Raw genomic sequence first — 129,398 nt, 5'->3', positions numbered from 1 at the left:
CTGCTGGAACCTTTCCCAGGGCTGTATAGGTCCTTCCTGGCTGCGTGCTTGGACCTCTCCTCCATGCTGAGAGCACCCCAAGGGCTGTTTCTTCCTCAGCCTTACCCCTCCCTGTTGTACCTACATTTTGCAGAGCCCAAGACTTTTGCTGAAAGCTGGATGGAGTTGGTGATATTTCAAGATGTTGACCTTAAGAAAGGCTATCCTGTTTGCTGTAGACCGAATGTGTGTGATTTGTGCCCTCTCGGAATTCGTATGTTGAAATCCTTACCCCCAGTGCAATGGTATTTGGAGGTGGGGCCTTTGGGAGGTGATTAAACCTTTGGGATGGGATTCGTGCCCCTATCAGGCACCCCAGACAGCCCCTCCGCCCCTTCTGCCATGTAAGGATGCTGTGAAAGAGAGCTGTCTATGAATCAGGACACAGGCTCTCACCAGAACCTAGCCAGGCTGGTGTCCTGACCTTGGACTTCCCAGCCTCCGGGACTGTGAGAAGTATTTTTGTTTAAGCAGCCTGAAGGGACTAAGACCCTGTTAGAGGAAACAGAGGGGATAGAGAAACAAGTCACATGACACCGGCAGGAAACAGTCAGGTACGTCCAGAATGTGGGGCATTCTGTAACACAACTGGCCTGGCCTCTTAAAGAAAACAACCACACTGTAATAAAAAATAAAAGGATGGGAGGACTGGTCTAGATTAAAAGGAACATATAGTCAAATGGGATGCATACTCCTTGAGCAGACCTTGGTTTGAGCAGCCAAGCTATAAAAGACATTTTAGGGACACTCTGGGGAATTCAAATGGACTGGTTTTCAAATGGTATTTGTATATTATTGTTCGTTTTCTTAAGTGTGATAATAGTATTAAGGTCAGATGAGAATATCTCTGTATTTTGATATGATGTTGATGTGTGTGGCAGGGACATGTGATGATATCCATAATTTATTCTGAAATTATTCACCCAAGTAAATAAGTAAATAAAATCTAAGCTACCTAAGGTCTAGAATGGCTCAAGGGAAGGGAATGAGATGCCCCAAGGGACATGGTCCACCTTCCTGGAGTTGGCTGGGCCCTAAATACTTGACAGACCCCAATGGGTGCACTTTCTGTGTCCCGGAAGGGAATGTGCACAGCACCTGGCGTTCAGTTGCTTAATCGGAGGTGAATGAGTGGATGGTCTCTGTGGGACTGAGTACTCGCCCCTTAACACCGACACCCCACCTACCCTTGACGCTCACCACGAGACAATTAACAACATGAGCAGACTGTCAAGGGTCACGTTTTATGGAAATGCCCTGTGAGGTCTCTCTGGATGATTGCAGACGTCACTGCCATCTGCCTGCCCCCCTCCCCGCTCCCGGAGCCCCTCCAGCATCTCCTGGCGGCCCGGGCGGGGCGCTCAGTTATTTCTGGAGCCTCACCCTTCAGGTGGAGAGTACGCTGCTCATAATCACCAGGTCATGAACAGCTGGCCTGCCGGGCCCTAATTATTTCATCGAATCAGGGGCTGCGTCCTAACAGCCTGTGTCTCAAAAGACTCCCAAGTCAGGCAAGGCACACTGTGGGCACCCAGTAGAACTTGATGCTGTTATCCTAAATAACAACAACAACAATAATCATAGTACCGAACATTTATCGAGCACTTATTATTTCCGAGTGTCACGCTAAGTGTCTAACATGAGTTATGTCTTTAATTCTACTCAGAAGCCTGTTTGGGTCTTTTTCACGCTAATTCCTATCCCCATTTTGCAGACTGGTTCATGGTCTCACAGTTAGGCAGTTCCAGGATTCAAACTCTGGTTGCCTCGTTCCTGCTTCTCTCCCAGGAGGGCCATGGAAGACGTGGCCCTGGAAGACTGACTCAGGATTCCTTTGTCGTGGGGCTGCTGAATGCCTGAAGAAGCTTCCTAGGAAAACCGTGAGCCACCAGGGCCCCAGGGACTCTAGTTACATTCTTCGTCCCCTACTGAGCTCCGTATTGAAGCAATTAGCTAAAACAATAGCTTGTGCCCCTTCTTTCACAGCCCTGCAGTAAGTAGCACACCACAGGGCAATGAAAAGTCAAAAAGTCAGGCAGACCGACAAGTGTCACCTTTTACGGAAGTGCCAGGGAGGACCCTCTCCCCAGAAGTCTGCCCGTGAAGATTTGTGCCACCAGACGCTGCCGCTCCCCTTCAGCTGGGAAAACAACCCTGTTTACAAGCGCCTTGGGCTTTCTTGTCAGTCATTAGGGAAAGGCATTCCTGGCGGGTCCCCACTAGCATCTGAGCTGGGACCGACCACCGGTTTTCACCTTTGCTCCTCTCCCGGGACCCATGGCCCATCCATCTCCTGGTTGGCTGCAGCTGATATTAGATAAATACCGGTTGTCACCAGTGGGCTCTGCCCAGATTTTCCACCCCTGAATGCATCCTTTCAATAGGTGTTCGGTGACACAGGGCCCATGAGGTCCTGCCTGCCTCACAGATGTTAGGTTCCAGCCACAAAACCAAAAAAAATCTGGGGTGGGAAAGAAGAGTCCAGATTTCACTGAACATGAAGCTTTCCAGAGCTGCTGACTAAGGACTTCTCTTTCCAAACATCTGAAACAGCAAACAGATTGTAAATTAAGAGGGAGTTACAAGATAGTAGCTGCAGGGAAGCTCGTCCCTGTTTTCTGGGTTGTAGCTGCTGCTACAGAGCCGAGTCTGGACCCGGGCAGCAGAGAAAGGTGATTACACAGGGCAGGGGGTCTGAGCGCTGGAGGGCCCGCCACAAGTAAGAGGTGGCTGCCCAAAGAGTTCTGGCCTCTTCTCTGAGCCAAGGGAGAGCAGTTTATTCTGACGAGAGGTGGAACACTGGTCTGGGTCGTTCTCTGGAGCCAATGAATTAGTGACTCCCACCCAGATCAGAGTTCAGACTCCCGAGGCAACTCAGCAAAAATAAAGTGAAACAAATGGTAACCCCATCAAGATGATGCTTCCCTGGACCAGAGCATGAAGGGAGGAGTTACACAGTCTTTGGGCCACACTTCTCTCCTCCCACAGAGTAAAAATACTGATTTTGGGAAAATGTCTGCATTCAGTGGAGGCTTGAATCTATAATGACGGGAGAGCCCCTGGGATAGCTTGATCTGGCAGCGGTCTTGCTGGATGTGGGGTCCTGGGGCCAGATGGGAGCCTGGGCCCAGAACCACAGAGTCAGGAGCCAGTCTCCCCACCATGCCCGAACGGCCGCCAGCTCTGGCACGGAAGTCCTGCCTCGGATAACTGGAAAGAAGAAAAGGGGTGGGGTAAAGGGGGTGTGGAAAGCTGATGGAGGCTGGGCAGGTTTCAACCTGGAGCATGCCTTCAGGCATCCTCGCCTTGTCACTGGAGTGTAATGACTGTCAGGGTGACACCCCCTTTCCGGATATCCAGCTTTATCTGAGGATCCAACAGTCTGGTCATCTGAGTGCCTCTGAGCCACGTCGAGCCTTGCTCAGGGACCGAGAGGCATTTTACTGATTCCCCATAACCATCTGCACAGGGCACCCTCTGGGAAACGGTCAGGGTGATTCTAGGCTTGCGAGTCTCCTATAGAGCCATGTACTTTTCAGCCAGGAGCTGCTGGTGGTGTAGGCTACAGAGTTGTGCCCCAGGAGTGGCCGAGTTCCCCGTATGTCCAGCCCCTACTTGCTGCTTGCCCAAGGCAGGGAGTGAGGCAAAAACAAACCAAAACAAATAGCTTTTGGCAAAATGGAAGCCCTGTGGGGTTGGTGTTGATGTTTGGGGGTTGTTTCAGAGCCTGGAGGATTGAGTCAGTGATCAATAGAATAGGGTTTGTTTTGGAAAAAGTCAGATGGGGCTAGAGGTGGGGTTCACAGTATTTGCAGGCAAAGGCAAAACACAGATTCTGGAAGGATCCCTATCCATTTCACTGGGAGGCTTATGCATAAACTGGTTTAGGAAGCAAACAAGGTGACAGTTTGCCTATGTGTCAGGCGCTGTGACAGGGAACAGGGGGACAAATCTGGGCCAGACCCTGTCCCTGCCCTCAAGATGCTTGCAGCCTGAGGGAGAAAGAGGAGCAAATCTGTCGTCATAAAGCAAGGCGACAGGTGCTGTAACAACCCTCATCGTGCCAAGAGGCTGATACTCTTCGGGTGAGCATTCAGACTCGGGGATCAGATAGACTTGGGTTCTAGACTCTTCTGCTTCCTGGCTGAGTGACCTTGGGGAAGCCACATCATGTTCCAAGTCTTGGTTTCCTCACCAGTAAATTGGAGCAGACTATAGTTCAGGTACTTCTCAGGGTTACCGGGAGGATTCAGGGAGGGAATGTGTGCGAAGCCCCATGTCTGGCATTCAGGAATGCTCTTAATCAATGTAAACTAGCTTTATTACGAGTGTGGTAGTATTATCAGAGAGGCTTGCCAAACACTCTGCAAGGCTGGAGAGCGGCAGTGTCTGGGGAGGCGGGGCCTGGGGGCATCCAGAAGAGCTCCCGGAGGAAGGGGTGCTGGCCGGCTAGTGAGAAAGAAGAGCATTCCTGGGATCCAGGTGCTGTGCCACATTCACACATATTATGTGAAGATTTGCAATACTCTCCTCAGCGGTGGCCCAGGCCAAAAGGTTAGACTGAAACAGTGGATACTGAAACATAACGCCCTGGAGGTCAGGCTGACTCTGACTTACAGTCAGGAGCACAACCAGGGGAGGCTATGGGGACTTAGGTTTTCGCTCAGTAGAAGTCTTAACAGTCAGTGCTGGCCGTCAAAGCAAGCGTGTTCGAGGGCTGTCTTGTGAGACTGAGCTCACTTGAGGTCCTTGCACATCTTCCGGCAAAGGCCGGACTGGCCACCCCTTCAGAGGGGAGCTGCAGGAGGGTATAATGAAAAGGCCCAGAGTTAGGAAAACTGGCTTCATTCCGGTCCTGCCTCTAGTTATAGATGGATAATGTTGTGCAAGTCAGTTTCCTTGTGTGGACTTAGCACTTCCTCAGCTCAGAGAATTGAATCATCCTTGGCTTTTTCAACTTGTGAAATCTTCTGCAACACCTCCCCCCTGCCCTCAGTACATAGGTTCGATGAGCTACTAATGGACATCCCTGTCACCACAGAGGCTAGCCCTCCTGGGGCGCTGCGGGGCTCCTGGGAGTGGTTTACAGGGGCTGGACTGGCTGATCTTCCAGCCCTAAAATTCTATCATTCTCTACGGTTTCTTCCTACCTTACTTTTCAAGTCTGTAGACTCCAATCCCTCATTTTATGCAAGAAGTACCTGAGTCTTAGAAAAGGGATTTATCCAAGATCCTACAGCTGATTAGTGGAGAACTGTATTTAGAACACACAACTCCTGGCCTAATCCCTTCTACCTCTGCAGGCGGCTCCCTACTGCCATCCATGATTTGTCTTAGCATTTGTTCCTCCCAAGGTCCCAGTACACCTGTGCTGCCCTCTGTAGATTTCTTTGCCTCTTAGAAAAACAGATCCAGTCCGACACATTGCTGCAGCCCGAGACAATACCCTAGGATTCGTTTCTCTAGGTAGTACTTTAGCTCAATGAAATGGGAAGTGAAAAATAAGGCCCAGACTTCCAGTTGTCCCACAGTATCTGTTCTCTCCTTCTTACTTCCAGAACCCCATTTAGATGGCTGCCCAAAATAAAGGTATTTCCCACTCTCTTTTGTAGCTCGATATGGCGCAACTAGGTTCTGCCCTAAAGATAGTACTGTAATTAGAACTATCTTGTGTACATCATGGAAAGGGTTCTTAACGAGAGGGAGGATGCCCTTCTTCACTCTTCCTTTATCGATGGCTGGAACGTAGGCATAGTGCCCGTACCATCAATAGTCACCTTGGACCATAAGGTAGACACCATTGGAATGGTGTCGGAAATGGTGAAACAACAACACAGTTGAGAGCTTAAGTCTCTGATGATCTCATGAAGTCTCTTCACCAGCCCCCGACAGCTTTCCTTGTGTTTTACAGGCAAGAGAAAGAAACTTCTATTGTTTAAGCCACCATTACCATTTTTCATCAACTCTTGTCATTGATTTTAAGACGGCATTATTTTGTAGATCATGAAAAGAAACCACTGCCAATGAAATGGACACCCCTTCCAACGGTAGGACACATTCCAATTTCAGATAAGTTCAGATGTGACAGAAGTATGAATCTTATTACATGAAATGCAGTATTTTGGGTTTTTGCTACTCACAGCCAAGCCTAATCCTGATTCAAGAAACATGAGGGAAGGAAAAGATGACAAGATCTAAATAAAGAACACGATAATCATGTGGAGGGAAGAACAAGTTTCTATATAAAAGAATGACTCACAAAAATAGTAGTGACATGACTCAGTTTAGGGACATTCCTCCTATACTTCCCACTCTGGCTCGGATTAAATGGGAGCTTATGTATGGCTACTTGCATTTGGCCATCAAGTGAAACGAGATGCTAGGGGAGGAGTTGAGCTGGCTTTAAGGTGTTGAGAATGCAAAGCTGATGGTTAAATCAGTCTCCACTCTGTGTGATTTGGCTTTTAGGGGGTCTGCCTCCTTGGTTTCTTCTCCTCAACTCTGCAGGGTTCTCCTGCTTAACTTTGAGAAAGACCGATGGTCAGCTGCCGTTTGCAGCCAACGAGCCCTCCCTTAGCTGAGACCCGTAGAGACACTTTGGGCTCTTTCCACACCGGCCACCGCTACTGCCTTCTGGCACAACTTAAGTCCTGGTTTGGTGCAAGTACTTCTGGTCAAGGCGAGACTTTAACCTATGATAATCCAGTACGGATGTGCCTGTTGTGATTAAAGCATCGAAGGCCAATGGGACAAACAAAAGGGAAAACTGGTTTACCAACAAGTGGTTCTAAGATGAAATATCCATTCTGTGTGTCATTAAAGCAGAGTCACTTTCAGTTTTCCCAACAAGTGGTTCTAAGATGAAATATCCATTCTGTGTGTCATTAAAGCAAAGTCACTTTCATGAGGAAGGTTCACTTGACCGTTTCTATTTCTGTTTTATTTTAAATGTTTATTTTTGAGAGAGAGAAAGAGCGTGCTGTGCACAAGCAGGGGAGGGACAGAGACGGGCGGGGGGGGGGGGGGGATAGAAGATCCAAAGCGGGCTTCACGCTGACAGCAGACAGCCCGAAACAGGGCTTGAACTCACAAACTGAGATCATGACCTGAGCTGAGAAAGGATGCCTAACTGACTGAGCCACCCAGGCAACCCTTGACTCTTTTTTTTTTTTAATATTTATTTTTGGGAGAGACAGACGATGAGCCGAGGAGGGGCAGAGAGAGAAGACACAGAATCCGAAGCAAGCTCCAGGCTCTGAGCTGTCAGCACAGAGCCCAATGCAGGGCTCGAACTCACGAACCTAACTGCGAGATCATGACCTGAGCTGAAGTCAGATGCCCAACTGACTGAGCCACCCAGGGGCCCCTGCCCCTTGACTTTTTCTAAATTATGCAATAACTTGTTATTTTCCATGATCCTTTCTCCTTTGATTGCTTCTTGAATCTATGGGGACTCCAGCCATCACAGGTTTTGCTAACTCTACATTCACTTACTGATTCTATCCTCATGTGACACATTTTGCTTACTATTTAATACAACAACCCCACAGGAAGGTAGTATAATTCCTATTAAAAAAATACATTTTTAAAAAATTTTTTTCATTTTTGAGAGAGAGCATGAGGAGAAGGGCAGAAAGAGAGGGAGACAGAGAATCCCAAGCAGGCTCTAGGCTGTCAGCCAAAGCCCGACACAGGGCTCGAACCCACAAACCGTGAGATCATGACCTGAGCTGAACTTGAACACTGGACCGACTGAGGCACCCAGGCGCCCCTATCATTCCCATTTTTAAATGAAGGCTAAGACAAGTCAATTGACTCTCACAGTAGCGCAGCTAATAAATGGGCCGTGAACTTAACGTTGGTGAAGGTTGCCAGTACAGGGTAGTTGCAATGTGCTGTAGAAGCGGCCCTTTAGGGCTTTTAGGCTTCAATCACTGACACATACGAAGTTCTGCTGAGGAATACTGTTACCCTTCCATTCAGAAGGGCCACCGGGCAAAAGACTTGTGCCTATTCTGAAACAAAGGCTTCTTCGAAAAGACAGACAAAACAAAAACAAAACACAAAGAAACCCCAAGGTTGGATGCATGGTGGGAGATGGACTGGATAGGCACGGCTACCTCAGGCCACACTTCCGTCATACTCACCGACGGTTCCGACGGCCTTTGTGATAAACTGGCAGCACCCGAGTCTGTCATCGAGGGAGGGGCACAGGGTCCCACAGAACATTCCCACAGCACACGAGGTACAATTGGGGTCGGGCTGCCTGCCTGTTTCTAATGAAATAGGTCATGTGACTCTGTGGGAGCAATATCTAATAACAGTATTTAAAAATAACGTTTTAGGAATTTTCTGCTCACATCATCATCAAGCATGTATTTCCTAGAAAAGAAAAAAATTCCCTATAAATCCTTATTTAACCTTGCCAATTCTGTTGAAGATATATTATAGTGAATCATGGGAATTTCTTTTATGATCTCATGTTCTACATAAAAACAGCTCAGCTTAGTACTGACCCAGTTCCTGTGGGCCAGATTCTAATTCCTTCTGGTTTCAAAAAGCGGAAGCCCTACCAAATGATTTCCTCTGGATTGAAATACATTAACATGGAATAAAATTTCATATCCAAACTCATTACATTTTCCCTCAGATACCAAAGTACAAAAACACAATGCTAAATTTCTTTTAAATTATTTTATTTTTGTGTAAGCTAAAAGGAAATTTACACACTGAAATCTCAAAAGACCTGGGCATGCACATTCACCTTGTTAGAGGTTCCTCTACATGTCTTTCTTTTTTCCATAGGAATTTCCCCAAACATTTAAAACCCATAGTTTTTACTGTATATACAGCCTAAACCATAGCAATCTATGATTATGTCATTTTACACTGTGCAAAATCCTCAAAAAATAGTGGTACGATAAAACAAAATCATTAAAACAAGTAAATTTCATTGTAAGACATTCATATAATTTGGTCCTTCTCCAACCAAACTGATTTAAAACAGACACAATCTCTTTAAACCCCTCCAATCAAGTTCTGACAATGATCCATACCCTACAACAAAACAGCAGTCAATTAAGTACCTCGCAAAAGGTCAAATAGCAATATGCCAGATTGAAAAGATTAAAAAAAAAAAAAAAAAAGGCGCAAAAATGTTAACAAAAGCCAGATCTGAAACAAACCCACCACACGTAAAATTGGAAAGAAAAAAAAAAATTAAATGGACACTTTGGAGCTTATTTATGATAGCAAAAGTAATTCAACATATGATATGAAAAATTAATAGAACATTCAATGCAATCTGAAAAGACTGAAGGGGATTTCACAGACAGTGGAGATTTGAGTTTTTAATTTTTTTTTATTTCAAAAGTTTTGTAAGAAGGACACCACCAGTGTATTTCACAAAGACATAAATGTATACACCCCAGCAACACAAAAAGAATAAATCTTCAAAAATGTTCACCCCCGATTATTTACATTTTTTCTAATATAAATTTAGGACTTCAGTATGTAAATAAATATACATTACTATGTATACCTTTCTAGTGCGGCTTACCAACAAATCAGCTGAATTTTTTTTTTTTTTTTTTTTAATTAGAGCAGGTATGCTTTTGATAGTAGGGAAGGGCTGGAGGAAAGGAAAAGCAATTGAAAGTGTCCAATTCACATCGGTTATCAGTCTGCTTTCTCTTGGGACCTTGTGGAAGGTGTTAACGTGGCTGGGAACATCAACACCTTGGCATGCATGAACGTTAAGTCAGGAAGGCTAGCGATCACCTTGATGGCTTCTTCACTTAGGTGCTCTTCTCTTTTCGGTTTCCTATTGACAAATGAAAACAGAGAAGTGTGTTGATGCGACTTTGCTGTAGGTCAAATGGGAGAAAATCCACTCCCAAGGCAGACAGCGATCTGTGGGGACTTCCTCTATCAGGTCCCGAACTTCCTAACAGCTTTGTGCTGTGTGCTTCCTCCGCCAGCTGCCGAGTTGCTCACAAAGACGGACGCCCTTCTTATGTATGCCCATTGCAGCCAGGCACGTCCCTGTAGATATTCACACGGACCTATGCACGGCCCACAGATTTGCTTAAGGCTGGAAGCATCTACTGCCCAGGCACCCTTTTAAGATGTTACTAAGCTGAAATATAATGCCAGAGCCCTAATAAAACTTCACCCAACTGGATTTCCCCCTGACCCCCTGCGAAACTACCAAAATTACTTCAACATAAAACAAAGTATGTCTGGCACAAGACCTTGTAAGTCATTTTAACCTCAGGCTTTCTTAATCCCCCATGGGGAATTCCAGGAGAGAAAGCCTTCACCTCAAAAACACCCAGTTTCAGCCCCACCGGGACAGACAGAGCAGGTCCCAAAGCAGCACGGGAGCCAGTTGTGGACATGGACAATGGACATACTCCACAGACGCGGAGAATGGCAGGACATACTTGGGGAGAGGGGGAATCTCCAAATCCTATGGGTACTGTAGATGGAGGACATTTTATTACACTGACCCCTGCTACTAGAGGTGAGAGGGTTAGTGCCTAACACAGGAAGAACTCTTTTTGACTCGGGGCCTCCCAGCTGGTGAGGTGCAGAAATGCAAGTGAGCCTCAAACGTGGCTCAAATTGAGCACGTGATTCTAAGCCAACCTTTATTTTTTCCAGGACATTAAATACATTGAAAGAATAGTTGCAGTCATAGAGATATTAATTTTAGGCCAAAGTTCATTTTTAAATTGTTGACTCTAAAAAGCCCAATTTTCTTTTATGGTAAAGGATAGTTGGTACTATATTAGGTGTGACAAGTTATTTCTTCCACCTAAATATGTTCTTTGGGACGGGGAACAGAAGTCAGGAGATGAAGCAAGACAAGAAAGATACAGGCCTTTATTTCATACCTAGACTTTTCTGTTAATCACTTTTGAAATCAGGCTGAAATTAAAAGACTTAATAGAATGACTGAAAAATCAAACATCAGAATTTTAGGACCAAAGTTCTTCAATAGGGGGTCGAGCTTCAAGCACACTGAAACCATCAGATCAACCAATAGTCAGTTCTAGGGTTTCTCAGAAGAATGGAATAGCAATCTAGTATTTTCTGATTAAAATCTACACTTTTAAAAAATGTCTATTTTTGAAGGAGAGAAAGAGTATGAGCGGGAGAGGTGCTGAGAGGGAGGGAGACACAGCACAAACTGGGTTCCAGGCTCTGAGCTGTCAGCAGAGAGCCCAATGTGGGGCTTGAACTCACCGATGGTGAGATCATGACATGAGCCAAAATCTGATGCTTAACTGACTGAACCACCCAGGTGCCCCAAAATCTACATTTTTAATTGCATTTAAACGACAGCAAAATTCTTAGGTGGATATCTGGTGAAGAAAAACCAGATAGTTCATCTTTTTTAAATGTTAATTTATTTTGAGTGTGTGTGTATGAGTGGGAGTGGCAGAGAGAGGGAGAGAGAGAATCCCAAACAGGCTCTACACCCAGTGCAGAGCCTGACATGGGGCTCGATCCCACAACTGCGAGATCATGATCTGAACTGAAATCAAGAGTTGGATGCTCAACTGAGCACCCAGGTGCACCCCACCCCCCGGATAGTTCATTTTTAGTCTCAAAGTGAAAGACTGGAAGTGCATAATGGAAAAGGCCAGCCTCTCACCAACACTCAATCTTAGCATCACTAATGATGGAGTCAACTAGATATTACGCATCTTCTGATGTGGTTCAACACCTGTGCCGTTTACCAGTCAAAACGCTTTACCTGAGTTCATATAGTATAATACAGTAATTTGTGGATATCATTTCTAAAGCTTACAGGAAATAAGGGGAATAGAGAAAAATATTAAATACTACTTGAAGGAAGCCAACAGATAAAATGCAGAAGTTGAGACATTCTACAGGACACCTAGACTGATCTTTTTAATAAGCTAGTGTTAAAACTGAAAACAAACAAAAGGGATGGTGGTAGATAAACCATATTAAAGGAGATTTGGGAGCCATAATGGCCAGGTATAATCATTCTCTGCTTTGTTAAAACCAATATTCAATTGAGGGGATATCTGAATATAGCCATGGTATCATATGGAATAAAAATATGAAGTGGACAGATGGAGATCAGAGACTGCAAGGGTAGGTTCAATTCAGTATGGACTAGAAAACCTCACTTTTGGTTAAAACACCACACATACGTATATGTTTCCATAGAAAATTATCTGAAAGAATACACTAGCTGAAAGAAGGAGTTATACCGACGACCTGAGTGGTAAGAACGTGAAACTAAGTTTTAACTTTTTGTATGCATTTTCTAACTTTCTATATAATCTACCTTACCTTACTGCTTCTGTAACGATAAATGGTTGTCAAAAACAGGAACAGACAAAATTATACCTAAATGGACTTTCTCCTTCGTGGAGTGCAGTTGGGGAGTGGGAAAGGAAAGCAAAGTAGAAGCTTCCACCCAAGAAATGGTTGGTAAAGATGACTCCAGGCTTTTTACCAATAGCCTTACTTCAGAGGCACTCCTCGGAGGCAACAGGAAATTGAACAAAGTTTACAGAGTTCATAGTCTGTGTATTCATCTGTACTCAATGTGCACTGATGGGATCTAGTTTTATTTTTTAGCATATAGGAAGAAAATGCTTGAGAATTTGAAAATAAAAGTTGTATCACGAACTTTTTTCAAGTCCAAAAGCAGTGACCTAATTTTGATTTATATTCTTTAGCTAAGATTTACCCTTTTGTCAGTGGAATGCAACTGAGAGTCTAGAAACAAACTCAACAAGGGTGCCAAGACCATCAATAGGGTGAAAAACAGTCTTCTCATCAGTATGGGCTATCCACATGTAAAAGAATGAAGCTGGACTCCTATCTCACACCACATTCAAATATTAAATCAAAATGAATCAAAGGCCCAAATGTTAAGAGTTGAAGGTACGAAACTCAGAAAAAACCCTAGGTATAAATCTTTCTGACCTTGAAGTAGGCAATGGTTTCTGGGATGGCTATCATCACAAAGTCAGTGAGAATGCAGCGAAACTAGAATTCTTATATATTACCGGAAGGAATGTAAGATGGTGCCACTACTACGGAAAATAGTTAGGCAGTTCCTCAAAAAGTTAAACATATGACTCGGCAGTTCCACTCCCAAGAAAATTGAAAACATCTGTCCACACTAGAACTTGGACACGAATGCTCACAGCAGCATTACTCAGAATAGTTGAAAAGTGAAACAGCCCAAGTATCTATCAATTGATTAATGGATAAAGAAAATGTGGTGTAATCACACAAAGGAATATTATGCAGCTATAAAAAGGAATGAAAAGTACTGATACACACAACAGCATGGCTAAACTTGAAAACATGTTCAATGAAAGCAACCAGATACAAAATGTCACATACTCTAGGAGTCCATTTATACGAAAGAATCAGAATAGGCAAATTCCTGGAGACAGAAGGCAGATTAGTGGATGTCAGGGGCTGGGAAAAGTGGCAGATAGGGAGTAACTGCTAATGAGTATGGAGTTTCTCTCTGGGGTGAAAAATATGTTCTGGAATTAGACAGTGGCAACGGTTGTGCCATGCTGTGAACACACTAAAAACCAATGGATTTTATGGTATGTGGCTATCTCAATTAAAAGATTAAAAAGAAAAAAGATGTATGTACCCCTTTTGGCAACTAGTTTGGCTTCTATAAACCTGAGTTAGAGGTCTGTGGCTACTAGCTAGGTGGCCACCCACTGATTCAGATAAGGGAGAAATTTTTCTCTATATTAGAAAAGGTGAGCAAGAAGATGGAACTGTTTTAAAACTAAGAACTCGTATTTCTTTAAAAAGTGAAAAGTCACTTTTTTCTTACATATGCAAAACCACTTAAAAAAGAGAATGCTGTTTGTTACACATCAAATTCCTCTACATGTACCACAGTTTCTTAACCCTCTCGTGCCTTATAGTCACTCTATCTTCTGTGTACTGTCAATAGCCAAGAAGGTTTTGCTGAGCTTTACTTCCTGTAGTTTATTTTATTCAAAAACAAAAAGAAAAAATGTAAAACAACAAAGACTCCGAAATTTTCTGAAATGATACCTGCCATCCCCTTTTCTTTTCCCTGTACGAATGGGAATCATTCATGAGGACATCTTACAGGATTACCTTCTAATTGTAAGACTCGTCAATATTTGCATTTCTTACCATTTTCAAATAACTAAATCCTCAAAGTTGAGGAATACAAAGCTGGCAACTCCTTTTCTTCTCAATTTGCTGAATTTTTTTTTTTAATGTTTATTTATTTTTGAGAGACGGACAGCAAGCGGGGAAGGGGCAGAGAGAGAGGGAGACATAGAATCTGAAGCAGGCTCCAGGCTCTGAGCTGTCAGTACAGACGGGGTGGAGGGGGGACGGGACTCGAACCTATGAACCACAAAATCATGACCTAAGCCAAAATTGGATGCTTAACTGACTGAGCCACCCAGGCACCCCTCAATTTGTCGTGTATTAAACATGAAGCTGGATAGATACTAGAGAGCAATTCAATGCTCTCAATGTTACAACACTAACCTTAGGATACACATGATAGTTTTAGTTCATTCCATAATGGTACAGAATAAGGGAAATAATGAAAATAACTTCTTAAAAGTAATAAGAGTTAAAAAAGTTCCCTGGTGTACAAGGGATGTTTCAAGGATGAGTTAAAAAGAAGAGCAAGCAAATTAAAAATGTGGTTTAGAGCTCCTCCTAATGGCACAAAGACAGAATTCTGATCACTGGGACTCTACTATAGTTCATTGAGATTGCAGAGACAAAAGGTAAGGAAACAGTAGGACTGTCCTTAGAAAAGACTGTCCTAAAAATAAGCAGGGGAAAGCCCAAACAATAAAAGCATCAGTATTTTTTTTTTTTTTTTAAGTCAAAGGTAGCATTTGGCTAACATATATAGAAGAAATAATGGACGAGATTTGTATGAGAAGAATTTTGACTTGTAAATATGCTTTGAGAAAAGAAAAAATTAGAAAACAAGCAAAAAGAATCCAGAGAGGCTTCATTTACAAGTAGGTTCACTTAACAGGAGGCTTTAACAGTGTCAGGAGGCATTACTACAAAGAAATAGGAACAATGACAATAGAGAAAATCTGTGGATGAAAGGAAACGTGCGTGCATGCTGTAAGTTTATTTTAGGGAAAAGCTAAGGGTATCCACAATTACAATAATGCTCTTATATAATTATAAATATCAGTAATAAAAAATATCTATTTGAATGAATGGATATTTAAGCACAAAATACAGTTTGAAAGGCAATGTGATAAACTCAAGCCAAAGTTTTAAGACAGGTAAGCATTTATTATTCACAAGAAAAAAAGGAGATATATATATACACACGCACCCATATGTGTATATATATATATACCTATATATAGGTGTGTGTGTGTGTGTGTATATATATATATATATATATATATATATATTTTTTTTTTTTTTTTTTTTAGAGTAAGCAGTAGAGAGAAGGAGACAGACAGAGAGAATCTCCATGCTGGGTGGGGAGCCTGATGCAAGGCTGAATCTCATGACCTTGAGATCATGACCTGAGCTGAAATCAAGAGTCAGATGCTTAACAGACTGAGCCACCCAAGAACCCCCCAAAAAGGCTTTTTAAATGGATGCTTTTCTATAGAAGAACTGATTCAAAAGATAAATCTGAACCTGACAAGAGGAACGTTTTTATTTAGGACTAAGGGTTATAATACTTCTGCCAAAGTGGGCAGCTAACAGAAGATTTCCACTTGAAGATGCTGATGAAGAATGGATTTGGGACAGCAGAGTCAGTATGCCTATCAACCAGAATTTGCTCTTGCAGTAGTGATTTCCTGGTTCGCAATGACTACTTCTTATTAGGAACTGGCCTATTCTTACGGCTCACATGTCGAAGCAATGGCTTATTATTCCAGCGCTAAATTGTGTAAACCTAAAGGTTTCCTGAATCCTAAACACAAGGCCCAAGCGACAATCCTTCTATCTGGTTCCGACACTGAGAGAGAACTGCTTTTCTAAAGGCCATGCCCCTGGCCTCCCAGAAAGCCTGGCAAAGCAAGCCTTCACATCCCAAATCAGAGGTGCTGCATATCAGGAAAAATGAAGAAAATAAAATAGTAGCATCCCCTACTCCATCTTAAGCCAGGACTCAAAAGATGAACCTAAATGACTCTGGGAGTGTGAAAGTGGGTTCCCACAGACGATCATCTCAATGGTTATGAAGAGAAAGAGGGACTATTTCTACAATGGCTTATGGTCTCAATACTTAATTAGAATTCTCCTCTCTGAAGTTTGGAGGGTGGAATAAAAAAGAGAAAAACATATCTGTCAGCCCTTTCCAGGCTCTTATGAAATAGCTCTGCTCTAATAAAGTTCATATTAAACATAGCTTGATAACTGTTTTCTGGAATTAGGCATCTATTGATTTTTATAAATACAACACGAATTTTAATACACATTTAATATTGAAATACTGTCAACTTATTCGCTTTCCCATTTTAGGCAGTTTTGTTAAACACAGAATTCAAAATAGGGTGTAATGAACCCTAGCTGTTTACCTGGTAGATGTGCTTGTCTTCTCTACTGTGGACATGAGTCTTGCAAATGCATCAGTCACTTTGAGGCTTGAGGTGGAGATTTCCAGCTTAGAAGTTGTTAACTCATACAACTCTGGATCCACACCTTATAGTATAAAATGATAGTCAGTGATGGCAAGCTGCAATAGGTTACTCAATTAGCTACAGTCCAAGATGCAAAAGGCAATTATTCTGTAAACATCTGAGTCTTTTCCAAGCATAGCACATCTTTAGACTACTGTAGTATTGAATTTATTTTTTACATTAGAGATTCCATGTTTCAGAGTTTTTATGAAGTAGGAAAGTACTTTAGCCTTAATCTAACATTTAGGTAGTGGCTATCACGCAATTATTTCTAAAATTTCTATCTGCTATGGAAAACTCCCTCAATTTTAGATTAGTTAGCGATAAAAGTTATCCATGTTTCATAGAGTTCACGTTTGTTACATGACATTTCAATGTTCAAATGTACTGATTAACCTCATTTTGGAACTTCCCTCTCCCTCTCCAACCATCTTTTCTCCATTACTTTACTCCTCACCAAAAGATTTGGAAGCTAACAGGAAGTCTCAAACATGGTAAATGACTCAGTTAAATATATTCTGACCATGAGGACATGAAGCATTACTCAAAGCATCAAATTATTACTAATGATAAATTATATACCACATTGTTTTTTCTTCAGGTAAGAAGGAGGGTTAATATTCCCAGAAAAATATAATAAAAGCACAACTTTTAGACAAAATGAAAACTGTCTCAAGGGTTAATTATATTTCTATGGTCTCATATCTGATCTTGTTTAAATAATTTAAAATAAAGATGAGGTCAGAGAGATTATAAAAGTCTATAAAAATTCTCCATCTGACTTCACTAAAATATGCACATATATTTTTATATTTCCCTTGAATATAGATTTATATTAAATAACAATGACTATAAAAACACTGAAAAGAACAATTAGATATTTTTGATTCAGGCTAAATGTTGGATAATAAAGACTCAAATAAAAAACCTATTAATCCTATACTCTCTTTGGTACCAGCAAGTTACTGGAGATAAAAAGTTTAGTAGTTTCAGAATAAGAGAAAAGCAGATTGTAAGGAAGAATATCTTACAGTTTCATCAATTTTTACTTATTATTCCTAAAAAGTTCTGAAGATCAGCAGATAAAGTTACATAAATACTGATGTTATAAGTTTCCTCCTTTTAAGATATTTTAAGGGTAAGAAAAAAAAATCAGGAACTGCCTTCTATTAACCACCTTTGCAGATGACTAGCAGATGTAAAAACAGATCTCAGATGTTTACAGAAATCAAACAAGCAAAAGCAGCTTCCACAGTTATGTCCAACAAGGGAGGAAGGCTATAGAAAATGTTTGTTGACTCTCCCAAGTTCTTAATATTTCATTAAGGTACAGTTTCAAAATATACTTAACAAGGCCTTTTATTAGTATTTCTAGAAGTATGTAGGTTTCAATTAAAATCTAAATAATTGTAGATGCCTGTAAGGGACCAAATGAACCCAAAGTACCTCCTTCCTCCACTGTGAAAGGTTGGATTCCAAGTAACCACAAAATTTAAGCTGATGTCTAATATATAATGCAGAGTAAACAACTGCATTTCGACTGGCAACAGGAAAGTGGTAGTAAAAATTTGGTTGGGTTTATAAAATACTGGCCATTTGGCTGTCAAAGAATAAAGTGGGAAATAAAAGAGAGAGAGAGAGAGAGACAGACAGACAGACAACACCCACCGCCCCAGCCCAAAACAATGACCATCACAAAAAAAAAAAGGAAAAGTACCAGGACTATGTATTTTTCAAAAACAAGATAACTATTCTACACTAAAAATTGGAGTAATTTTTTTAATGGAAGAGTTTGCTTGTTTTTTCTTTTTGTTTTCTTCTTTTTTTACTTTACAGAACCTTAATGAGGCATAGTATAAATAACTATAAAGCTAGCCAACCAAGTTCTATGCCAACCTCCTAATTCTCACACACAAAATAATTAAATAATCGCAAGCTAAGTAAGACAAAATGACTTTCCCAGAAACAAGTCAGAAAAAGTGCAAGCAAGTGGTGAAATGGAATACTGAGAAAGGTGCTGATACCTGTAGCTTGATGGTAAGTTTTAACAAAACCCAATAGCAATAAAAAGAAGCCAAAGCAAATTTATAGTAATCAAGTTTACACAGCAGCTAGAGCATACTAATGAAAATATGGAACAAAATTATTTAAAAGGTTCCAAAGTAATGAGGACTGCATTTGAGCATGCTAATTTCACTTCTATTACAGCTCTAAGCTTCTGAAACCACTTGCTCTTCTCAAAGTTGTGTATACTGAGCCTGGTTATCAGGTGATTTCTGTACTTCTTTATATGGTGAGATTATTTGTGTTATGAATGGTTTTCAACTGAGTTTGAAATGTAACGAAGAATTAAGTTTAAACCAGGTTTTAGGTGTCCAAAAATAGCGACCTCATGTAAATTACAGTATGGTTCATGACAAAACAAATCTGAGAGCAAATTAAAAATGGGAGCTTGGTATTTCATTCTTAGGAACACAGTAATGAGGAAACTGATACACAAGTTTTTGGTTGTCCTTTCTTCCCCCAATTAAGTATTAAAAACAGCTAATTAGGCTCACCCAGGTCATTTGATAGCTCAAATGTATTTAGAAGTAACTTGAGTAAACAGTAAAATATCATTTGGAAGTCAAAACCAGACACAGATTGGTTTTTCATATGCTTACAAAATCTCAGAAATAACGAAAATGATAACCAGGGGCTTAGGTTTGAGAAATCCAGTCATTCTACCAAATGGCCTTAGAACTTCCTTACAGTAGGATCAGTTTTCCATAACCAGATTATGGAGAAGGATGTTCTGGCTTCCAGGCTCACCCTTATCTGACTTGTATGGTCTCCCCCATTTCCCACCATGGTTCCTAAACTGCTGGAAGAGGGTGGTATATTCAAGTGGAATAGAACAAAACCAGCAAATTCTCAGGACACAGGCTGGCTGTGTAACTGACTGCTAGTGGGGATGGAGAGGGATCCTCGCTATGCATTCTGGGCATCAGCATCTATATAGCACCCCAACAGCTGTCTGGTGATCAATGGGCATGATTACCAGATCACAAGGTGGGATGACAGGGACTCATTAAAATTATATTGAATAAAATGTAAACATAAAAATGCCATTATATTTTAATCTTTTATTCAGTTAAAAAATGACAAAGTACATTAGTCCTTTGGTCAATAAACTGAACTTCGCAGGGCTGAACATTAATTTAACAGGCACTCCAGTAAGTTTTAATTTCTAGCTTTTAATATCTCATAGCAGTTATTTTCTACTATTAGCTTCTGTAACATTTTTTTCTTCATGGAAAACTAACAGAATACTTTCTATGTAAGAGCTACATGAAAACTACAGAATAGTTCTATGTGGGACCTATATATAACTAAGTGCTAGACTAACATTTTGGAATCTAATTATACACTTAGCAGTAATAAACAACTAACTGAATGCTAGAACTTGTAAAGGTTCTATTATCACAGGCACTACAACGTAAAGTCATCTTTGTATACTAAAATATTCTTATATCTCTAAACCTGTATTTTCTCAAATGGCTTTATAGAATATGCTTGTAAAAATAAGCATATAAAATATCACATTTTCCATTTACAGGAAAAAAAAACCCCACAAACCCCGCTTTTAACTAAGGACATTAGGGCCATTTTACTCCTAGAAATTACTTTCAGCTCTGAATATTACACTTAGAAAGCTTTCTTTAAGACACATTTCACAGAAGTCAGTTGTTATAATCAGATACTAGGAAATAACAATAGACAGATAAAAGAAAAGTATCAGAAAGATATTAGAGAGAATACAATCTACTCGTTTCCTTGTTTATAGGAAAGTCACGTGGTGTGGTCATGCTTTTTAGTAATTAAACTAGAATTGTGGTTTGAACACTCTGCTGACCTGGGATTGTGGTGCTGCTGCTAGAGCTACTGTCATCCACGGGCCCAAAGAAATCAAGGTTCAGAAGAGTGGAACCTCCACTAGCTTGAAATTCAGTGACCGTGTTGGTGGGCAGCCACACAGAAGGTAAGCCAAGGGAGGAGGGGTTATGTGTAAAAAGGGGTAAGACACACACTTGAACATGCAGGTTATAATTAGTAGTCATTACACATTTTAAAATCAACATTAAAACAATGTGTACAGTATTAGTTTTTCATTACTAAGGACATTTCTAAAGTAACAGTTTAATCCAATGTACATTTTCTCATGTACAAAGTAAATAATTTAACACTTAGTAAGGTTTTAGTTAGGAGTTCAGTTCTTTCAATCAAAACTCGAAGCCATACCAGAAAGACCAAGGGGAAAGTGTACCCGTTAAAGGGAAACAATACTTTAATCTCAACCCAACATTAAGTCACTGTACATGCCCAAATCAATCTTCCATGTTAGTAATGTTGGTTTCTAATTAATGATTTTTAAAAAGTGACAAAGTTGTCAGTTTCAGGACACACACCAATACATTAACTTGGTCTAAATTAAAATTAAGAAGGAATGTCATAACTGCCCTACCCTGATGTGCAACCTCAAGCTGTACTGTTCCCCTTTAACTCTGAAACAGTAATCAGAAATAGTATACATTTTTAAAGAAGTTGTTTGTTAATAAAAAGCATGATGATTTGACTGAATAAGACACCAGACAACAGCAAAAGGTGCATCCAGGCTTTCCTTCAGCACTGTATTCAATTGGATGCTTTCCATGTCCTAGGACCCCCAGTCTAAGGTAAAGCTGATAGAGTGACAGGTGTATTAGACAATGGCTCAAATAACTTATGAAGTATAAGGAATAAGGGTAATTGTATCTTAAGATCCAATTAAAATTTGTGGTGTCAACACACTGGAAAAGTAGCATTTGAAAGACCCACATTACTAGAATAAGTTATTCCTTTTTTAGGATTTTCTCTTAAAGCCATGAGAGAAACCAATTATTTCTACAACTACCTACTAGTACGTTGAGATAAATTTTAGAAAAAGATCATGAAAATCATTCATTTTCCATTTGCATAATAAGTGCTCTATAAAATATTATTAAATCTGAAAACTACTTTGAGTCAATAAATATGGATCTATTTGCACATTGTTTTTGGTTATGTAATTGTGCTTTGTGCTTTTTTTAAGCAGCCTCTAGCCACAAGACTTTGCATCCAAGAAAATTCCACAAATTAAAACTACAGAAACAGATTTCAAGTGAACTGGTCCTACCTAAAATATCATTTAAACTACTTAGATATTGTAAAAAATAAAGAAGGTTTTTACGTAAGATAAAGAAATCAAAATTTTACCTAGCTACTGCTACCTGAATTTGGACATTAATACTGTTAATAACAGTAACAGCTGTTTTTTTGTTTTTTTGTTTTTTGAGCAATTACTATTCAGAAAGAAAGCCTGAATTTCCAAAGATAAGAATAAGAAGTTATGTTCAAACAAAAAAGGAAATCAGCAGAGAGAAGTTTGTCTGAACTTTGTAGCTTTCTTAACTCTAGCTCTGGTGCTAGAGGCTCTACGGAGAGACGTACCATCTAAAGGGTTAGTAAGGCCACTGCTACTCCAGTCAAACTGGACGGGTGGTAGAGACTCCTAGAGTTGAAAACCAAAAAATCAAAATTAATCAGTACAGGCTGTAGCAACGTAAAGAATCCTTAAAACAAAACAAAAAACTATTATAGCAAGATCATTAGGCAATGAAGAACCTAAAGACAAAACTGGGATAATTTACAGTTTCGGAAGATTATCTAAAAATATGAACACAAATTGAAAAACTGACAAACAGTAGAGCTTATTGATATTAAGAAAAACTGAGAAATGGAATTACTTTTATATTTTCAAACATACTTATGGACTGATTCTATGTCAAGATTTCAATCTATTCTCAAGTTACAGTTGAAAACTACTGGCTAGATTATAATACAAATATTAAAAAAAATCACTGACTTTTTTCACTGGAGTGATCTACTTAATATTAAATGACTGGCCACTTAAAATTTCTCAGTAGATGGTCTAATGCAATAGAGAAGGTACCATACTGAAAAGGAGGAGATTTGCATTATCCAAGACCGAGTAACTGCTAATTAACTAGTTGTATGATCACGTGTGGTTTAATTTAACTGGTCTCTTTATATATAAAATGAGAAAGTTTAGAGTCCAAGAGCTCTGGTTCTTTACAATTGCCCAAACTACAAAGAAAATTATGGGCCAGTAAATAGGAACTACGTTTAAAATAAAAAAAATTAAATCAACTTCTCAAACTTAGAAATCACTTATAATCAGTATCAGAATTTAATTTTAAAAATAATGTACTTAAAAGTATACTCAGAGCTCGTTTGCATATTCTAGGTTTTAAGATTTTGTTAATTGTCAAACACATAAATTGAGCAAATAGTACATGTGAGATGGAAGGTGGTACAAAATATTTTAAAAATGATCATTGCTTTAAGAATGGTCTTAACAAGAAAAAATTGGGATTCTTAGTTTTCTTTCTTCTTTTATTTTTGGGGTGGTATTGACAACAGTTACTGAAATAACCTGTGTTCTAGAAGACTCTTGATACCAACATGTTGCTGTCTCTTTTTTTGGTAGTGCTTACCACTATGCTTTATTGTAAGGTAGATATTATTACAACTTTATACTCATTTTTTTTTTTTTTTTCTGTGTAAAGACTTGTTCCCTGTAGGAAAGGAGCATGAATTGGTTATTTTTGAAAGTCTAATTCCATGATATTATAATACAATTGTCTTGATAATTGGGATACCAATGATAAGCATGTTACTATAAGCATTTAGTCTTCCCTAAAGCAGGTCTGGAGATTTAGGAGGGAGGTATAAACAAAGCAAAATGCTAATATTAGTAGTTGCCAGGGGTTAGGGATAGTTGGGGGTGGGGAGGGCTATTAAAGAATTCTTTATGGTGACAGAAGAGTTCTGTATCTTGATTGCAGTGGTGGTTACACGTATCTATCCATGTGATAAAATGGCATAGAACTATACACACACATTGAAATCAAGTCATTCCTGGTTTTGATATTATACTATAATTAGTAAGATGTAATTAGGGGGAGAAACTGGTGAAGGGTACAAAGCATCTCCTCTATACTATCTTTGCAACTTCTTGTGAATCTTTAATTCTTTCAAATAAAATTAATAATGCTGGTGAAAATCTAGTTTATAACCTACCCCCAAGAGTGAAACATTTAGAAAAGATCTTTAGCTGATCTCAGAAACCATCAAAAAGCTGTAAGTATTCCAACAGATTCAACTATTATTTTACTTAGAGATCATTGAAACCTTTAGTCCTATTGAATAGTGACTGGATGGACAATACTCAAGTTTATGCAATAACAAAATTTCTGGTTAAATGGAGCAAAGCTCTTTCATCAACATGTTTTATCTAAATGATGTCAAGTAACCGGTTGCTTAGAAATAGTTCAATGATTTGCTAGGCATTTTAGATTCTCATCCAGATATAGGTCATTTTGAAGACACAGCCAATATTATAACAATGAGGTGCTAAAACATGGCTCAACATTTAGTGGAAATAAGACAGAAGTAAAACAGGACACGTTGGCAATTATAAGCTAACTAATGGCATTGCCAAGGAAGACTTCTTAAAGAGAAAGCATTGAATGAAGCATTTTAAAACAAACTTAAGCAATGAGGTATGATTACTGTAGACACTAAACACTAAGAAAGGTAATAATAAAAAGAGCAAAAACATTATATGTTAACTAAATGGAACTTAAGTAAAAACTTCAAATTAAACAAAAAAAATTAAGTACCTTTAGATTTATCCTTATTTCATGGTTTTGTTGCTTTGGTAATAGCATGTTTTTTTTATTTCTGTTCCTAATCACTTGTTTTTAGTATATATAGAAATATAGTTCATTTCTATATATTGATCTTACAGCCTGAAATTTTGCTAAATTCACTTATTGGTATTACTAGGTTTTTATAAATTCATTGGGATTTTCTATGTAGATGGATGTCATTTGTTAATAAAGACAAAGAATACTGATTAAGAAAAAAAGAGCAACCCCCCCGCCACCCCCCCCCCCCAAAAAAAAACCAATGGGAACTAGAAACCAGAGACTTGGGTTCTAGTCCCAGCTGTACCACTGATGTATGATTTTGGGTACATCATTTAGCCTTTCCAAATATATTCTCTTAATGTAAAAAGAGCACAGTGCTACACAATTTTTTTTTTCTTTCTTCTAACTTTAAAATTCTGATTCACAGTGCACCTGGATGGCTCAGTCGGTTAAGCGTCTGACTCTTGATCTCGCAGTTCATGAGTTCAAGCCCCATATTGGGCTCTGTGCTGACAGTGCACAGCCTGCTTGGGATTCTCTTTCCTTCTCTCTCGCCCCTCCCCTGTTTGTACTCTCTCTTAAAAAATAAACTTAAAAAAAATTAAAAAAATAAAATTCTAATTCATAAATGAAATAGCCACATCCAGAAGCCTAAGAGGAAATTTTCTAGTAGTGACTAGCTAGATAACTGCTAGCCAGAGAGCTGACTCGAATTAGCAGTGGATAAAGTGTGGTTAATGTACTGATCTTGCTAAGTAATAGGGGAATTAGTAATGGCACCATGAATGATGTGACCTTGACATTCACTGAATAAAGATTTAAAAAAAAACCAAAACAACAAAAGTATCATTATTGCCTTTTGCCCACAAGCTGTTTTTTTCAGGTAAAAGTATCCTAGAAAAAAACACCAGGAACAGTTGTTAAATAAGTCATTAACCTCCTAAACAAGAGATACAATGGTATAAACTAATTTGGAAGAAACAATAAAAATCCAATGGGTACCCAGATTGAGCCAGATCAGAAAGCAGGCAGTTGTAATGAGAATTATACAATGTTGGTAAGTTTGGAAGTCACTGTTAGTGATGCCAATAAAAAAACATAAAAGGAAGGTATGGTGTATAGTTGACCAAAAAAAAAAAAAAAAAAAAAAAAAAAAGGTATTAAACAGATCTTTCCTGACACATTTTGTTGAACTTCTAGTACTAAAGGCTATGGCTGTTTCCTCCGGATATCATGACTAGTGGAAAGATGTAACAGTATTACAGCATGGCCAAAATGTAAAGTAAAAATAATACACACACTGCCTGCCAGAGAATATTGGTAAGAAATATTGTTTTATATAAAGAGAATCTTACAATGTACTTTAGATGTTTCTAAAATATTTAAAATATTCAGGAGTATGGAGCCAAGCAAAGATCATATAATTTAGTGCAGAAGGTGTGCTGAGGTGCCTTCTGATACGTGTATGAAGTCTTCAGTTTGAGTGTCTGTATGCTGACATGCTTCATGTAGAATGAAGGCCTACAGAGGCTTAATTCAGGCTTGATTCAGAAACAAATTTGAGGGGCAACTGGATGGCTCAGTCGGTTAAGCATCTGACTTCAGCTCAGGTCATGATCTCGTGGTTCGTGGGTTTGAGCCCCACACTGGGCTCTGTGCTGACAGCTCAGAGCCTTACAGCCTGCTTCAGATTGTGTCTCCATCTCTCTCAAAAATAAGCATTAAAAAAAAAAAAAAAAAGAAATTTGAACAACTTCGATTGGGAGATGATATTTTCATTGGCTCCCAAAAAGCCTAAAAACTTAAGCTAATGAGGATCACAAACCCCAAAAAAGGTACTTAATATTTATGTGTATTTTTTAAATAAAGAGATGTATGCACTAAACAGAGTAAAAGCATGTGATTAAAAAGAGTTTTTTTTTTTTTTTTTTTTTTTTTTACATAATTAGCAAGAGACCAAGTTCCATCTTCTAGCAAAGAAGTTAGATGTGCTTAAATGCTGCTGAGAACTTCTATACTTGACTAGAAAGGGGGACAGCAGTCCTTGGATTATAAATATATATATGGGTGTATGCATATGTATAGACACAGCAGCAGCTAAACACCTATCATGGAGCCCTAATTAACCTCCATTAAATTAATACACTTTAGTTTCCATTAAAAGTTCCATTAAATTAACATACATGTTTTTTATTAAGTCATCTAAGACTTATAGTCATTTATAATTGAATTCTACAAGAAAGATGGTAAGTATGAGGGGTGACTAGAATATAATATGTAAGATCAACTAAACCAACTAGGCGCAAAAATGACAAGTGACAGCTAACTCTGATAAAATAAGCAATAGTTTATGGGGTGCAACACAGAGAAGTGGCTGGATGGAGAAGAGGAGGAGGAGGAAGAGGCAGCAGGCAAAACGAGCAACAAGTGGCCTCAAGTAAGAATGGCTTCATTTTCAGTAAATGTGCCACGTAGTCTGAACCAGGTAGTTCAAGTTAGTTTCCTAATACCTCACACTGTAGGAATAAAAATGTTGCCTTAAGGCAGAAGTGGGAATGTGCTATGGGAGAAGTAATTTTGGGATCTGCTTATGTAGGGCAGGCCTGAGAAGGAAGCTAAGAGCCAGAGAACAACGTAAGGACAATTAAAGGAAGAGAACTAAGGACAGATTCTACCTACGGAGACAAATTTGCCCAAACCACTTTGCCTGTTGCCAACCATCAATAAGGCCAGGCATTTTATGTTTCAGGCCTCCTTGCCCACTATTTCAGTGCTAGTAATGAAGTGGCTTCAAAGGGATGTTTAAGCTATGCTAAGTATAAACCACAGTGGTACACAGCCATAATATCAGATGTTCCTTGAAACACAGCTGAAAGGGTAGGACTTTGCTTTATGTTACTGTTTTCTACAGTATATTCTTCAAAATTCTAGTTCAATGGGTGTTATGACTCCTTTTCCCTTGGTCCCTGTGGCCAAGTAAATTTAAGAAATAATTAAAATTAAATAGGGTTATTTACTGCAGGATACTCCAGAGACCTTAATATGTGTGTTGAGAATCTTCAAGGGTGGTTATTGGGTATGTATGAAAAATTTTCCAAACTTACTTCCCCCTGGAACCCTTCTTTAGTAGAGCCTCTCTGGGGGTTAGTGTTCAACGAAACACACACTTTGGGAAAAGCTGTCCAAATACACTTTTGTGTTAGATATAACACAAAGATGTTATTTAAGGTAAAAGATGATATTTAAGGTAAAAAAAACAAAACAAAACAAAAAAAAACATGGCAAGAATGTTTTAGAAATGGTAATGTTCACTTAAAAATATTAATCTTCTAAAAAAAAAAAAAAATGTTTAACCAGCACTCAGTTTCTAACGATGTGGGAGGAGTAAGCAAATTTTTCCACAGATAAAAAAGTGAGGGGGAAGGCTCTGATATTAACTATATTAGACTGAAAAAAATTTGTGCTTAATGATGCCAAGGAGGTAAAGGATAAGAAAGACTGCTTTCTTTTCTTCTGAATCTGGAATGTTTTGTAAAAGGCCACATTATTTTCAACTTAAATAACTTTTATTCAAACTCTCAAAACAACAGTTTTTGATGCAATAAACACTTAATTTTATTACTTAATAAAATTTGCAGGTTTCAGGAAAAACACACAATAGCAGATTTGAAGAGTCGGTGTCAATATAGCATTTCCCAATTTTTTTGAAAATCAGCACTTACCAGATTGGTATGTCAGTAATTATGATCATACAATGTTCAAGCTGTAAGGGGTTTTTAGAGATGCCTGCTTCACAAAGTCTTCATTTTATAGGTAAAGAAACTAGGGCCTAGATAGGTTTAAAGGACTTACACATAACCAGCTAGTGCTCAAGTGTGCCTTTTTTAAAAATTAAAGATAGTTTGTTAATTGTATTCCAAGGGATGTTAATAAGTACTCAAAATCATGTCCATCATGAAGTAAAAATTTTTACATATTTTAAACTAAAATTTATACTTAAGGGAAACACTCTGGACGTATGTGTGTATACATGCATAAATGTATCAATACACAGATATTTTTACCTGAAATTGGTCAGATGTACATGTGTTCATTTCTGGTGACATGGTGTTTGTCTGACCAATGGAAGCGATTTTTTCTGCAGCAGATAGTGGTTTCAATGGTTCCTTGGTGGGTTCTAACATACCCTGAAAAAGGCATATTAGCCATTAATGGGGAGGGGGAGGAATCAACTCAAACTTCATGAGAAAAATCAATGTAGCACAAAGTAAAAACCCAAGTCATTTGGAAAGTGCTAAAGACAAAAAGGAACTACTGTTAAATTTTGTTTAGAGAAAATTTTATAGCACTGTAGTGGAAAATGTTTTACAATAGTACCTTTGGAATCCAAACTTTTGAACCAAGACCTTGTATTTTAAATCAGATTTGTTTTAAAGTGCCTAGTTATCACTGTTATACAAAAGCATAAGCAATTTGGAATGCCAGGGGTGGGGAAGAGGCAAGCACAACAGTATATAGTATGCAGGCCCTAAGAATCCAACACTTTTGTGACGTTTCAGACACTGAAACAGAAAAGGACATCCTTTGTACCCATTACACCATGGTGGTGCTTCGAGAAGTGAGAATTCTAAAACACACCATCTAGAGAGTGGCACTCTTGGAAGGGCCAAGATGATGGAGCAGCATAGAAGTTCTCTGCTTCTCTCGTCCCTGAAATGCAGCTAGATTAGAATCGAACCATTTTGCACACCTAAAACACATCATCTAATGTGATGGGGTCTACATGCTTCAATGTATGTTTAGTATTTGAGCCTATCACCACTAGAGGATGGGAGCTTTCATACTTAGTTCCTTGAACTGGCATAGTAGAGAAACAGCCATTTCAGAGGGGAAAACATCTTACATGTTCCACTATGTGTGTTAAAAATCTAACACACTTTTTGAGTAAGAAACAAAGGCACTGAGGATGGAGGTAGAAATAAAGAAGGAAAAAAAAAAATCAGCAGTTTGCATCAATACTCTACCAAACACTACTAATAATGGGTAATCATCCAGGTTAATGGCCTGCCAAAAAGTTTTAACACATTTTAAAATAACACTTGATAAACTCTTAATATTTATCAACCAGACCACACAAAAGTCCCCCTTTACTGGGGGAAAAATATCAAAACTGCTAAGACAGCTTTGTAAGGCTAGAATCTGTAAAATCCACCCCCCCCTCTTTTTTTATAAGAATCTGTAAATTTCTAAAAACAAGTTTTCAGGACAATCTCTCCTCTTTTCGTGTAACAGGGTATATGCTGGGGCACCTGGGTGGCTTAGCTGGTTAAGTGTCTGACTCTTGGTTTTGGCTCAGATCATGATCTCACGGTTCCTGAGTTTGAGCCCTGTGCTGCGCTCTGAGCTGACAGTGCAGAGCCTGCTTGGGATTCTCTCTCCCCACCTCTCTTCTCTGACACTCTCCTGCTCGTTCTCTCTCACGCTTTCTCAAAATAAACTTAAAAAAAGATACGGTACATGCTAAAGCAATTTATAGATGCAATCTTTTTTTTTTTTTTTAAGTTTATTTTGTGTGTGTGTGTGTGTGTGTGTGTGTGTGTGTGTGTGAGAGAGAGAGAGAGAGAGAGAGAGAGAGAGAGAGAATGAATATGAGAGAGAATATCCCAAGCAGGTTCCATGCTGTCAGAGCAGAGCCCCACCAAGGGCTCAATCCTGAGAACCATGAATTCATGACCTGAGCCGAAATTAAGAGTCAGACGCTAACCACCCAAGTGCCCCACACAAATTCCATTCTTAACGATGATATTTTATAAAAGGCTTTCCTCCAAAGCTTGAATGAAAATAAATCCGTGGTCTGACTCATCAGCATATACATTCTGCACACTTTCTAGTGTGCCCTTATGTAAAGAGACCATGCATTCAGCAAACAATTACCAACCTTAGCCAACTTTTCTAATGTCAACTATCACTTAAATCAGTGGTCCTCAAAGTGGTCCCCAATCAGTAGTTTTTGCATCACCTGGGAACTCGTCAGATACATAACCCCACCCCTACTGAATAAGAAACTCAGTGGTGCCCAGCATTGTTTTAACACATCTTCCAAGCAATTCTGATGCATGTTTTTTATAAAGTATTTTTTTAATGTTTTATTTTTGAGAGAGTGAGAGCAGGGGAGGGGCAGAAAGAGAGGGGGGCAGAGGATCTGAAGGAATCCAAAAACACAAACACATCCTTGGGCTGAGGATCCAAAGTGGGCTCAGGCTCTGCACTGACAGCAGCGAGCCCGATGCACGGCTCAAACTCACAAACTGTGAGATTATACCCACCCTGAAGTTGGATGCTCAACCGACAGAGCCACCCACCCAGGTGCCCCAATTCTGATGCATATTAAGGTCTGAGAACGAGTGACTTAACTGACCACTTAAGGTACTATTGCTTCCAATGAGACCAAAAGATACTGAACACCTTATCTGTGTAAAGCACCAGGGGAAAAATTCAGGTATAATTAAAATCTGAAACCAGATATGAAAAAGAATGTTTCTAAACATAAGGCATCATAAAGATGGAGGAGGAGAGATGTATTCACTAAATCAGCTTTGGTATTAAAAGCTTATAAAAATGGTAGCGTTATTGCTAATAAAGATTGTAATTAAGGCAGAAAAATAAAGCAAGAATATCCCTAATTCCTCACAAAATTTAAAGAACTGGCTCATGCCTGAGCCTACACATAAGGATTAAGTAGGTTACCGCCCCCAACGTGCTGAATGAAAACTCCTACAAATTAAATTCATAGTTTCTACCTCAGTATGTGACAGTAACACCAACCACCTCTAGAATGCTACTCCTTGAGGAAAAAAGAAATGCAAATAACCAAAGGTTAGAGTATGTCCTGGATTGTATTTACCCACAACAGCAAACAGTATAGGGATAATCAAGGTGTTTTGAAAATACAAGGCAAGTTACATTTGTAAAGGAGAGAAACTGATAAAAAGATTCAAGCACAGGTTTTTGTCTAATTCCACAAAACTACAAAAACAAAACGAAGTAAAACATTCCAATCCAAATCAATAATTAGGCCTTATTCATGGAAAAGTTTTGTAGATTAAAAAAGGTCAAATTTCACAGCAAATTCATTTTTGCATGCACATAAGGTTGTATAAATTCCATACCAAGCTATATTTTTCTTTCTTAAACATTTTTCCTTGTTTTCAAAAGTTATTGGTGAAAGAATTTAATTCACCAATAACTCAAAGACACACCAAAAAACACAAACACATCAAACTTCAAAGTGTGACTGAGTCTTGAGAAGGTACAGAAAGTAAATTCCTCAGTTATCCTGGACTACCTGGCATATCTGAAAAAACAAAATTCAACATATTTAAAAAAATTAATGGAAAAACCGAGGACCGATTATGGGTCCTGGCCCATTTTCAATTACTATCATTTGGTATTCCCAAGGTTTTAGACACATCCATCCATAGCTTCAATAGTGCATGATTTAAAACTGATCACAACTGGGTTACAACAAATGCTATCTACGCTTTCAAATACTTCAGCTTCCACTTTTTAAAAGCAAATTTAGGAAGAAAAACAAAAAGGAAAGAAGAAAAAGCAAGACCTCTAAAGGTACATTTTACAAAGAGTTATGAGCACTATATTACTAGGATAAAGATAATCTTCAATCTAAAACAAAACAGTGTCTTTAATTAATACAGCAAGATGTCCTTAGATCAAGACTTGAAGGGATGAGATGAAAAAGGATATTAATACTTATTCCCTTAATGTTCCCACACTAAACACCCCTTAAAATATACTTTCCACATCATGCCACGTAAGATAATTTTATAGAATGAATGCAGCAATGATAAATAGGTACAGGGACATTTTGTACTTACCAATCCTGCTGCATACATGGGCACTATAACAGGCTGCTTCTTGTTACCCGTGAAGAGCTACACATGTGTGTTAGAGAAAAAGAATGTATATTCAGAGAATGAGATGTCATACACCGAAACAGTTAACATGTTATTGCATACATTGTGAAATATAAATAGAAGAAATTGTTAAGTTGCCCATATGGGCTTGTATTTTGGATCTGTTACTACAATTCCTTTATTTTATAGTTAATGAAAAACATTACAAACAACCTTTTCTAAAAGTAAGAAATATTGACTGGAGAAAAATTTAGATGCATTTATGTTTAAGAGCTGGCATATTCAAAATACATGAGCATTTAAGCCAACTAACATTTATTTTTCTGAGGAACTAGCTTATCACAGCTTGAACAAAAGTGTAACAGAATTTAAAAACACCCATAGGTCCACTAACGGATTTTCCAAGGTACTAACAAAACTCACAATGTTTCGGGTGTCTATTCCCAAGGAGCACAAAAGCTTCTTGTTGCTATGGGAGCCACCCCACTGATATCTCAAGCCATGTGCATCGTGGATGTCCTGTAGCTCGGTCCACACATCCAGCAGTTCCCTGCAAAGGTCATGATGAAGCCATCAACAATGGGTTACTCAATAGCTTTCACCATGAATCCTAGTTTTAATGTGACTGTGAAATATTATACATTCCAGTTAATCTTGTGTTTAACATGAGTATACAGCTATTTTCTGAATAAAATCAACGGCCACCACTTATAGTCATTAAAGTAGCTAGTAGCTAAGCTAAACTCATTTGAAACAATATGTCAGTAATCAACCAAAATTTAGCCTGTATGTTTTTTCAATTGTAAAAAATTTTTTTTAATTTTATGTTTTTTTTTAACATTTATTTATTTTTGAAAGACAGAGAGCACAAGTGGGGGAGGAGCAGAGAGAAAGGGAGACACAGAATCCGAAGCCAGCTCCAGGCTCTGAGCTGTCAGCACAGAGCCCGACATGGGGCTTTAACTCACAAACTGTGAGATCATGACTTGAGCTGAAGTCTGATGCTTAACTGACTGAGCCACCCAGGAGCACCAAACTTTTTTTTTTTTTTTTTTTTAACGTTTATTTATTTTTGAGAGACAGAGCACGAGCAGGAGAGGGGCAGAGGGAGAGGGAGACAGAGAATCTAAAGCCGGCTCCAGGCTGTGAGCTGTCAGCACAGTGCCTGACATGGGGCTCAAACTCACAAACTATGACATCATGAGCGGAAGTCAGACGCTTAACTGACTGAGCCAACCGGGCACCCCTTAAAACAAAAATATTTAATATTTAAGAGGAGGAAAGAAATCATTCAGCATTCCACCATATTACTATAGCTATTTAATATGCTTTCTCTTTGAGTCTTGATCCACAAACACATAACTGCAATTACAGCAAATACATAATTTTGTATTCTTTTTTCAGATTTTAAGCATTTCCTCATCTACATGTATACCTTTTCCAATGGTCATGTAACATTCTGTTAGACACATGCATCATTATTTGACCACAACCTTATAGTTTAAATAAGTTATTTTCACTGTTCATCTCCTATTGTTAGTAAGGCAAATTATCTTCCTGTATTTTACAGTGTATTTTGTTGTAGAGTTGTGTTATTTCCCAAAATGAATCTCTTGGAGAGATTTCTGGGTCTAAGAGTATGAACTATCTGTACAACTAGCGTATTTTTAAATAACACATCTAAACAGTTTTAAGATGGTAAAGCATAAACCTTTTTGTCCCGTTCTCAGAAATCACCCCCAAAAAACCAAGAAGCAAATCATAATCTCCATATTTAAAAAAAAATTAAGAGATAACTAAAACTTTGCACCACAAACTTTGAGGTCACAAAGAGGGATGAAGGAGGGACTTGTAGAGGGAGAGAATATGTTCAGAGGTGGAGTAATGAGATGCAAAAGTCCAGTATAATAACTTTGAAATTAAAATTAGATAATCAATCTAGCTCCTCTAACATCTAATAATTAATAGGAGTTCCAGAAAGAAAACAATGGAGGGAAAGTAACTGTATTGGTATTATATTGGTAATTGTCAATTCAAGAGAACTGCCCAATACTGAAGGACAGAAGCCTCCAGATTGAAAGGTCATATACCTAGTGTTCAGTCCAATTAGTAAAGACTCATATCAAGATACTTCATTGTGAAATTTCAGAATACCCACAACAAAAAAATCCTAAATTATAAATTTAACATAAGGGTAGAATAAAAATTTTACTACCCATGTACCTTTATTTCTCAGGAGGCTATCAGAGGATGTGCCCCACCAATATGGGCTCTAAGTGAATGGCAATCCCAAGATACCATGTTTAAGAAGCCTAGATTGAATCCATCCCAAATTGGGATAGAATGGTGGAAGGCTCAGGGGAAAAAAAAAAAAAAATGGAATGGCTAGCCTGACAGGTTTGATCATAACCTGGAGGGTAGGAAAAGACTGAGTAAATGAAAAAGAGAGACAACTATTAAGTCCAAGAAGAAGCTTACTATAATGGAAACAGTGGCTTAGCAGTGAACACTATTCACATGATTAAAATAATGAAAATACCAAATATCAACTTAACAAAAAACTATGATGTAAGTCATACAGGGAAGATGAAGGGAGGAGAAGAGCACATGTAAAGTCTAAATTCACACTTATCATACTCAGAAGTCAAAAGATAATACATAAGATCGACTGAGGAGAGTAAGGATTTAGAAATATTTGAAAAAGCGTTCAAAAATGGAATAGGGAGGTTTTTTTGTTTTGTTTCAGCACAATATGATTTTTTAAACTTCAACACAATGTTACAAGAACATTTTAGAACCCTGATGTTTTAAGGTAACTGTTGTTCTAATTTATAAGGTTAAAACTAAGGAACATACATGCTATCTAAAAACTGTCTACTACTTACCCACTTTCAGCTAAGGCCTCTCTTGTTTTTATTGGGAAGGTGCTTGTTTCCAGCAAGTGCTTCAGGGAAGTAACTTCTTCTTCAGTATCAGGGATAAATATTGAAGGAAAACATGCTTCGAAAATTCGCTCCAGGCGGTTTAGTAAAGCTGTCTGCATCAAAACAACCCCCCCAAAAGTTTAATTTCTCTAATTTTAATGATCTTAGTTTTATCATCATCAACACACATACACACACACACCTCTGACCCCACACCCTGTCCACTACTACAGGAGAGGGAGGTTCACTATCAGTCAGGTACAGGAAGCACTAAGTCAAAGGAGCATAACTACTTGCAGAACAGATGCTCTAAATGATCACTTCAAATACTCATGGTGATACAGTGGTGACAAGTAAATGTAGTTATATGCCAAGCAACATAGCTGGTACTTTGCAAACATTACCTTATTTATTAGCCTATTAAAAAATTCACAAAGAAGAAATTAACTACTCAATTGTATAATGAGAAAGCAATCGCAAAGTGTGAATTATCTACCCAAAGCAAAACCAAAACCAAACAGCAACATTCATAAAAGCAGGCGGCATTCATATTCTATCACGGGATGTTCCCTACTACCACCCATGTACTCTAGATTTAGGAACAATTAAATTGAAGGTTTGTGAAAAGTATTATGCTATCATAGTTGAAGAGAACTTTTTTCTTGAACATAAGAACACTTGAATTTTAAAACACTTTTAGAAATATCTCTGCTAAAAGAACAAAGTAGGAAAGAATGTCTTATTTTTACTAAAAAAGCAATAGCTCATTTTTCATTTTGATGATCTGTGTTATCTTTTAAAAATCCCACTTCTTTACTCTTCTATGGTGTATACAGGTGTATTTTTGAATAGAACACTGCCTTTCTTCCAAGAATGGATATTCCCTAGAGTATTTTTACTGAGAACACTGGCATTTTGAAGTATTTTCTTTAATTAAAATTTGCTGAATTTATATTAACTTACACTTTTTAGGGGTACTACTAGGTTATTCTACATGTGCAGCCCACAGTAACTAACATTTATCCCCACTATCCTAAGTGTAACTCAGACACATGTAAAATATTTTCAACTTAACTCAATTTACCGCTTAAACATCAAATAGGAATACAAACTGTTAAAGACTGTCGGGAGTGTACTACTGAAATGCTATCGAGTATACAAGAAAGTGCCACATCATGGTGGTATTTCCTGCCAAGTAACAAAGACAAGTTAACGCTTGATTTCTGTTGTTTAGCACAGTCAGCAAACAGGAAAATGAAAAACAAACGGAAAATATCTTCCAAACAGATTTTCCAATCCAAAATCTCTTTTGGAAGCAGTATCAGAGCAAAAACTTAATGCGTAATTAGTCTCAGGGTACTCTTCTGCTATCTCTACAAAAGTTATTCTAACACCTTCATTATATTCATGTGTGTGATATGGGAAAAGGTTCTCAGTATCAATTATGAAACCTACAGTAAAGAGTAGACTCAAGATCCCAAGGCTCGTGAAACTTGAGTGTGTCAAGGGGACCGGCACTTACTTGCTTCAACAGAGGGAATGGACAGACATTACTTTTAAAGGGATCAGATAACCATCTAATTGGAAACATGATGAGCACAGGCTCCTTCTGGGCAGACAAGGTAAACAAAAACTCACATATGACCATATTTTACTTCTCTGTAAATTAAAATTGAATCTCTCTCGTATCCTCTTTGTTATCCTTTTCATGGGAAAGAAAAAATATTTGTCAAAAGAAGCAATGACCCCAAAATACATTCAGTCATTTGGGCAATATTACATCTAACTACCAAGTCTTAGGTACAACAGTGAGCAAATTCTTAAAATGAGTGGAATGTATGTGAACATTACATTCAAGTTTTTACATCTTCCCCCTCTCATACAGAGTATAAATTACATGGGAAATTTAAAAGACAGTTCCATTTGTCTTTAAGGTTAGATATTACATTCGATTGCTTCAAATATTTTGTTGAATGAAGTAGAGCAAGGGTCAGAATTTTTTTCTATACAGGGCCAGATAGTAAATAGTTTCAGCTTTGCACCAGCCATAAACAAGTAAGTGTGGTGTGTTCCAATGAAACTTTATTTACCAGAACAGGCGGCCAGATAGAACAGGCCATAGTTTGCAGATACCTGTGGTATGGCAGTAAATAACAAAGATTCAAATAATCAGAACCCACTAATTGAAAAGCACCACCCACCACAAGGAGGAACTCTAACAATTTAACAAGAAAGCAGCTAACAGAATTAAAGATTTTGACGAAAACTGAATTTCCTCTGACATTTTGCTTTAAAAGTACATCGATTTCCAACTATCAGACTATTTCCAACTATGAGACTAGTCAGGAGGGAATCCTCTAGAAAGAGTTCCATACTAATATTTTGTTCACAGTAATAAATGCCAAATTTCATTTGCTACTAGTCAATTCCAGTAAGTAAATGGCTGATGTAACTATAATACTTTAGTGGAGGACTGTGGACTCAAGGGGCTGAGACTCCGCTTCTGGATTTATAAACTGGAGATATCAGGGGCAACCTCACAGGGTGGGTGACAAGTTACAGGATTAAATACTTGGTACCCAGTGTGTGGTCAAGAAGTGGTAACTTTTTCTTACTACTATTGTTATTGTACAGATGATATCCAGAAACAGAGTGCCTACCAAGGAATAAAGTAAATATCAAAACTAGATTCAAAGCTCACTAGCGATGTTGCTCTACCACTACTTGGCATTCTAAATCATTAAGAAAATATTTGTCTCAGACTATCAATTTCTACATTATAACAAGAAAATACAAATTTTTGCACCTTCTCCAAGATCCTCCAACTTAATTGGAAAATAAGTACCAATTTAAAAACGTCTATCATTAAGAACCACTTTTATAAATAGAACGTGTTACTGCTACTCCTTGTGGATTTTAGACTTTGGAAATTGGTAAACATTTTGCTTGACATTTTGGCATTTGTGACTCAAATCTTGATCACACTATAAAATGCAAAGTGTGCAAATCACACGTTGGGGGTGTTTGAGTGTTTTACTTCCCAAGAAGCACAATAAAGTTACAAATTCAAAATGTAATGGAACATAGTCCAAGGAACTTGGTAAGTAGAACAGGTTTAAGAACTAACATAATGCTCGAAAGAGAAATTAAACAACCCACCACAACAGTCTCTCTTGTGACCAAACAGAAAGGTTTCTTTCAAGAAACAGATTTTCTAAAAGACTGTAATCACACAGTAAATTAAAAAAAAAAAAAATTGTTTGAGATATTTGAGACATATGAGCACAAGATAAAAGTTCTATATGAAAACTGTGATATTGGTAAAAGTTTTTGTTTTAATTATTAATTTTAACTGTTGTAATATCTATATAAATTTTTTCCTCAATACTATTAGCCATGGATAGTTTAATACATACAATAGCCTTAAACCAAATCAGTAATAAAATTAATATCAAATCAACACTAGGGTCACTAAAGTGAAATATTATTTAACTTGGATTTATTCTACTGTGTAAGAGTAAAAAATAACTTTATATTACTCTACCTAATAAGAATTCTTGTTTCTATATAGATTGTATCCAGCCATAAGAGGCAAGCTACTCCTAGTTTTGATTAAATGGGGATACTACACAGTTTTGAACTCCTTGGAGCAGACTGACTCAAAAAAAGATGTGAATGTAACAGTAATGTTTATTAACACATTACAGTACATGTGGACTTGTGTTAGATGTAAAATTCTAAAATATTATATTTTATTATTTGGAATTAGTGGTAAAGTCAGACTGGCTATGCTCTAGTTTCCCTCAGCAGATAAGGCAGCATATGGAAAGCAAACAATATCAGTACAGCCTAGTTCAAGAAAGTGAAAGATCAAAAGATGTCCTCTGAAACCGTCACAAACAGCAAAACCTTGATACAGTGTGTTTTTTCATTTAATGCTGATGCAGTGCTTATCACATGCCAGGCGTTATTCTAAATGCTTTATGAATATTAGCTCACAGAAGAACAGATGAACCATCAGAGGGAAGTAACAGTAATCTTATCCCCATTGTCTAGATGAGAAAAACGGAGCACTAAGAGGTTAATTTGCCCACAGTCAGATGAATATTACATGCTGAATCCTAATCTAGGAGGTACAGTTTCAGAGTCTGTGCTCTTAAACACTAGACTATGTTGCCATCAAAGCAGTTCGAAGTTCAATTTCTAAAAATTATAGGAGCTTTGAGGGGGGGGACTATATCTCATTTCGAATCTCCAGTACTTAGGTTCGTGCATATAGTGGATATAAAAATGTTAGCTAAGTCAGTGTGCACTTAAAAATAAAAAAAAAAAAAAAAGCACTTCACCCTTATTTAAGACTGCAGGGGGCATGTTTGTTCTACTTATGAAAGTAGATATTATAAGCCATCTAAATCATTTTTGTACATACATTGGATATATTTATATAATTGTAACAAGTATAAATAACCAAATGCCTTTATGTTCTAGGTACTATGTTTAATACTTACATGTTACTTTACTAATCTTTAAAAAAACAAAAAACAAATCCTGAAAGGTAAGTATTACGGTTTCCACATTATAGATGAAACTAAAGCTCATGGAGATTAATTAACCACAGTCTCATGTTGGTATGGTACACAGCAAGGATTTGATCCCAAGTCTGACTCCAAAGTCTCTTTTCACCAAATCATGCTTTTACCCACTTTTTGTGGTCTTTCAAACTTTTGTAGCCATTAGGTAAGAGATTCAACTGTTAACTGCTGAGGTGATGACCACACTTAAAGCAATTATTTCATCTATATAATTCATAGTTTTTAACAAAGCAAATTATAAATTTTTGCTAAAGAGTGATGCACTGTAAATTAATGAGAAGGTAACAAGTGCCCACACATTTAGCATACTAGTTAGCTGAGGTTACAATAGTAGCTGTATAGCAAACTAAATAAAATAACATTCACATCAATTACCTGACTTTTATCTTTTTAAGAAGTTGGGATTAAAAAATGTTCATTGGGGCACCTGGGTGGCTCAGTCAATTAAGCGTCCAACTTTGGCTTAAGTCACCATCTCCTGGTTCATGAGTTCGAGCCCCATGTTGGGCTCTGTGCTGACAGCTCAGAGCCTGGAGCCTGCTTCAGATTCTGTCTCCCTTTCTCCCCCTCTCCCGCTCAAGCTATGTCTCTCTCTCTTAAAAATAAACACCTTTTTTTTTCCAATTTTTATTTGAGTGATCGAGCGAGTGGGGGAGGAGCCGACAGAAAAAGGGAGAGAGAATCCCAAGCAAGCTCCACACTTAAGTTCAAGCCCCACGTCAGGCTCCACATTACGACTGTGAGATCATGACCTGAGCCGAAATCAAGAGATGGACACTTAACAGACTGAGCCACACAAGCGACCCTCAATTATTGCCTTTTAAATGCTTTTAACTTCAAAGCCAAAGAGGAAAAACAGTCATCAGTTCTCTCTTGAATGTGGAATTAGAAAACTGGTGGTTAGCTGAATACGCATGCCTCTCAATTCACACACGTAGCAAACTCTCAGCCTGGTGAACAGCCTCACGTCTGGCCATTACACGTTTTAAGAACTGGGGGCTCTGATAAATGTAGGGTTGAAAGTCAAATGCTATTCAAGGCAGGTGCCAGAGTCCATTTTATTTTCTCTATTCATGTCCAGCACTAAGACAAAGGAGAAGAGCATGGTGCTCAGAAGAGTTCCTAATCTGTCAAAACTATTCTGAGAACAGAAACTAGCCCCCAAGCAGCAGCCAGAACTAGAGATACTCTCTGCCATTCACCAAAAAATGCAGTTGGCATCACTATCTCTTGCACCTTTACAGACCATTTTCCAAGAAGTTCATTTCTGAGATTTTTCAGTAACAATATTTACTGAACACTTATGTGCAAGACAACGTGGTAAACACATTGACATGTACAATTTTATTTTACTTTCAGAGTAAGGCATTTTAAATAAGTACTATTATTGTTCTCTAAATCTAAGGTTCAAGAAAGTGACTAATACAAATTAGTGTTGAAACCTAGATCTGAATCTGGCAGTATAACCCCAGAGCATTGCTTTTAAGCACTCACTGTATGTACCCAGGGCCAAGGCCTAAGGCCCACAATAACTTTAGGGATTCATGAAAATGTTTTAATAGCTAATATTAATATATTCATCTTTATACCAAGTTATAAAATAGAATTTTAAATATCTTTTATGGGTAAGTCATATAAAAGTCATATGTGGCCCTGGCTATATTGCTCTCAAAAGGTACACTGGCTTTTATCTTTCCCAATTTTCTCCTTTTCATATATTTGTTTTCCTATCAGGGTCCTTTATTACCTTGAATGTCTCTATAGTAACAATTATTACTTTTTCAAACCAGGTATGATTTCTGGGAAAGCACAAATGCTCAGCTATCCAATGGTTTAATTCATCAATGGGGGCAAAGCATTATGTATGAATTCACTTATACTCATTCTCAGGTCTGTCGTATCTCCGTGTTTAGGGTAAAGGTATATAAGTAGCCGTTGCATTTTATTCACTGATGCAAACAAGTCACATTATTAAATGCAGAGTTTACCAACTGGTAGGTCCCAGTCACAAATATGTTATAAATCTCCCCTAAATCCTGAATGCTACACAGGGACAAATGGCACTCCCTCTTATTAATGTTATGTGTCAACTTGACTGGGCCATGTGCCCAGACAACTGGTCAAACACTGTTCTGGGTATGTGTGTGCAGGTGTTTCTGGATGAGATTAACATCTGAATTGGTAACCTGGGTAAGGCAGATTGTCTTCTCTAATATGAATGGGCCTCATGCAATCAAATGAAGACAGCTTGAGGACTGTAGTTGGTACTTCTCTGCCTCCATAAACACAAGAGCCAATCCCTTATTAGTCTCTTTCTCTCTCCCTCCCCAAGCCCATCCATCTGTCTGTCCATCCAGCCATCCATCCTCCTGGTTCTGTTTTTCTGGAGAACCCCAAATACACCCCTATTTTATAAACAACTCTACTGGAGTATAAGAAGTATATTGAAAATATTCAGTTTTCCAAAGGGTAAGACCAGCACCTAGGATCCTAGACTCTGGGTCTTATGCCATTCACATGCAGACCTTTTTAAAAGCATCTTGTATTTAAGGTTAATTCCTAAAGTTCCTTCAACATATTTCTAGTTAGTTTTCTTCCTTAGGAACAAAAGTTGATTAATATTAACAGTTTTAACGTTGATAAGCATTAGATCTTGCTCTGAAGTTGAAGTTTAAATTTTTTTTTTTTTTTAATGTTGGTTTTTGAGAGAGAGATAGAATGCAAGTGGGTTGGGGCAGAGAGAGGGAGGCACAGAATCTGAAGCAGGCTTCAGGCTCTGAGCTGTCTGCGGACAGCCTGACGCGGGGCTCGAACTCACGAGCTGTGAGATCATGACCTGAGCCGAAGTTGGACGCTCAACCGACTGAGCCACCCAGGCGCCCCTGAAGTCGAAGTTTGGAAGAAACATAAAATCCACTGGGTAATTTAATCTTCCATTTAAGAGGTCACCTTATGCCTTGCCATTATTAAATATTAAGTAAGATATCAAGTACAATCGACACTTGTACACTTTATCAATTCCCAATTTCAAGCTATATAAGAAGAGTGAACAACTGTAATATTCACCATGCTCTAAAAAGATGGTTTGGCCTTTCTGCACAATTTGTGCATAAATCTAACCAAGTATTTCCACCTATTTTGGAATTAAACACCAGAATGTCAATTTTTCTGAGGGAAAAATAACACAAGAAATATTAGTTTCAGGTGTATGACATGATACGAAATGTATATATTGCAAAATGATCACCACAATAAGTCTAGTTAATAGCCATCCCATACAGTTACAAATTTTTCTTTTCTTGTGAGAACTGTTACAATCAATTTTCTTAGAGATTTTCAAATATACAATACAGTATTATTAACTATAGTCACCCTGCTGTACATTACATCCCCAGGACTTATTTTGTAACTGGAAGTTTGTACCTTTTGACCACTTAATTTATTTGGTTGCTTACTTCTGTTTTCAGTAATAAGTTCAGGTGTTCATCTACAGAAAGGAAAACCTGCACAAATCTTAGGCAGATGATTAAATAAACAAAGGTGAAAATGTAGAATTAGAGTCGGTTTGAGAATGCTGACTTCCCAGCAAACAAACGGTTTATTTATTATTTAGCAGGTTTTTTTTTTTTTTTTTTTTTGGTTTTTTTTTTTTTTTTTTTTAGTTTTTAAAGAGCAAGCGAGTAAGCAGGGGATGGGGACGGGGACAGGGACAGAGAGAGAGGGAGAGAATCCCAAGCAGGCTCCACACTCAGCATGGAACCTGATGTGGAGCTCGATCCCATGACCCTACTAGGATCATTACCTGAGCCAAAATCAAGAGTCGGGTGCTCAACCAACTGTGCCACCCAGGCACCCCACCAACAATTTGGCTTATTTTACTTTAAAAGTATTCATAATTCTCTTCCTTCTTTTTGTGACACTTAATTTTTAAGCCTCTCAGAAGAAATCATCTAGTAACATTTTCCCAGTAGCATAATCAAGTAGATGGCTAATAAGAAACAATTACTCATAATTTCCTTTTCTATAGCTACTTAATATAGAAATTATCAATTACCTAAATTCTCAAATAACATCCACAGCAATATTTTAAAAATTTTACCAAAACCTCAGAGTTAAATGTTGTACTTATAATATTACCTCCTTTACCATACATCTAAGAGAAAGTAATCTTGGCTATTTCAATCAACTTTCCTTTCTGGAACATTAACAGGTTAAAAAAAAAACTGTTAGAACAATATATGAGATGGTCTTTTGGAAAAAAAGGACTGCTTTGAAAGTAAGGAGGACTTTTTTTTTTTTTTTTTAATCATCATTTTGTTTTGTTTTGAATTTTAGCCCAGAAAGCAAATAATAGTTTGGACCTCTTTCCAATTTGTACAACAGAGATACCACTACTTGTTTTCCTCTACGATGTGTAAGAATGTTAACAAGAAAATGAAATATACTGAGCTCTGGGTTCTCAGAAAAAAATAGTCACTGAAAGGGAAGAATAATTCTCAGTAAATAGTCATGCATGACTTTACATCAAGGCTTCAATCCTCTGAGGCGACCAGATCCACATTTGAGAATTAGTTTGACTAAGAACATTTTATAAGTTTGAAAGATTTCTTCTTGGTTGACTTTTCCCTAAGTAGCAAATTATTACAATAAAGCTGTAACAACTGATGGTCTCTTGACTCAAGGAAGATATATTTTATCAGAATATGAAGATATCCTTTTGGTAGCCCAAAAAAAGGAAAGTATTAAAAAATAGAGACCCAGACAATGTCACAGTGAAAAGAAGAAATCTGAAATGACAACTACACCATTCGTCTCATTTCTCAAAACCAAGAATTGTTCCCCATGTTTCTTTAATTGAATTAACCGAGCTATGAATCCTAAAAGACTCACAACATTCTGTCAAAGCAGAATTTGGACAAAACCACTTGAAGGCACTTTGTTTAAGGCAGAATTGTTGCATCCATGTTAAGACTGAACAGGAATAAATCATTTTAAGTTTAACCACTAAAACCCTAATGTTCACTGTCATTAATATGTGAAGATTTCTGTGCTGTCCCCAACACTTAACAAGTAGGAGAAACATTTTAAGAAAAATATCAGTAAATCTAATCCTCTCCTAGGGGGCTTAATGTACTTTTCCCAGCAGATTCTGCAAAAGGAAGAAACTGCGGGCCACAAGCCTGGATCACAACAGCAGGATGAGAATAAAAATCATTTCCAACTCAGTCACTTACTCAGCATGCCTTACCCATTTCCTTACCTCAACTTCCTTCTAAAACTTATCTTTTAGCCCCTTTCAACAATTTCTTCTTTCCAAAATCCATCTCCAAGTTCTGCTCATTTTCCAAACCCATTCAGCAAAAATAAAAGTCTGAGGACCAAGCCAAACAAATCTCAGGAAGTCTTAATGTATCTTGCCACATCCACATGGTTTTTGCTCTATTTTCACAAAATAGAATCATACTATAGAATTCTTATTTTTCAGTGGATTTTTTCACTCACTTTAAAATTTATTGTCATTTTATCTTCACAGAAGTCCAATGAAGTAGGTATGATCTTTTTATAAACAACTGAACTCAGAAGTAACTTGTCCAAAATCATAAAGCTTATAAGAGGCCGAGTCAAGATTCAAACTCAGATCTGTAAGATTATATAAAGCTCATATACTTTACTACCTCTTATGTCCAGTTGTCAAATTACAAATAACTTCAATCAACTTGTGTAACAAAAAGGTCCTTTTTGAACTGGTCATACTTTAAAATTCATTATCTGATGATGTTAAAAGTTCTAAGGCTATAAATTAAAGATCATTCAATACCAGTGTCACCTTACAGTAAGATGAAACTCAACAGGGAAAGGATTAGGTCAAAATCAACAATCTTGGCTTTGCATTATATAATTAGTTCACTCCTTGCAAGCTTCTACTTCCATAATAAATTAATCAACAGGAAAAATATACATTAGCCAAACCATATACAAACCAAATTAGCAAATTAAGCTATTCAGACACTCAAAGTCAAATGAAAAGTAATTAGCTATGCACACCACCTGGTAATACCATAACAGTATTTTCACGTTTCAAAGCAATGATGTATAACCATTTCAACTGACACTCAGACTTTGGAAATATTTCCAATTGAAAATGGTTTGCTTGGCAAAAGATAACTGGAAGAGTTTGGGGAATTTTATTCTCAGGATCTCTAAAAGAAGCTGGTAGGACAAGTGTTCCCTGAAACAGTTGTCAATATAAAGCAGTGATTTTCTGGGGAGTTTTCTTTCCGATACCTCCGGGATTGAGGAAAGGTTAGGTTTAGCACAGGGTACAACTCAGGACCGGGGAATAACCTGGATATTAAGCTGCGTCTCTAGGGGCTACTTTAGGTCAAGATAAATCTCAGTGAATCTTCTCTGAAGGAGTCTGGAACAGAAAAGGATAAAGTACAGGCCCTGGCGGGTAAAAATATTCTCCCTGACACACTTATTCCCCAATAAGTGTAAACGTAAATGTACATTTGCAAGAAATTATAAGCAACTAAATACAGTTCTAGTCTTCTCGTACCCTCATCCCAGGTCTTTAGTGGCTGTCAAATTATGAAGTCCAAATCTGCTTTGCTCAAATTCTTTTTCTATCCTTCAGTTCCCTATAGCCTTCAGCTCAGGTTGAGGTTTCAAATTCTGCTTGCTCTCTGCCACACTCAAAACTGTACTTCAATTTCCTAGGTCTTTGATGGACAAAATTAAGAGACATTATTTTCTGAAAGTTAAAAAAACATCTACTAAATCTGAGTTTAACTTTCTTCTAAAATCACTGTAAAGGTAGAAACTGAAGGATTCACTGGACTAGTTAGCTAATTAATGAATTTTTACGTAAGTGATATTTATGTTAATCAAAAAATCAAGCTGCTGAGTTTCTGTAAATATTAAACTCATTGAAATAAAGAAAAACCTCACCAAACATTACTTATTGTAGGACTGTCCATTTAAAGTTTACCAAAGCATTGTGAAAAATGTAATCCACAAATCAAGCAAGCATTATGTATCATAAGAGACTCCTTCAACAGGTACCCAATTTAAAAATACTTTTTGAAAAGCTGAATTGCCTCCACGGCAATTAGTATATTATACAAAATAGAGAAAACCAGTAAATACCTGAACTGAAGTGGCTGTTTCCTGTAAATGGCCACCAGCAACTGCTCCTTTGGAAGTTGCTAAAGGGACATTGTGCATTTTGGGGGTTCCTGGAGTATCAATCTTTTCATCTGTCCTATGTGACTGCCAGGCTTCCTTTCGATGGTGAGATTCAGCAGCCTGCTGGTCTCCAAAAGTAGCCCAAGAGCAACTATCTTTCTGTCCATCCTCAAAGGCATTCCAATCTACAACTTGGCTAGGCCCAGCTGAACTGAAGTCCGCAAAATCATCAGAGTCTTGAAAAGCACTGCGGTCCTCTCGAATATTTGGCACAGAATCAAAATCTCCAAATTCACCTTCTTGCTCAATTTCCAGTTTTGAAACAGTATCAGTGCCTGTCCCAGAAGACTTTCCCACCAACTTACATTCCTCTGATAAACTATCAGAAGTCTGTTTTAGGTCGGACTCAGTAAATAGAATTTCATCTTGGCAAGAAACAGCATTTGTATCCCCAAATTCTCCAAAGTCATCACCTGGTTCACTAAAATGTGGAAAGTGCTCTGAGGACTCTTCGAAAGTGATATCGCTCATTGAATCTTGGGTACCAGTAACAAAAGGTGGAGTTGTGCCACTGGCTGTGCCGAAGTCACCAAAATCATCCTCGTTAGTATCATTGCAAGTCACAAAGTCATTACTACTGTCACCATTTTTTACACTTAAAGAATCATCCAGAACATTTTCTTCTGTAGGATCAATGCTGGGGCTTTGGGAATCGGTAAACTTTTTACTTTCTTCTTTGGAAGAACCAACTTCATCATCAGCATCAGAAGTTTTAATAGAATCCATGCATAGGTCAGCACACTTAGAAGTAAACAAATCAAGTTTTTCCTCAGTTTTACATTCTCTCATACTGGCTTCTGAATTATCAGCTGAGTCTGCCAAACTCCAAGGCTTTGATTGAACTGATTTTAAAAATTCATCCTGTTGCAATGTTGGAAGGCCTTGTTTTTCAGTACTGAAACCTCTGGTACTCATTATGCTTATTTCTGAAACACAAACCTGATCCTCTCCATCAATGTCTCCTTTATCGTCAAAGCTTCTACCCAAAGACAGTGCTTTTACAGAACTCAGTTCACTGACTCTATTAATTTTATTATTTTCCTGAATGGTTAATGCTTCTCTATCATTTAAAACTGCACATCCTGTATCTTCTAGTTGTATCCTTTCCTTTTTGGAAAATGTAGCAAAATCTGCAAATTCCTCAGCAGGACTAGGTGCACAGTCTAAGTTATAGTCAGTACTATGAGTGCTAAGAGGCTTTCGTCCTTTTGAATCGGCTTCGGTGTCCAGATCATCTGTTCCCTGAGGATTTACAGTTTCCAATACTGCAAACCCGTTTGTTAGAATCTCCAGACAAGGAGGCTTTTCACCATTGCAGCTCTCTAACTGCTTGTTTTGATGAACAACATTCATATCAGTTCTAAAATCTCCTGGAGAGAAACTTTCAGGTGTTCCAACATTCTGTCTCCGCTTCACTATAGTATTTAAATCTCCTGGACTTTCTATGCCATCAATGGAAGTATCTAAAGTTTTAGATGAAATTATTTCTTTGCTGGTGGTAGAAAGTAAAACGTCAGACTGTCCTTTCACAGAAGAAAGTTCAGCAGTGATGTCTTTATCATTACCATTCTTAATGGATTTAAAGCTAGTAAGGCTATCTACATTTTCTGAGAAATCATGAATTGGCATAAAATGGTTTGAAGGTACAAACTCTTCCTTGGGACGAGTATAATCTGGTGTATCAAAGTCAACAAATCCTACACCAGAAGGGCTAACTTCTGAAAACCCACCAAATTCCCCAAATTCATCATCATCATCATCCTCGGCTCCATTGTCTAGTGGTGGTGGGGATGAAGAGTACATTCGAATGATGTCTGGCTCCATTGTTCAATTGCTTTCAAATAATTAATTTACACCTGAAAAAACAAAACAACAGGGTTTTTTTTTTTTTTCTTGGAGGGGACAGATTACGTATACAACGTCTTTCAAAACTCTCTCAAAGCTATTTCAAACCAGTGAAAATTTACAGTGCTTTGTTTTGGACCTTTTAAATTCTTTTTCTCTTAGGTAAGATGACTTTACACAGCTATAACGGCAAAAAAATTTTCTCTTTTCTAGTGTAGGTTTCTAAGAATATTGGTGTTACATTACTGAATTTGGGGATTCCAGGAAATTTTGAATAAACACAAAAGTATATCTACAAAATTCTCTCGGAGCACTTGCTTATTCTCTTAAGCTTGCTTTGCTTTCTAGTCCACTGGAGATTCAGGGCCTGCCCTTATGGATTTGTGAGTTCTTTATAAATAAGACATGAAAATTTTCTTTAATAATTGCTATTCAGTTCAACGTTTATTTCTTACCCAAGTTAAATTTTAACAGACTTTATTTTTAGAGCAATTTTAGGTTCATTGAGATGGTAAGTGAATTCCTAGATCTTCCCCACCCCCATTCATCCACAGCCTCATTTATTACAGACATCCTCCAGCAGAGTAGTATATTTGTTACAACTGATGAACCTACATTGACATACATCGTTATTACCCAAAGTCCAAATTTATATTAGGGTTTGCTCTGTGTTGTACATTCTATGTGTTAGGACAAATGCATTAATTACAGTATCACAGAGTAATTTCAATGCTCCAAAAACCCTCAGTTCCATTATACATCCCTCTCTCCCCTGTGCCTGGCAACCACTGATCTTTTTACTGTCTCCACAGTTTTGCCTTTTTTGGGATGTCACAGAGTTGGAATCATACAGTACGTAGACATACATGTCACACAATATGTAGCCTGTACATACTGTATGATTAGCTTCTTTCATTTAATAACATGCATCTAAGCTTCCTCCAGGTCTTTTCATGGTTGATGGCTCATTTCTTTTCAGCACTGAATAATATTCCATTGTCTGGATGTACTGCATTTTCATTTTGTTTTATAACTTTTCACTACTGAAGTCATTTAAGTTGCAAAAACAGTACAGAGCTCTCATGTATACTCCAACCAGTTTCCCACACTGATAATGCGGTAAATAACTGTAGTACCTGTTCAAACCAGAAAACTGACATCAGTACACTATTAACTCAGTTACACACTTTAGATTTGACCATTTTTCTGTGTGTGTGTAATTCTATGAAATTTTATCACATATGCAGATTAGATTCAAGTAACCAACACTACAATTAGGATAAGAACTGTTGCAAAAATAGTTCTGTAATATTCATCAATATAAAGAAACTCCCTTGAGGTGCCTGGGTGGCTCAGTCAGCTAACCATCTGACTCTTGATTTTAGCTCAGGTCCTATCTCGAGGTTTGTGGGTTTAAGCCCCATATGGGGCTCAGAGCTGACAGTGCAGAGCCTGCTTGGGATTCCCCGCCCCCCCCCCCCCGCCCCCAATCTCTCTGCCCCTCCTCCATGCTCTAATTCTCAAAATAAACTTAAAAAAAAAAAACAAAACCAAAAACCTCATTCGTGTTACCTCTCAATACACCCTCCCCTAAACCCTAACTCCTGTCAACCACTGATCTGTTCCCCATAATTTTGCTACTTCATAAGTACTTATTATGTAAATGGAATTACACAATATGTAATTCTTTGGAGGTGTTTTTTTTCCCCCCACTCAGCTTAATGCCCTTGAAATCCATCCATGTTGTTGCATGTCAAGAATTCATTCTTTTTTATTGCCAAGTTGTATTCCGTTATATAGCTGCACCACAGATTATTTGCCAGTTCATTCAATTTAGGACCCGTTGGTTGTTTCTTGTATTTTACAATTACAAATAAAGCTGCTATCAATATTTGTGTACAGACTGTTGTCTGACAAGTTTTTATTTCTCTAATATGAATTCCCAGGAGTGCAAATGCTTGGTCACATTAAGTTTACAAGAAACTGTAAAACTGTTTTCCAAAGTTAATTTTTATGGGACCAAATCAACTGTTCATTAGTAATTTTCATTAATTTGGTTTCATATAAGCTTGAGATTTAATATTTTTTTTTCTAATATTACACGGTTTTCTTTGCATTTAGTTTTTAATACATCTAGAATTTTGGTATATGATCTAAAGCAAAGGTCTAATTTTTGTTTTCTAAATAGCCAAGCAATTATCCTAATCCCATTTATTGAATAATCTTTCCCATATCTATTAGTTTATATCTTCTTCACCTAACTTCTCTTTTAAATATTTATTTATTTAATCTCTACACCCAACATGGGGCTCAAACTCATGGATTCGAGATCAAGAGTCACATGCTTTTTGGACTAAACCAGCCAGGTGCCCCTCTCTATATATTTAACTCTTAAATGGAATCTATGTCTGAGTTACCCTGTTCCTCTATGCTAAATTGTCAAAAATGCCATAAGACAGATTTACATTAAAAGCAAAGGGAAAATTAACAACAAAAGTCCTAGAACAAAACGAGCCTATAAATTGATACTTTCAGTGAACTAAACTGAAGCCCAATGAATTGGTATTTTCTGCCACTCACGGTTGCCAAGTTAGATACGTGAATACTTTACCACAAAACTTCGTAAGCTCAAAAAACAGAACAACCACTTCCTTCTAATTCTCAAAATAAAGTTTCATAAAATCTTCCAACTTTAGGGAGAAGGTACCATACAAACCACTTAATTTAATTAGATATGAGGAAAATGAGGCCTACTGATGAGCAACTTTCTCAAAGGTCATACAGCTGGTTAGCAGAGAATGGTTTCAGAATTTTGAAAATGATCTTTGAGGTCAATGGTCACTGAGAGTTATTTGAAAGAAAGTGAGCAAATCATAAAAGTAAAAGACTCCATTGTAACAGATCTATTTTAAACTGTCTTCCTCACAAAATCAGCATCATAAAGAAGGAAATGATGGCTTTACTTCCTGAGATACCTTCTTTTTTGCTCTTTAAATGAGAAAAGGAAAAAAAACAGTAAAAGATACATATAAGCCCTTAATTTTCTCCTTTGTCTAGAATCCCGATAACCCATTTCAATGCTTAAGTATACAGGGTTATTTGACCTCTAACAGTTTCTCTGTGATTATGAAGTTCCTATTATTCAAAAATACTCTGATTGTTAATGAGTGTGTGGAGAAAAGGACATTTGCACACACATACTGCAGGTGGGTGTGTAAATTGTTAGAAGGCTTATAGAAGGCAATATGGCTATACCACACAAACTTTCTTTTCCTTAAAAATAAAACAAAATGCTCCAAAAGGGATTATTTAAGCAAATTATGCTTTGTCCTTCCAATAACATACTATGTAGCCATTCGTATCATGATTCCTTTTTTTTTTTTTTTTTTTTTTTAATTTAAAAGCATTCACTTGGGGCGCCTGGGTGGCTCAGTCGGTTAAGCGGCCGACTTCGGCTCAGGTCATGATCTCGCGGTCCGTGAGTTCAAGCCCTGCGTCGGGCTCTGTGCTGACCGCTCAGAGCCTGGAGCCTGTTTCAGATTCTGTGTCTCCCTCTCTCTCTGACCCTCCCCCGTTCATGCTCTGTCTCTGTCTCAAAAATAAATAAATGTTAAGAAAAAAAAATTAAAAATAAAAATAAAAATAAAAGCATTCACAATGGTGGCAGCATGTCAAAAGGACACAAAAGGCAGCCTGAAGTGATTCTTACTGGTAAAATCAGTGATAAGCATCAAAATAACGACAGTAACAGATTATAATCCACTGAATAACCAACTATCAGTCCTCAAATATAAACATGTTAAGATACTGCAGTTTCAAAACAGCTCCCCACAACATACTCAATTATAAGAGAAAGCAGTGTAACTTTACAGCGGAGCTGACACTTCATCAAATGATCAAAGTGAACATCATTAGCAACGGGAATATCAAAATCCCACATCACCTGACAAGACACAATAAGAACACAGGATCACTTCTGGAATATTCCTGCCCAGAATATACAACCTGAACCGATTCATGAGATAACGTCAGACAAATTCAAACTGAGAGACAGGCTGCAAAACAGCTGGTCTGTAATCTTCAAAAGTATCACTATCATGAAACTTAAGGAAAAACTTAAGAACTGTTCCAGGTTGAAGACAACTAAAGAGACAAGTAAATTTAACACTTGATTTTTAACTAGCTTCCCTTTCTATACAGGTCATTATTGGGACCACTGTGAAACTTGAATAGTGTCCAAGGACTAGATAGCAGAAATGTATTGATGCTTATTTCTTGGTTTTGAGAGTGGTATTGTGCTTATGTAAGAGAATGTCCTTGGTTGTAGGAAACGCACACTAAAATACTTGGGAGAGATGGTACATCAGGTTGGCAACAGTCCCAAATTATTCCAGATAAAGACTTATTTGTACTGCACTTCCAACTTTTTATATGATTGTGATCACCAATCACCTCAAGATGAAAACGAAAAAAGTTAAAAGAATTCAAGATTTATGTTTGCATTTAAATATGTACACTGTATAATAAACGTGTTGCTTACATAGCATTTAAAAAATTGTGACAATACATAAAATTTACTATTAAATTTTTTAAATGGACTATTTTAACAATTTTTAAGTGTATATTTCAGTGACATTAAGTACATTCACATTGTTGTGCAACCATCACCACCACTCATCTTTACAACTCTATCTTCCAAAATATTAAAATGTTTCCTGTACTCATTAAACAATAGCTTCCCATTCTCCCTCCTCCCAGCTCCTGCGACCACCATTCTATTTTGTCTCCACGAATTTGGTCAGTCTAGGTATCTCATGTAAGTGAAATTGCACACTATTTGTCCTTTTGTGACTGGCTTATTGCACTTAGCATCAAGTCCTCAAGGTACCTGTTGTAGGGCCAGTGTGAGAAGTTCATCCTTTTAAAGGCTGAATATTATTCCACTGTATGCATCTACTATCATCTGTTGGTAGACACTTGGGTTGCTTCCACCTTCTGGCCACTGAATAATGCTGCTATGAACACAGCTGTACATCTTACTTTAATTTTTAATTTTGAAATAGACTAACAAAGTTGCAAACACAGTAGACACTTGCACACTCTTCACCTAGCCCCCCCAATGGTGAATCTTACATAGCTCCAGTATAGGAGAAAACTGAAAACTGACCCTGTTGGTCCATTACTATTAATTAGACAACGGACGTTATTCAGTCTTGACCATTAAAGAAACCAAAAACTTGCATCCACTTGTGTTCGTGTGTAATTCTGTTCAATTTTATCCCATGTATAGATCTGTGTAACTATCACAACTATCAAGATACAGAACTACTCCCTCTCCCCCCCACCCCCATCCCTGGCAACCACTGATCTGCTTTCTGTCTCCATGGTTTTGTCATTTCAAAAGTGTTACGTAAATGAAATTATACACTACATAACCTTTTGAAGTTGACTTTTTCCACTAAGTATAATGCCCTTAAGGTCTGTCCTGGTTACTGCGTGTATCAATAGGTCAGTTTTTGCTAGGTAGTATTCTATGGTACAGATATACCACTTTGTTCAACCACTCAACAACTGAATGCGATGAGTTATTTCCTATATTTTATTGTAAACAGTACACATAATACATTAGTAATATATATAACAGCATCTTTAAGTAGTATACATAATAAAGATGTTAACAACTTTTATGTACAGGTTTTGTTGTGAATAGAAGTTCTTATTTTCTGGGATAAATGCCCAAGAGTGTGATTACTAGGTTTTACGGTAAGTGCATGTTTAGTTTTGAAAAAGGCTGCCAAACCACTTCACCTTCCCACAGTATTTTTTTTTTTTTTTTTTTAAAGAACCACCTGTGATGTTTCTTATTAGTAGAATCTGTTCACAGTTAACCTACTGCTCTTCCTAAAACTTTTCATTGTTTGAAAAATGAAACATTTGATTGGTTTAGGCCCATTTCAAACTCAGGTGTTAAGGAAATACCAAGATCTGAATAAGAGTTTGTAACCAAACAAACCAACATAGAAAATAGTTTTTCTTCCTGTCATAAAAGTACTCTCTCCTACATGCAACAGGCTGTCAGTCTCCCACACTATGAATATTTCCATATTTCTCAAAACCGTGTCACCTACTGATGGGAAGAACTTGGGCTGCATATTCCCCCTCAGTAGGTCTTGGTTCTGGCCCACCTCATCCTTCAAAAATCTAAAAGAATGCCACTCTCAAGTTTCAATCAAGAACGCCAACCAGCCAGTGTGGAGGAGGAGTGAAATTTTCCAAAAAAATTCTTCCATGTCCAGGCCAACTCAGTAAAATTTGTTAGTTGAAGTATTATTTGTTGTTAATTGAAGTATTATTTGTATGATGAATTAGCATATGAAGTTTGACTTAATTAAAAAGTGTGTCTATTTTGAGAGAGAGAGCACGCGCGCACACACATGCAAGCAGAAGGAGGGACAGAGAGAATCTCAAGCAGGCTCCATGCTATCAGCACAGAGTCTGATGCAGGGACTCTATCCCACAACCATGGGAACATGACCTGAGATGAAATCAAGAGTCGGACACTTAACCGCCTGAGCCACCCAGGCGCCCCCCCTTTTCTTTTACACAGAAAATACGGATTTTAGCTATTCCTAACAGGAAAAAGAAAAAGAGATAGATGAGCTACTTTATTTTTTTAATTTTTTTTTTTAATGTTTATTTTTGAGACAGAGAGAGACAGAGCATGAGCGGGGGAGGGTCAGAGACAGGGAGACACAGAATCCGAAACGGGCTCCAGGCTGTCAGCACAGAGCCCGACGCGGGGCTCGAACTCACGGACCGCGAGATCGTGACCTGAGCCGAAGTCGGACGTTTAGCCAACTGAGCCACCCAGGCGCCCCTAGATGAGCTACTTTAATACCGTGCCTGGCACACAGCAACCTTAATAAATGTTTCTTCATCCTTCTTAATAGACAACTTACTCCTTACTCCACACCACAAGGATTTCAAAACACTTGTCTAATTTCTTTATAATCCAAACAAGCATATTCACACGTGTGTGTATGTGTAGAAGGATGTGTTCAACTCCCCATTTTTATGCCTGCTTATTTCAAGACCTCTTACAGTGAAATAAACAAGTAATGGGGGTATCGAGGAAAGATTCAAGCCATAGTATACACAAAAAGTAGACATGGAGCTTTCACGTCTGGGTAAATGGGGGATCCTAAAGTTAGAGCATGAGGCAGAGAATTCGGGCAGACCTCTGCACTTTGTAGAAATCTATGGGAAATCACATCCTTATACAGAGACTAGGAGACAACATAAGTGAAAAATAGTAAACATAAATGCGAGCCAAAAAAAGACCTTCAGGGCTACACACCACGAAAATCAAAGGATCTTAGCTTTGGGAATTCTAATATAAAAGGTCCAATGAGAGGAGTCAGGGGAACAATCCAGAAGTTTAGTAGCAATCAGCAGTGGAATACTGAGTCCTGAGCCAGATGAGCAGCCAGGGTAGCAAGGCGTACAATAGGTGAGAGTGATTCAATATTAATCTCTCACAAGAAAAGAAGCTGCACCTGCTCAAGGAGTTCTAGCCTCATATCTGAAATGGTCATGGAAAAGAAGAGATGGGGAGTCTCTAAGTGGAAAGCTGTGGGGTCAAGTGGAAAGGTGGGCCTGGGAAGGCAGAGGACTCAAAGGATGAATAGGGCTAACTATCACCTAAGATTAAAAATTTTTTTTTTTTAACATTTATTTATTTTTAAGACAGAGACAGAGCACGAACGGGGGAGGGTCAGAGAGAGGGAGACACAGAATCTGAAACAGGCTCCAGGCTCTGAGCGGTCAGCACAGAGCCCGACATGGGGCTTGAACTCACAGACCGCAAGATCATGACCTGAGCCGAAGTCGGCCGCTTAACTGACTGAGCCACCCAGGCGCCCCTAAGATTATCAGGCAATTAAAAAAAGTTTCCCAAGAGGAACAAAGTTGGAAGACTTCAACCACCAGATACCAAGACTCAGTTTAAAGCTACATCATCATGTAATAATAAAGACAGCACTGCAGTGGGGGTGGGGAAAGGACAGCCTTGTTTTACAAGTGGTGCTTAGATCAAGTGAATATCCACACAAGGGGAATCAATCTTTGATTCTACCTAATATCTCACACAAAAATCAGCTCCAGACAGATTGTAGACCTAAATGTGAAAGGTAAAAAACAATCAACCTTCTAAGAAGGTAACTTAAGAGATTATTTTCATGACCTGAGGGAAGGCAAGGTGTTTTAAATAAGACATAGAAAGCAGTAATCATAAAAGAGAAAATGATACATTGGACTTCATGAAGGTTTAAAACCTATGTCCACCTAAAGAACAGCATTAAGAGAGTGGAAAGGCAAGCCATTGCCCAGAAGATATTTGTGGTTACATGTAACTGTCAAAGAACTCATATCCAAAATATATAAGGAATTCCTACAAATCAATGGGAGACAACCCAACAGAAAAATGGCCGAAATATATGAACAGGTAAATCACAAAAGAGGATATCCAAATGGCCAATAAGCATGTGAAAAGTCATCAGAGAAATGCACATTAAAACCATGGTATCAACACTATTATACACCCACTAGAACAGCTAAAATTAAAACAAAATAACATTAACCACAGCTACCGATGGCAACAGCATGAAACAAGTGGTATTCTCATACTTCAATGGCTGGAATGTAAGTTGGTATACCCTTTGGAGAACTGTTTGGCAGTATTTACTAAAACCGTACCTGGTATATACTCCACAAAGGTGAGTACATACATGCACTGAAAGACATGTACAAGACTGCTCAGGACAACTTTATTCTTAACTGAAAATAACCCAAATAACAGATGCTTAAAACAAACCATGGTATATACATACAGTGGGGTACATGGCAATGAAATGAATTACTTACTACATGCAACATGGATGACTATCACAGACGTGTGAAAGAAACCAGATACACACACACAAAATATATATTATGTGATTCAACTTCTGGGCAGTTCAAAACAGGCAAAACTAATGTACGGTGATAATTCAGAATAGGAGTTACTACAGCAGGTATAGTATTGACTGGAAGAGAACATAAAAGAGCCTGGTGAATGCTAAAATTGCTATTATCTCTTGATCAAAATACTACACACGTATATGTATTTGTAAAAGTTCATCCCGTTGTACACTTAAGACTTGTGTACTCTGCTCTCTCTATATGCATCAAAAACAAAAAAAATGCTTCTCAGAAAATCAACATACTTCAATTAAGGAACTCCATTACAAGTGAATGTATGTGACCATAATAAACATATCATTCCATTAAAAAAAAAGTTTTGCTTACTTATACTTTGCCTGTCTCTGGGATTTAAGGTAATATATGTATGTCTCAAGAGGTAGTATGGTACAGGAGAAATATCTTGGACTTGGAATGAGATCCTAGGTTCAGATTCCAGCTTCCTCACTTACGAATTATGTGAGTTTGCCCTGAGCTTCGGTTTCCTATCCAGAAAAAGGGGCTAGCAGCTCCTCCCTTTCAATGCTGTTTTGAGGATTACAGATAACAGACCTTCAGTATGTGGCACATGCTGTGCCTCAGCCAGTTATCAACTATCATCACATTTTAACTTCACTGAGTCTGTGGTTCAAATCATAATCTACCCTTAACAAAAATCTAAGTCAATGTTTGCTTAGTCGGCACAAACATTCACATGACTCTGCATATAGTTTAGGTCACTGAGAGAGTAAATCATGGAAGAAAAATTTACTAACCACACTAAAGATCCATGACACTGACTTTATTGCCAATTTCTATAACCCATCCCTGGAAAATATAAAACAATATCCAAGGTTGAAGGACTGAGAACATAGACTCTAAAGGGACCCAACCAACTCAACAGACTCGATTAAAAGATGGAGGTTTTATAAGTCAGAGAAAGTCAAATACCATATGATTTCACTCATATGCGGAATTTAAAAACCAGATGAACACAGGGGAAAGGAGGGGGAAAAAAGAGAGGGAAGCAAACCATAAGAGACTCTTAGCTACAGAGAACAAACTGAAGGCTGATGGAAGGAGGTGGGGGGGGGGGATGGGCTAAATGGGTGAGGAGTATTTTTTTAAGTTTATTGAGCGAGAGAGAGAGTGCGTGAGGGAGGGACAGAGGGAGAGAGAAAATCCCAAGCAGGCTCTGCACTGTCAGCACAGAGCCCAAAGTGGGGCTTGAACTCATGAACCGTGAGATCATGACCTGAGCCCAAATCAAGAGTCTGATGCTTAACTGACTAAACCACCCAGGTACCCCGGGTGATGGGTATTAGGGAAGGCGCTTGTTGTGATGAGCACTTGGTGTTATGCGTAAGTGATGAATCACTAAATTCGACACCTGAAACCAATCATACGTATTAGCTAACTAGTATCTAAGTAAAAACTTGGGGGGAAAAAAGATGTTTTGATGAGCAACAGCACAATACAACCCAGTTAATTTGAAATAAACTAGCTGTAGATACTATCCATTTAGAGAAAGACCACAAGAATAAAGGCTTCTAAGAAGGTGCCTAGTTGGAATGGAAAGGATTCTACATGTTCCTCTAAGAAAGAGTTAATCCTTGACCACTCCTCTATCCTCCATCATCCACCCAATGTATTAACACCATCCTGCGGGTCCTTGGGCTCACATTGGGTGGTAGTGGTGAGGTCTAAGAGGTCTTTCAGGAATTTCCCAGATTAAAACACTGAGATAACTTTCCAGACAAGCTAAAAACTCACCGGAGAGAGAGACTCCCACGTTTTATAGGGCACCAAACTGCATCAATGCGTATATCAACTTTCAAGGCCAGATAAGCGCATCTAGATTATACAATCCTCAGCTTTACTGAGGACCTTTCACTCCAAACTTATTGTTATAGGGACTGGAACAGGGGTGAGGGTGAAGGAGAACACAAGCCGGAAGGATGGTGGTAAGAAAAGACAAACACTGTATCTGAAGTTGTGCTACGGACTTTACATAGTACAAACTACACTAGCAAGGTTTAGTTAATGGATCACACACACAAAAAACTGCTACCTTTTTACCATAATGTCTGAGATTTTTAATGAGTCACTTGTTAAATCATTTGGGTGAGTGATGGGGAAAAAACGGTGTATTTTCTTTAGAAAAATGATTATATAAGCAACAACATTGATTTGCATTACAAATGTTGCCTGCTATTGCAGTAGTTCAAATTATTCAAATCTTCACTGTAATATCCTTGCTGGAGTTTTAAGATACTATCAAAATGTAGTGTCAATGAATCTGTCCAGCCTACATTTCTGCTTAAGAGTCATAGTATCATAAAGAAACCAAAGAAAGAGCCCTTCCTCTGAGCCATATGAAGATAGGGATTTTAGTTAACTTTCTGGTTTTTGATACATCTAGAGATGACTGGACCATGTATGATGTCACAAAAGTTTTCAAGCTTCTAAAATTTAAGATCTACAAAATTGATAATTTTCATTTTCTTTTTGAGTGGCTTGTCCTCAGCATATTATATTGCTCAATGGCAGCTAACAAAACAAGGACAGTCCCTAAAAATAGATGCTTTTTAGTAAAAAAACTGAGAAAAGTTTTATGTTTCTAGGACTCCCTTTTTAACACATGCTGCAAACTTCAAGGCTATTTAATCAAACTTCCATAATTCCAAAGCTGAACACTGTTAAGATCTTATAATTCCTTCAAACTTGCTGATTTAAAAACAAAAACCCAAGGGGCACCTGGGTGGCTCAGTCGGTTGGGCATCCAATTCTTGATTTTGGCTCAAGTCATGATCCCACGGTTTGTGGGTTAGAGTCCCACATCAGGCTCCACGCTGATAGTGCAGAGGCTACTTAGGATTGTCTCTCCCCCTCCCTCTCTGCCCCTCCCAGGTGTTCTCTCTCAAATTAAAAAAAAAAAAACAAACCCAAGACATCAGAGACATCAACTGTATCAACAGGTCAATGTTATCAACTACACAACACGCAGTATTATTTCAAACACTTGTTGAATAGTATATTCCATGTGCTTTCATCTTCTGCTTACACCAATGTCAAGTTAATATTTATTCAACACTATGTGTTGATACTATGTGAAAAGTATTCATGAATTATCTCATTTAGTCCTTATACTATGCAATGAGGTAGGAATTACTATCTTCATTTTACAGATGAATAAATAAAAGCTTAGAAGTTAAATAATCCCTCACAGTAGTGTCACTTGTAAGTGGTGAATCAGTCACAAGCTAATAAAATACTTGAAAAATGTCTTACTGCAGAAACAACTGACAGCAAATATTAGAATTACAGGAATCATCCCTTAAAGTTTTCTGAGTTGTTCAGAAAAAGGTTTCTGAAACTTCTACAATAATTTGGAAGGAGAAAATAAGATGCTTACAAACTAATTACCAACGAAAACACCAAGAGGTGAATGTCTTCTTTTAATCTTAATGTACACAAATTAAGTGGTAAAAATGTGGTAAAGAATGAAACAAGCAGCAAAATATCTTTATAAGTAGGTTGATCACCCTCAAAAGGCCAGACTGCCAAAAGTGATAACCAAATTTTGTCTTCCTGATTTTGACGTCAGTAAGGATGATTCACAAGAGTACAAATATACACGATGTAAATGACAACATGAGCAGCGATGCATTCATTCTTCAATGAATGTTGCTAAATAGCAGTAAGAGTTATTTTACAGAAGGTAGTTTTCAAAAGTTCCTAAGAGCTTTCCCTTCACTGTGTTTTAAATTTCTATGTAAACCCATAAGGCACTTGTGTTTATATAGCTGTATAGTAAAAATTAAACAAGACAGATAAAAACATTTGAAATTGTTTTACCTTTAACTCATATCAACTGGCCATATTTGAGAGATTACTGTTATTCCCAAAAAGGTACTTCAACTTGAAACAGAATAAATGATATGGATAACTGTTGGTAACAAAGACAACAAAACAGAAGCAGCAATGAGGATAGATGCATTAGCCCTTGGAAACAGTTTTTTCCCTAGTACTCTTTGCTCTTATTACACAGTTGCAGAATAAATGAGCCACTCTAATTTGCCACCCTAATATCTCAGAAACTTTACAATGAAAACAGAATCTAAAAGCAGGAACTACTTCAGTTTCATTTCCTTTCACTAAAATCTTGCTTACACTTACAATAGTGTCTACAGATAACCCCTGGACCTTCTGTTCTCTTTCTGAATTGCTCGCTCAGGGGACCCTTTGAATTTCTCCACTACTACTGATGCTTTCTCATCAGCCTGTAAGTGTTCAAGAGTCTTCCAACCCTCAAATCGGAGCAAAACAAAACTCTTCCCTTCAGTATCCTCCTAGCTTTCCTCCTCCTCACCAAACTTCTTCAAAGGGCCATATCTATTTGCTATCTCTACTTCCTAACCTCCCACTCACTCCTCAAGCCAGCACAATCTGGCTTCCATCCTACCACTCCACTGAAACTGCTCTTGCAAGAGGTACTTTACTTGAGCTCAAAAGACTGGAAATGTTGTGCAGGCACAGGCCTCCGTTGTTGACCACTGCATCCTCAGGGCCTGCCGCATGGGAGGAACTGAATACATGGTTATTGTTCTTGCTGGGGCATGTATTCCCCTGACCACTCTCGAACTGTTTGCCCCTCCACCTCCCACTAGGTTTCTATAACCCTAGCTGTGATGTTCCACCAAGTCAGTTAGGAAACATCTAAGTTCAGTCAAGGTAAGTAAGCGTGATCTGAGAAAGGCGGGCCTGAAATGTAGCACATGCAAAAGAAAACAAATCCAATCCTCTGTGAACCTGTCTGAAAAAAAAGTTGAAAGGGGGAGCACTTATACAAGCTAAGCGAAACAAAACAGCTCAAGTACAAAAATTTGTTCACGGTTTTTAACAGACCAGCTAGTATCACTATCTGCTTTGATTTGAAGAGTTTCTCACCGTAAGTGGAGGCATCAGCCAGGATCTCCAGAGTGTGACGTGACTCTGGATGGCCCAACTAACTTCCCCTGCTCTTGTTCTCCACTCCTAGCAACTTTCTTTAGTACTTCATGTAAAATTTCCCGCAGATTTGCAATCAGCTGACATGAATAGCTGACATGTTTTGAAAGAAATTTCTTGCTATAAAGCTTTAGATTTAAATTCCGGTCAAGACTGATGAATTAAACCAAGATCCCATGGTATTCTGAAAACAAAAGAGCCCCGTGGAAACCTACTTTGTGGATTTCCAAAACGAAAGACCCCTAGTCTGTAACTAAAATATGTAGATCTCGGCAGGCTCTTGGCAGCTGCCCTTCCTGACAGTGTTACTATGTTATAAATGCCTACCATGAGAACTCACCTTTTAGAGAGAAAAAGCACCTAGTAAAAGGTCTAAAGCTGCAACCAAATGCAGTTAGAATTCAATTATCTGAGCTAATGAGAAAGGATGCAGACAGCATCCTAGATAATCTATAACTCACAAATTTGGCCTTAAAATATGACCTATGTAACAGCACATTTACCTTACAAATTGTCTTTGCTAAGCGCTATTTGTTCCTTTAAATTTTCCTCTGACCACCTATCAATTGAGAAGATAACCTAGAAATGTGTGAGGCAACAGAAGGAAACCAGACAATGAACCAGGCTTAAAAATAGTCATATCATCCACAGATAACATAATGACATCCTTGGGGGGAATTATTATAAAACAGAAGGTACATATGTGAAAAACCAAATATAAACACGTTCCAAAACAGTGCTCAAGAGTGTACATGTGTGTAATATACACAGGTAATGCCACAAGTAGGTCTACCTGTACTGATAACCTTCATGGAAACTATGGGAGGAATTCCCATAGCAAACAAATTCTAGGTAGTTGACCTTTTAATGGTGTTGTTTCTTGGCTTAAAGTTTTACTTTCTCATTAAAGGTAGAAAGGCTAAAGGGTAAAAATTAAAAAAAAAAATTATTTTGGTTAGAAATGATTTGAGAATAAGCCTGTCCTATAAAGCAGAATTTTAAACTTTCCCTCACATAACCCACAAAAGCAATACATTTTGCATGATGACCCAACACATACACATTAAGGGAAAAAAAACCAAAACCAAAAACAAACTTCACCAAACAGTACCTTCCCCTTACTCTCTGGGTACTCTTGATATTTTTAGTTCTATTCCATTTTATCGTAAAAGCTGGTCATGATTCCCTAACTTGATTTTACAAACCTAAATTTATAAACCAGAAATAGGTCATAACTTTAAGTAAAAACAAAAAAACCCAAAAACACCCAAAACGGACACTGAAGAGTTTAGAGAGAATGACCAAAACCAACAATTTCCCCTAAATACTATTAGTACCACTGGGGTTAGGAAAAGCTAAGTCCTTCCTTACAGACATTATGAACGATGTCAAGTAACAAAAAAAAATTTGAAATCTCAAGTTTTTTTTTTATCGTTGGAGCATGTAAGCAATATAATTTAAGGTGACTTAAAACTTCTGCAGTATTTCTATTCTGCATATTTAAGACATCAATTCTCCTCTGATGAGTTTGATAGAAATAACCCATTTTACATTATTTGAATGAACCACATAATTTGATAAAATGAAAGTGTTCCTTTCCTATTCGCAGAATTTTGCATTAAATAAAAAAATACTATTTTTCAAATTCATAATACCCTCAATCTAGGAAGCAAGCCACTTTAAGGATAAAATTAAAGATACTATTGGTCAGAGTACATGTTGGTTTATACTCCAGGCAACTCTACAATACACCACAAATTTTAATGCACATTTTTTGGACTAAATAATTTCATCCACGAGAATGTATCCTACAGAAGCATTCATGTAAGTACACAAAGATCATTCCATACAAATGTTAATTCCTGCATTGTTTTAAAAAGCAACTGAAAGTAACTTAAATATTTATCAATGAGGAATAGGGTAAATAAAAAGTATAGCCATAAAAAAAAAAAAGATAAGGCTACATTACTAATAGGAAAAGGTGTCTAAAACACATTTTTAAGTGAAAAAAGTTTCTGAAAGGCATTTTCTCTGGATTTCCCTCTTGCCTATGATATCCTTTCTCCTCCAACAGATCTGCCTTCTGCTTGCCTCTTAAATTTCAGTGTTTCCCATATTTCCTTATCCCAGAGAGAGATCTCATCCAATTTTTTTTTTTTTTTTTTTAATATATGTTCACAATGCTGAAACCCCTATCTATGGGCTGCGCAACCTCTGGATCTATGTACCCAAATGCCTTTCTGAATATCTTTATTTGACTGTCCCAAAGATATCTCATATTCTCCAATTCCAAACTGAAATCAACCTGTACTTAAAGAACAGAAACTACTTGTTCCTATACAACGTTCTGAATTCTAAGTCCTGAAATCTGAGTGATAGCCCTGACTGCCCCCTACTTTGCCATTCCCCCTCCCACAAATTAAATCTTCGATATATTTAACATCCCGTGACCTATAGGGTCTCATTATTTTTGGCCAAGATTACTACAGTCCACTTGATATTCCTATCTTATCCATGGCTAAGATACTATCTCTTTACTCCATCTAGACAAAACTACCCCCCTGGTTCCTCCACTGGCACTATGTCACAAGTCATTTCTTCTAATTTCCTATTCTTACTTGCTTAGAGAACTCATTTACTACACCTTCAAAACCCATTCAGGCATGAAGTTTCCTGTGAAGCGAGATCATCAATACTTATCAAGTTATGATGTCATAGGTACTATGAGAGGTGCTATTCATACACTAATTTAACCTCAACCATCCATTTTACACAGGAGAAAACAGGCTCAGAGAGGTCAAATAATCTGCTCAAGGTTTCAAAGTACGGAAAGTAGGACTCTAACATTAAAGCCAGTGTTTTCATTAGGTTAGGCTGCCTTTCTGAATCAATTAATCCCTCTTGATATCTATCTCTTTTATTACATACAAAGTAAATCAAAAATTTTTCCCCATGTTTTTCTCCTCTAGCAGCCTATTAACCAATGTTTCTCAATCTTAGCTTTGTGTTAAGTTTTCCTTTTTTTAATAGAACAGGTGGATCTAAAGACCTGTATTTTTAAAAGTTTCAAAAATGCTGCTGGTTGTTAGCAAAGGTTGAGAACCAGTGAATTAAATACCAAAGGATAAGAATGTTGCCAGACTTTATAACTTTTGGGGTGATATAAACGTCTGCAAACTTCACTGAACTGATACAGGTAAAGCAATGAAATTTGTACTTTTTCTTATAAAAAGCCTTCCCTAACTTACAATGGTTTGAGTGTACAAACATTTCTTAAAGTTCTGCCATACACATTTACCTGAGAGTATCACAAAGAAATGTCACCCTCAAGATTTAAAAAAGAGTTAAACAAAAAAACGTTCTCAACATAAAATTTTCAATACTTAAAAATGGCACTTGGAAAATTTCCTTAAAGGATCAAATTTAAGTTACTGCAATAATCCTTGAAACAGATATTAACATATAACATAAATGTTACAGAATTCTTGGAAAAAATAAAATCCTGTCTGAATAATCAGTTTCAGTTGAATGTTAAGAAATTAAAATGTAAACAGCAACAATAACCTTTTCTCTACTTCCAGAAACCAAGGTCACTGGCAATCTGATTAAAATCTGTACCTTTTATTTAGGTGTAACACTTGCCACTTGTTTCAAGTAAACTTCTGAACCCTAAGGAGACAGAAACCTAGCACCTGCTGGCTCATTAGGATATAGAGGAAGGAGTCTGAAATATGAAAGAAGAAATGATAACCACAGGTAAAAAGTATTGAATATTCATTCATTTGGGCTCCTGATAAAAGATTTGAATTTGATACTTGAAACTCTTGGTATGATTTTTAAGAAATAAATATGCCATTAAAAATATGTGGCATAAAAAGTTAACTTAATGTAGGTTTATTACTCTATAAATGGCTACTAAAAACAAAGGCCTTAAGAAATGAACGCTTCAGATTCTGAGTGTCACTGTAGCAGAAGTGTTTGTTTTACCTACAAATTCTTGAGGTCAACATTTCTGCATCCAAACAATTCTTCATTTTGCCTCTTTAAACAACTGATCTCATTAAGATATATGCAAATATTAAAGATCTTATTCCTAGAAGTCTTGCTTTGAAAAGTATCATTTAGGGGCACCTGGGTGGCTCAGTCCTATGAGCGACTGACTTCAGCTCAGGTCATAACCTACCTCAAGGTTCAGGAGTTTGAGTCCCACAATGGGCTCACTGTGCTGTCAGCCTGTCAGCGCAGAGCCTGCTTCAGATCCTCTGTCCCCCTCCCACTTGTGTTCTCTCAAAAACAAACATTAAAAAAAAAAAAAAAAAAGTATCACTTAAAGTTAGTATTGAAAGAATAAGATGTGAATTGGGAATGATGTCCTCTATTACCTAAACATGCAATTGTTAAATTTAACATAAAAATTCAATGTTAGCAACATAGGATTTTCACATGTTGTTAAACTTGTCAGGTATTTACTTCTCATGTTTTTGCTTCTCATGTAAAATGGGGTCTCCACTTCTATCCTATTTTCTATTTAGGAAATTGGAAGCTCTTGCTACTTGTAAATCATATCATAGGCAAACTGGAGCATCTGACCGACCATTTCCTTTCCAATTCTTAGGTCTCTGTTTTTCCTTATTGACTGTGCTTGCTTAATACCCCTAATACCAAATCCAATAGTAGTGGTGAGAGCAGGCATTAGTATTCCCCCTAAATTAAGATACTGATCTTTGGTTTGAGGTTACATACATTTTGTCATATTACAGAATTATCCAATTCTTAAGTTGCTTTGTTAAAAAATTTTTTAAAAAGGAGTTTCCAAATGCCTTTTCAGTATTTATGGAGAGAAGTACATAATTTTTCCTTAGATCTATTAAGGTAACAAAAATACCAGTATTTATTCATAATTGTTTTCAGGCTGTTCAATAGTCAGGGAAGCCCAATTTGTTTTCTGCTACAGGAAAAGGTATGTTTCAAAGTAATCAAATAAGCATTGTTAGATTATGTGCTCGATTACACACATGTCAAACAAATATTTAACTTATTTAATACAATTTACTCCTTACTTTCACTTTTACAAGTAGGCCTCAAAACAAACTGAAATTTTCTCGTAAGTATGAAACATTCAAATTAGTAGTATAAGTCCTTTCAGGTTTCATCTAGGCTCTTTTCTTATTCAACTCCTCCTCAAGCAATCTCATCCACCTAAGGCTTTAATTTCCATATCCTAGGACTCCTACTTTATTCCTACAGCCCAGCCCTCAAACTTGAGCTCCAGACCAGCCAGGCCAACTCTCTACAAGTTCTCTCCTCTTGAATTCCTCAACTCAAACTAAGCTTAACAAGAGAACTCAAGCTTTTCTTTCTCAAACCTGGTCCTCTTCCAGGGCTCTGTAACTTAGTAACTAAGTGGGTGGAGGGGCCATCCCCTAAGTAGGAAACATAAGAGCCACCCTTGACAAAGCTCCTCACCCTCCTCTACCTTCTAAAGAAGGACTTTTATCTCATAAATCCCTCAATTCTAGAATATCTATCTGTACCTCCTTTCAGCTCCCCAGACACCCTTCTGGTTCTGGTCTAAAAGCTGCCATCACCATTTAAATGGTCTCTCCCTGACCAGTATTCAATCATGCCCAACCCAAGAAATCTCTTTAAAAGTCAATCTGATCACATGGATCTCCTACTTGTGATAAGGATTTTTTAAAAGTATATATTTATTTATTTTGGAGTGCCTGGGTGGCTCAGTAGGTTAAGTATCAGACTCTCGGTTTCAGCTCAGGTTATGATCTCACAGTTTCATGGGTTCAAGCCCCACATTGGGCTGCGCTGGCAGCTTGGAGACTGCTTAGGTCTCTCAAATAAATAAATAAACTTAAAAAAGTATATTTATTTTGGGAAAGAGCACAAGCATGCACATGAGAGCCTGAGTAGGGGGAGGGTGGGGGAGAGAATCCCAAGCAGGCTCTGCACCCCCAGCATGGAGTTTGAAACAAGGCTCGAACTCATAAACTGTATCTTGACCTGGGCAAAATCAAGAGTTAGTTGTTTAACCTTCTGAGCCACCCAAGCACCCTGTGATAAAGATTAAAAAAAAAAAAAAGAATCTTTAATAAAGTCTATATAAGCCATTCCCATCTTTCCAGTCACCACCTTCTCCTTCCTTCCCCTATCATTTCTAATGCTCCACACCAGGCTTTCTTTCAGTTTTCGAAAGGCAGATAACATTCTTTTATGCCACAGGGCCTTTGCACCTGTGGTACCATTGCCTAAAACATTCCCACACATCCTTCAATTCTTAGAAAATTTACCTGAGGCATTGATCCCTCATCTAACACCTTTCCCCAAGTCCTCCTACATGTATTTCTTTCAGAGCATAAGAACTGCAGTATAGTTTGTAATAAAACACTTACAATTTTAAAGATGACTGTGCAAACTGTACCCCATGAAAAACACTGACAACCTGAAATGTATGATTTTTAAAAACCCATTTGCTGCTTTCCAGAATAGTGAAGTTAATCTTATAGTTCTTTTCCATAGATAAAAATAAGTCAGTGTCATGCTCCTGAGCAGCACTGTCCAACTAAAATATAGTATGAGCCACATAATTATTTTTCCAGTAGCCTATTAAAAAAAGCATATGAAATTAATTATAATATACTTTGCTTAACCCAAAGTGCCCAAAATATTATTTTAACATGTAATCAGTCTAAACTATGTATCTTAACATTAGTTTTGAGATCTGGGTTTTTTTTTTGTTTTTTTTTGTTTTTTTACACTTAGAGTACATCTACTTTGGACTAGTTTTATTAAAAGTGCCACATGTGGCCAGTGGTTACTATACTGAACATAGTTCCAGAATATTGTATTTCTTTCACTTAAATAGCTAAACAGAATCAGTTATTTTAAGAAGAGCACATTATCAAGCAATTTTAATCTCATATCAAACAAGGACACATCTCCCATTTAAACCCTTCAAAAAATGTTTAAATTATGCAAATATTCCATACTGCTGAAAAGCCTAAATCCAAAATAAAAATCTAGGTAAACACTTTAAAAACTGCATATTTACTGATCATTTGAGGAGATTAAAGGAAGACAGGTACTCTCAGCCACTGCTTGAAGGACTGATTTTATTACAACCTCTTGAAAAGCCATTGGTTTCCCTTTGATTTAGTAACTACACTTCTAGGACTCAATCCTATGGAAATAACCCAAAACAAAGTCCAAGATTACAAACCTGTTCACCAAGATACAATAGGATTCATACATACATGTGTGTAGGACACTCGAACTCACGGGGGCGGGGGGGGGGGGGGGGGGGGCGGGGAGAGAAACTGATTGTAATCCAAAATGTTTAGTTATCTCTTTGTCGTGTGATGACTAATATTTTAATACATATTATTCCTTTTAACATGTTTACTGAGTGCTGCTCTGTGCCAGGCATTAATAACAGATGGGTCCCTGCCATCGAGGGGCATACCAGTTTTCTTTACACTTTTCTACAGTTTCCAAATATTCTACAATATTCTATAATAAACATTTTCCTTTCATAACTTTAATAACCAGAAAAACATAATATGGAGTGGATGCTGATTTGGGCAAATCAGCTGTAAAGGGACATTGAGCCACCTGGAGAAGAATTTGAATATAGCCTCGTATAGTGGCTTAGATGAAAATTTTCTGAAATGGTAAGGGAAGTTTAATTAATGCAAAACAACCTACAAAGTAGTCTGTGCAATAAGACTCTGTTTTGGTATAAAGTGCATGTTTATATATGTAAAAAATAGGTGGAAAGATATGCATTAAATTGTTAACAGTGGGGATTTCTGAGTAGTAGGAGTGGTTTTTTTTTTTTTTTGGCTTGCCAATTTTCTACAATGCCCCTGTAACAAAAGACTACTTTAAAAAATTAAATAGATACATACCCACTACTTACTGAGCATTTACGACATACAAAACTGTGCTAGATTCTATAAGGGGTAGAAGTGAGCAAAAGGAGTCGCAATCTTAAAGAAAATTACAGTTAATTAGGGGGAACATAAGAAACAAAATGCAAGCCAGAATATAAACAGCAAAGTAAAATGTAGTTATAAGGAATCTAAGAAAAGATCTTACCTGATTGGGAAGAGGAAGAAAGAATGGTGAAAACAAGAAAAAGCTTCATGGAGACAGAATTTGAAATGAAAGGGTTTTAACTGATCCGATCCAAGTAACAGTGGGCACTAAAAATAAAGTATGGGGCAAGTATCAAAGAACAGGAAGTCACATAATAGAGTTTGGTTAGAATGTAGGATATATGAAGGAAGTAGGCAGTATGCTGGAAAAGTAGGCTGTGGAGGGCCTTGAATTTTCAGAAGGGAGTATCTCTAGAAGTATTTTTGAATTTAGCAATGGTGAAATTACTATAGGTTCCAATTCCAGAGACTGACTGTATCACTGTAGCCACCTCCTAATGGAATCTTCCTGCTTCCACTCCTGAACTCCTATAGTCTATTTTCTGTACAGCAGCCAGCCAGATCCTCCCCCCCCAACCCCAGCCAGATCCTTTTAAAACATAGATTATGTCACATCTCTACTCATAAGCCCTGCAGTGGCTTCCCATCTCACACAGTAAAAAGCCAAAGTCATTAGAATTTCTACAAAGCCCTGCAACACTGCTCTCTCACCCTCTAGCTCTCTGATCACATATACTACTATTCCCCTTGCAATTCTTTGAATATTCCAGGCATACTTCTGCTTCTACCACTCTTCCCCTTATTCTCCTCACCTCCTTCAGGTCTTAAGCTTTCTCTGACCCTATCCTATATAAAACAGCAAGCTCCAACAACCTCTCCCTCCTAGCTCTAAGTCAAAAAGTCTGAACTCCCGTATCCCTCCAAATGGACGTTTTTCTCTAGGATACTTATCTGCCATTTTTTTTTTTAATCCCCCTACATCTACACAAACGTGTATACACACACACACACACACACACACACACACACACACGTGAAGTTCAATGAGGGTTGTTTTTCTTAGTTGATTTTAGTATCCTTAGCACCTAGAACAGGGCTTCACATGTTGCCATAAGAATGAAATGAAGAGAATATCATGGTGTTAGGTATTTAGTTGAAATGGTTTATGGCATATTTTAAGTATTTACATAAATGGAACCTACACTGTATTCTAGTTTACCAGTTTATTTTCCCCTGAGAACTATTCACCAAAACAGTGCTTATAAGTTTTGAGCATACAGCTGAACTTTAATTTATTAGCAATTTATCTCTCCAAGGTTTATTGAAGTATTATTTGAAATAAGGATGGTGGTGGTTGAAGAAGAAAGAGTATAAACCTATGTTCCTTTTTTCATTTCTCCCGAACTAATGAGCAGTGGCTCCCTACCTCTGCTTCCTCCCCAGTGTATAGTTTCTGACTTTTTCCTTTTCCTAGGGAAGGGGTCTAATCCAGACCTATGAGCCCCCACCCCAGGGTAAGGTCAGCAATAAAACTAGGAGTGTGATACAGGGCTGTGCAGCTGGTTGGCAGGAAAAAGAGGAGAGCCCAGGCAAGGGAGGTTACTGCAGAAGAAACTCAGGAGGGGAACAATTTCTTGACTTAAATATTTTCAAGTTAGAACTTCCTTATATTTTAAAAGGAAGTCAAAACAAAATAACATTCAACCTAATTCCCTACCTTCGTTTTAAATATACAATGCTGAAAGAGTGATACTTTTAAAATGAAAAACCTGACCTTTTATTATGATTTCAAGCATACAAAGTTTCGAAAAAAATATAATGAATGATCAAGTACCCACTACCTAGCTGTGTTAAATCTTTTACCAAATCTGCTTCAGATTTATTTAAAAGACAGTAAAGCTACGGTTGAAAAACCACAGGCCCTTCCTAGATCCTTTATCCCTCTTCTGTTCTGCAGAGGTAACTTTAATTCTCATTTGGTATTTATCATTCCGATGAATGTTTTTATACTTTTGTCATATATCTCATGATTCCCAAAAAATATATTGTATACTTTTACATATTTTAAAAACTGTATTAAAACTACAGGAGTATGATAAGTAAAACTATCGTATCCTGGCTCTGTTACCAGCTGTCTGACCTTAGGTAAGCTGCTTAACATTTGTGCCTGTTTCTTCTCTGAAAAATGGAGATAATACCACCTGAGTTTGTAGGGTTGTTAGGAGGATCAAATGAGTTAATATATTCTATATAAATCACTAAGACAAGTATCTCACTCATAGCAAATAGTGTATATCAGAGTTAGCATTTATATAAAGTTGCAAAATGACCTGTGATTGTATTATACACACACTCTGTGAAAAAAACTATCAAATTGATTATATATATATATATATATATATATATATATATATATATATATATATCACCCATGTAATGCCAGATATTTTTACGAATTGTGTAAAAACTATAAATACTTATGAAGCTCAGGCTGGAAAGGTTCACTAGCCTAACCACTAAGAAAAAAAGTCCTTGTTTTTTAACTTACTAATTGTAGATAACATTAACAGTATAAACATCTAAGTAATTTATGACGGTTTAAAAATACCTACTTAATGGCCTCCTTTTATGAGTTTTGGGGGACAGGGTCAGGAGAGAAGGGGTAATTCCTCAATGAGATGCTATTCCAAGAATTTAGACTCTTAATGGAAGCACTTTAGATTTCACACAAAAATAAAACATTTGGTACTCAAATTTCACTTGCTTTCTGAACTTTTAATTGTAAGTAAAATAAATTAAAAATTTAAATGATACTTTATGATAGGATTTATCTAGATGACAAAATTTTCATAAGGACAGCTGGATTCTGCAAAATTTATCGATGCAATTAAGGACACTGTATCCAGTTATGGACACATTTGATACAGGGTTATTTTTATAATAATCTCTAGGTCAAAATCAGAAAACAGAAAAAATGTCCCACATCTTATGTGAATTCTAGTTAATTTCTTACAAGAGCTTTCTAAAGGTTGTGAAATATATTAATTGATCAAGTGTAGATATATCTAATTAGTATATAGTGGAATTCGATCTAATGAGCATTTACTAGGTATCATTTACTGGGCTAAAGGTTTTATACAAGATCTTTTAATCCATGTGCAACATCTTCATGCACAAAATTTACAAGACCACAAATACTCGGCGTAAACACATACTTCTGCGAAGTTAAAAATGACTACTACAAAAGTCAACCATTAAGCTGGCAAAGCATATAAAATGTAGATACACTGTGCAAATTATATCATCAGAACAGTGTTGACATATTTGTTTCCCCTAGTTTGGCATATATTTCAATGTTTAAAAGGTTCACTGAGAGTAACAATTAAATGTAAACATTAAGGATGAAACGTCTCCCCCTCCTATCTCCAAAGGAAAAAAAAAAACCCCGAAATCAAAAACCCAATTTGGAGTGGGAGAAATACTCCGTGGAAGCTAGTGAAGAGGAAAGACTAAAGTTCAAAAGTTTTACTTTTCTCCTAGTGAGAACTTTGAAACGGAACCAGTGCTTTTATTTGTCCCCCTTGTCATACCCCCACTAAAATATTTACAAGTATGAGTCCTTTCCTCAACCGAAGATTCAGTGAGAAACAAAGTTATAACTCGCATTAACCAGTAAGAAAAATCTAGCCATTCTCAGTAACTTCCTAATGGAGAAAAGACCCTACTACCGTTCATCCTATAGTCTTGTCCTCTGCCCAAGCAAGACACTGCACCTGCCAAATCGGGAGTTTAAAGAATAATGGCCTAACTTTGCGAACGCGATTTGGGGAGGAAACGCAGATTATTTCTTGAGGAATGCAAGAAAGGAGCAAAAAAGATCCTTTCAGGAAAGGATTCATGGGCTTTGGGGCTTTCCTCTGCCAGTTGGAGGATTCAAAATCCACTTGCTTCAGAGACCTTCGGAAGCAGCCACACTCCGGTCGCAGCCGGCCTCGGGCCTGGGAGAAGCAGGCAGTGTTTACACCTGTCACGAGGAAGGGGGAGGGAAAAAGAGGAAGCCCCAGCAAAGCCCCAAACTTCTCGACAGCTCCAGAGAGGGAGCGGCCGGCCGGAGCTGTGGGCAGGTGGAAGCGGAGGCGCGGAGCGACCCGGCAGCGGCCGGAGAGGTGGGAACAGCTCACACTTCCCCCGGCCGGTGCCCGGGTTAGCGGGGAGGGATCCTTGAGCTTTGGGCGCCGCCGCCGCCGCCGGCGTCCCCGCACCCGCACCCGCCGCGGAAGAGGGCAAAGCCCAAGTCCGGAGCCCGCAGGCCCGCAGAGCCGGCACCGTCCCCGTACCCGCAGTTCCCGGCCCCGCGGCAGACAGGTGCTCCCGGCCCGGGCAAGGGTCCGGCCGGTGGGCTGGGCCAGGTCCCCGCACCCTGTTCCCCCCGCACGGCTGGAGAAGCGAAGCGGTGGCGCTTACCTGGCTCGTTCGGGGCGGCCGCGATGGGCATGGCTCAGGGGCCCGGGGAGGAACTGGCTCCCCGGGGAAGGACCGGCTAGTCCGACACGGAGCTAGTGAGAGCGGAAGGCAGACTGCTCACAGCCCCGTCAGCGAAGCAGCGCCATGGACGCCCACCCGGAGTTTCAGCGCTGTCGCGGGACCCCCATCCCATTACCCTCCGCCCTCTTCCGCCGCCGCCGCCGCCTCCACCTCCTCCTCCGCCGAGACCCCCCGCCCACTCCACACACTCTCCCATCATGCAGCGGGGAACCGCTGCTGCCGACACGTCACTTCCGGGCGCAGGTGGCTAGGTCGGGGCCGGGCGCTGTTGGGTGCAGGGAGGTAGGGGGAAGAGGCGGGTGGGGGGGAGGACACTCCAGGGGAATTAGTGTCACAGAACGCTTACCCCTGCGCAGGCGCGGTCACGCTAAGCGCCGGCCGCCATTTTGGGTGAGGGCAAGCTGCCCTTTTCCTTTACTTCCTTGCGAGTCATCGAGCTGTTGCGGGGAAAGACGTCCTCCTGCGTTCCGCCTCCCTCGGAAACAGCGCTCCCGCCGAGGGACAGGTGCTCCTCAGCCGGTTAACTATAACGTTCAGTCAGGACCGAGTTAAGTCTCTTGCTCTCTAAATAAAACTGCAATACAGAACCATTATCTTCTCTACCGAAAGCCTATTAGGAGAGCCCTTATCAGCTTGCCCTTTTCGCCCCGGAAAACGACTTTTTCATTCAGTCTAAGTCCCTTCCTCTTTTTAATTTAAACTGACAAGAGGAAGCTGGTAGTTAATAACAAAGAAGAGATTGTTGTATATAAAATCAACCTTAACAGGATGGAAACAGAGGGAAAGCACCCGCTGAAGACTGACAAATCAATCGGCTTTGAGACCAATAACAAAAAAATTGGGAATTTTGCTAACAAATGGAGACGGTGGTAATTTTTCATACCTGCTGCGGGAGAATATCCAATGAAGCAAAAGAAATAAAATCAATTTATGCATTTCTCTAGCAGGGGTCATAATGGATTCTTTTTCTATCATCAGTGTTGAGCAGTTGATTATTTGCATTTTTATAACCTTTTCCTCTCTTATCATAAATATCTCTTAGAACACCGACCACTGTGGCTTCAAGGATTATTGTTATCGTTCGAGATGATGATCCCGGGGAAGCTACCCTGCAAATCATGAGCCCTGCTGAGTGCCCATTCTCCTCACTTTTGCCAAACCTGCAACCGGTAATTTGAGTAATTTAAAATAGTCCAAAAACAGTAAAGCTCAGCAGCTACGCAAAGAAACAGGATGGAAAACACTCCCTCAGCCAGAGAGAAGTGTCCACCCCCTTGAGTGGAGAAATTATACAAATCGGGAAGATAAGGACAAAAGCAGTTCATCACGGTTTATCCCGCCTCTGCAATATTCTAGACAAATTAACTTGAAGCGCTAAAATAGACCCGCATTTGTCTTTTTACAGCTCAATTGCCGTAAAAAATACGGAGACTGCATCACTTTAAATTGGAGTACCAATTGTTTTGTGGTGGTACTGGATTTTTTTGTTATTGCTCAGTCACTAAAGAAAAATCTATATGGCTTGTCAAATTCCTATTGTATTTCGCCCCCTGCTGGTGTAGCTTGCGTGCAAGCTTGAAAAAAATATGTATAGGTCACTATAAATGTTTATTGACCAAGAAAGAAAAATGTGTGTGTGTGTAGAGATTGTAAATTGATTTTAGATGAACACGTTTTAGTTTGATAGCTCTACTAAACGAATATTGGAATAAGAGCATATGACAAAATCCTAAAGCAGACCCTACACCAATAAAATGTTTAAATTGAAATGAATTTAAACATCAAAACGTTAAAAAGAAAACCCTGCTTCGGAAAAATATCTCCCTGATCCATACATAACATAGGATTACAAAGTGATGATTTTTGTCAGGTAAACGCAGAAGCCAGTTCTGTTCACTTAAGTACAATTTAGAAATCAGTGTCCAACTTTGAATATGGAAATTGAGTAGCTACTTGGTCAGCTGACTTGTGAGTGCAATCAACCAACTTGTAGTTTCACACAGGATTCTGAAGACAGTATTCCAAAGCCTGTGAAAATGTACTAAAGGACAGTCTGATTCTGAATGTTTTTAAGTTGATGCATCTGTAGGAAACAATTAAAATGCATTGCATTTGGAAGAAAATTCAGTGCATTTGAATCTAGTGATAATTTTTAAAAAGTAAACAAAAACACTATGACCATTAATTACCTAAGACTTTGCATCAAGTGACCATCGTGTGTCTTCTAGTTTTTCCTCCTGTGCAGTTTTTTTTTTTTTTTTTTTTTTTACAAAGTTGTAATCATAATGTAAATCAATTTTGTATCCCCATTTCCACTTAATATCATGTTGTAAGCATTTCCTTCTATCGTTTCACATTTTATAAAAACTAAATTTTAATCATCTACATAGTATTCAACAGAGTGGACACAGTGAATTGTCCATTATCCTATTAGTAGATATTTTCCACTATTACAAATAATACTCTGATGAACATTGTGTGCATGTGGCTTTGTCCAATTTTAGGATTTTTTCCCCTCAATATAAAAATGATTAATAGCCTTTTGGCCCTTTGTCATCTTATATTGTTTTCCAAAAGACTATACCAATTCACAATGCCACCACTAATACAGAAATGTATCAACTTTACCCTCCTTACCAACAGATAATAATTAAAAAAGATTGAATTATACTTTATGGACTAAAAGTTGAAAGGACCTTAACTGTATAATTATATAAGAAATCAACAAACACAAAACCCCAGCAATGTGGTTGAAAGGACCTTAGCTGATAATTGTGTAAGAAGTAAACACAAAACCCCAGCAACGTGATGTTCTGGAAAAGCAATAACATAGATCTGGGTCTGTGAACAGGGTCTATTATCATTATGATTTTATATAAATTACTTAATCTCTCCGGACTTCAGTCTTATCTGTCAAATGAGAGAGTGAAACTAGACCACAGGTTCTTAACTCTTAAGTAGCACGTGTGTCTTTTTGAGGATATGACAAGTCTTTGGTGCTTTCTGCAGAAAATGCTCATCCCAAATTTCAGATTTCTTAGAGCTCCTTCATGGAAGAGGGTCTATGAATTGCAGCTTAAGACACCCTGTGCCAGATGGATTTCCAAGGTTCTTTTCATCTACACATTTTCCTAGGATTTCATTTTATAATCCATTAAACACTTTAAGACTAAGTTATACTTTTTAGTGGATAGTGATATATTCATATATTACTTTTCAGCACTTAAATTAGAGCTATAGGTATCAATATGGTTAGATTATAAAAACAAGTGAATGAAGTTTAAGAATGGGTAAAATATGAATTTTATAATGTGAGTTTTTAAAACCAATACTTTATTATAAAAAAATGTATATCCTAAAGTATAAAAATATGGACTGGAATGACATATGCAAAATTCTATTAGGGGCTAGTATGGGTCAGGAAACACTAAAGTGGACTTACCTGTAATTGCAATGTGTTATATATAAGAAAATATGAAGCAAATGTGACAAGCCATTTACATTTTTTCTTTTCCCAGCTTTGAGATAAATGACAAATAGAAATTATACTTAGGATGTACAACTAGATGTTTTGATCAATCCATTTACATTAATTCTAAATAGAGGGTACATGGGTATTGGTCATAATTCTGACATGTTTTGTATTCATTTTTTCATGGTTAAAAACAGCTTTTCCAGAACCAGTTGTTTAAAAAACCATGAATTGTGAACAGCATCCTAGAGAGTTCCTGACGTATTGTACTAATGCTAATATTTTAGATTTGTACAACTTTCCGAAGTATTTTTAAGTACATTATCTCTCCTGATTCTCACACAGTCCTTGTAGAGCCTCTGTAGGGTCTCTCAGTTGTCTGCCACTGTTTCCCCAAACTTAAAATCACTCCAGGAGCCACACTGCCCCACTGGTTTTCTGGAGAACTTCCTACTGGCATTTTGGGCTTCTACTGGTATGTTAGAGCGGACAGGAACAATAAGTCAGGTGTCCTGGCTTCTGGGTCTATATTAAGTATGCCAGACCCTACATTTTTTTTTAACATTTATTTTTGAGACCGAGAGAGACAGAGCATGAACGGGGGAGGGGCAGAGAGAGAGGGAGACACAGAATTGGAAGCCGGCTCCAGGCTCTGAACCATCAGCCCAGAGCCCGACGCGGGGCTCCAACTCACAGACTGAGATCGTGACCTGAGCTGAAGTCAGACGCTTAACCGACTGAGCCACCCAGGCGCCCCCAGACCCTACATTTTTGTTTTAAGTTTTATTCATTTATTTTGAGAGAGAGCATACATGCATGCATATGTGCATACATGGGGGAGGGGCGGAGAGGGAAAGAGAATCCCAAACAGGCTTGCAGCGGTCAGCTCAGAGCCTGATGGGGCCTGAACCTAAATCAAGAGTCAGACACTCAACAGAGCCACCCAGGCGCCCCTGCACCCTAAATTCTTACAGCTCTGTAGACCCCATGAAGTAAATGTTGCTGTGGTGCTTTTGTGAAGAGGAAATCAGGCCAGACATCTCCCAGAACAGGACGAGAGAGACTTGAACAGGGGCTATGCTTAGGACCTTACTCTTCCGTGAGGTAGAGGACTTGTTCTCAGACTCCATGCAGGATGTTTGCCTTCCTTCATTAGTGCCATCATGATGAGCCTCTCTCTTCTCAGGTAATTAAGTCAGCCAAAGCTGAGGGCTAAGAAGTAGACAGCATCCCCAGGGGGCTGGCTATCCCTTCTCTCCACACCTTTGGCCCTTTTTTAATCCTTAGGCTATTTTGTCTCACCCAAACTGTGTACATTATCTTTGTTCCTCCCTCCCCAAACCGAAAGACAAAGGCAATTGGACACAGTGAGCCCCCTGATGTGATGCAGTGTGAAATTCACGGATCACAGAAGTATGGAGATGGAAGTACACAGTATTCCTGCCAAATATATTTAATCTGAATCTTATTAAACCTTTAAAACTACCTTCCAGTTCACAGGAAATACTGGAGGAACGAGTTAAACAGGGCTACTACAAAACAATGGCACCAATCCCTCATGTGGATTATTCTACAAATAACTTCTCTTCAAAAGGGATAATCTAGGTTAAAAGGGACATAAGAGAAATAACCAAATGCAATTTGTGGTTTTCAATAGAACCATTTGAATAAACCATTCATAAAAGCCTTTTTGGGATACTTGAGAAAATCTGTGTCCTGGCATTAAATGTTCTTGAGGAACTTTTTTTTTTTTTTTTTTTTTTTTAGATATAGTGATGAAATTACAGATATGTAGGAGAACATCCTTACTCTCTGGAGATGCCCGAAATGTAATGATGTGTAATTTAAAAAAAAAAAAAATGGTTCAGAAAAAACTCATGTACATAAAGTATGACAAAATGCTAGAAATCATTAAGTTGAAACTAGGTGGTGAGTGTGTGTGTGTGTGTGTGTGTGTGTGTGTTTTTTAACTTATTATGAAATACTCAAAATAGCAGATGAGAAGCAAAAGACTATTAAAAAATGCAGGGCGCCTGGGTGGCTCAGTCAATTAACTGTCCAACTCTTGATTTCAGCTCAGGTCATAATCTCTCGGGTTCCTGAGTTTGAGCCCTGCATCAGGCTCTGTGCTGACAGCTCCCAGCCTACTTGGGATTCTACCTCTCTGCCCCTCCTGCGTGCATGTGTGCACTCTCTCGATCAAAAAGAGGAGGTCTGGATTTTAATTTTTCCTAAAGTACTGCATTCCCTAGGCAATCATTGTCAAATACACATTTCTGATTCTGGAGCAAATCACACAAACAGTGATCTTGTGAAGGGTTTTAAAGATGTGGAAAGGAGGGGAAAAAAAACCAAGGACTGAAACTTCCAAATCAATTGTAATTAGTTTAAATCCTCTAATATGTACAAATTCAGTAGAATTACGGCTCTGCTCAGCAAGGAGTTCTAATGCAGTGTTAGCAAGAGAGAACAGCGGGAATTATATTATCAAGAGTAGTGCACTATTTAAGCGGCATTAGTAGCTGAAGCCCTCTGTGACTTTCTAGTACTGTTTCCTTCTGCTTGAAATGTCCTTCTCCCTGCTTCTTACAGTGGATAATTGCTTTTTTGTTTTGTTTTGTTTTTTTAAGAGCTCAGTATTGGAACCCCTCTCCCATGCATGGGAAAATCACCAACTTGTGAGTCTCAGTGGGAGACAAACCCCTCCCGCCTAGTATAAAGGCTGAGAGGGTCAGTGTAGGGAATTAAAGACAGCTGCAGATTCTTACCATGCTGCAGTTTTGAGATGGAGTTTCTCTCTCGTCTTCAGTGTGTGCTAGCCTGTGGTTTAATTTGACCAACAACATGGGTGGAAGTGGGGCTGTGTAACTTTTCAGGCTGAGCACTAAGAGATCTGAAGGTTCTGACTTTGCTGCTTGGTGTGCTCCTCCTGGGAAGAGAGACCCCATGTAAAATGTACAACTTCCCTGAGTGAAGCATGCTGAGGGAAGCCCAACCTACGTGTAGGAGTGACCTGCTCTGACTGCGCTCTCAGCCAACAGCCAGCCATGGACGTGACCCATCTTGGACATTCCAGGCGGAGCAGCCTTCCCATGATTTTTAGACCCTGCAGGTAGCGCTTAGAGCACAAGAACTGATCAGCTGATCCCAGTCATTCCACACAATCTGCAGATCTAATAACGGCCGTTGATGTTTTAAGCCACTAAGTTCTGGAGTGGGCAATGAAAAACAGGAGGAGACTTTCTCCGCTTCCTTTGCTGCTAGGTGCCACACATGCCACCCAGGCTTTTCTGAACAGAGGCCCCTCCCCAGACTTTGAATGAGGAGGTAATTAGTAGAAGAACCAGAGAAATTTTTCTGATGGTGATGGTAGCAGTTCTAGCAAGACTGAGCTCTGTTGGGGCTGGTTGTTGTTTAATGTCCAGGGACAGTGGCACAGACAATACCAGTTCCAGCAGCATCCTCCCTGGACCAGATCTCTGGCAGGATTTTGGGAGATGCTTCTGACTGTTTGTGAGCTATGTAACATTTTAATAAATTTTCACTTTATCAGCCAATATCAATTTCTGTTGCTGGTGACTGAGAACTCTGATACGGCCTTAAACTGTTTGGCTTCTATTTGTTCCTTAAAATTCAAACCATAAGAATTACTCCTCCTGGAAAGCTTCACTGACATCTTCTCTGTACTCCCTGCCCCCTCAAATTTGTTTCTGCTAAGTCCCTGCAGTGCCTCATGTGTATCTATAAGTATTGCTCTTATCACATCCTTGCTAACTGCCAATTCCTTTTCAAAAAGATTTTAACATCTATTTTTGAGAGACAGAGCATGAGTGGGGGAGGGGCAGAGAGAGAGGGAGACCCAGAATCCAAAGCAGGCTCCAGGCTCTGAGCTGTCAGCACAGAGCCCGATGCGGGGCTCAAACTCACAGACCTCGAGATCATGACCTGAGCTGAAGTCGGACACTTAACTGAGCCACCCCCAGGTGCCCTGAAACTTCCAATTTCCTAAACGGTCTCCCCACTAAACTCATAACTCTAAAGGAAAAAAAACTTTACCTCTATCTCTAGTGCCTAATATGGTGTTTTTCTAACATTTGTTGGACGAATGAGTAATTGAACGAATGAAATTGATGGTTTGAAATTTAGTATGTTTATAACTCTGGACATCCATAGTTATTTCTAAGTGTGTGTGTGTGTGTGTGTGTGTGTGTGTGTGTGTTTACCATTCACATTCTTGTCATAATAGAACATTGACAAGGTTCTCCTGACAAGAAAAATAGAGCAAATTTTAGAGTATTGCTTTTATAAAATACCACTGTAAATTCTTTGGATACTACCGATATCCATAATATTAATGGATTCCTTCTTAACCTAGTAACTATTTCCCTTTAATGCACTGCCAGAGACATTTTCATCGTTATTCCAATGATTACTTTTATTCATTTTTGATGTAAAAATGTTGAAAGTGTAGGTTAAAAGAATCCTTTTAGTGATATTCCCTAGAGTACTTTAAGCATTTGAAGAGTTGTGTAAAAAAATCATCTTAGAAGAAATGACAGGTACACATCATGAAGCTTTCAGCCATATCATTTAGTGAAGTCATGGCAAAAGTTCTCATGACTTCTCTTTGAGAACAGCATAGGGTTAAAGGTTAATGAAAATATTTGTATGGCCCCAAATCCAGCTATGGAATCAGTATTTTCTCACTGCATCAAGATCACCAGGCTTGGGGCATGGGCAACCGTATCTTTGAAAGTTCCACAGGTGACAGTGACATGCACCTGAAGTTGAGAACAATTAAGACAAGGGACATTCACTTTTGGCTATTAGATTTAACCTCGTAACAATGTGTTAAGCCTCTATCCCAGGTGCTGTGAAGACAAACACGAGCAAGATACTCCTTGTCCCCCGGGAGTTTGCAACCTGGTATCAGGTACATGCAAAGATTTTACATCTTTTGTGCACTTTTCTGTATGTTTTATGCTTCAATAAAAATTAGTAGTTTCTGCCTCATGGACCCATAGGAGGTCTAAATAAGGTGCTATAAATAAGGTACTGAACACAGGGCTTGGGACAAAGTACCAGCAACTGTTAGTTGTCACTGATGTGGTTATTCCATGAGTGTTGTATCCCTACTGACTAGGAGATAGTACTGATCTCTTCCCACTGTATCAGCTGTATGGAGTTTAAGATGGACTCCTGGGGACTCCTGAGCATGGGTTCAAATGCATCACTGTTCCAGGTGTCCCAAGACCTTTCTCCTTGTTTTCAAAGCACTTCCTGGACTGGGATGAAACAGGGTTGAATCTTGGATTGTACTCAGGTATAAAAGAGAATCTGTAAAGTAACATACACTAAGGAAATGGTGTTGGTGTTTCCCAAGCCTTGGGAGCTTTTATGAGCTTACCATGGTGCTTTTATCCTTCCATCAGTATTATGCACATATGATGCTCAAATGTTTACTGAATGAGCACATAGGTCTTGAATGCATCAGAGTGTTGTTAAGTCTTCTACAGAAACGTGCCCATCCTGAATACTGGAGCACTGATCAGCTCCTGCTGACAGAATCCAAATTATCCATATCTTGTAACACCCAACCTGGGAAAATGTTGAAGCTCACTGCTGCCAGCTGTAGGGCATTTCTCAAGACTCCCTTTACTAAAGACATGATTGTTTACATTGAAAACTTTAATTTTTTTTTAATGTTTACCTATTTTTGAGGAAAGAGACACAGAATGAGAGACTGCAAGCAGGGGAGGGGCAGAAGGGAGACACAGAATCAGAGCTATCAGCACAGAGCTTGACCACCTGGGGCTCGAACTTACAAACCGTGAGATCATGACCTGAGCCAAAGTCGGATACTTAACCAACCGAGCCACCCAGGCATCCCTACACTGAAAACTCGAAGTCTGTGGGAAAAAAAAATACTAACACTGAAAAGTGAACTTAAGGACGTTGCATATTACAAGGTTAGTATACAAAAATAAACTTTGTATATGCTATGAACAATTGAAAAAATGAACTTTAAAATACCACTTACAGTAGCATTCAAAAACAAAATATTTGGGAATCAAACTTGATAAAAATCTGTAAGACACTTATTCTGTCAATAATAAATCACTGAGAAACTTTAAAAGACCTAAGTGAATGGAAATATATGTTCATGTAGTAGAAAACTTGACATTAAGGTGGCAATTTCCTCCAATTTAACCTACAGATTCAACATAATCCTAATCAAAATCCCAAGCATTTTCTCTAAGAATTTCCTTTTAATGGAGGTATAATTGACACACAATTCACATATTAGTTTCAGGTATAAAGTGTAATGATTTGATATTTGTAAAATGATCACAATAAGTCTAGTTAACACCCGTGACTGTATTTAAGTTTGAAACAAGGGACATCTGGGTGACTCAGTCAGTTGAGCATCTGACTTCAGCTCAGGTCATGATCTCGCAATCCTTGAATTCCAGCCCCGAGTCTGGCTCTGTGCTGACAGCTTGGAGCCTGGAGCCTGCTTCAGATTCTCTCTCCCTCCCTCTCTGCTCCTCCCCTACTCGTGCTCTGTCTCTAAAATGAACATTAAAATTTAATTTGAAACAGAAAACCAGAAGTATATTTTCCCTTAGGAGAATCAGTTTTATTCAATGGAATCTAGGAAACAAGTTACTTGGATCTAAAATATTTTGTTTATTCCATGTTGTGTTGAAAATGCCCTGTTCATGGCTGATGAGGAAGCTAAAATGAGGACCTAATGAACTACACAAAAAGCCTTTGTTAGCTGGTTACTAGGGTAACGAGGAGGGTCTCAAATTAGCATGGATTTGTGCACTGATATCCATCAAACTACAGCTTTCTCTGTTGATTATAAAGGGATAAAATCACCATCGCTGTCAAATGGTTTTTCCACAGAGCCTTATCCATGTCAAATACAAACCTATTACATCTATATGGACAGAAAGGCTTGTGATAAAGGCTTATACAGTCATGGAAGGTAGTAAATTATAGGGAACGATGGGTCACAAATTACCTTAGTATTAGTCACATGGAGATATATACATGAAATTCCATTAAATTCAAAGTGTTTCTTTTCCTTTCTCACCTTTCTCTGACTTTTCCTTAAGAACAGTGTGATTTCTGGTGTTTGGGGCAGCAAATACCAATTCCATTATCTTCCCTCTGCAGTGGTTTAAAAATAAAAGTTCTTCTGACAACTTATAAACCTAAAACTCAAGGAGTTTTGTTGCTTCCATAATGTGCTTTAAAAAAATTTTGGGATCTGAGCAATTGGCTCTGGAAAGTAGCTATCACACCACAACCCCACAGGACTTACAGAGTAGCAGCCAGGACATCTGCAAAGTAGTTCTTCTATGGGAGTGCTCTCACCCTCTTTTCTCCTGCCCATCCTTCTCCCAAACCTGCCTCCTCCTAGCCTCCTTGCAGAACTGGCTTTGGTTTTCTAGCACCTTCACTACTAGATGTACTCAGGGTGTGCACATTCAACCCAACCCAGCAAGGCGAGAGTTGTGGGCCTTAGCCAAGCAGATCACCTGTTGGCTGTTCCTCAGTCATACCCTTGGGATCTCAAGACATCTATTTAGTTTTGTTTCATTTATTCTACAAAGATGGAATCATCTTACTCTGGATGTAGTTTGGGAATTTTTTTTTTTTTTTTTTTTTTTTTAACATTGTGGACATTTCCCCATTAGTTCATACAGCACTTTTATTTTTTATGGCTGCATAGTACTCCATGATGTGGCCAAATATGTATTTAAAATTCCACAAAAACCTAATTCTCTACCATGTTTTGCAGTGACAAATAAGGTCATGATTTCTTAATCTGGGGAGTGGGGTATAAAGTGGAAGGAAAGGAGAGAAGTTTGGAGCATGTCAAAGGGCTGCAAGACTGGTTTTGGGTATGACGGTAACTACAGCAAGTCCAAAGTCACCTCCAGAATGCAACTGGATGCCTTGGAAATGGGGGTGTGGAGTGGAGGAAGTAGAAAGGGTAAGCAGAGGAGAGGGGACAATGCCTGGACCGATAGCCAGGTCATGTTTTTCCCAGCATCCCATTCCTTTTTAGGTGACCAGTGAATTCCATCAATTACCAACATGGTGTTAGCCCAGTGTTAACTCATCTTTCCTCAACCTAATGCTCTGACAACTGTCTTTTCTATGCCTTATTTTGGGAAGGCAGGCTGAGACCAATTTGTGATGGGTTTTAAATTCTGCACCAAGGAGTTACAGCAATCGGAAGCTGTTAATGGATTGTACTTGAGTTGAGACTTCAGATCTTAACTCAGAAGTTTGCTTTGCAACCACTCAAGTGTTCTTAGGAGATAAACACAGCACAATTAAAGAATAGCCAACCTGGAAGAACAGCCAACTGTGTGAAAGAACACAATATATCAACTGTCTGGTTTTTCAACTTGTTTACTTTTATCTCCAGGGGTAGCCCCATTCTATCCATCTAACCTCACATTATTTGTACTTTTCCTGTCCATAACTATGTTCCCATGGTGTCCCCCATTCTCATAGCCCTGTTGGTTGCTTCTCTTTTTGACTATTGGTAGATTTATAATGCACAGTTGCAGCATTTTCTAGCATAACTTCTAAAGGTAAATACAACTTGGCCCCAAGCCTGACTTTTCTAAAGCATTTGACTTTACAGTTACTCCCCTGCACCCCGCCCACAGAACATTTTCAGTCATCACTTATTTGGGGAGATGGTCATTTCTTATAAAGCATATTTTGCAAAGATCAAGGTAACTATTATACCAATATGTAATATATGATCTGTATATGCTAAACTACACCTCTAACCGCAATCTAACACAAGCCCCCAAATAACAAAATACTGCCAGTTTTCTATTTTGTTGACTATATTTGAGTCTTAATGCTACTTTTTTTTAACTCTTAATTTTCTATGCAGGCATAACTGCACAGGAGAATCCTACTCTTTCCATCTGTTGATCACCTTTTGGTTGAAGCATGGCTCTACTTCCTAAACCTCCTCAGACCTCCACGCTGTTCTTGGGGCTTCTGTTTGATCTGGTGCTTCCGAGGCTGCGCCACTCAGCTTTTTCTCCTTCTCAGGACCAAATGAGGACAACTCTCCTCACCACTTGGGGCAAGCTGCCTTTTGCTCACAGCTAGAACCCACAAAGAACCCCTTTAGGGCTTGGAGGAAGGTGCTGTCACAACACTTAGTACTTTGCTTCTGGCATTAGCCCCTTACATCTTTTTCTCCACCAACCTTTTCCTACCCCTCTCTGGAGAACGGTCTCCTTCCCTTCCAGGGCTTTCAGCCTTCATTTCCCCAGGAAAGGATTTTCTCAGTGTTTCCACAAAAGCTCAGGAGGAAAGAAACTGGCCTTTCGTTCATAATTGGCCACTGTGTGGTATGGGGGGCAGTAAGAGGAGGAGTAAATGTTCTCCGTATTTGACATAAATGCATCTTCCAACAAAAACCAGCTGCTGCTGTTAACTGGAGTAGAAAGCTTACTGTGTTTGGAATGATCAATGACGAGATTACCAGAAAGTCAATGTGTCAAGGAGTGACAGAGTATCTTACTGGATGAGGAAATGAAGATTGATTTATTTTATTCATGGTGTGTATGAATGGGTACTTGTGTGTGCGTGTGATTTCCTTCCTTTGTAAAGGAGCTAGTTTCTGAAATCAAGAGGGCCAGACTCCGAGGGGATAATTAGGATTTTAACAGCTTACTGTGAGTGGAAAATTTCATTTCTCTAAGTATTGAGAAGTGCATGCTAATAGTTATTCCAGCCATTAGTCTGCCAAAGATTCCTATCAGACTTAGACATTCAGATAGATGACCCAGCAAACACTACAATCAGCAGAGACCTGTAAAGACTTTTCTGGAGAAAATCAATCTGTACCCAATGCATTATCCAGGCATGTTTATTTTTCAGAATCAGAAGTCATTTTGTTGTCAGAGCAGCCTTTTTATTCTTAACCTTCTATTAAAGTCTTTGAGGCAGCTGTTCCAGATTCATTTCACTCTTCTTAAAGAACTTTGGATGTTCCCCCATTCCCACAGGTGACCTCTACACCTGATTCACTGAGAAGGTCAAGGCCTCAGTTCTCTCTACTCCCTCAATTTTGTCTGCATCATCATCCATCCTTTGCTTTTCTCCCCTTCATTCTATTTCTAGAGAAGCCACATCCTATTAGTTCCTGGGGTTCTTTTACTAGTGATTCTCTACTTCCATCCCCATTATCTCCTTTCTGGTATCTTCAAGTTCTTGTTCTCCTCTAGCTTCTCAAAAGCATGCCCTGATGTCTTGACTGCAAAAACCTGTACCACAACTATGCTTCCCTGTCTTTCTGGAAAATGTAGGCTATGGTCCATTTATCTGGAACTATCATAGTTTAAAAATTTTTTTTAACGTTTATTATTGACAGAGCAAGACAGAGCATGAGCATGGGAAGGGCAGAGAGGAGGAGACAGAATCCAAAGCAGGCTCCAGGCTCTGAGGTGTCAGCACAGAGCCCAACGTGGGGCTCAAACTGACGAACTGTGAGATCATGACCTGAGCCGAAGTTGGATGCTTAACCGACTGAGCCACTCAGGCACCCCTGTAACTATCATAGTCTTTATTAATACTGGCCTCTCAAATCATCAATGCACTGCTTAAACACCATATCCAATGACCTCATGCTGCTGATTTCTGTAATCCTTGATACTCCTGACCGTGGGCTATGCTTAGGAAAAGGGGACAGTGGAGGCTGGAGAGTAAGAAGGTAAAGGAGATCCCAGAAGGGAAGTGCAGTTTTTTCCGCAAGCAGCCGTTAACGAGGTACAGCAGAGTCAGACACGCCAGGACCTTGGGCTTGGTTCCTTTCTTGTGGAAGCAAGCTGGAGGGGGCAGAGTAGCCTCCCTGGGCTCTATTGTCAGAGCCAGGACTGCAGGCCCTGGACATCCTTGTGCACTGGAGCACAGCGTTGCTTGGGCAGAGGAATGGCTGTGTGACTTCTCTTTTAGGGAAAGGAGTTGGACAGACACCCCAGGGTCCACGGGGGGGGGGGGGGGGAGGTTCCCCTTTATGGAGTCCAGCATATTGAAAATGTTCAACCCAAGTTTTTCTAACCTAAAGCACACAAGTTACTCCAAATCAAGACTATACTCAGGAGTGCAAGATATCCTTTCTTGGCTTTGTCTTTCTTCAGATTTTTGCCATGGTTTCCATAACACCATGTTATTCCTCCCTCTCTGGTCTCTCTCTCACTGGCTCATCTGTTGCAGGAGCTGTAAAAGTCACACCACAAGGTTCTCCTTCAGATGTATTCCTCTTCTCTCAATATGTCCAACCCTTGATTTCTCTCTCATTCCCATGCTCTCCGAAAGCCTGGTGAAACTCCCTCCTGCTTTGATGTGACCAAGAATATATTAGGTCCTAGGAAGTGGTTTTATTTTGGATGATTTGAAAGATGGGCAAACATGCACCAGGTCACCCGTGCCCTGATTCACCAGTTTGGAAGGCTGTGGCCACATTCATTCGTGTTGGAAATTATAAGTTCCTATAGAAACAATAGTGCTCATTCCACGAGTCCATTGCTGTTGCCGCATTCTTTCACTGTTCGTGAGGTTTAATTTAATGGCAGCTCTCCTAGTCTCATACCAGAGGGCCCATTCTTTTGAGAGGCTCAAGATGCATGGATATGTAATAACTAGTGAGGAAACGTAGGAATGATGGCATTAGAAAGTTACCATTTGGCCACCATCACAGTAATAATTGCTTTAAGCAAGATTCATCAAGAAAAGCTAAAATTAATGGGCAAAAAGGAGGAGGAGAAACAGGATATTTATACAATCTCAAAGTATCTCCCAATAAAATGCTTACTGAAAAGATAAATTTAGTAAGTATACAGCGGGAAAAACCTGGCAGATACCGTTTTATCTAAGTGATCAGAGGGGACACCATCATTAATGGGACAAAAAGGCATCATGTGCTTAACATGAAGCACTGAAAAGGCTACTACATGGTTTCTGGAATATTACTGACAAAAATGCATAACCTCAATCTAATCATGAAGAAACAGACAAACCCAGAGGAATATTGTGCAAAAGCAGCAGCCCGTATTTTTAAAATATATCAAGGTCATGAAAGAACAGTTTCAAATTGAAAGGGATTAAAGAAACATGACAAGGAAACACTACATATGGTTCAGAATCTAACCCTGGACCAGAAGGAGGACATCAGTAGGGCACCTGGAAAAATCTGGATAAGGTTTGTAGATCACATATTGTTTCAATGCCAATTTCTTGATTTTGGCAATTATACTACGTTTAAGAAAATGGCCTTTTCAGAAAATAAATATTTAGAGGTATAGGGGTATCCTATTTGTAATTTACCCTCAGTTCAGAAAGAAATCGCACACGTGTAGAGGCTGAGAAGTGTGATAATAACATTTGGGACTTGAAAAAACTGGAAATTTTTTGTACTACTTTTGTAACTTATCAGTCTCGAATATAAAGTTAAAAATCACAATACTAGGTAGCATTTATTGAAGACTTGGATACTTAACATCTATATAAGGTGCTTTGAAGAGTAGCATCTTTTAATCTTCACATTAACCATATTTGGCAGGTACTCTTACTACCCTGCAAGTTAAAGAGAAATAGGTTTAGAGAGGTTAAAAACTTGGCCAAAGTCACACTGTTAGAAATGATCGAGCCATAATTTACAGAGGCTGTGTGATTCCAGAGCTCATGCATTTCACCTGTGTCATGTATAATTTGCCAAAGATTGCTTAGATAAATCAGCCATCTGGCTAACTCAGCTCTCTGGAAAATTCTCAATGACCTCACATGTAGATGTAACCAGGTGGCTGTGGCTGGGACTATATGCAGAGTTTCTAAACAGGAGTAGGGAAGAGACCAATCCTTTTTACTTCTATCCAGTTCTTTCTCGTTCCCTAGATTCTAAAGACTATACTTCCCAGCTTTCCCGCAGTTAGGCAAGGCCATGCGACTAGTTCTAGCCAATAAAGTGTGAGGGGTGATGCGTATTTCCAATGTGAAGTGTTTAAGGGCAAGTGAGTCCTTCCACACTCTTTCCTGTCCATGGTGACTGAAGCCAAGTTGAAATGGTGGACCCATAAAATGGAAATAATCTGGATCCTGGAGTCACTGCACGAAGGACAGAAGCCTACAAGAATTACCCCACCATTGTTGGATTTTGTGTGAAGAAATAAATCTGTTAAGTTGAACCACTGAGCTGTCAGTGTTTACTTAGGACTATATCTTAGCCTGGTCTAATATGCTGACTACAAGGCCTAAATGCCTGCAGGAGCTTGACTAGCAGGCAATTAAAATGAAGAAAGTAGCTATCAATGAGTGGGAGGAGAACTATGTTGGATTGGAGGCACTTGTCCCATTATAGGAGAAAAGCAAGGCTCAGATCTAGCTTGTTCTTTCACAAGATAACTTGGGGCCGGCATTGTTGGGTTTTAAGATTTTTTTTTTTTTTTTTTCAAGAAAAGCTGGAATTGGGGTGTTAATATGAAATCTCCCATTTTTTAATGTTGGCAGCTCACATGGATTCAAAACAAAATGAAGTTGAAACTGAAAACCAGACATCCTTGCTATTTTCTAAACATCATAGGAATGCCTCTGCCTCAAGGTTTTGGCACTTGCTGGTCCCTTCTGCCTGGAATGCCCTTCCTCTTAGACACCTGCAACACAGTGTCCTCTCTCTGCTTCTCAGCCAAGCCTTTCCGGACCACCCTCTTTTTTTTTTTAAATTTTTTTTTTTCCCAACGTTTTTTATTTATTTTTGGGACAGAGAGAGCATGAACGGGGGAGGGGCAGAGAGAGAGGGAGACACAGAATCGGAAACAGGCTCCAGGCTCCGAGCCATCAGCCCAGAGCCTGACGCGGGGCTCGAACTCACAGACCGCGAGATCGTGACCTGGCTGAAGTCGGACGCTTAACCGACTGCGCCACCCAGGCACCCCTGACCACCCTCTTTAAAACTGCAACACTCTCCCCAACTGTGCTCTCTCCCCTTTTCCTGTTTTTCCCCTCCCTCAATGCTATTTATCACCTTCTAAATAACTTAAACCTGATCGGCCTGCCCATTTCCTACCACGACAAACTATGAGGGCAGAAATTGTCTTGTTAGGTTTTGTAAGTCAAGTGCCTGGAATAGTGCCTGACAAACAGTGCTCAAAATTTAAGTAAATGATTTAAAAACAAACACCCCACCTGTGTGAGTCAGACCCAGCACACTCAAGTTTGATTTGATTCAAGGCCAGTTTGCAGCTTCAGTTTTAGAGCCTCATTGAGCAGTCCTGGAAAAATGTGCCATTTCGAGTTGCTAACAGTTCTCGGCTTCCTTCAGAGTAGTGGTTAATTTGGTTCCAGGAAATAGACCACATCTATTGTGGTGGAGAAAAGTCTTGTAAGTTCCGGGGAGCCCCACGCCTGCCTTGGTCTTCACAGAATACCGTGACAGTCCACTTTTCACCTCATCTCTTGTAAATCTCGGGTTTGTTCATTCCTAAACTGGTCTAGAACTTGGGATGTGGACCAGTCCTGGTCTTCAGTTTTGCGAAGCCAGTCGGTGCCCTTTTGCTTATTCGTTTGGTCTGAGTTGGGTTTCTGTCACTGTGAATCACAGTCCTAACAAGTTGAATGTGACTTTGGGCAAGTTGTTTGGTGTTTGAGTTTCCGTTCCTTCACTTATAAAAAAAAGGAGCGGGTTACCTACGTTAGAAAAGCACTATAGCTTTTTCCAGGATTTCAGCATTCTAGCACAATTAAGCCCTCAATCTATGGAGCCCAAGCAGTTTTGACCGGAGGTGAATTTGCTTCCTCAGAGCCACACGTCTGTCACACCAGCCCCTCTGACTCAGGCTATCTATCCACCCTGCTGGCAGAGCCACTTGTACACCACTTCTGGGAATCACCAGATAGGTCTTTCAACATGATCCTTGTTGGCATTTTCTTCTTTTGGACCCACTCTCGCCTCCCCTACTTTCGACCCATGCCTCCTTAAAGTCCTATTCATTTACTAAACTTCAAATAAAATGAGATTTCAGGTCTTCCATCCTAGGACTCCATCGTGGACTTAGACGACTCTTCCCTTCCCTGCCTCCTTCCATTTTTTTCTCCAGGATGGGCAGGAATCTGACTATCAACTCCAGTTATAAAGCTATTACTTTGTTTTCTTTCAGTCATCATAGAGTCTGCCCCCTGAGTTCTCACTTGGCAGGGCTGGTGGGGAATTCAGCCTTAGTCATTAGTAAGGATTCCTCCTCTCATCCCAGGGTTGGACGAAGGTCCTGAAGTCTTAGCCTGAACAAAACGTTTGGAGGGGTCCCCCAGGACACTGCAAATATGTTCATTTTCTCCGCCCACCATGGTACCCTTTGTGTCTGGGAGGTTCCATATTTGGGCATGAAAATAATGTTCATAGAATGTTAAAGTGCCAGGGATTTACATAAATGATTTCATAGGAGGCAACTACTCTTTGGTCTAGAACATACTTTTCCCAAACTCCCAGTTCTCCCTCATTATCTCCCAGTCTTTTTTTTTTTTTTTACATTTATTTTTGAGACAGAGAGAGATAGAGCATGAACAGGGGAGGGGCAGAGAGAGAGGGAGACACAGAATCGGAAACAGGCTCCAGGCTCTGAGCCATCAGCCCAGAGCCCGACGCGGGGCTCGAACTCACGGACCATGAGATCGTGACCTGAGCTGAAGTCGGACGCTTAACCGACTGAGCCACCCAGGCGCCCCTCCCAGTCTTTGCCCAATTACCTTTCCTTGAGGCTGATTGTGACTTCCTGCACTTGTGCCTCACCTCCCTCACCCCACAGCTACCCCTCCCTTTTCCTTGTACTTTTGTTCCCATAGAACCTTCTTCTAACATACACGTATGATTTACATACTAGTAGTGTTTTCTGTCTGCCTCCCCTACTAGAACATAAGCTCCGCAAAGTAGGATTTTTTTTTTTTTTTTTTTTTTTTTTTTTTTTTTTTTTTACTTCGGTCGCTCAAACCCCTGGAACAGCACCTAGCATATAGTTCAAGAAATACTTGTGGAATACTTTTTACAGGTGAGAAGACAGACACAAAGGAAAGTAGTGGTCCCAGGTCACATAACCTACAAGTCGCAGAACTTGGGTTCAAACCCAGGCCACCTGATTTCTTTCAACCACTACGCTATCTGTGTGAACTGGGTATTTCCCCAGACCTAGATCTAGCGTCCCTGCTGTATCCCTGGGACACAGAGCAGAGAGAGTGGGTCACAATCCTTAATAACCACCCCCCCCCCACAGCTAACCTCCCATCCATTCCCCAAACGCTGCCCACTTCCAGAATATATAGTATCCTCAAGGAGATTAAACTTCCATTTAGGCCAGGGAATGAGTCATTCTTCTGGAAACATCAGCTTTCCACTTAGGAAGTGCTCCTGAGTTTAAATCTAAGGATTGGCCATTTTCTTGGAACGAGGTGGGCTATCCAGAAAACAAAACCGAATCAGCGGTAAGTGTGTGGGGGCGGGGGGGGGGGGGGGGTGGGGAAGAGAGAGAGAGAGAACGAGATGGGCAAGGTTTTTATACCCGGAGTTCCCCCTCCCACACCAGCTGCAAGGTCTTCTCCCTCTGTTCATTCTAGTCCCAAAGTCCAACCAGACTACCATTACCTGCTGAAACGCCTCTGAATGGAACAAGGTTTTGTGCAAAGCCCACCTCCCAAGATGACTGCAAGTGGGGAAAAAAGGACTGTCCCTGTTACTGATATCCCCAGTGCTTCCCTGAGACTTCAAGCTACAGCACTTGATTAGAGCCTCCTGTTTTCCCAGGAAAACGACTCCTCCACACTTGGTAAAAAATAGTTTTCCTTTTGTATAAAGTCCCCTCTGCTCCCTGCCTTGCCCACTGGGCAAGAGACAGCAGCGTATCTGTGTTCTGCATAAAAGAACATGGGACCTATTGCAAAGGCTGTAACAGGTGGAGGTACAGAAAGGCCGGCTGTGACTGAGTGTAGCACAATGCAGACAGTGCTTAGAAAAGGGGGCTGATTTTTTCCGCTTTGAGAGAAAGCAGTCTTTCAAAAAAATTTTTAAGACTTATTTTGAGACAGAGACCGCACCAGCAGGAGAACAGAAAGAGAGGGAGACAGAATCGAAAGCAGGCTCCAGGCTCTGTGCTTTTGGCACAGAGCCCGATGCAGGGCTCAAACTTGCAAACCGGGAGATGGAGACTTGAGCCACAATTGGACGCTCAACCGACTGAGCCATCTAGGCACCCCGAGAAAGAGCTGTGTCTTAAAAGCACAACCATGATCTAATGCTTCTGATGATACTAACAAAGATACTAATGCTAGTAAAGATGCTATTCTTTTCTTTTTCTCCTCCCCCCACTGCCCTTCTAGAAAATCAACACTTGTGAATCTTTGGGGGAGAGGGAGCCAAAGCATTCTCCTCATGCCAGCCTGCCAAAAAGACCCTAGCACTTATTTGAAAAGACATCCATGCCGTATAGATGCCGTTTCCTGTCTTGCCGCAAACTAGGAGTCTGGAGGTGTCGCTTAAACAGCAAGAGAGCGGACAGCAGAAGTAAATACGAGAGAGACTAACATCCTGGAGGAGACAAGGAAAGCGAACAGGGCGCTCGTCTGCGTATTTATTGAGCTCACAAGATATTACCCACGTGGTGAACGTGAAGAAAACAAGATCTTACACACGTGAACGTGGAGAAAACACTCAGACGGTAATTATTAACTTGTGTGTGTAAGCAAAGTGTCGGGGGAGGGGGGCAGGGGCAAGTGGAGCTTGTGATATTGGCATCAGATGGAAAGTAATTTCCTGCAGGTGATATAACAAGTTACTTGTGATCCTATTACAATATCTTGCTACTTAACCTCGGGCGCTTTTGCCCCATGGCGGCGGCTTTCTGCCCGAAGTTTTTTTTTTAACCCATTTATGCAAGCAGAACCTATTTCCCCACACTGTCTTTCTAGTGACTTCCTATGATGACCGACAAGTAGTTTTAGCTGCTGGAGATTGATAAAAACGAGACCAAGTCCTGGTGTGATTTTTTCACAGCTGGGCCCTTGTGTTTGTCTTGGAGCGAGCGGCAGTCAGGACCAGTGTGATCAGAGAGGAGAAAGCTGGCTGCAACATCACCCCAGAGGAGAGGAGAGGTGGATAAGGTGGGGTCCCACGTAGCCTGTGCTTGGGCCCAGGGCTCCCAGATACCCAGCAAGGCCTGGGAGAGGTAGGCCACCGTGAGAGGCTGTGTACTGTGTGCAGCCCTGAAAACCAGAGCAGTTAGGTCTGGGGAACCCTGGATAGTCACTTTTACTGGCCTCCCTTTTCCTCTCCTGTAATTTGGGAGGCATGGGGGAAGATTCCCTGTACACGATGGCCTCAGGCAAACTACATGTCCTTGCAACCTCACTGTTCCTATTTCTTAAGGGAAGGATAGTGGTAGGTACCTCTGAAATGTGGTTCTGAGGCTGATTGGAGGCAGACAGGGCCAAGTCTCATGAAGCCAAGCTACCAAGCAGGGCTCCTAGAGGTGGCCATGCCAGTGGTCCTCGAATTTGAGAGTTCATCAGAATCCCCTGGACGGACTGCTGGCCCCAGCCCCCCTGAGTTGCCTTTCAGTAAGACTGGAGTGGGGCCTCAGAATTTACATTGCTAACAAGGTCCCAAATGCTGCTGCTGGTGCTAGGCTGGGGGTCGCAAGTTGAGAAGCACTGCTCTAGACCCCCCGCCACCCAGGGCAGGAAGCCCTCTGAGATGAAGATCAACCGGGCGAGGCGCAGCACCCCCCCCCTCCCCCCCCCCGGCCTTCCCCCATCCTCCCAGGGTTTCAGCCTTGAGGACGCTTGCCTTTCCCTCCCACCTGTAGGGGGCAGCCTGGTTCTGCCTCAGCCTACAGGAAGGACCCGGATAACCTCCAAGTTAACTGTTGATAAAATACTCCTATTTCCTAAAAGTCCCAGACAAATGCCCTTGGCTGGGGACCCCCTTCAGTCTGAGTGTTCTCAACGTGGGCTGGCTAGGGTTTTAGTACAGAAAGAGGGCTGCTAACAAAGCACTGGCTCAGCGTCAGGGCCTAATAAATGTTCCACAAACGAACAAATTAAGACCCTGAATATTTGTGCAAGAGCCAGTGAAAGAGAAGGGCAGAAAGGGATGGGATGAGTTTTAAACATGGTCCGTCTACCAGGGACACCAACCGCTGTTTGTGAAAGCGAGAGTGTCTTCTGTCGCTGGCCGACTCCTTCTCCCCTGTGAGGAGAGACACGGGACTTCACCAAGGCTAACGCGTTCAGGCAGAGGGCTGCAGGAGCAAAACTAGCCAGCAGGGGGAGCCTCTACATTTGCTCCCTAAGCTCTTAGCCCCATGCAAGGTATCCCCCCAGTCCTTCTGTTCTTATTTGAAAAAAAAAAAAACAAACAACAAAACTATTATATTGCAAGATGCCTCAAACCTTTATTTAAAACCAGGTGAGAATAAATAAGCAATCCACAAAGAATTCCCAAGCTGAACGACAGTATTCTGTTCATACTGCAAACAAATAGCCTATCAAATCCAGAGGTAGGCTGCTCGCACAGATAACAATCCCACTCAGGAAGCTGCTGGCCAGTAGACTTGCCCAGTGTGGAAACAGAAGGCATTCTGGGGACATGGAAGGAGCAATCAAGGTTCTGAGGTGGAAAGAAGGTGTTTGGGGCAAAAGAGAGAAAACTAGACTAATTTGAAAAGACTCCTCTCTCCTGTCCATCCCTCAGGCTAGGAGGTCAGATTTGGGTGGAGACTCAAGGGAGGGCTTGAGAAAAATCACAACAGTCACATTATTTACCCTCCTGTACTCGTTCTTGCACTACAGGCAGATTTCCATCCAGTCTCCAAACACTTACCTGTGGTACCACGTGGGGCCCACTCAGTAGGAGAGGATTTCTGGCTGGGTCTGTGAGGGCAGCCCTAGGCTTGTACTACCATTCCATTCCCACACTCCCTCAAAGTTCCTCTGGTGACCATAGTGATCACTCCGTGGGACACAATCAGTATGTAAGACAAGCCTGCAGATGTAGGACAGAGTAGCTCCAGTGAGGCAGCTGGAGATCAACCCACAACAGACCACTGGAACAATGCCTGACCCTCATTAACAACATTATCTGTCTCCTATACCAGTAAGGGAGACGTCATTTTGTGGCATTTTGCACTAAAGCGGTTCCTTGAGCTTTTCATCACCCCTTCTCCAAAGCTGGTCCTCCACCTGTGTGGTCAAGCTGCTTTAGTGCTGTCGTCATTCACAAAGTCCTCTAAACAAGAAACTCTCTAGTTCTCTCTCTCTGCTACCCATCCACATTGAGCCAGCAAAGAAATCCTGATTATTCTACCTCTTAAATAATCTCTATCCTCTCCCCTCCACAGCCACCAGTAAGGACTCATGTGGATGGCTACTAGTGTTTGTCTTCTCTAATTCCATTCTCGACATGGATTCCAGATGATCTAAAAGCCATATTCGATGATGGAGTGCCCTTGTTTAAAGACCATTGTTCGCTCCCCAGTGCCTACAGTGGATGAGGTGGCATGGCTTTCAGGAACCAGGCAGGGCATGAACAAATGAATGAGTGAATGAATAGAAACAGATGGGGAAGAGGAATTGGGGGTAAGAGACTTTTACTGTACTCCTGTTGTGGGACAGGAGACCACCCACTGCAATCCTGTAAGCCCTACCGTGTCCTAAAGTTAAGTTCCCATTAATGAAGGGGAATAAAAATTGTAATCAATATCTTTTACTCCATTATTTATGGCACCCCAGCCAGACATGCTTCTCATTTCCTCCCCTACTCTCCTTAGATTCCAAAAGCACTTTGTACTACTTCTAAGATTGGCACTAGTGAGAAATAAGGTGTCACCTGGTCAGACCCATGTAGCATAAGCAGACTGTCATCCAGAGGGCCTTTCTGTATGCAGTTGGGTGGGTACTTCGAACAAAATTTCCCTCCTAGCCCTCTCCAGCCTCTAGTTGGAGAAAAGAATATGGTCTCACAAGTAGGGAAATGGGGACAGCTGGGTGGCTCAGTCAGTTGAGTGCCTGACTCTTGATTTCAGCTCAGGGCGTGATCTCATGGGTTCGTGGGATCGAGCCCAGCGGGATCTGCACACTGTCAGTGCAGAGCCTGCTTGGGATTCTCTGTTGCTCTCTCTACCTGCTCCTCCCCCATGTGCACAAAAGCACATGTATGCTCTCTCTCAAAATAAACTAAAAAAAAAATAGACAAATGTTTGCTTTTTTAACACAGACCCTTGTCTTATACTCACCTTAGAAAAATACTACACACACACACACACACACACACACACACACAGTATTTAGCTTTTTGATAAAAGCTACTATTACTGTGTTTTTGTCCTTAATATCTGCATTTTGGGGGTAGTTAGCCTTTGTTGCTGCGCTTGACAAGAGCTGACAAGTAACCACTTGTGGGTGTCACCGATGCTGTGACTGGAGTGTCTCAGGGATGAGGCGATGGGACGCTGGTTCTGTGTTTATGCATCCGGGCAACCGTCGTGTTTACTCACTGTCTCTTTGGTCCGCTTCCAAACCAGGAGCACCGCACCCGTTAACACTGGGCTCCACACTGGTTACTGATGGGCTGGCCTCTTAGTTGTAGGGAATTGTGACTTTTAACTTGAGCAATTGGTGGTTTCATTTGAGAAGCACTTTTACAAACACGCATCAGAGTTTCGCCTGACAAAAACCCTTCATGCCCAATGAGGCGGTGAACCCAGAAGGTGTGGCCATGAACCAATCAGCCTGTTTGTCCCTCTTCTTGAGAGGCTCATTGTGTCTATCACTCCGTTTGGATTTGTTGAGCTCCTACTGTGTGTTTGGCATCGATCTAGGCTTCAGGAACCCAAAGATAACTAAGATATCATCTGCCAGGAGTGATAAATATGTGAGCAGGGAAATGAACCTACGAAATACCATCATTGTTCCAGTTTCTGAATGCCCTAAGCTTTCCTTCTGAGACTTTCCCTTCCAGTTCTGTCTTCCTCCCTGCCTGGAGTATCCTTTTTTTCTTCAAGCCTCTTCTTATTTTCCCATTCTCCACGCTTTTATAAGAGCCAGCAGGAAAGAGAGAGGAACAGGGAAGATAAATATGTTAAGAAACTAGCAATAATGAGGGCCTACTATGTGTCAAGCACTTTTCAGGCCTTTTCCATGATTGATCTGATTTAGTCATTCCCCCCAAACCCTGTTATTGTTGTTGTTAGTTCTCTTCTACAGATGAGAGAATTGAAGACTGGAGACCCAACAGGACTTACTCCAGATCACTTAGGGGGGTAAGCGGCAGTGCTGGGACACGAGCAACGCATGTTCACCCCACGCAGCATGCTGCCTCCTGGCATGCATGGAATTTTTTTTTTTAATGTTTATTTATTTTTGAGACAGAGAATGAGCAGGGAAGGGGCAGAGAGAGAGGGAGGCACAGAAGCTGAAGCAGGCTCCAGGCTCTGAACTGTCAGCACAGAGCCCAATGCGGGGCTCGAACTCATGAACAGTGAGATCATGACCTGAGCCGAAGTCGGACGCTTAACCGACTGAGCCACCCAGGCGCCTCTGTATGGAATTGTTTTTATCCAGTGACAGGTCCACTTGTTCCTGCTGATGGGGCTCGGGGCTGACTCCAACATCCGGCCTTCGCTCCGAGAGGGCTGACCAGTTTAATTGGACAGCTTTCACAGAATCTGTCCTTTTCTTTCTGTGCCAACAGGTAAATTTCTAATCAGCCTTGCTGCCAGGTGAACACATTCCCCTGGGAGGGAATCCCATCTTCCCTCTCCAAGTCAAATTGTTTCTGTGTTAAATCAAATCCTGAGCATGCCAGGGAGGGCACAGTGCCACCTGCTCCCACAGGGGCCTCTGACAGCCCTTGTTTACTGGGGACACAGGCCCACCCTGGCAGGAAAGGTGAACCAGGAATTTCAGGGCCCGGAGAGGATGTCCCAGGTCTCCACACCACGAAGTGGGAAACCTCAGCCTTGGCTTCTCCTTCCACACCAAATGGAGACAGGTGATAGAGTGGAGCAGTCCTGTTTGCAGACATAACTCTGATTCCATCACTGAGACGGCACCAGGAAGCCCCAGCAGCCGAGCAAGAGAAACCCACAACAGCAACTAGACCATAAGCCTGGTTTCAAAGGCAGAGAAAAATAATTCCTCTGAAATGCTTTTCTATGCTGTATGAGTCATGGCTGAACTGCCAAGGGAAGCATTTTTAGAACACCACAGAGGGGGACGGTCATAGGTCTAAACCTTTAAAGGACTACATTTTTGAAAAGTCAACTGCTTTTTCCCTGGAGGGGGTGCTCCTAATAGGGACTATAGAGACGGAAAATTAATAATTGTGATGTTGGGAGAGTGACAGGGAAAAGGAAAAAATTACTTGGAACCAGCTCCTCCCACCTCCTTGCATTGCTCTGACCTAGAGATGCAGCGAAGCTCTCTCTCTCGGCTGGGGTGCGAAGCTCTCTCTCTCGGCTGGGGTTTCCAGACTGTGGCTCTCACTGACAGACTTGCAATTGTGTTGCATATCCAGTTCATAGAGCCGGGAATTACTGTTCAGCAGAGGCTGCTACCGCAGAAATGCGCCGTGAATTCCTTTTCCTCCATTTGTATTTTCAATATTCTGTGTTAATTGCTGTAACTGTTTCTTCATGATGAACGTGTGGTGTATTTGTGCACATGCCAATATTAAGCACATACCCGGTGTGTACTCGTAGCCAAATTAAAAAAGTGGAGGAAGGAATTGGACATATGAGGTTTGAAGGCTGAACTGACTTCCCATTTCTGCCTGGGACAAGCCACTCATTTTCAATTTCTAGCCTCCCTGTTAAGGATTTCTCTGTGCCTAGTCCTCAATCCCTACGGCCCCTGAATTCAAGCTTTGTTTCCCTGCTCCTTGGGCTGTTCTGCTCCCTCCTATCAGATTCTCCAAGGCTCCCTCTCTGTTGGGACTCTGACCTGCTGAGTTCACATCCTCCCCATGCTGTAGCTGGCCCTGGAATGGATTAGCTACTTTTTTGCCTACTTCCTGCAGCTGAGGTTGTTCTGGAAGGCTCGAACGGTCTCTGAGAATTGTTAATAATGAGCACCCTTCCTGAGCACTCTGTATATGCCAGGCCTGTGCTAAGCTCTTTATGTGTGTTGTTCTCATTAATCCTCACAAGAAGCTTGCTCTCCTTGTCACCTGCTCTACAAATGAGGACGCTGATGGACAGAGAGGCTGAATAACATGCACAGAATTACAAACCTAGTAGTGGTCCCGGAATTTGAATTCCATGACCTTGGCTCCAGTGTTTGTGTTCTTCACCGTGATGCCATTATTGGCTCGTTCCAGATCTTAGCCCATTTCCTGCAGGGTCCTCGTTATTGGCAGGCAGCCAATATAGGTGCAGCTATATCATGAGAGTAAGACAGGTATTCAATAAATTCTATTCAAAAATCACGTATCGGGTGCAAAGCACTACTAAGTCGCAAACCTTCAGTGTAACTTTTGGTGTGGAGATGAACCACGCTCATCTTTCACTGAATGATTGGGAAGAGAATCCTTTTGCTTGTAAGAATAGCAGATGTAACTTTAGGCAAAATTGTGAGGTTTCTGTGTCCCGTTGGGTGGCACTTCTTGCACCCTGTTCTGTTCTTTCTTCACCTTAGGAAGCTTCTCCTCCTCCTCTGCCAGGATCTGCGCTCTGTGCTTCTGCACCCAGCATTGCACCCAGAAATAGGTCGTACGCACCTCAGTGCATTGTTGATGTGAGTTTTATCTCCTGATTATCCAGGAGTGCACTTCAACACATTTATTTGTTTGCTTGGCTCTGGAGAGGGCACGACAAGTCATGGTGTCCCCAGCCTCACTGAGCTTATACTTTGGTAGGTAAAGGCAGACAGGAGTCCCTATATAAAGGGTAGAGTGAAATAAGAACTCTAACAGGGAATATGTAAAGTGAGGACTAATTGTTGGCTAATAAAGAGCATTATTTCTTTTCGGGGGTGATGGAAATGTTACAATTCTCGATTGGAGTTTTGGTTGCATAGGGAATATATTTTTCAAACCTCACCAAATTGTGCACCAAAGACCTCACATTTTGCTGTGTATCAAGTTGGCCTAAATAAAATCTTTTTTTGTCTAAAAAAATAAAAAGCATAGATCTAAAGAAACATTAGGAAGTAGACACAGAGTCACCCCAAGTGTCCTATGAGTAAATGTCTATCTAAGAGCCATTCGTTCAACAAATATTTATTGAGCACCTAATGTGTACCGGGCTGTTCTAGGATCCATCCATGAAGGGCCCTGTGTTCATGGAGCTTACATTCTAGCAGGACCCTCTAGGGGGCGAAGGAAGGGGAGATGTCAGCAGGAGGTGGGGCAGATTTCAGGCTATTGAGATGGCCTGGATGATCCACAAAAGGGGAGATTAGTGAAAAAGCCCTAGAAAGCAGAAAGCCAAAGGTCCTTAGATACTTTGCAGACTATAGCAGCTCTTTCAGGTGGGGCCATTAAATCTTTAAATCTTCCAGCCTCAACCCCACCCAGCTTGGGAGGGCAGGGTCCACACCACCTCCCCACCAGCAACTCCAGAGGATGAGAGGACAGTGCCTCCGCCAGAGGACCCAGCCTCCCTTCCGGCACTCCTGCAAACAAGGGAACGGGGCTTGGGCTCTGGCCAAAGCCAGCAAGCCAGGAGGTTGGAAACTTATTTTCTGAGTGCTGGGAGAGGCAGGGAGGTGTCGGTGCTTTTTGAAATCAAACCTATGTCCTTAGAAACACCGCAGAAGGGCTTGGCAGAGCCCCTGGGAGTGGGATGGTGCTGCTGTGAATCACAGGAACCCCGGGCGAGAAGAGGCCATCCATTTGAGCAGGATGAAACTTCTTTTGAAGTCTCCAACTCTATTTAATAAAGGATCCAGGAAGCCTTGATCATACAGCACAGTTTAATAACATTATATATATATATATAAATTTTATATATATTATATATATATAATAAATTTTATATATATTTTATATATATTTATATAAAATATATATATAAAGGACAATGAAGCAACATATAGTCATTGTTAACTAAAAATGATTGCAGTGACATATAATCTCTGAGTTTACAAAGACAGCGCAATTACACAATGCATCGTATTCTACAGTTGGTCTTTTTCGAACAATTAGAAGATTGGTGTTGCAGTCTGTGATCTCTACCCACTTTTTGCCCTTCCTATAACCCATTTTATTTTATTTTTTAATTTTTAAAAAATGTTTATTTTTGAGAGAGAGACAGAGCACAAGTTGGGGAGGGGCAGAGAGAGAGGGGGAGACACAGAATCTGAAGCAGGCTCCAGGCACTGAGCTGTCAGCACAGAGCCGGGTACGGGGCTCCAACTCACGGGCCATGAGACCATGACCTGAGCCAAAGTCAGATGCTCAACCGACTGAGCCACCCAGGCGCCCCTTCCTGTAACCCATTTTTTGTCCTTGAGTTGATTGCACTCAGATTGTTTACTTTTTGTTCGATTAGTTGAGAATATATACAAAACTTCCAGGTGACAGGAGAACTTCTTTTGGAGGGTGCATACGAGAAAGGAATTAAATTCAGGAAGAATTTCCTTAAGTCTAAAAAACACGAAAAACTTCACCCATGTTACAAGACAACCACAACACCCCAATGAGCCCTGAAAGCGAACAAGCATCCCAGTCCTTCTCCAGCACATTGGAGCTCTTCCCTAGAGGTGGTCCCATTCTGTGGTTTGCCCAGTGTACCGTGCTGATCCCCAAGGGGAAAGAAATAGAAGAAACGGCGCAGTTGAGAGAGATCAACACACTCTTGGAATTTGGAAAGCCGATGCGTTTATGCACATGTTGTCAAATTTTTTCTGTAAAGGTCCAGGTTGCAAATAATTTAGGCTTTGTGAGCTACCTGGTTCTGTGTCAAAACGATACAACTCTGCCATTAGAGCATGAAAGTGGCCAGAGACAGTAAGTAAACAAACAGGTATGGCCGTGTTCCAACAACACTTTATTTACAAAAACAGCCATGGATTGGATATGGTCCACAGGCCATTCATTGTTTGCCAACAATGATGGTTACATGACGACAGGCCAGAGACAGCTAGAAACAAAAGTGGGGGAAATAGGGCTGGAAAATGGAGTCAAGGACAGATATGCATTCACCGAGCCCCATTTTTGTACAGACATGTGTTAGCTTGTGTTTTCCTGGCCTCCCTCAGAGTCAGGTGGGACTGTGGGACCGAACGCCGAATAGCAAAATATAGGCAGAGATAAGTTATGCCCCTTTCTGGCCTGGTGTTTCTGGTGTTCTCACTGGCTCTTCCTCTACCTGCTGGCTGGTACAGCAGGAGCAGGTAGAGGACCCTGAGGCCCCAGAAATTGCAGGCCCGGAGTTAATGGAACTTGGGTTCCCAGATGGCGGCGTGGAGCACAGCTTCCCTGCCAACACCAGCAGACTTTGACATGAAGTAGCCATTAACTTTTTATTTTGCAAGCTGGCTGAGAACTGGGGGGTTTGTCTGTTACAGCAGCCAGGTTACTTATTGTAACCAATACAGAATCTAAGGATCATGTTACTCTGTGCCACAGACCCCCAGAAAGCCCAGGAATTGGATACAACATATACTTTTGAATGTGGGGTGGGGGTGGGGTCGGAATCAGCATAATTGTTTGAATTTTCAGATTAAAAAACCAGTCAGAGGCTGAGATCCCACCTTAACTTTGCAAAGTCAGGGGATGCCTTTCTAAAGGAGTTTTCGTTTTTTAAAAAATTTCTTATGTTTATTTATTTTTGAGAGAGAGACACACACACACACACACACACACACACACACACACACACACACACACAGTGTTAGCAGGGGGAGGGGCAGAGAGAGAAGGAGACACAGAATCTGAAGCAGGCTCCAGGCTCTGAGCTGTCAGCATAGAGCCCAAGGTGGTTCGTGAACCTACAAACTGAGCTGAAGTCTGATGATGCTTAACTGACTGAACCACCCAGGCGCCCCTCTAAAGGAGTTTTCAAATCTTTCATATAAAATGAGTCTATTTGATTCTCACAGAAGCTTTGTGAGCAAGGTTATTGGTTAGAACCCGTCAGTTTCCAGAAACAGAGACCATTTAAGCTAGTTTCATCAAAATTGGGGGAATTTATGATCAAACTGTAGGGGCATTTCCACAGATTTGAAGATAGGCCTCAGGCCAGCCTCAGGTCAGGTCAGGTCAGGGTTCTGGAACTGGAAATCCATCAGGACCGTCTCTCCACTCTGCCTCTCAGCAAGCTGCGTGTTGTTCTGTAACCCAGCTTCCTCTGTCAAAGATGGCCAAACTCAGAAGCTGAGGTTTTTATTTCTCCCTCTCAAAAAACCAGCCCAGACTGAACCTGGGGTTCTTGGTACCCATTCTAAGATCCCAGGAAGGGAAGTCTGATTGATAATGCGTGAGGCTGGTTTCCACTCCTGGTCCAGTTAGCGGTGCCCACAGGGTACAGACATGCTGCTGAGGCCCATCCTGGCCAGATAACACGGTATGTAGAATAAAATCCTATTTTTATAAAAATGCATGAAGGACACATTTCAAGAGGTAGTAGTGGGATTACATGAGAATCTCATTTCTTATGCTGCTCAGTACTTCCCAGTTTTTCTGCAAGAAACCGGTTTGTTCAGAGGGTCAGTGTGAGCTGAGCTGACTCCCCATAAATGTTTTCCCCCTCATTTCATGCAGGGAGTGACATAGGCGGTGCAGACGTTCTTGTGCCCACTGTCCCCACAAAGTGTGGCACGGAGACGTTAATGAATTTCTGAAAGCCAACCAGACCCTTGAGCAGGACTTCTGCCACAGCCAGCCTTGCTCCCCTGCAGCTGCTCTATTCCTTGCCACAGGTATCTGGCTGCTTCCCACATAAATCAGTAGCTGTCTTTGGATATTTAGCAAAAGGATAGCCTTCCTTAAAAGCAGATCTGGTTTTCCCTACCACCCTTCTAAAGATTTTGCCTGATCTTGCCATGGCAAGCAGGAGTGGAGTGTGAAAGGAAGAGCCGGGAGAACCATGGGTTTTTAGCGCTCCTAAGCTGGTTTGAAGACTAGAACTATTTGACAGCCTTTGATATAACTTACTTCCTGGCCTCTAGCCTGAAAAATAACTAAATAATATGATTTCTACCATTAGTACTGTAGTTCTGAATAGTCTGATTAAAAAATAACTTAAGGGGCACCTGGGTGGCTGTTGGTTGAGCATTTTCTCTTGATTTTGGCTCAGGTCATGTACCCAGGATCGTGGGATCAAGCCCTGTGTTGGGCTCCATGCTGAGTGTAGAGCCTGCTTAAGATTCTCTCTCTCCCTCTCTCCCTGCTTGGGCTCTCTCTCTCTCTAAAATAATGATAATGATAACAATAATAATAATTTTTTTTTAAATTGCACAAGTAGCATTATACCAAAAAATTCTGGCGGACAGGGATCTTATCTGTGAGTTTCAACTTAGCACTGCCCTTGATACTGAGTTACTCAATAAACATTTGTTGAAAGACTGAACGAACTTGTTTCTTGCAGAAAAACTGGGAAGTACTGAGCAGCATAAGGAAGAAATGAGATTCTCACGTAATCCCACTACTACCTCTTGAAATGTGTCCTTCATGCATTTTTATAAAAATAGGATTTTATTCTACATACTGTGTTATCTTCTTCCTCCCTCCCTCCCTTCCTTTCGTTTCTCTTCCTGTCACATTATGGTATTTTGGGACATTGTAGTGGCCGTGTAGGATTTCATCCTATGATCACATTTATTTACTGAAGACACTCTTTAGGTTGTTTTCAGATATTTCCCTACATGAAACAGGCTATAACGAATCCCCTGGCATCTCAGTCTTCAGGCATATCTTAGACTGTTTCCTTGGGGTAAGTTCCTAGACGTGGTATTTCTGGCTCAAAGGGCAGATGCACCTTGGATGCTTTTTGCTAAATGGCCTGCCAATAAGTCTGTTCCAGGGTGTGTTTGAAAATGCCTATGTTCAAAGGTCTGATCTTTACAAAATGTTCTCTTTTGCTTTATCAAATGTTTTTAGAAAGCCTGTTGGAGGTGCGCCTGGGTGGCTCAGTCGGTCAAACGTCCGACTTCGGCTCATGTCACGATCTCATGGTTTGTGACTTCGAGCCCTGTGTGGGGCTCTGTGCTGACAGCTCAGAGCCTAGAGCCTGCTTCGGATTCTGTGTGTCTCTCTCTGTCTGTTCCTCTCCCGTTTGCTCTCCCTCTCTCAAAAATAAAAAAGATTAAAAAAAATTTTTTGAGAAAGCCTATTGGTTCTTCTTGTCCAGGTGAGGCTCCTGACAGGAAAAGTTGGCTTGGGCGTCTTTAGGAGGTGGTGTGCAGGCATGTACCTGGGCTGCCATCAGCAGCGGGGATTTGACCTGGAGCAGCCTCTTGGCCCATAAGCTGCTCTTTGCAGTTCAAAAAAGGAGCAGAAAAAAGAGCCTCAGTGTTCACACACTCTGAAGCTCATAAAGTGTTGAAAGAAGAGGAGAGAGACTTCTTTTTACAATGCTTTCACCAGAAACTGAGCCCTTTTGAGACTAGGGGCCATAGGAAAGGCTGGCTGCCGGGACGTGACATCTACTAAGTGCCGTGTGAGTCTGAGGACCACACAAGGCCGCTCCTGGTTCCTTCACATCTGGGAGTGGAGATGGGTCTGAGCCCTGCTTGCGCCAAAGCCCTAGATGACGAGGCTCGTTGTCAATGGCCTGAGGACCATCAGTGACTTGAGAACCAAAATGTATTATCCACGATGGTAAAACCTACATCTTAAAGCATATTCGCATGTGGATAATTTAATCATCTCGGTGACCAAAATCAAGGCCACAGAAACCGTTCATAGCACATATGAATTGCTCTAGGTCACACAGCTGATAACCGGCAGTTTTAAAATTGAGAATAAGTTTCCTGAACCTGTACGTTTTGGCCTTTCCACTCTCCTGTGGTGAATATTCTTATCCTGTGCATCCCGGGTTATATCATTTTCAACAGAGCCATCCTGAGGCCGGCGGTGGGGGTGGGAGGTGGGGTGGGGGGGTGGGGAAACAGACTCTAGAGTGAAAACACGAGGCCCATTTATTAAGTGCTTCCTGCCTGGGTGACTGGAGGCTCCGTCAGCCTGGATCTTTGAGCGAGGGTGATGTGGATGCCAGTGCCATCCACGGACCTGAGTTAGATACATAGCATCAGGCAAGACATAAACCTTTGTTGTTTTCAGTCACTAAAATTCCAGGACTGTTTATGACTGCAGCACACTACCTAAAGGGAAGGGAGATAGGGAGGCTGGTGGAGCATGAGGGAGAGAAAGTTACCCAGCAACAGAGCTGGCCATTCTTAACACCTTCTCCCTCAAGACCCACCTTACACTTGGTCACTGCCACCTGCAGTTCCTGCATGAAGTTATGGGTCAGTTATTGGAAGGAGAAGTGAAAAGCTCATCTTTTGGGGAGCGTGGGTAGTAAAGAGAAGCCCAGAACCTGGAGGGTCTGGCTGTGAGGATAAACGTCTACCTCCCAGAACCACAGATAGCCCAGTGGAAGGTGTGTGGAACTGCAGAATTCAGTGCCCTCTCTGTTCTCAGCCTCAGCGACACATGCAGGTGCAGAGGGCACTGCAATTCAGCCTCCTGTCCACCAGGGGGCCATGCACTGCTCCTCAGGCACATGGACTACTCAGGACTCTTTCAGGGTATGAGTGGGGCTTCAATACCCTTATTAAGGTCTAGCCATCCTTCTTATTGTACCAACCTTATGTCCTCTTGGCATTCATAGCCCCATTTTCTGACCCAGTTGAAAATCCTCTCAGGAACGCTTGCTCTCCCTCATTTCATAGGGGTGAATAGTCCTCCCCGAGGTGGAGAATCCCAGGACCCAAGAGTGAGCCATCTCTACAAACCAGTGCCTGTTTGGAGTGTGGGCAGTGGGCATGCCTGGCAAAGGTGGCCCTTGGCACCCGTCTTTGGATAACTATGTCATTCTTAGGTACCACAGATGATAAATTTATCTGTGTTCTCTTTCAACAGACTTTGTGCTAGAAGTATCTCTATAGAGCTGAACCATCTACAATGCCTCCAGGAGACTACTGTACTTTCATACAGCTTCCCAAGTTCACCGGGCAGTGCTTCATCTCAGCCCTTCTCTTTGGTAGGGCATCTCACTAAACTGACTAGGCCCTTCTCTCTTTCTGTATCTGCTTTCCTTACCCTTGAAGCAAAATTCATTTTCTTGGAGGGCCACCTTCATTACTCTCTAAGCCGGGATAATCCTTGGAAAGCACGTGAAGTATTTGGAGTACACAACTCCTTGCCTTCCAGTGCCTCTCCGGCAGCCCTGGGTCTCCCGTCTCACCTCTGCTTTACACACTGCCTCCTCCTGCTCCTGACGTTGCTCCTGCAAAGACTCCTAGGCAGAAGGATACCTGCGTTTCATCTCCACGTCTGCCTTTGAATTTTTTTTTTTTAACGTTTATTCATTTTTGAGAGACAGAGAGAAAGACAGAGTGCGAGTAGGGGAGGGGCAGAGAGAGAGGGGTGATGCAGAATCCAGAGTAGGCTTCAGGCTCTGAACTGTGAGCACAGAGCCCGACATTGGGCTTGAACCCACACCCATGAGATTTAACCTGAGCCGAAGTCGGACGCTTAACTGACTGAGCCATCCAGACTGTAATTTTAAGCAGTTGACTTCATCTCCCTAAGCCTCCGTTTTCTCATCTGGATACTGGCAATATTGGATCACCTCAAGAATGAGTTCTATGCCTTCTGTCAATTCCCTCTCTCACTTTATTTATTTAATGTTTATTTTTGAGAGAGAGAGAGAGAGAATGCATGAGCAGGGGAGGAGCAGAGAGAGATGGGGACAGAGGATCCCAACCGGGCTCTGCGTTGACAGCAGAGAGCCTGACATGGGGCTCAAACTCACAAACCATGAGATGGTGATCTGAGCTGAAGTCAGATGCTTAACCAACTGAGCCACCCAGATGTCCCCCTCTCTCACTTTAGACCTAGCCTTCCAAGTCTCAGTCCTGCAGGACAACATCTGTGCTTCCAGATATTTTCTTTGAATTCTTCCCAGGTGCCTTCTAGAGGTGGGGCCTCATCTGTGGAGTGTGACTCTGCTGGTGGGAACACCACAGCCTGCATCAGGTGGGTGAGTGGAATTCTGGAACATGATTTTGTGGTTTCTACCACCCGTTGCAAACAATCAGCCATGCAGAACTTGGTTGTCTAAGTGGTACTCTGGATTGCGCCCAGACACTTCATTTGCACCAAACTTTGGGCATAAGTAGGAGTTTTCTCTCTCATAGGCTGTGGGTGGGGGAGGGTGTTCCTTTTAAGTATTGTAGTGTGAACACAGATTGACTTCACGGTTCACTTTCATGGTGATGCCTCAGACAGAGTGTTTTGGTTTTTTTTTTCATAAAAGCCTGTGCAGGGCATGACATCCTACCCTCCTGACCTAAAAAGGGCTGGGTGCTTTGTTCATTGCTTAACCAGGGAGTTACTTTTTGTGGAAACGAGAAAATATGATCCTTTTCTCCTCTAGAGTCCTGGGTAGTTGTGGCAGCTTTCTAGAATGGATTAAAAAAAGAAGTATGTGCCCTTTGGGGGTGAAGATGGAAGCCATCTGGGTGACTTGAAGAGAGCTTGAGACCAGGCAAATACAAACCCAGTGTCATGACCTCACATTATTTGCAAATGACTAAAAATTTGCCCAGAAAGCGTGGATGACTAATCCACGCAGGAACCTTCACAGTGAGGAAACTTTAAACAAGAAACAAACAAACAAAAAAAACCTATAACAAAAAAACAAAACAAGGCCAAAAAACCCCAAACAACAACAAAAAGATGGGATAATTAGTAAGGCTCTTAGGGCTCCCCAGAATTACAGCCGAGCAAGCTCGTTAAGGCCTAAGTGGTTGTTTTCCATCTGGCTATAGCTGCTGGATGCACTCGGGTGGCTTACCAGAATAAGGATGCCCTGTCACTGCTGTTTTACCAGACGCTAATTAATCCCTTCAAACTGTCGCCGGGAGGTGGGTCAGGCACATAAGCCTCCCCTGAAGAATCGACCAAGACAGCAACCGGGTCCCCAGCTCACCCCAGAATGGCCCCAGGGAGCCATTCTATCTCAGGTCACTCATCACCCTTCCTCAGCTGGTTTTCACTGTGTCTCCACAGAAAGCCCTGCCCAGGATCCCAAAAAGCAGTGAGGCGCAAAGTCGCACCACGGACAAGTCACTTAAGCTCTCTGGACTTGTTTCTCTCCTCTGCCATATGAGAACCTAGCAAGCCCTGCTATTCAGGTAGCCTCAGTAGCCTCAGAATTGCTAAGTTGAGGTCGGTCCAGAATATAAAGTATCAGATGAGAGAGTCTGATTTCTCGTGTAGTTTTTTTTTTTTTTTTTTTTTTTTTTTTAATGTTGCTTATTTTTGAGAGAGACAGAGAATGAGTGGAGGAGGGGCAGAGAGAGGCAGACACAGAATCCGAAGCAGGGTCCAGGCTCTGAGTTGTCAGCACAGGACGTGGGGCTTGAACTCATGGACTGTGAGATCATGACCTGAGCCAAAGCCAGACACTTAACCAATTGAGCCACCCAGGCGCCCATCTGACATAGTTCTCACAGAAACTGTTTGTTGAGCTCTCGTTACATTCCAGGCACTATTCTAAGTGCCACAGGGATAGTCTTTTGCTTAATCCTTATAATAATCTTGCAAAGATTTTTGCAGTCCCATATTACAGAAGAAAAAACTGAGGCTCAGATTTGTCAAAACTTATACAGGGAGATCACAGAGCTGGCAAGCAGCAAGATTTGAACCCCAATCTGTCTGTCCTAATGCTCTTTTCCTTTGCACAGTATTTCTTTTTTAAAGTTTGTTTGTTTTTTTATTTAGAGAGCACGAGCAGGGGAGGGGCAGAGAGAGAGGGAGACAGAGAAGCTGAAGCAGGCTTCACACTGTCAGTGCAGAGCTTGATGTGGGGCTTGAACTCACGAACAGTGAGATCATGACTTGAGTCAAAACCAAGAGTCGGGCACTCAACTGACTGAGCCACCAGGTGCCCCTCTTTTTTTTTTTTTATTAACTTAAAGGGGCGCCTGGGTGGCTCAGTCAGTTAGGCGTCCGACTTCAGCTCAGGTCACGATCTCGCGGTCCGCGAGTTCGAGCCCCGCGTCGGGCTCTGGGCTGATGGCTCGGAGCCTGGAGCTTGCTTCCAATTCTGTGTCTCCCTCTCTCTCTGCCCCTCCCCCGTTCATGCTGTGTCTCTCTCTGTCTCAAAAATAAATAAATGTTAAAAAAAAATTAAAAAAAAAATTCCCGTATAGTTAACATACGGTGTTATAATAGTGTCAAATGTACAACATAGTGACTCAACAATTCTATACATTTTTCAGTGCTCATCATAAATGTACTCTTAATCCCCTTTACCTATTTCACCCATCGCCGTGCTCAGCTCACCTCTGGTAACCACCAGTCTGTTTCTTGGTCTCTCTCTCTGTTTCTCTCATTCCTTTGCTCATTTGTTTTGTTTCTTAAATTCTACACAGGAGTGAAATCATATGGTATTTGTCTTTCTCTGACTGGCTTATTTCACTCAGCATTATACTCTCTCGCTCCATCCATGTTGTTGCAAAGGGCAGGATTTCATTTTTTCTAATGGCTGAGTACGATTCCATTATGTGTGTGTATGCGTGTGTGTGTGTTGATGGACACTTAGGCTGCATCCATAGTTTGACTTATTGTAAATAATGCTGCAGTAAACGTAGGAATGCATGTATCCCTTTGAATTAGTGTTTTTGTATTAAAAAAATTTTTTTAATGCTTATTTATTTTTGAGACAGAGACAGAGTGTGAGTGGGGGAGCAGAGAAAGAGGGAGACAGAGAATCTGAAGCAGGCTCCAGGCTCCAAACTATCAGCACAGAGCCCAACGCAGGGCTCGAACTCACAAACTTTGAGATCATGACCTGAGCTGAAGTCAGACACTTAACCGCCTGAGCCACCCAGGTGCCCCTAGTGTTTTTGTATTTTGTGGGTAAATACCCAGCAGTGTGATTATTGGATCATAGGGTAGTTCCATTTTTAACTTTTTTTTTAATGTTTGTTTATTTTTGAGAGAGAGAGAGAGAGAGAGAGAGAAAGAGACAGAGTGCAAGTGGGGGAGGGGCAGATGGAGGGAGACACAGAATCCAAAGCAGGCTCCAGGCTCTGTGCTATCAGCACAGAACCCAACGCGGGCCTCGAACCCATGAACCATGAGATCATGACCTGAGCCGAAGTCTGTCGCTTAACCAACTGAGCCACCCAAGTGCCCCAAGAGGCAACTTCTTTACAATTATTAGGGAAGTCGAAGAGGAGACATTAAGCCTGAGTCTTGAGGACAGAAAGAACCAGGAGGTTCTGGCATTTTCCTCCCCACCTGTTTTGATGTCCTCACTCTTCGCTTCCTTGAGTTGTTTTGGAAATGAGGCAAAGTGTTAAAGAAACTAGGAAATGGCATGATAGAGAATTCTCAGTTTTCATGGGGCCTGAATCTCCCCTGTGGTGAAAATTGCCTTTTAAAAGCCCCTTTTGGAGAGCTGGTACAGGCCAAATAGCTCTCTGCATAAGGCAGGCAATTGGGGAGATACAGAAACTGCCTCGGAGAGCGTTGGAAAGGGCTAGAAGTTAAAGAGGGACTTGGGGAGAAAAAAATGTCTACTAAGGGTTTTTATTCCCTTGTTTTTTTGAGTGGTGTGTGATAAAAGACTTGTCTTCCCACAAAATGACCCATAAAATTTCTTGTTCCCAAACGCTTTCTGGAGTAGGTTGGCTTTTTGAGGATATGAAAAAGTGTTGGGTCTTCCTCCAATCGTGGCTTTAGGTCAACCCAAGACTGTTCACAGGAGGCCAACCACTTATGGGTTAGACAAACATGTAAACACGATGGCGTGAGTCATAAAAATAAATAAAGGCTTCTGACCACCATTGCGATTCTGAGATGGACGGCTATGCTCCTGACGCTGTTCGGTGGCATCTGTCGTACTGCTGACAGCTGTGCAGAGGCTGCTGAAGACTCAGGCCCAGGCAGGTGCCATGGCAGCTGCCCACACGGCTGCCAGCATCTAGCACCATGCCTGGAACGCACGAGGTGCATGGGAAACGTCGGTGGGTACACGACTACATGTTGCCCGTGCTGCTGCTACCTCACTCTTCAGCTCTCTGAGGGGTGGGGTTCACACGGAAGCGGGGTGTTTATTGCAGCCCCTTGTTCTAGGATTCAAGTATAGCTCCACTGACTTGGGCCTGGGACGGCGTGAGGGACAACACAGAAGTGACTGCAAAGTTATCACTTTCTCTGGAAGCTTGCCTGCCTTCCTGGAACAAACTGCCTTGTGGACTCTCTCTTCCTCTGCAGTGTGTTCTTCCCCAGAGGCACCTTGGTCTGTCATATGAATATGCCTTCAGAAAGTGCCTAGACTTTCCTGAATTTGTGGGTAAGTGCGGCTTAGGTTCAAACAGGAAGTTCTGCCGCCTACAAAATTCCCTGAGGGTCTAGACAGAGCATAAGCTCAGCACAGTCTGATGTTCTAGACGGGCGCTGTCCAGTATGGTAGGCACTAGCCACATTCTAAGTGCTGAACAGCCACGTGTAGATGGTGGCTACTGTATTGGACAATGCAGATTGCAGAATCTCTCCAATGCCCCAGAAAGTTTACTGGACATCCCTATCTAGAACCAGAGCTCAGAAAATGGATTCTGCTATCAAGAAGCTGGCTATCATGTATAAACAATAAAACTGTTTACTTGGGCTAAACGGTGGAAATCTGTCACATGTGGTTAGGTACAAAAGTCAGCATGGAAAGCTCAGGGACAAAATTTCCCTTGGAAAAAATCCCTTAAGAAGGGGTCACTTTGGAGGCTAGTTCTCAGTAAATTCAACAATGCAGTTCTTCATTCAGTGATGGAGAAGGTCTTTGTTCCTCTGGTGGAGCACCAGAAGGAGAATCTGGTTGGTGGTTAGGAGCGAGGCACAGGAAAGATCAATGGTATCTTTAGACGTGGGCCCAGGGATCTTAGAGGACCTTTGAGGGCTCAGCTGTGAGGCCCAGGAAGCTCAATCACAGAAGGCACATCTGAGTCACATCCCCACTCTCAGGCCCTTTGCTCTTCCAGTGGGATGACAGGCGGAGTATTTAATGGTTCCTTTCTATACAAGGTGGTTTTTTTTTTTTTTTTTTTTTGCTTTGTTTTGTATTTTGGTGCCAAATGGTGGGGCTGAAGTTGAGTACTTGAAATGCATCTATGATATGATTTCTCCATAGATATTCTATGAAGTAGCCCTTTCTTTGCTGGAGGCTTCTGAAAGGAAGGTCTTCTCTCTACCAGAGACCCATGTGGTTTGTAATTTAAAAATAGCAAATTCCTCCTTGAACTTGCTTCGGGAGGCCAGAATTTCAACTACATCACTGAACTTTTGGAGACATAACACTGGCCCCTCAGCTCAAACCCAAAGTTGGTATGTACGGGGGAGGGGGGGTTGGTGTAGCACGAAGGTGCAAAGGGCATTCGGGCCCTTGGAAGCCCAGCTGAAGTCTTCTGGACCCAGACGCTGCCCCTGGGTCACCCTAGCAAGCCCTGTCCCCTGGAACTCCTAGAGCATGTAATGTTCTGCCCACTCAGACTGGCTCTATTTGTTGACGTGTATCTTTATGTGTATTTTATATGTCCATGACCTGTCTTTCCAGTTAGATCATAAACTCTTCCAGGTAGATGACATATGTCCTTTATCTCTTTTTATAACCCATGGTGTCCAACACGGAGCCTTCATATAAAAGTGCTCCGTTTAATCCCAGCTTCACTACATTAGCATCCAGTTATGAGTGATTCCATTACGAGAGAGAAGAACTATGGGCATGAATAACTATACAGACATGCTTTAAGAGCGTGAACTGTATAAAAGTATTTGCCCTTTCAGTTGAGCAAGCTGAATTTTTAAAAAGCATTTATGTAATTTCAAAGTTATTGAGGATTGCCAGGGGGAATCCCAAGTCAGGAATTTACACTGCTTACAAAAGCAAAGAGAATGAAGGTTAGTTGCCTTCTACCCCAAACTGTGAGGTAACCCCAATATTGGATTTTAATCAGAGTCTTATGAGAACAGGTCTCTTTCCAACCTCCTCAGATAAAGACACTGGACTTGTCCATAATGTGTGGGTTTTTTGTTTATTTAAAGATTTAAAAAATGTAGGATAAGGGTGCCAGGGTGGCTCAGTTGGCTGAGCATCCAACTCTTGATTTCAGCTCAGGTCATGATTCCAGGGTCATGGGGCTCCAAGCTGAGCATGGAGCCTGCTTGGGATTCTCTCTCTCTCTCTCTCTCTCTCTCTCTCTCTCTCTCTCTCTCTCTCTCTTTCTCCCCCTCTGCCCCTCCTCCCCACTTGTGTGCATGTGCTCTCTCTCTCTAAAGTTAAAAAAAAATGTAGGATGGGGCACCTGGGTGGCTCAGTCGGTTGAGTGCCTGACTGCGGCTCAGGTCATGATATCATGGTTTGTGGGTTCAAGCCCCGCATCGGGCTGTGTGCTGACAGCTCAGAGCCTGGAGCCTGCTTCAGATTCTGTGTCTCCCTCTCTCTCTGCCCCTCCCCTGCTCACACTCTGTCTCTCCCTCTCTCTCAAAAATAAATAAACATAAAAAAATTTTTTTTTAAATGTAGGATAAATGAATGGTGAATTAGCATCTTAGAGTAACAGACCACACTACTCCATGAAGATTCTCATTAAAAGAACTGTTTTCAGTAGTTCCTTATCTTTTTTGTGCATGTCTTCCTTATTCACTTTTTAATGTAACATGAAAAATCATTTTATGTTGAACTAAAGATTATTTTTACTGCATTAGGAGAAACCCATGCTTCTCATATTGGAACAAATGTAATAATTCAGCATAAAAAATCTCTAATTGTATTTTACAAACATCATTTTAAATATTGCCTAACACACTGCTAACTTTGGCTAGATTTTAAATAAAATAGACTTCCATGAGACAATATTAAAAGCGTATTCCAAGGGATTAGACACAGCCTCAAACACTGGCGCTTTTCTTACTGTTTTACAACCTTGTGGAGAACTGCTACAGGAGTTGGTATCATGATTATTTTCACTCTGGCTTTATCAATCGTGACAAATGTTTTACTCCTGCCCCAACTGCTATTACCTCTGGCTCTCCAAACATGATGATACAATGATGATACAGTGTCATGATTTCCGTTTCTCACAGGAGGCAAAGTGAAGCAGGAAGTTTAAAGTGCCCACTTGAACTGGTGACTGATGGTTAGTGTGATATTTGGAAAGTTCTTAATGTGATGGTAACTGCGTCTAGCACTTAGTGCTGCAATGCAGATTACTCAATTTACTAATGTATTTCAACAATTAAAACATTTTTCCCCCTCTTTCAAAAAAAGTAAATAAATAAAGTGCCTACCTAAGCTTCCACAAGGAATCCCTGAGGCAGGGGTGCCCCATTCTCACCTCTCACCACAGACTCACTGCTTCTCCCTCCTGTTCCCAGACCAGCTGTTTAGGTGAGCTTTGATTATTTTCATCTCTCGGTTTAGAATTAATGACAGAAGACTTACAGAGAGGGAGTTGCTGGGGTCATTAGCAAACATTTGCTATCATTCTTACTCATGAAACCTTGGAAGGCCCCCCAAACCTCATATCGTCCCCAAGGCTCATGGCTGGCTTGGGGCTTCCCAGGGCCTATTATTTAGGGACAGTCTGTTGCCCTTTCAAAGAACGATGTCTCCTTACTTCTGTAAGACTTTGCTCACCTGGTCACCATCTTTCCCTGGGAGATGGAAGGTGTATCAAAGCAAGAGAAAGCGTCAGTGGCTATTTCTTCCCCTTCTGTCTTGGTTGAGTATTGTTTTGGCATCTGTATACACCCATTTTAATTAATTATTTAGTGTTTGTCTTGCAAGGCAGTTCTTGGCCTTGTGCAGGAGGCTTTTTTTTTTTTTTTTTTTTTAGGGAAGAATCATTGTGAAATTAACATGGTGGTTAGTAAGCAAGGCATGCACGCAGTGTTGCAGCCTTTTCTTGTGAAAGGAAGACTCTAAATTCATTTCCAAAATGCCAGGAATAGCTCATTTGGGCCATTACTACTTGCCCTCTGACCTCTTTACAAGTTATACGTCACTCTGTGTTATTTGTCTCAGAGTAACGATTGGGTCCCACCCTGACAATTCTCCAATGAGTAACTGATTGAAATTGTTACCAATAAGGAAGGCAGCCTTCCCCCAGAACCTCAATCTTTCTCAGAGCATCCACTGTTTAAAACAGGTGTCAGGTCCTCCTGAGGTCCAAAGTCAATCCAAATAAGGAAGATTTCTATAAAACTTGGTTGAAAGGCACTTTCTTTTACTTCAGTGTCTTATATTTGAGGTAGGGATAGAGTGAGGAGAGGAAGAGGTTAAATCAGGGATGTTGGCACATAGTTGTAGAGCTGTAATGACAGTTGCATGATTTTTTGGGGGAGTGCAAGGACGTCCCTGCGTTGAAATGCAATTTTCACAGGAAGATATGCACAGATCAGAGTATCACAGCCCCATACAATCCAACAGTTTGATTAGGTGAATGTGTATGGAATTCACCAAGGCAGAGCTCCTTAATTTGGGATCCAGGATGTTTCCTAAAAATACAAACTCTTGGGACCAACTCCAGATCTTTTGAAACAATCTCCCGGAATGAGGCTGGGCTTGCGCCTTTAAGCGGGCTTTCTGGGTGATTCTTAGGCACACTAAAGTTTAAACCCACCAGAGACCTTCGTCAGTCTTACTCATTGATGTATTGTCTGAGTGCCTAGAACAGCAACTGGCACAGCTCAATAAATACCTGTTGCATGAGTGAAGACCTTCAGTGTTTGAGGCACTTGGAGGCTCCAATTATAGCTGTCTTCCACACCATCTAATCCACAATGCTGTCACAAAGCAAGTATAATGTCATATTTCAAAAGGGATCTCTCTAGCAAGGCTGTGGGGCACGGAAGTTCCCCCATCTCCTTCCAATAGTGTCAGCAAACTGTCCCCACCTTAACAGGTGCGCATATAGGTGCCTCCCTGCCTATACTTAACTGCAAAAGCTGTGACAGAATCATGCCTCATAACGTTGCATCTTTGAAAAATAAAAATGGAAAAAAGGGATTAATAAAAACATTTAAGGCGTTAAGTAGGACCCTAGAACCAGCATGTGAGTAAATATCTCTGCTTACCTCCCAAACTGAAGCTAGGCAAACTTCTATAAGCTATAGTTTTATTTGTAGGCAGAATAGCCAAGGAATCAAGTTTCCTTCCTAATCATTCAAACCGCAGGAAAGAGAAGACATGGATATTCAGTCTTGCTTTTGTATATATACTGTGCTAAGATTATATGTAATGATTTATTAAGAACCCACTGCATCCTTAACAGGTAGATGGATAAAGAAATTGGTACATCTATACAATAGAACACTACTGAGCGATAAAAACTATTGATACACACACCACATGAATCTCAAATGCATTACGCAAATGGGAAAAAACCGACCTCAAAAGATTACGTACTGCATGATTTTCTTTCTAGGACACTCAGGAAAAGGCAAAACTATAGAGAGGGGACAGGGAACAGTGGTTGCCTGATTAGGGGTTAGGAGTGAGGGGCAAATTTAACTATAAAAGGATAGCACAAGGGAATTTTGGGGGGTGATGGAACAATTCTGTATCCCGGTTGAGGTGGTGGTTAACAGGAATCTATGCATGCGTTAGAACCCGTGGAATTGTACATCAAAGTGAATTTACTGTATATAAATTATACTTAAAAAGAAAACCCATTGTACACACAACATAAACTCATTAGGTCTCCGAGGCACCTTCCTTCCCTTGATCAGTTTATCAAAGTGGGAAACATGTGAACAAGTGGTCTTGGAGCATATATTAAAGTGAGGGAACACTGTTAATACCGTTTGGTTTATACTAAGTACATCATATCTGGTGCCAAATTTAGCATGTTACAAACCAGAAACCGCTTTGTAGAAAATTCCTTTATTATAGTGCAAATAACTTTTAGCAGTGACATAATAATGTAAGAACACATTTAGCAACATTTTACACCACGCAGTAAATAAGAAAGTGTTTCCTTGAAAATATGTCATCATAAGAACATTATTTCTACATTAATGCCGGAAAATGCCAAGGCTGTCTCTCTCAAGGCCACAGGGCTCCCTCCCTCTTTTTGGATATATATTTTTTTAGTACAAATGAAAGGATTTGCCATTTTAACAAGTCACCATCAATTCCAAGAGTGATCTCTTAGGGGTTTTGAACTGAGGTTGGCAAGATTTGAAACGGGGTTTCAAATTTTAAAAAAATAGTATTTTTCAGACAATTCTGGGACAGCCCAAAAAGCAGAAGTCACTTCTATTAATTTTTAAGTAGATATACACATTCAATTCAATTTTGATGCAGAAATGGACAGATTGTCTAAAGCCTGCCTTTCGTTCCCCCAGAGCCTGACTGTTATTTATATTCCTTGGTTTTGGTCATATTGCAAAATTAGGCTCTGGTCAGAAATAACTCCTTACATACCCAAATGCTCTCCTGTGAAGCTTTAAATTGCACTTTCCACCCTGAATTCCCACCTTATACCTCACATGCCAATGAGAGGCAAGAACACTGTTTCCAGTTTCCAGCTAATGATTAACACAGCCCCCCTGCTAATTTCGTTATACCTGAATCAAACCATCACATCATTTAGATTAATTCCAACAGGCTTAACCAAGAGGTTCCCACTGGCCTCCCAGAGAAAGGAAGGGTTAACAGTGTATCTTCACACTAAGCTGCGTAAGGGCTCGGCCGATAAGCAGTTAGCCGATAGGTAGAGAGAACAGTGTCATTTCCAATCAACACACCCAGCTCCTCTGGTTTCTGCTGAATTATGCAGTGCGTGGGGATGGACAGCCACTCAAAGGAAACCTCCCGTGGGGGTCTTCCACCAAAACCCCTACAAATATAGTTCAGGGTGCCCTCTAAATGCCTGTACAAACACTCCTCAAAATCTAGTGGCTTGAGAAGCCACGAGAAGTTAATCATAGACTTGAAAATACCTGGAGCCACAGAACAGCCCTCTTGGCTGAACATGGCTGATTAAGTCAGCTGGTACATAAAGCTTTTCAATGCTCAGCCAGTCTCGTTGGATAAAGTATCTTCTTCTATAACACAGTGGAACTGTGCTAAACAGTTTCAAAGTTGAGAAGAACCCAAATACATCACCTATAAAAAATTCACAATTTTAGGTTGCTTTTTCTTAAGACTTTGGTACTGAAACACTGTCTACATTCTCGACACGTGAAAATGACGTGGCCACTTCCGTGTCTCTGCATGTTGTGTAAAAAATACTCCAAAGCAAAGCAGGGCAAGGACGTGTCATAACATGATGCAGTATGCTGTACAAACAAAACCTAAATTATATATAAATACACCCCCACCCCAGCATCCCTCAGTCCTCCCCACTACCTGACCAAAGCAATGCCAGGGGTCCTTCTCTCCAGGGCCAATGCACTTTGTGACGTCCAGTGCCCAGGACTCCGACCATCCCTTGCCGTGTGGTGACATTTACAGTACTGCAGGCTCCTCCCGATGACGCTCTGCTGTCGGATGGATCAGTTCCACAAGTGCACGGAAACTCTTCCAGCTTAAGTGGAAGCATTCATACTATTGGCTGGGCTCAAGAGACCTGGAGTTCTGGGAGTTAACCTTCCAGATAAACTAACTGGATCATTTCCTAATCCGGATCCCCTCTTATCCTAATGTCTCAGCACAGCCAACACAGCGGGAAGCATCCTCTCCTCTGAAGCTCCAAAGGCATTGCTTAGGGACATTGGCGAGGGTCACATAATAAAAGTAATACAATGAGCTAACAGCTTAAGTTGATATAAATTACTTCCAAGTAAGTTATTTGGGGCCACTTGCTTCTGCTTTACATTGCATTCCAGAATCATTTTCATAGTATACTTTTAAAAGTTTATATAACAGTTATTTTAAAAATTGTCTATGCAATCATCTGTTATATGTTTTCAATCAGTTTAATAACAACTTAATGAGCTGTTATAAAGACCTAGGAAAAAGTAGTTAATTAGTCTTAAGGAAGCCAATACTGTGCTAATTCACAGTAAGGAGAAAAAGTCACGTAAATAGAATTCATGTAATCGTCGATTACTTGAAAAGCAGTTTTATCGAAATGTTGCCAAGTTTTCCCAAAAGCACTTACAGCAATTTATATCAAGAGATCCTAAGTTTAGGGGTATGGAAGATACAATTCTTTCATGATTGTAATAAGTAATTTTCCCCTTTGGACCTAAGATATTTGTACATTCAAAAGTTCATAACTTGTTTTTGAGACATTAATCATTCCCTAATACATACACTGAGTATAAATAAATAACTCCGAGAAAGCTTTCAAAATCTGAATTAACATTATGTTGTGCAAAAACAAACAAAAAAAAAAAAAAAAAAGAAGAAACCAGAAAAACAAAACCAACCAAACCTCGAACAACCTACATTCTATGTAAATACCCTGACTAAAATGTTGGTTGTGCTACACGATCCCACTTCAGTGCAGAAATGAGTTGATTTCGGTGTACCGTCTTTGTTGTTGGTGGTGTTGTTTTAGGTCTTTAGCACTTTTGTTTCTAAGTATCACCTTGTTTTGAAAAGATGAATAACTTGTTACCAAATCACAAATTATCACAAATCCATGTCCGTTTAGTCTGAATAAAATCCAGCATAAATGTATTACTTGGTTCTGGAAATAATGGCTCGGTGTCTTTGTTCTGACGGCTTCCTAAGGGCAAACCACAGTCTGAAGTTGCCATTTTGGGTCTAAACTGCACAGAAAGAAGAGACAGGGAAGCTTGCTTTTTTGTTTTTGTTTTCTTTTTAAGTCTCCAGATCTTGCTAGGACACTTCTTCCAGACCGACAGTCAGATAGTCGTGGCACCTGATCCTATTTGAAACGGAGGTGGTTTAAACAGTGTCAGCCAAGCTTAGTGATCTGGAGGTCCCCGTTTATCTTTATGGTGTCGATTGCAGATAACGTTTGAATGCGGTGGTAAAAATCAAAAAGTTGGTGTCCATCCACAAACACTCTGAAACGTGGGTGCTCACAAAGAATTTCCACCTGGAAGAAACAAAATCATCATCCATCTCTTCTTTTTTTTTTTTTTTTTTTAAATCATCATCTATCTCAATTCACAATTTCACTGAACCCTGCTGGGGAAAACAAATAAATAATACTTAATTTTAGAGAAAGGCACCATCTTCAGTGGTTCTCAAGCATCGGGGTGTACTAGACTCATACAGAAGGCTTGTTACGACACAGATTGCTGGGCTCCACCCCCCAAATTATCCACTTAGTAGGTCGAGGGTAAGATCTAAGAATCTGCATTTCCATCAAGTTCCAACACGATGCGGGCATGGCTGGAATGAGGAACACACTTTGTGAACCATTGCTCTATGCTATTCAATATCCTTTAAAGATTTATTCATGCTTTAATTTCTCCCTTCTCCTCGTACTCCAGAAAGGGACATAAAGTAGCATATATTTATTTATATGACACATAATGTCTCCACTGTCATCCCCTGAACCATTTTTTTCTTTTTAAAAAAAAAATAATTATTTTTGAGAGAGCGTGAGCAAGAGAGGGAGGGGCAGAGAGAGAGGGAGACAGAGGATCTGAAGCAGGCTCTTTGTTGACAGCAGAGAGCTCAATGAGGGGCTCAAACTCATGAACTGTGCGATCATGACCTGAGCTGAAGTCGGATGCTTAACTGATGAAGCCACCTAGGTGCCTCCATCCCCTGCACAATTCTGTCCTACCCTCAGAGAAGACCCTAACAAAGCAGAACCAGTACCCCCTTAGTAGCATGTAATAACAGTCTAGACACTCAAACATGGTAAACACTACAGCAGAGAGGAGGTAATTACCACTGGACCAGGTGTAATTAACAAGGCTTTGTTAAGCTAAACAGAAATGCTGATTCCATATGGCAAAAGCTTTTTCTTCCTCTTTTCCTCAAGTAATTCACCATACATTTTAATCATTGGTTCTGTACTATGTATTCATTAAAAGCACTGGTGGCTCCCATGCAAGAAGAGACTTTATATGTGATATTAGTCACAGTTAATACATATTATTACTAAAATTGTATCACCAAGAAGGGCTGATTTCATTTCAATTTGGTTGTTGGGGAGCATTATATTCTTGGCCGTCAGAAGCTCTGGTTACTCATACTCATGAGCTACGCATTAAGATTCATCATTGAGAAAGTGTCACGGTCAAAAAAACAAAAAAAGGAAGAAAAAAAACCTGTCACAGTCAAGAGGAGTCTAAGGGGTCATTACCATTCTAGAGAAGGGGGAGGGCACGGGACATGGACAGGGTTGCCTTCCCCAGGCTACGATGAGAACAACAATCTTGATTCTATCACTGATGTAGACCTCGTGGATTCTTATTCCTCCCACTACTTCTTTATAAGGCCCTTGTAAATTTCTAGATGAAGAGCAACAGGTTAAGGATAGCTGTGCTTTTAGTAGGCTTATATGCAACAGGGAGCTTTTAACTGAGTTGTCATTATTGTGATGTATGTTAACAAGGTATAATGCAGACAACTTCATCACCAGGACTGATAGTTCAGTAAATCCTTTCCTAACACATTACCCACACTACTTGCATCTCTTGGTGTTGGCCTTCATAGAGGAAGGTGCTACTCATATTGCTTGGTTGGATGGGAAGTTTGGGCTGTGCTTCCTGCCCACGAGATAGTGGAGAGCCAATTTATACTCATCTAGGCCCCAGAGAAGGAGTCTGTCAGCCACACAGCCTGTGGCAATAAAACACACTGAGGCTACTTAACCCAGAGGCAGAAACAGGACCAGGCCACACAGGCAAAAGCAACAAGAAACAATGAAAAGATCATCACTATATTCTTTAAAAGGTCACAACCAATAAGGCTTACTACTCCTTACAGGTTGAGGAAAATTCTAGCACTTACTATTATTTATTAATCAGGTGTTTCGGGGCCAGTATAGATTACGTTCCCAGTACTAGGTTGAGTACTACATAGAAAAGTATTTATTCTTAGCAAGCCAGACATGGGTTTATTTACTAAATGTACTAGCTAAATAGAGCCAAGAGCTAGTATGGTATTAATTCCTATCAGCAAACAGAGCTCTTTTGATCTTTTTTTCTTTTTTTCGCCGTCAGGTGACAAATTTCCTGGACATGCAAAAATTCTGGCTGCTTAAAGCCTTCTTGGCATACACTGCAGGAGAACAGCATCATCACCCTGCCAGCAGTTAGAGTTGAGGCACTCGAGGTACTCACCCTGAATGGCTGGTCTGGGATGAATGGAAAGTAAGGGATTGCTGACTGTTCTTCACCTCTTTCCCCAGATATACAAGAATTTCTGAGTAGCTGCCGGTCTGTGAACACAGCTTTGAGTTCAATTGCCACGTCGGCGGGAGGGTCTTCAGAGTCACCACAGGTCAAGCTGATGGCAAAGCTGAACAGAAAATTACCTCGTTAATCAGGGTTGGCCATGACAACACTTGTCAATAACTCAGGCCCCCATACTTGCTCCTTCTTCTCAGGGTGTGTTTGCTTTTAATGGGCCACTTTTTACACAGGGAATTGGGCTACATATGGAGAAGGAGGATTACAATCAAGCCAGGCGTTTTGATACCTAAAGGAGGCTTTGCAAAAGGACTGATATTAGGGATGTCAGATACTTCAAACCACCCACACATCTGTACCTTAATCCATTTCAGAATTCTCAGAAGAAGCCCCAGAAACTGACCAGGGGAATAATATCTTGTAAAGTCTGCTTGCCATTTACATTGACAGATCTTGCTCTAAGCACCATGTTTAAAAACCCTTAGAAAAAAATCCTTTGGCCTCCCTAAGGGTCAAAGAGAAAATGATGTGGGCCTATATTTATAATCTCTGATATAAATAGCTGTCTGGACAAATGATGGCTAGGATTCATACACATTCTTTTCATGGGAACATGGTACTTTCTTGGCGCTTCTAACTAGCAACACTGGCCACAGGGAGAGGAGGAGGGGCAATAAACCACAACAAGAGTGGGCGCCGCCTTGTAACTCCCTGATAAGCCTTCCCGTGACAAGGACTCTCTGTCTTACCTCTCTGGGTTGAGGTCTACGATGCCCATCACCAACACCTTCTTGCCTGGTCTCATGCCACCCTTAATGTGCCCACAAAATGGAACTATCTGCAAAGGATGACAGGAGAAGCAGGAAGTTTACAGCCTGTAGGGGAAGAGCCAAGCCCTCAGATCCTGGGGACCTGACTCATTAGAAAATGCAGTTAGAAAGAAAATGGGTACAGGCGGAGACACAGAGCACATAACTAAATCACTTACCAGTCGTGGGAAGTACACGTCGGCTTGAACTGGAGAGCCCAAAGAGTTGTTTAAATGCCCATCATCTAGTTTCTAAAAATAGAAGCACACAGATTGGCTTTCCAAAGGCTCTAGTTTTGGGGGTGGGGGCGGGAGAGGGGAAGGGGAAGGGGTGGGGAAGAACCTACAGGGATCTGGCTGAATCCAGCAGCCTTGGCAGGACACAGGCAGCGTCTGCAAATGCTGCCACCTCACAGCCCATTGAATAGCCGCAGAAAGCCCCGGAACAAAACCCGTCCTTTCCACCTGGTAGCTAAGCTTCTGAAGATCCCCAGACCTTCAGATCTGGATCAAAATCCAGGTCGAGGCACACCGGGGAGCCCGAGCCCCGCGTCGGTGGAGGACAGGCCCCTCTTTAAATGCAAACGCCTCTGGACCCGCTGTCGCCCAGGCCTGTCCCGAAGGACGTGGCTGGAGTGCAGGGCCGCGCTCAACTTCTCTCGGGAGCCCCCGGGCCAGACCCATTTCCAAGGGGGAATCCCCGGGACGTCGGAGGCGGCGGCGGGGCGCGCGCCCCAGACACACTCACACACGCGCACACTCACACGTGCAACGTGCACACACCTGGCCGCCGGCTGCACGGCATCGAGGGGGCTGTCGGTCACCCCCATGCCGCCGTCCGCCCCCACGCACGCTCCCTCGGCTGCACCCGGGGCGCCCCGCCTGCCCCCCAGGCCTGCCTCTCACAGCCGGCGCTCGCTAACAGGTACCCGGCGCCTTCCCACGCGGGGGGCGCCGGGCTGGGCCTCAGCCACCTCTCCGCCGCAGCCAGGCTGAGCAGGCGGCGG

At 40.5% G+C, this 129,398-nt stretch overlaps 2 protein-coding genes and 1 long non-coding RNA gene across 7 annotated transcripts in view; 1 reads left to right on the top strand and 2 right to left on the bottom strand.

Annotated features, from left to right (window-relative positions):
* Positions 1–8,705: 8,705 nt before the first annotated feature.
* On the bottom strand, positions 8,706–75,743 carry AFTPH (aftiphilin). 5 transcript variants are annotated; one of them, XM_042932451.1, is made up of 10 exons: positions 75,481–75,741; positions 47,117–49,071; positions 35,337–35,488; positions 32,875–33,001; positions 32,413–32,469; positions 28,582–28,704; positions 22,233–22,293; positions 20,620–20,703; positions 16,623–16,746; positions 8,706–9,862 (listed from the first exon to the last, which is right to left on the bottom strand). In XM_042932451.1, exons 2-10 carry the CDS (start codon positions 49,037–49,039, stop codon positions 9,718–9,720), a joined length of 2,796 nt encoding a protein of 931 aa, XP_042788385.1. In that variant the 5' UTR covers positions 49,040–49,071; positions 75,481–75,741; the 3' UTR covers positions 8,706–9,717. The 5 variants fall into 5 exon arrangements, with proteins under 5 accessions (XP_042788385.1, XP_042788387.1, XP_042788386.1 ...); XM_042932453.1 differs by lacking the exon at positions 75,481–75,741 and adding an exon at positions 67,251–67,273; XM_042932452.1 differs by lacking the exon at positions 75,481–75,741 and adding an exon at positions 61,916–62,006.
* Positions 75,744–75,908: 165 nt separating this feature from the next.
* LOC122216119 lies at positions 75,909–77,190 on the top strand. Its single transcript, XR_006200714.1, has 2 exons — positions 75,909–76,108; positions 76,604–77,190. It is a non-coding gene; the product is annotated as an uncharacterized LOC122216119 (long non-coding RNA).
* A 44,969-nt stretch (positions 77,191–122,159) lies between these two features.
* LGALSL (galectin like) overlaps positions 122,160–129,398 on the bottom strand; it is a 7,409-nt gene continuing 170 nt past the window's right edge. The window contains exons 2-5 of the mRNA XM_042932450.1: positions 128,572–128,643; positions 128,333–128,421; positions 127,515–127,692; positions 122,160–125,308 (exon numbers count right to left, since the gene is read on the bottom strand). Coding sequence (XP_042788384.1) covers positions 125,165–125,308; positions 127,515–127,692; positions 128,333–128,421; positions 128,572–128,643 — 483 coding nt within the window. The 3' untranslated portion in view covers positions 122,160–125,164. The remainder of the gene's footprint in view (positions 125,309–127,514; positions 127,693–128,332; positions 128,422–128,571; positions 128,644–129,398) is intronic.

Source organism: Panthera leo, chromosome A3, assembly GCF_018350215.1.
Source record: "Panthera leo isolate Ple1 chromosome A3, P.leo_Ple1_pat1.1, whole genome shotgun sequence".
Taxonomy (NCBI): domain Eukaryota; kingdom Metazoa; phylum Chordata; class Mammalia; order Carnivora; family Felidae; genus Panthera; species Panthera leo.
The sequence above is the reverse complement of the archived record's forward strand: the minus strand, read 5'-3'. Positions and strand labels throughout refer to the sequence as shown.

Excerpts from the sequence above, each read along its gene's own strand:
- AFTPH (XM_042932451.1), bottom strand. The coding sequence starts at position 49,039 with ATGGAGCCAGACATCATTCGAATGTACTCTTCATCCCCACCACCACTA. Across the intron at positions 32,470-32,874 it reads GAATAGACACCCGAAACATT|CTCTTCACGGGTAACAAGAA; the intron begins GTGAGTTTTGTT and ends ACACATGTGTAG. Across the intron at positions 16,747-20,619 it reads CAGCAGCACCACAATCCCAG|GTGTGGATCCAGAGTTGTAT; the intron begins GTCAGCAGAGTG and ends TTATACTATAAG.